Source organism: Xenopus laevis, chromosome 2S (assembly GCF_017654675.1).
Source record: "Xenopus laevis strain J_2021 chromosome 2S, Xenopus_laevis_v10.1, whole genome shotgun sequence".
Taxonomy (NCBI): Eukaryota; Metazoa; Chordata; class Amphibia; order Anura; family Pipidae; genus Xenopus; species Xenopus laevis.
The window spans coordinates 74582522-74726700 of record NC_054374.1 but is presented as its reverse complement, the minus strand read 5'-3'; the positions used below and the strand labels follow the sequence as shown (position 1 = coordinate 74726700).

General features: G+C 38.4%; 3 protein-coding genes and 1 pseudogene across 8 annotated transcripts in view; 2 read left to right on the top strand and 2 right to left on the bottom strand.

The window, feature by feature from the left end:
* Positions 1–1267, bottom strand: part of LOC108709565 (serine/arginine-rich splicing factor 4) — a 10021-nt gene extending 8754 nt beyond the window's left edge. The window contains exon 1 of the mRNA XM_018249527.2: positions 962–1267. Within this exon, the coding sequence (XP_018105016.1) occupies positions 962–1083 (122 nt within the window). The 5' untranslated portion in view covers positions 1084–1267. The remainder of the gene's footprint in view (positions 1–961) is intronic.
* Positions 1268–12382: 11115 nt separating this feature from the next.
* On the bottom strand, positions 12383–24477 carry mecr.S (mitochondrial trans-2-enoyl-CoA reductase S homeolog). The gene is made up of 10 exons (XM_018249524.2): positions 24114–24477; positions 18168–18265; positions 17962–18093; positions 17619–17762; positions 17365–17467; positions 16549–16651; positions 15184–15257; positions 14088–14148; positions 12937–13009; positions 12383–12780 (listed from the first exon to the last, which is right to left on the bottom strand). The coding sequence occupies exons 1-10, from the start codon at positions 24209–24211 to the stop codon at positions 12614–12616; spliced, it is 1053 nt and encodes a 350-aa protein (XP_018105013.1). The 5' UTR covers positions 24212–24477; the 3' UTR covers positions 12383–12613.
* A 10091-nt stretch (positions 24478–34568) lies between these two features.
* Positions 34569–37494, top strand: LOC108708927 (annotated as a pseudogene).
* Positions 37495–40535: 3041 nt separating this feature from the next.
* Positions 40536–123939, top strand: LOC108709564 (receptor-type tyrosine-protein phosphatase U). Of its 6 annotated transcripts, none has more exons than XM_041583993.1 (32): positions 40536–40593; positions 82049–82168; positions 82401–82672; positions 83123–83204; positions 83284–83399; positions 84060–84234; positions 84434–84727; positions 84860–85153; positions 85335–85444; positions 88711–88912; positions 89775–89877; positions 89968–90241; positions 90333–90369; positions 92792–92930; positions 93023–93052; positions 93296–93447; positions 94750–94943; positions 96825–96894; positions 97014–97090; positions 99847–99864; positions 107717–107753; positions 108444–108541; positions 113579–113695; positions 116193–116347; positions 116447–116582; positions 116689–116838; positions 117582–117758; positions 117984–118124; positions 119329–119454; positions 119660–119811; positions 121384–121519; positions 121916–123939. In XM_041583993.1, exons 1-32 carry the CDS (start codon positions 40551–40553, stop codon positions 121976–121978), a joined length of 4290 nt encoding a protein of 1429 aa, XP_041439927.1. In that variant the 5' UTR covers positions 40536–40550; the 3' UTR covers positions 121979–123939. The 6 variants fall into 6 exon arrangements, with proteins under 6 accessions (XP_041439927.1, XP_041439925.1, XP_041439926.1 ...); XM_041583991.1 differs by lacking the exon at positions 40536–40593 and adding an exon at positions 41862–42070; XM_041583992.1 differs by lacking the exons at positions 40536–40593; positions 93023–93052 and adding an exon at positions 41864–42070.
* The last annotated feature ends 20240 nt before the right edge of the window (positions 123940–144179 follow it).

Here is a 144179-nt window from a genome sequence, read left to right as displayed (position 1 = left end):
ATATTCTGCATCGTTTCGGCAATAGTCACTTATTTAGCAGTTGACTTGTTTTATCAATATTTATTAAAACTGTATATGAATTGGGGTGTAATGGGGCCCCTATACCTCCTGCCCCCCCCCCCCTCAGGGTCTGCTTCCTCTAGTTACGCCCCTGCAATTGCATATTGTCTGAGAATATCACTCTGTACTCAGAGATGAACAACCTAACTACTGCACTTTTGTACATTCCACATCCCTTGCCTCACAGACTAACACTGGCCCTATTGCAGGGCTGCCAGGTCTAATTTTCAAAACCAGCTAAGAGTCACTTCAAAAGTAGCTCAAAAATATCACACGTGCAGTGAAAAAAATATATATGTGAAAACACGCCTTTTTTTTTAAATTTTCACTGATTTGCACATTTTCCCATGGAGAAAAATAGTACAGATTCGCCCGTCACTAGGGACGTAACTACACAGGGAGGGCCCATGCGAGAATGCGTAAGAGTAATGGAAGATTGGGGTACAGAGCCCAAAATCTGGTAACTCCAGACTTCTACACAAGTCAGTCCCGTTGCACGCTGGGAATTGTAGTCTTACAGTAAACTTGGCAGTTAAACAAAAACTACATTACCCAACATGCATTGGGAGACACAGGCTTGGCACATTAGGGCAAGAAAAAAATTTGTCTGGTTTCCAAAGTAGCCAAAAGCCCAAAAAGTAGCCCAAATCAGTACCTTGGCTAGTTTATACTTTCAAACTCCGCCTGGAATTAAATGAATAGTCCAAGCCACCAACCCAGTGGCAACCGTGGCATATTGACAGCCAGCACAGTGAGTAATGGTAACACAACTCTTACTTAAATGGTTTTACTTGCAACAGGCTGTTGCCATTGGTTACTGCCCAAAAGCAAATGTGGCCAGTGTAGGAAAGCGAGCAGCAATATGTCCCTGGCTTTTCAAAGTTCCACCAGCCAATCTCACCCGTTTTTTAAATCCACTTCAACAATCTTGCCGAAGCCTTTAAAGAACCTCTCCACGTCTCGCTCCCGGGCTCTGTGGCTGAGGCGCCCGATGTAAACCCTGGGCATCACAGATCGCGACATTGTCGTGAATCGCTCCGATTGCTTCCAAGACCTCCTGCTGTTCTACAGGGCGGCCCACCAAGGTTCTGTCGGGCAGCGCTCACACTGCCAGTGCGCGGGCTTCACAGCGGAAGAGGAAGGAAAATGATACGCACGCTTTGCGTAACCTCCACGTGCGGCGTAAATCGTGATTGGTTGGGCAATGTTCCCGGATGGCGCATTCACGTCTCTTAGAATTGACAAGTGGCGATACACTTATTGGAGGAATAAAATCAGGTCAGGAGACCACAATGACTGTACACGTGTAAGCGATGCTCAAAAAGGCGTCTGCGCTAGTTTCTTACACGGACTATATACACGACAATAAGTGAGAGAAGTGGAGCGCTCCCTGCAGTCTGGGAATATAAATCAGTTCCATTGTAGTTTGAAATGAAAATAAAAAATGCTTCTGCCACCCTCAGTTATAAAACCATTGCACGAGTTTAACGGCATCTTTATGAATATGACATTGCCAAGGCCCAAACACTTGTGCTTGCTTAAATTATACACCAGAATTGTACGAGAGATCTGGTCCTCTATATTTAATTAGGCCGCCGCTTTGTGGAACAACAGTTTAACTCCAACTTGTACAAAACCGCCATATTCACCAAATAGATTAAAGGAATTGTTCGGGGTAAAAATAAAAACTGAGTAAATAGAATTTTTTTTTCTAATATAGTTAGTTAGGCAAAAATGTAATGTATAAAGGCTGGAGTGACTGGATGTCTAACATAATATCCAGAATCCAACTTCCTGCTTTTCAGCTCTCTTGTTTTAGACTGACTGGTTACCCTGGTTACCAGGCAGTAACCAATCGGAGACTTGAGGGAGTCACATCGGTCATAAATGTTGAGCTGAATGCTAAAGTTCAAAAGCAAACCCACTGAAAAGTTATGTCCCATGTGGCCCCCCTAGTCCAGACTAGGGTAGAACTACACAGTCGTTTTGACATCCGATACCTTCCGTTCTGACGCGAGGAACCACAAACATCACTTCAGATTCACCAAATCTAAGGTAAGTAATATGAATGTTGGATGTTGTTGCAGCTTGAATCCGACACAACTGTCGGTGACAACGTCCGACATTCTTATTACTTACCTCAGATTCAATGCATCTAGGGTTGCCACCTTTTCTGGAATAAAATACCGGCCTTCCTACATATTCATCTTTTTTCCCTATTAATAACATTGGGATCAACCATAATTTTTACCGGCCAGGCCGGTAAAAAACCGGCCAGGTGGCAACCCTAGACGCATCCGATGTGACTCCTGCACTTCCTCGAGTTGGAACTAGGGTTGCCACCTTTTCTGCAAAAAAATACCGGCCCTTTTTCCCTATTAATAACATTGGGATCAACCATAATTTTTACCGGCCAGGTGGCAACCCTAGTCGGAACGGAAAGTATTGGATGTCAGAATGGCTGTGTAGTTCTACCCTTACTCGTTGTTAGAGACAGAGACGTAAATAGATGTTACTGGGTACCACAGCAAATTCAATTTAGGGCCCCAAAACCTTGGTAAGTTGACCTATTTTACCAAGATATATTGAAATTGCTCATTATTTAGGGCCTTACTGGGTCCTCTACAATCCTGGGCCCGGTGCAACCTCAGGGTCTGCTTCCTCTGTAGTTACGCCCTGGTTAGAGCACTGCAAAGCAGGTAGTTGTATTCTGTCCTGTTACGTTAGGCACCCTGTCACTCCAGCCTTTATAGGCTTTATTACATTTTTGGCTAACTAACTATATTATCCTCAGTCTGTGAGGTTTTTTAAAGGGATCTTGTAGTAATTTGTATCTCTGCTAAAAATCATTAAAGTATTAAATCATACCTCCCAACATTTTGGAAGTAAAAAGAGGGACAAAAAAATTTTTTACGCACGTAGCGCAGCAAATTTTTTGACCACACGCCTTTCTGTGGCCACACCCCCTAATTACCATGTTTGTTTTACAAAATTTGGCAGGTTATGAAAGTTTGAAAATATTTATCCTTATCTAAACTGTGTTTTTGTGTTTCAAAATTGTTACAAAGTATCTTATTTGCACCTGTTAGCTGTTCTGGGCTCTCTGCTAAAAGCCAATTAAGTGAGAAACTTTGTTTCTTTTTCTGGCTGTTCAGTGCAGAGAAAAGAGGGACTTTCCAGTACAAATGAGGGACTGCGGGTTGAGCTGTCAAAAGAGGGATTGTCCCTCCGAAAAAGGGACAGTTGGGAGGTATGTTAAATAAACACATTATGATGGTTTTGCCACCAATATGGATTAGTGCAGCTTAGTTAGGATAAAGTAGCATGTGCTGTTACAGAGTAAGGGCTAGTCCACACGGGGAGATCGGCAGGCGTTTGCGGTCGCGGCGACAAAGCGCCGCGCCAGTCGCCGCGACCGGCGCAGGCGACAGTTTTGTATGGGCGCCTATGTAAAAACGCCTGTGCTAACCACACCAGGCGATGCGCTTTTCAAAAGTCGCCTGAAAAAGCCTGGCGAGGCATTTTCAGGCGACTGTTGAAAAGCGCATCGCCTCGTGTGGTTAGCACAGGCGTTTTTACATAGGCGCCCATACAAAACTGTCGCCTGCGCCGGTCGCGGCGACTGGCGCTGCGCTTTGTCGCCGCGACCGCAAACGCCTGCCGATCTCCCCGTGTGGAATAGCCCTAAAAGAACATAAAAAAAAACCCAATAATTATTTGTTTTAAGTCTATGAAAGATGGTCTTTCTGTAATTCGGAACTTTCAGGATTACAGGTTTCCAGATAACGGATCCCATATCTGTTCTAAGTCATGCACCTGGGATGTAAAAATATCCAAACCACTTATACTCTTAATGGGACTGCACTAGGCAGAAAAAGATGCTGAGAGAGGAATAATGAAGATAAACTTGATTATTTCAGAAACGGTGCAGAATTTTTAATTGATTGTATTTAGAAAGTTTCTTATTTCATTATGCTGAAGCTAAATTTAAATTTTCGCGATAGTTTCCCTTTAATGACCCTGGTGCTAAAGCCCCGAGTCCTGCACAAGTGGAGGAGACAAGTTCAAGTGTCAGAGGATTTCAATGAAGCTGTTACTCACCAAAGTCATAGCAGAGGGGAGAAATACATTCTTCCTATATATAGAAGCTAAAGTCTTGCAGCAATCAGTGTTCAAAAAGTTACAAACCCATAACAAAGGGAAAAATGCAATATCAATGTAGACAGGAGCATGCAAAGCAGATAAAACTGCAAGTCTTTATTCCATAAACAATAGGGATGCACCGAATCCAGGATTTGGTTCGGGATTCGGCCACGATTCTGCCTTTTTCAGCAGGATTCGGAATCGACTGAATCCTTTTTGGATTAGTTAGTTTAGAAACTAACAGACAGGCTGAGAAGAGACATTTTACCAGCTGCAACAACATCCAACCAGCTGCAACAACATCCAACCTTGATGTGGGAAAATATTTATGCACATGCAGCACATGAAAGATATACTTTACATTCTGCATTTGGGAGGACGATATTCTTTGAATGTCCCGTTAATACAAATGTCTGTTATGCCAGGGCTACAAATATTTTTGTAAACATAAAAGCTGACAGTTGGCCTTTCAGCAGCTTGTCTCTTCTTGTGAGATATTAACTGAATAGATTGTCAGTATATCCTTTAATCCTCTTGGTTAACATCATAAATTCCAAACTAAACCCAGAGAAATGCTGCTTGGTAATATAGGACTTGTAGGTGACAATTATACATGCAGTAGCAATAAAGTAGGACTTATAGGGAATGGTTATGGAAAGCATTAAGAGGAAGAATAGCGGAAGGTTATATGATATAGAAGTTCCAGTGAGAGGTTATAGAGAGGCAATATAGAAAGATAGGATGCATTATAGGAATATGTCTTATAGAGAGATAGGAGGAAGTATAAGAAGGGGTTATAATAAGAAGCTATATGGAGAGACAGGGTGAGTTATAGGAATAGGTTATATAGAGAGACAGGAGAAAGTACAAGGAGCATTTATATGGACATAGGAGAGGTTTTAGTGAGAGGTTATATAAAGAGATAAAATGAGTTATAGGGACAGGTAAAATGGAGAAATAGGATAAAGTGCAGGGACAGGTTTTATGGATAAAGGATGCATTAGAAAAAAAAGTGGTTTGGACCAAGAAACACACCACATCATGCCTCTCAACCATGTCTCCTTGTTTGGCAGTTTATTTGAGAACATATTCTCCTCTGCCTTCTCATCTTCTATGCTCTCTTCTAGATGGGTTGCAGTGTATGTACAGGAGCGGTGAGGTATGTGATATCCAAGCTGCTAAATGGATTGACATTATGAGTTATAGGGACAGGTTATATGAAGAGAGTACAGGGTGTGATTATATAGTGAATAAAGTGTCCTCTTTTATAAAATACAAGGGTATTATAAGACGAGGAGTTGCATGACCACATAAATGCATGGGTTAGAAGGCCCAGTGCTTTCATACAAGGCATGGAACTTTGAGATGACTTTTAAAGAGGGTACTTTATTTATTGTAATATACAAGAGATACCACAGATTGAAAGGAAACCATTACAGTCTCTCTGCAATAGTAGGGACCAGTTATTCACCCACCTTAGGCTCACGGTGTAATGCAACCACTTTGCAACAATTTATTCCATTGTTAAGAGATGGATCCAGAATTCAACACTTCACAATAGAACACGGTGAAGTTGGGGCGTACCACACACCATGAGCCCTAAGTGTGTGAGAAACTTGTGCCAGAGAGCCCACGGACTATCACAGATTATTTTGCTTTGTGCAATTAGCTATGTCTGTGTAAAATAACTACATTTATTTTTTGGTAAGTTAGTGTTTCTGCACCTTTTCTACATAACCCCAACTCAATAAGATTATGCAAAAAAAGGGGGTATATTTACTTGTTAACTATTCTTATAGTGGAAAAGGCATTGGCACCACACAAACATGGTTGTTTTGTAATTGTACCTTTTGTAAACAGGATAGAATCATTTGACTGGAAAACCCCCTTTGACCATGAAAAGGAGCCATCACTCAGCAACGTTGATTATGTGGGTGAGTAATGATCAAACCTGAAAGCATGTACATAAAAAAAAAAACGTCAAAAATATTTGTCACTCGGTGCTTGTGGTAAATGTTTAATCATAGGTATACATGTCAGTCCTAAAATGTTGAGAGTTACGTATCACCACTATGCAAGGATGGTGAACATGTAGCAAATCAGCGGCTCAAAGATTGGGGCCGGCTAATAAGATAGTAACTGATTTGCTTGGGCTCAATCAACTACGTTACTGATGCTCTCGCTGGGATAACTTGCTTTCATTGTCTTATTACTATTATTTCTAGCACTAACATAAATTATTTGCAGCATAATCACACGTGCACATACACATGTACAATATGATGGATCTGATCAGTATGGCACCAGGATATATGGATTAGGAACAACTAGGGATGCACCGAATCCACTTTTCAGGATTTGGTCCAACCCCAAATCCTTTGTGAAAGATTCAGCAGAATACCAAACTGAATCCGAAACCTTAATTTCATATTTGCAAATTAGGATAAACTTGTGGAAACTGAACCAAAGTAGTTTTACCCGCGGGTCAGGCAGGTTCTGGCCACTTCTGCCTGCTTTCCCCACCCACAACCTTACACTGCCGGCTTCCGACTTTTACAGGCGCGCGCGCCTGTCCGCCCTACCCCTTTTGTGACATCATTGGCGGGGGGGAAGGTCAGTGTGAGTCTATAAAAGGAAGGCATATTGGGTGCAGGTTTTGGGGCACATGGGATAGGGTGGGTGCGGGTTGAGTTTTTCTCAACCTGCACATCACTAATGCGCAGCTAAAAAATATTTTACTTCCTTCTTTGTATGACAAAGTCATGTGATTTTTTTTTGGATTCAAAGTCGATTTGGCCAGGCACTTGGTTTCAGCCAAATCCTCCTGAAAAAGGCAAAATCCAAGATTCAGTGCATCCCTAGGAATAACTGACAACGCTATTCATAACATGTTGGCATGAATACAATCTACACACTAATATGCTGATGAAAATGGGATTGTGACTTAATATAAAATGACTTTTTTATCTTTTCTCAGTAAGCCTGCTGTCACTAGAGATTACATTTATTCTGAGTGGTCTCCTGTTTGTCCCTTTAGTGGGCTCATAGTGTGGGATTATACAATCACGGACACTACATTCCATGTATGCAAATGTAGCATAGGTAAGTAAATGTTGTTACAGATCTAAAAGCCACATGCTAATAAAGGCTTTTTAAAATCAATATCTTGAACGGAGCTGTGTCATATATTGGAGTATTTTTGTTGCATAGGTAAGTAAAGCCATACTGTATTTAGAACACATCAGTATCATACAGTGATGCTTGAAAGATTGTGAAACCTTTTAAATTTTCTATATTTTTATATGAAAATCTGATTGGCCTAAATGAAAATCTTCATCGGCCTAAAAGCAGATGAAGAAAACGTAGTTTGACAAATGAAACAAAAATTATTATATTTGGTCATGTATTTATTGAAAAAAAAAAAAAAAAAGATCCAATAACATCTGCATGTGGCAAAAGTAAGTGAATCAGTATAATCAGTATCACTATTCATTCACTTTATTCTTCTTCAACCATTCTTTGGTAGAACGATTTATCTTTGTGAAAGATTCAGCATAACCCACTGTCTCTTGAGATTGAGTTCACAGACAGATGTCTTGACATTTTCCTTTAGAATTCTCTGGTATAGTTCAGAATTCATTGTTCCATCAATGATGGAAAGCCGTCCAGGACCAGATGCAGCAAAACAGGCACAAACCAGAACACTCCCAACAAGTGTCACAGATGGGATAAGGTTCTTATGTTGGAATGCAGTGTTCCAGTGTCCTACTAGTTTGTCCACAAGATCTTCAACTGTAGACGGTCAGCAATATTTTTTGGGGGAAAGCAGTGGCTTTCTCCTTGCTACCCTGCCATTCACACCATTGCTGTTCAGTATTCTGAAGAGGGGTGAGGTTTGTGAATACCAAAGCATTGATTCCTTCCTCCCTGCCTATGGCTTGTCAAATGAGTGATTTCTCAGACCAGCATAAAAGTACTGATCTAACTGGGCTTGATGATCTCCTGTGCCACAGCATTTATAGGGGAGATGTTGCCCTAATCTAAGCAATGGTTTAATAGGCTTGTCCTTCCTTCCTGCCAGCGGCTTTTAAAAGACCGCTTTTTTAAAAGGCGTAAGACCACCATTAAAGGGACGGATGTGGGGGTGCTAAAACCACATGGAAGTCTGGCCATTCTTCCTGCAGAAGAACTCTGCTAAAGTATAATAAAAAGGAGCAGGTGTGGGAGCATTCCATGGCCAAATAAAAATACAACGGAAGTGCAGCTGCTCTGGCCAGGATAGTTACAAACATACAAAAAATGGATCAATGCACATTGCCTGGGCGTATGGTGACGTGGTATGGTGGCTTATCAATTTTATGATCGTAATACTAAATTCATTTGTGAAACAGTGGACCAGGGAATGTGCGTTGATCAATGTTTTCTTTTTTGTATGTTTGTAACTATCCTGGCCAGATCAGTTGCACTTCCTTTGTATTTTTATTTGGCCTTGGAATGCTCCCAAAACTGCTCCTTTTTTGTATACTTTTTATTGTTACCCACATACAGGCTTACATAAGTCCATAACTATTAATATATTTTGACCACACAAGTGTATTGTCAGATTGAATGATTAGCATCAATAAAAAAAAGTGATATTAAAGGAGAACTAAACCCTAAAAATCAATATGGCTAAAAATGCCATCTTGAACTTATTGCACCAGCCTAAAAAGTTTCAGTTTCTCAATAGCAGCAATAATCCAGGACTTCAAACTTGTCACAGGAGGTCACCATCTTGGAAAGTGTCTGTGACAGTCACATACTCAGTGGGCTCTGAACAGCCGTTGAGAAGCTAAGCTTAGGGGTCGTTGCAAATCATCAAGCAGAAAATTGGGTTTGTCTGTAATATAAACTGATGCTACAAGGCTGATTGTTAAATTCTAATGCTAGATGCACTGGTTTCTTTGCTGCCATGTAATAATTATATGTATTAATTCCTAATCAGCCTTATGTTGTGACATTTATATTCTATATGTACTGTATATGTTGTGTCGGTACCTAAGTTCAGTAAGTAACAGCAGCACAGAGCATGTGCAGTAGTGATGTGTGGGTCGGGATTTTCTCGACCCACGCCCGCCTGAGCAGACTAATGGGTTCCTTTTATAGACCCGCCCTGCCGATGATGCCACAAAAGGGGAGGGGCCCACAGGCATGTCTCTATAAAAGTTCAACCCAGAAGTTGGAAGCCGGCATTTGTAAGGCCTGAAAGGGGAGGTGCGAGGTCGGCCCGAATCCGTCCAAAATGCGGGTATTGGGCCAGCACGCACATCACTAATGTGCAATGAATCAGCAGAAAAGAAGATGGGGAGCTACTGGGGCATTATTGGAGACACAGATGTGGTTTCCTTGGGCTGGTACAGAAGCCCAAAATATAATGTTTAGCATTTCTAGACTACTTCTTTAGTTAAGCTTTACTTCTCCTTTAAGTCAGAAAATCCATTTTTGTCTGTCCAAAAGCCAGAAAGGGCTTAGAAAGGGCCTTTATTTTTAAAATGGAAGCATCAAAATGGCTCTCCAGCAATAAATTGTTTTTGGTGGGGGTTATTGTGGCACTTCTATGCACACCTAATTTAACAATCAGGGGCAGATTTATCAAGGGTCGAATTGAAAATTTTAGTGTAAATCGACTAGGGAAAAGTCCAAATTCGATTAGAGTATAAAAAAAATTAGAAATGTATCATGTAAAGTAAGAATTCAGATTCGACTATTCACCATCTAAAACCTACCGTTTTGGCTGGTGTTTTGGCTTATGGGGGACCTCCTACACTCAATTTGGAGTCATTTGGTGGACTTTTGAAAAAAAAAAAAAAAAAATTAAAGTTTTTCAAAATCAAATTTGATTCGAGTTTGCGGGTCGATCTTATTCTAATTTTTTAATAAATTTAAAAATGGTGTTTTTTTTCCTAATTTCGAGTTTATGGAAATTTTTATAAACTCCCATAAACGCTTAATTTGACCCTTGATAAATATGCCCCTCAATGTAAATCAAACTGGGAAATATGCTGTTAAACTTGATGCTCCTTTACGCAGGACAGGAACTATTGCAGCAGGGAAAATAAGTATTGAGATGTCAACGTTTTTCATAGTAAACATATTTCTAATGGGGCTATTGACATGACATTTACACCAGATGTCGGTAACAACCCAAGTAATCCACACAAACAAAGATCTAAAAATAAATATGTCCATAAATTAAGTTATGTGCAATAAAATGGAATGACACAGGGAAAAAGTATTGACACGTGAAGAAAAGGAGGTGCAAAAAGGCACGAAAAGCCAAAAAACCTGCTGAAATCTGTCCGTATTTAGAAAGCAATGCTGCCCCTATCAGTGCAAATTAATATCTCATTACCAAGGTATCACACAAGAAGCATCTCATGATGGGCAAAAGCAACAAGCTCTCTCAAGACCTTTGCAACCATTTTGTTGCAAAACATGCTGGTGCCATTGGTTACAAACATATTTCTAAGCTACTCAATGTTCCAGTGAGCACCTTTTTGGGCCATAATTCGGAAGTGGAAAGAACATCATTTCACCATAAACTGGCCACAACCAGGTGCTCCTAGAAAAAAATTCTGACAGAAGAGTCACATGAATAATTAGAAGAGTTGTCCAAGAGCCTTAAAAAACTAATTAGCAGGTACAGTTGTTTCAAAGAAAACAATAAGTAATGCACTCAACCAACATGGCCTCTATGCACACTCACCTCGCAAGGTTCACTGTTGAAACTCGTCTGGACAAGCCAATGAAATTCTGGGAGAATATAGTCTGGTCAGATGAGACCAAAATGTAACTCTTTGGATGTCATTGCATTTGAGTGGAAGAATGGGCCAAAATCATGAGCTATACGTGCAACTATTTTTTCCATGCAGGAGACATCTTATTCAGAATGAAAAAGGAAGTCGTTTGTATCAGTTTCAGGATAGGGCTCATGTGCCACAGCTTCTGTCCCAATTAGAAGCAAATGCCAAGTCTTTAGAATTGTGGACAAACAGGAACGAAAACCGCAGGTGCTGTGCTGCAAGGTTTTATTTATCACACCATATTAACACTTGAAAAAGAGCCACTTTAGCTTGAAACATGTTGTGATAAATAAAACCTTGCAGCACAGCACCTGCGGTTTTTGTTCCTGTTTGTCCACAATTCTAAAAATTGGCAGTTATCCAGAATGCTCAGGACCTGGGGTTTTCCAGATTCCGTAGAACTTAACCCTCTGATAATCAAAATTCCCCATCCCCTTGTATCCATTGGCCCCCCTGAATGCTTTCTCCCTCCTTAGTAACTCAGTGTAAAAAGTATCCCGGTCATGTACCTTGTCATATTCATGCAGAGTAGCGCAGCAGAGCTCTTCGGCGCCATCTTCTGTATCTTCGGATATTCTGCTTTTCCTTTGGCAATCTTTGGATCTTTCCACGCATGCGCAGTAGCCACGAATTCCAGAATGGTCCCAACCGCGATGTCGGCGCTCACTTCGGCAAGGAAACAGAAGATGTCACTGGAGAACTCTGTATAAATATGCCAAGGTACATGACAAGGACACTTTTTCCACTGAGTTACTAAGGAGGGAGAAAGCAGATCGGGGTCAATGGACAGAAGGGGATGGGGATTTTTATACGGGAAGGGGGTTTAGTTCTCCTTTAAGTCTACTATAAAATCATGTAAACAAACAAACCAGATAGGCGGGTTTTACTTCCAATAAGGATTAATTATATCTTAGTTGGGATCAAGTACAAGCTACTGTTTTATTATTACAGAGAAAAAGGAAATCATTTTTAAAAATGTGGATTATTTGGATAAAATGGAGTCTATGGGAGACAGTAAGCGTGTTAAATACTTTTTCCCTGTGTCATTTCCTTTTACTACACATAACGTAATTTATGGACTTATTTGTTTTGAGTTCTTAGTATGTGTAAATTACTTGGGTTGTTACTGACATCTGGTGTAAATTTCATGTCAATAGCCCCATTAAAAAATATATTTACTGAGAATTTCAATACTCACTGCTGCAACAAAACCTCCAAAGTATGGAGCTGGTTTCTGTCAATTACGGAAATCACTGGGTGATATCCTTAAATATTGGCACAACATATCACTAGAAATCTTCCAGTAGTGTCTCAAACCATAATAATCAGTACTTTTATAGGTTTTTTTGTTTGCTTTATTTGGAATGTTCTATTTATAAATACAACATGTTTCATAACAGTTAAACTGCACATATTTATTAATAAATATTTTTCATTCTTCAATGCCTACACACATACACACATAGTCCTTAATAAAAACAAACCCATTGTGGGACTGTACTGATCTGAGTTTAAGACAAGAAAGGTACAGTCTATGGATATGCAGCAATACACAATTAATTGCCAAGTCACATTATCAGTATTTGCTTGCGGGACAAGAAAGGAGTCTGAGCATCTTGGAGTGCTCGGGGGAAATCTTCTAGAGGCCGTTGAGTAGAAGGAGGAGGAACAAGCTTTCCACGGCGGATCAGATCACAAAGATCCCGTATCATTTTTACAATTTCCTCGCGATCAGCTTTTAGATCAAAAATAAAAAATGGGAAAAGATTATAGACAAAGACAGAGCGAGAGACAAAGAGAGTGCCTATAAGAACAGGGAAGGAACATGCATACAGTATAGGAGAAAGTGGACCGGAAAGAAAAATGTATAATATCACATGGATGTTCTTACTTTGAGCTCGTTCTTTCTTCCACTGAGTTACCCAGAAACCGCACAGTTTTACATTTTTAAATATAAGTGCGCTCTGAAAGAGAGAAAAATAATGTACAGGTTTTTCAAACCAATTCATTAAAAATATTCAAATACCACAACTGTAAGACACATTTAAAGCCTGTGTGTCATGCTGAAATGCCTCCATTCATAGAAGCCTGACTCGCAAAAATGATGAATACAAGTCGTCGTCATCATCATGTTGCTTCTTATGAATGCCGTTTTTTTCCAAACGGATACCCAGGACCAATTCCAGAGCAGACCACAGACAACAATAGGGACCTCTCCCATTAACTTATATACAACCTCCACAGGTCTGAGGTGCCGGAATTGTGGATTCAGACTTTTTCCATCCTCGGGGTTTAATAAATCTTGAAAAAAAAATTTTCCATGAAAAATTTGGATTTTTATTGTTAAAAAAAAAAAACAATTTTTTTTTGAGTTTTTGGCACTCACTTTCATAAACAACCCCCTGAGTTCTATGCTATGGAGTTTGTCTGGTAAAAATTAAAATCCCACACTTGCCATTTTCATAGTGAAATTTAGTCAAGTGATTGCAAGTTTGACCACATTCCATTAGGGCAATGACACACAGTACTATATGTGGCTGCGACTAAACGCAGAAAATATCCTGCTATACACAATACTGTGAATAGTCTCTGCATTTTTGAGTGATTTTGCTGTAACAAAATGCTGAGCGACAAATAGCAACCATGAGTTGAGTTCACACCCATCCTCCTAATCCAATAAGAATAAACTCTGTCACAGCTCCAGATCTGAATGGCAATTCAAGTTAACATGCAACCGCATGTGTTGGGTCTGAAATTGCATAATGCTTAAAGGGGCTGTTCACCTTTTAGTATGATGTAGACTGTAGAGGGCGATATTCTGACAAAATGTACAATTATTTTTCATTTTTTGTATTTGTAGTTATGGAGTTATTTAGCTTTTATTTAGCAGCTCTCTAGTTTGCGATTTCAACAATCTGGTTGCAAGGGAACCACCCCTTTAGAATCTATCTGAAAGCTGCAGTTGGATCAAGTGATGCACATTCTACAGAAATAGTGAAAGATTATTACACACACACAGTCCCTCAGTTATAGAATACTCACAACGGGGATAGTAACAGGCTGCTTTGACATCCCTCCATATGTCACCATGGTGCCACCATAACTAGAAAAATATATGTTTTTATTATTATACTATTGACAAGAATATTTAGATACAATTTATAACTGGTCTTATGTTTTTTAAATTATTTTTTTTCAGCAGCTAGTTGGTTTCTAGGGTCCAAGTTACCATAGGAACAGAGAAGTCATTCATCCAAAACAATCAAAAATCATGTTTCGAAATATGAAAACCTGAAAATCTGTAACATTCATTATAGTTGGGCAGAATACTGTGTGACATAAAAAATATGCTGACTGCTGTGTTGCTATACTGGTGTAGTCTAACCTGCAAATGCACCTGTATTGAATCAATAGTAGGTTTTTTGGGCATTGCCCCTTTCTGTGGCACTTTTAGAACGCCATGATAGGGATACTCCATGCAACTACTTCTGCAAAAATCTTAGATTTTTTAATTATAGCGAGCTCTCAGTAGCAAACGTTCCAGGGACAAGCCCGTTTATCAAGTGCTTGTATAAATCGAATAAAGGGAAAGGTATTTTAGGGGAAGGGTCACATACACTCCACCCATTATGCATAAAGTGATGACATCACTACACATATTAGCATATATAACCACAGCTACAGAAACATACACACACACATACATATACACATATATCATATGGTTAAAAGGATACCTTCACCATTTCAATTGTCCTTGTAGAAAATAATAAAATAGTCCATTTTGGATGCTAACTGTAAAAATTGTTACATGAACCCTGCAGCGGTGGATATATATGCTAATATCTATTGCATACATGTATTGTGCACCTCCCTATCAATTTTTGGATATTTTTTTTAATAAAAAAGGAAAAAGATTTAAAAAAAATGACTGGATTTAAAAAAAAAAAAAAAGATTTTGAATGACTGGGTGGCAAAAAAGCCTAGTGCCATTATTACTAGTCAACAGGAAAAGTTGTAAAACAGATCTTTAAATAGATATTATTACAAACATGAGCTGCACAAAATATCCAATAATGCAGTTATTTTATTTATAACTCTGGAGCAAAACTCATCACCCAACGGCAGTGCAACTTACTCCAAATGACGCAACATTTCTGTTGTGCTTTTACCACCAACGCAATTTAAAGCCAGTCTCGGACGAGGACAATTCTGCAAGATAGAGCGAGAAGTCTGAATAACCATGTACTGCAAGTCAAGTCTATGTGTATACACACAGTTTAAATGTAGAGAAGAAAATGTGTATCTAAAGCAATTGCCCTAATGGTGGCTCAAAATATTCGCAAAGGTATCCTGGTAAACTCATTTCCTACAGTCGAGCATTATTGTTCCTGGAATAAATAGTGAAAATTCAACCTAGCTACCATGTTCTTTTAGAGTGGGAATTATTTTTAAAACTTTGTGGTCTGTACACTGAAATTCAAAATGATGGTTAGGGAGAACACAGTACTCAGTACTAATAGACATGGCCAGAAATAAAGCCCTCCCGTATAAGCCTCAAAAGAATCATTGACAAAACTTCACATTTTGGACAATAATTGTGCCATTTGCCCAACATAAAGCTTAATAGCCAGTCAGCTTATAAATTGGGCCATACAGATACCAGTAGGGACTACAAGTGAATTCTTTTATGTGGCTGGAAAGCTTAATAGGTTTTATAGAATGGAAACATATGTTTAATAGGTATGTGTCATTTTAATAAATGTTAACCAACACCCCAAAAATAATAAAAGAATTGGACTGTGAATTTAAAAATAATCCTAGGATGAGCAGAAACCCCACCACTCACTATTTGAAAGTCAGCTAGAGGTAAAGGTGTCACAGCTGTGGAGAAGAAGCAAACATAAGAATTAACTCAAAGTAGTCCAGGCACTACAGCTGTTTCCTTTCCATTTTATACTGGGCATTAATTCGCTTTAATGGGGTTGTTCACTTTTAAATTAAATTTTAGTATAATGTAGAGAGTGATATTCTGAGATAACTTGCAGTTGGTTTTAATTCTTTTATTATTTGCGGATTTTGTGCTGTTTAGCTTTTTAGTCAGCAGGTCTCCAGTTTGCAGTTTCAGCAATCTGGTTGCTCGAGTCTAAATTTACCCTAGCAAATGTGAATTGATTTGAATAAGAGACTGGAAAATGAATAGGAGAAGACCTGAATAGAAAGACGAGTAATAAAAAGTAGCAATAACAATAAATGTGTAGCCTTACAGAGCATTTGTTTTAAAGTAGGGCCAGCGACTCCCCATTTGAAAGCTGGAAAGAGCTTAGAATTGTCCATTGTATAACATAGTAAAAGTAAACTTAAAGGTGAACCATCCCTTAAACAAACAGAGAGGAAGCACTGTTAGCAGAAAGCAGCAATAAGTTCCTTTAAGTATTTGGTCTAAAGGTATAGTTTCCTTTAAATGTATGATGGAATAAGAATGATGGATGTGCATAGATACCTTGAACAAATCCTTCATCTCTGGTTTGCGGAGCTGTTCTTCTGTGATCACATGATCTGCTCCCAGGTCACGGAGTCTTTGTATTAAGCCAGGCAGGTCTTCTCTGCACACAAACAGTTCTTTGTTACTATAACCTACAGCTTTTACTTTTCCAAGGTGCCTATTACACATAAAACAACGTTGGTTCTGCTTTATATTAAAAGTTAAGTGATGAGTTTTTGTCACATATTTTAAATGCTCCCATTCTTCAATTTTCTTTTTAATCCGACAACACCTGGAATCCCACACTGTACAGTTAGTCTTGGTTTACAAACACATGACATCTTTTTGAATTTCTAGACAAATAGGACTAATGTCCTTGTCTTAACTGTCCTTGTCTTAACTGTGCACCTCGACTTCCTCCTCTACAGTCTCTGCACTCATAGAAGGACCGCATAAGGACCCTTTCAGAAGATCATTTACATCCTTTTAGGGATGCACCGAATCCAGAATTCATTTGGGATTCTGCCTTTTTCAGCAGGATTCGGCCGAATCCTTCTGCCTGGCCGAATTGAATCTGAACCCTAATTTGCAGGGCAGGGAGGGAAATCATGTGACTTTGTCACAAAACAAGGAAATAAAAAATGTATTCCCCTTCCCACCCCATATTTGCATATGCAAATTAGAATTCGGATTAGTATTCGGCGGAATCTTTCGCAAAGGATTCGGGGTTCAGTCGAATCCAAAATTGTGGATTCAATGCATCTCTACATCCTTTGTGACGCTACACAGGCAGAAAGAACCAATATAATTTCAGCACATTCACTTAACACATACCTATCCCGCACAACGTTAATGGTGGTGATACCCAGTGATTTTGCAATCTGTATAACAGCCTGGCCCACGCCACTGTTGCTTGCATTTTGTATTATAGTGTCATCTGGGATAGAAATGGACATAAAAGAAAAGGTTTTGATTCAACTTTAAAGCAGCTTGTACATCAAACTCTGGTTGAGCTATGTTAAAAAGATCCATTTTCCCATGGTCTATCTGAAGACATGTTATTTCACTTTGAATTTGCACCCGCTTACCTGGGCGAAGAGTCTCAAAATCAGAGAGAAGTCTGTAAGCAGTGCAGGGGTTGACGCTCACGGTTGCTGCTCCTACTACAGGAATGTCACTGGGAACACGCATAAGAGAAGCTTCGCTGAACACGGCCTCTGTACACCACGTACCTGAGATACAAGAGCTAGAACTAATGTTAGAAGCAGGACAGAGAAAAATATGGGGTGGTGGTTGTAATGGACAAATACAGAACTTAAAACTGGAGCAACAATAAAATTCAGCAAGAGACAATTACATGAAAATTATGTATGTGCGATGAAACCCAGAATGTAGGAGAGGAAAAGCAAAAGCAATTCAATTGCTACTTACCTAACCCTGCATCTACTGGAACCACCCAATCACCAGGCCGCATAGAGGTCACATGTCTTCCAACCTCTACTACAACACCTACTCCCTCATTCCCCCCAACAGCTGGCAGCTGAGGCAGAAGAGCATAGGTTCCTGTAAGAAGTGGAAGGACTTAGAGGGTAAAAAAAAAAGGGTTGTTGTCATTATTAGTAAATCTACTTTATTACCTTGGACCATATTAATATCCGATGGATTAATAGGAGCAGCCAGCATTTTAACTCGAACCTCATTTTCAGCAGGATGTGTTATATTCACATTGTGCAAGCTATAGTTTAGAAAGAGAGGAAGAAATAATTATAAACATAATGCAAACACTGCACATTTGCCCTTGTCTAAAAACCATGGCAACCATTCAAATATTTCATTTCATTGTTCTATCAGCAGCTGGTTGAACAAATCACTGCTTTGTTTTTATGGGTTACTGTCCAGCTGCAAAGTTGCCTAGTTCTGGTAGATAAGCCTGACACAAACTGCCTACAGTATATAATTATTATGTTTTATGGATGGAAGACAACAGTCTGTGCCATATGCCAGGACAGGGTTAATTGATCATTGGATATTTTGTTTGTAAAGAAGCATTCGTAGGCTGATTTTGATTTGACTGAAACAAAACAAAATTCCCAGTTGTATTCAGTACAATTTATTTGTTTCGGCAAACATTTGAAGGAGTGTATAGCAACGATTTAAAAACAAAAATAATTTACATTTTGCACCTAAAAGCAAATGTGTAAATATGCTACATAATAATCAACCCTGGAGTACGGAGCACTATCACAATCAGCGAAGCACTGATACCTAAGAAAACGGATAACCCAGCAGGCTGTGCTTCCTACTGACCTATTTCACGTTAATATCCTGATGAAAGTGGAAAGTAGATTATACACAAACCTTGATCTAGCTCAAACAGGTGGCAACCTGTGGCAGTGGTCTCTTTAGACATCAAGAAAGCATTTGATTCAGTTGAATAGTGGTACCTGTGTTCATAAACTGGGTTATGTTGCTATATGTTAGCCTTGTGGCTAGATTTGGCACAGATAAACTGAGCCCTTCATGCTGGGTAGGGGTACAAAAAAGGGACACCTGCTTTAAGTCTACCTATTCACATTAACTATTGCACAAATCCTGCATGTAGAGAGACATGGGGGGAAATTACTAAGCGGGGAAAATCCGCCAGCGACGGCTTTGCCAGGGGAAATTTGCTCAGATAACGCAAATTTACTTAATTGCGAAGTTGCATCCAGGGCGGCGAATTTTCGGTAACGTTACTTCGGCAATCAAAGCAAAGATGCGCTAGCGTTGGCTAATTTGCATACAGTGGGAAATGATAAAGTTGAATGGACGTATATGTTGCAGCAAATACATTACACAAGCCCAGGGAACCTTAATAAAGACAATAGAGTTGTTATAATGCCCTACACATGAGCCCACTGTATAGTTACGTTAGAAAATGTACAAGGGAACCCGGTTACCCAAAAAAATACGGACCTTTGCAGGCTATCACTCTGAAAAAAGGAAAAGATGTCAGTGTTTATTGGGACTTAGAAAAATTTTGCACTAAAAATTGAAGAAGTCCTATGTACTCCATTGCACTTCGCCTGGTCTGAGCTGGCGTTCATTAAAATTCCTACTTAATTCCTACTTAGTTACGTCCATTCGCCAGAGCGAAAATTCCTCTGGTGTTAAGAGTGCGAAGCAATGCTAGCGTCTATCTCCTTCGCTAGTGAAGTGATGCCTGTGCCTGTTAGTAAATCAGCGAAGTAACGAAATTACGTCACGCTGGCAATTCATCAACAGTGTTAGTCACTTCAACCTTTAGTAAATGTGCTCCATGTCTGGTGATTTTAATAGAGTGAGCTCTAATTTATCTTCTAGGCAAAAGGAGCCCCCCTATAAGATATATTGGATCTAACTGTCAATGAATATCTAACACCCAACTCCTGCAAATGAAGCAGATGCTGAGAGAGGGATAGTGAAAATAAACATGATTATTTCAGAAACGGTACAGAATTTTTAATTGCTTTTATTTATAAAACTTATTATTTCAGTGTGCTGAAGCGTTTATTAATTTTTCATTTACGGAATAGTTCCCCTTTAATATAAACAAGCACACAGATCACAGGACTGAGCTTTGGAGAGGTGGAAGAGCAGGTATCCCTATATGCAGATAATGACCTGGTGTACGTAGCAGATGTGGAGCAATCCCTTGGCTCCATTCTTAGGGCAGATGCAATTAAACTGCACAAGTTGTTTATCAACTTGTACGTGACCAATTAAGAAACGGTTCAGTCCAATTTATGAAAGAGATTAATTGATCTGTGTGTAAACCAATAGTGAAAAACACTTGTTCACACTAAAAAAAAAGTTTTATTCAAGTGGTTGAGGTTGATAGTATCCCTTAACTGCTATGTAAAAGTCCCCTGGAAATGTTTATGTAAGCATAAACAGAATAAAATATCTGCCAATACACCAGGTGAAAATTTGTTTTGTACAGCATAATACAAGGAAATCAAAATGGCCATGATAACTTGCATGTTGTCTGTACTAAGTGTGTGTGTGTGTGTGTGTACAATTTTCCACACGCTGTTAATCATTAATTGCTCTTACTTCCTCTTAAGATTTTAACCCAGGCCATAAACCTTTAGATTCACTGCAGGTTATGATGTTATGTACCATTACTCCTGTACTAACTGTATGTTTGATTGTTTGTTGTCGCCTGCGTGTCTTACACTGCCCTTCTACCAGTGGTACATTTAGTAGATGATTGCCATCTGTCCCAGGTTTTGACTCTCTGAGATATAGATATTTGTACTTTGAAATGTCACGGTTTAAAATTTAAACCTGATCTCATACACACGAAAATTTAATGATCCTATAGCCAGAAACCAGATATCATAGTTTGCCATCCCTATAAATATAATAATTGAAAGGGAGTGTCTATAACCTATTATCTGTATTGCTGTGACCATTAAAGGACACCTGTACAATTTAAGTCCTTAAAATTAAGTCCTTAAAGTTAAACATGTAACCCAAATTATTTTTTTTAGTTAAAATATCCATACCTGCTATAAACTCATTTAAAACTCTCAGCTGTCAATTATTTATTACCTGCCGCACCTCTATGCCTAAAGGTGGCCAAAGACGCAGAGATCCGCTCGTTTGGCGATGTCGCCAAACAAGCAGATCTCTCCCTGATATGCCCACAGTGAAGTGGGCGATATCGGGCTGAACTGATCGTGGGCCCTAGGGCCCCAACGATCGGATCAGAATGCATTAGAAACGGACAGATCCAACAGGATTTTTTACCCTGCCCGATTGATATCTGGCCAAAACGGGGAAGCCCATTGGATAGCCTAACACACGGGCTGATAAGATGGGGGCCTTTAGGCAAAGTGGCGGGCAGGAAATTACTTGCACTTACTAAATATCTCTGCCCCCTCCCTCCTGAATATCTAATTTTGTAGCCAGTGCATGGACATTGGCATCAGGTGCCCAATTTTAACGAATAAAAAAGATTTTAGCATAATCAAAAGCTTGTCTTGATAACAGAACCTGCCTGCTTGATATTACGGTGAATTCCAAGACTAAAAAACAAAATTGAAATAATTTATATAGTGTAAATTAAGTTTATTTTGCTCATCATGAAATATGATTTGGAGTTAATCCTTAGGGTGACAGGTCCCCTTTAAGTGTGTCATATGGATGTGGCACATTTTCCCATATACTATTGGTGCTGTATTATGGTCTGGTGCTGCCTTGGACAAATGGGGAGTTCTAATTTTCACCCATTGATAAATATCCTTCTAAAAATCCCATAGGAATGAATAGAACTTGGGTGAGTTTTTTATTCATTTAAATCTCACATTTTGATAAATCTGCCCCTTAATATCCAATAACCCAATATTTGTAAGCAAACTTCCAATGATAATATCATACAAGTAGCAAGTATAGTTAGGTAATGTGTACACCAAGCACCATAATATAAACTGTATAGGAAGTATGCAGGCCATGGTACTCTAATGCTTAGAACAGTGGTTCCCAAACTGTGGCCTGCACCCACTGGGGGGGGGGGCCTGGAGAAGTGGCGTGGAGCTCAGCCTCAACGTTACTTCATGGAGACATGTCAACTCACCTGTATTTCCCCCCCACCTATGGTCAATAATTTGCACCAGAAAATTACCCACTGCATCTGCCTGAAGCAGGGCAGGGGTGGGGCAGAACAAGATGGGGTTACAATTGGGTAGAGTGAGGCTCATGGTGGGCAGAGCCAAGATGCACCCAGATCTCTTTGGATCTAGATTGGCATCTCTGCTAGTGAAATTTGGGGAAAATACCCTTTTGCTCTCCTAAATACATCTGAAAATCCTGCTTGATGTGGTACAAGTAATAGAGGCCAGTGGGTGCAACTACATCAAGGCTCAATGCCAGACAGTGAGGTGCTTGGAGGACCGTGTAAGGTAGGGCTCTTGCTTGAAGGTCATTTAGGGCATGATCTGGAGAGCACAGATTTTGCTGCCCTAGATAGTCTGAGAACTATGGCTGACTGTCTGATGCACCAATTATTCCCTATATTTGAAAGACTGTTGTCAACTAAAGGGTACTCTGACCAAATGTTAGGCTTTTCAATGGGTTAGGCTTTCAATGGGCAAATCGATGTGCAAAATAAAAATTGTTTTCAATAGTTAGTTAGCCAAAAATGGAATCTAAAAAAGGCTGGGGTGACTGGATGTCTAACATAATAGCCAGAACACTACTTCCTGCTTTTCAGCTCCCTTATTGGTTACCAGTCAGTAACTAAACAGTGACTTGAGAGGGACCACATGGGCCATAACTGTTTGCTTTTGAATTGGAGCTGCATGCCAAGGATCAACTGCAAACTCACTGACCAGTTATGACCCACATGGCCCAGTCTGACCCTGACTATTAGTGATGTGCAGTAGAGTCCTGCAGCGGGTCGGGTACCCGTGGGTTACCCGCAAAAATCTGTGGTACTCTGCGGGTAGAAGTTCCGGGTGCGGGTATAGACGCGGGTCGGCGGTTCTGCGGGTCGGGCCATGGGTCTTCTCAATAGCGATTTTTACTCCTTTTTTTTTTGATTACGTCTACTTCTGATGATGTCACTTCCGGTTTACAATGACAGCACTTCCTGATTCTTGTTGGTCAGCGGTTTGCAGGTCCGGGTTGCGGATAAGACACTTGTGGGTCGGGTAGCGGATTGCGGGTACGGATCGGGTTCCAAAAAATGGACCAGCGCAGGACTCTAATGGGCAGTCTCTCTTTATATACCTGCCCCACTGTGAGGTCAGTAAAGGGGCAGGGAGAGGCCTGCGTGAGTATATAATAAGCCGCTCAGAACCTAAGCTGCTTGAACCTGGCCACGGCCCGAGGGTGTTGTGTGGAAGTCGGCCCGACACGCGGGTAGGGTTGCCACCTGGCTGGTATTTTACCTGCCTGGCCGGTAAAAATGTTGCTTGATGTGAATCTTATTTATAAGGAAAAACCATAAAAATATAGGAAGTCTGGTATTTGGTTTCAGAAAAGGTGGCAACCCCTACCCCTGGGTCGGCCCGCACATCACTGCTGACTATATTGCAAACATTTTTAATTTTGCACAGCCTATACATTTACCCAGTTTTTATTTTTACACGGAACGGTCCCTTTAACGCATTACAAGAAATTGTGACAATTTTTGTCCAATCAGGTACAGGTAGGGGGACCTGTAATCCAGAATACTCAGGACCTGGGGGTTTGCCGGATAATAGATCTCTCTGTAGTTTGGATCTTCGTACTTTAATCTTATAGAAAATCATGTAAACATGAAGCTTTCCTGACAAAGGATCCCATACTTGTATTCTTAAAAATGATTTTAGTAGCACTGTCAAGTGATGAGCTCATTTCAACCTGAAGGAAGAACAGCAGGAAGTTTTTCAAAAACCTACATGGTGACTCCTCCTTGTCACCCCACATTATTATGAATGGAATTGATTGATTTTGCTTTAAACGGAGTTCATGCCAATCCTTCCACTATCTCTATTCCCTCCTACACCCTAATGCTTCCTGGTTGGACGACACTTCTTGTTAACCCATAATGCCCCGCAAAAACTACCCCCACTCACCGTAAGACTTGTAATGGCTCTCCGTGTCTTTCATACACTAGTCCGCGGGCTGCCAGGGAGCTGAATGGACGATGAAATAGCCGCGTGCCAAGCCACATTTTGTCTATACCGCTCTCCTAAGTACAGATCAATGACGTGCACTCTCTCCGCCTCAACCTAATCTGTACGGTGTCCACTTTAGGACATCTGCCTGAAAAACTAAATGTTTCCTGCTCTATCCCCACGGTAAAATATTCATATGCCTAAGAAAACTTTATAATGCCATACTGAACGCATTTTAGGACATCCTGCAGCCAAATACACTGCTGGTAACACTTGTGACAGCTTCTCTTACTTTGTGCTGACAGGTCACGTCTGCCCCATTCCTCCTACTCTCCCTCCCCCTTGCTGTTTCAGTTCAGGATCCTGACAGCAGCCCCAGCACTGACAGTACGGTGTCCACTTTAGGACATCTGTCTAAAAATCTTTAGCATTTCCTCTCATCTTCACTTCAAAATCACTGATTAAAACGTCTTCACGTCAGACCCGCTGCTGGTAATAACACGTGTCAGATCTCATCTTACTTTGTGCTGACAGGTCCTGTGTGCTCAATTCATCCTCCTGCCTGTCTGACTTTTCAGTTCAGGATCCTCACCCACTAAAGCATATACTTTTTTTTTGCACTGTTTATTATTTGGATGTGTGGCATACAACTCCTACCACATATGACACAGTCCCATTATAGTAATAATACAATTTTGTTTTTAAAGGGGACGCCTATTCATTAATCAAATAAAATGCACAGAGCTCATTTATGGATGAATGTCTTTGAAATACTTCAGTGCAGTTGGCCATTTCTAAAACAAAGTGAGCATTTTAGTTTAGTTAGAAGGGCCCTCCTTAGGGATGAAAGCGGTCAGCAGTGGCATAACTAGATATTATTGGGCCCCTTGGCAAATTACTTTTCAGGCCCCAAAAAAATATCTAGAGGTTGACCTGTTTTCCAATGTTTATTGAAATTGTATATGAATTAGGGCCTTATGGGGCCCCTATACATCTTGGGCCTCCTGCAGCCACTAGGTCTGCTTCCTCTATAGTTACACCTCCGGAGGTCAGGCATTGTGGTCTGAACTGCCATGTGTCTATGGTGCTACAGCTGGGGGTTTAGAGACACGCATACTTCTGCCTATATGTAGTTTGGGCTCTGGAGGAGAAAGTGATCAGCAGGCACTGGTGGCAGCTTAGAGTTAACTAGTTTTAAGGAAAAAAGTGCCACAAGTGAAAAAAAGATGCTCACTTCTAAAGCACCCTGTGCATACCCTTATCCACCTGGGCTACACCCTGTTAAAACAAAAGTATGATCCACCCAGGCTCAACCAATTCCCCCCATTTTTGGTCTACAAATAGAACCAGCATGTCAGCCAGATTTAATACACCCACCCACTAAAGATCTTCACCCTTCCCTGGAGGCATTGTTTCCTCTAATTCCTTCTCGGCTATGTGTACAAAAAAATTATTTGGTGAGCACACACGTGAAAGTCTACACAGCTTAGAGGGAACATTACCTGGAGGGTATCCCATGAGGGACTAAATTCTCATCAGTGGAGCATAGAAGTGCTCATACTAGCTGACCGTGATTATCTCCACTGTACATTCATGGAGCGTGCTATTACAGGAGCTCATCTCACACAGAGAAGGAAAGTAGGGGGGCAATAGAGGCGAGTGGAGGGGGAGTTTGTGGTTGGGGGGCTTAGTTCCCCTACACAAGTACACAGTGTTCTTGTCCAGTACAATAATTGCTAGTGGATACTGCATGTAGTTTTAGGAATTCTGTCTTAATGCAGGTTTAGATACTTTAGACTTACCGCTACTAGATGCTATATTACATGAACTTGATAAATGAAAACTTTTATAGACTATCCCCCATATGTAATATAAGGCACTAAGTTTGCCCAGGTGCAGTAACCCATGACAACCAATAAGATTCTTTTATTTAAACAGGTGACAAGTAAATGCTACCTGCTGATTGGTTGCTATGGGTTACTGCCCCTGGGCAAACTTAGTGCCTTTTATTACATAACCCCAATATTGCCTAAAGCAATGAGCTACCCTGTCTGAGGTCATGCGATATTTCTAGGCTTTGATCTTTAGGATGTTGTGGGGTTAAAGGCCTCCCAAAATGCACACTGGTGCAGTCATTAAACATTAAATTTCAGGCTTGGAAAGTAATTTACTTACTGTATTTTCTGTCAGCTTACCCAAGCTCTTACTTTCAAGGAATCTTGACTTATGAAGGTATTTTGTATAACAGATCTATCTCATCTTCCCAAAGTAGTCTAGTTTTTTTTTAAATCAGTCATGAGCAGGGCCGGAACTAGGAGTAGGCATGTGCTTAGGACCAAAGCTGGGGGTGCCAGGCACATATCTTCTCTGCCTCCTACCCCTTGTCCGGTCCCCTCTTACCCCCCTTGTCTTTTCGCTCGTGTACACCTGTCCACGCCTATGTGCTGCATGTCAGCACCTGAAAGGCAATGCTAATCATGAGCTAATTATTCCAGTTCAGTGTCACAAATCATCGTAGATCCTTAGAAGATCTCAACATTCACCTGAATAGGGTTAATAGTAGAATTACCTTTCTCTTCAGGGGGAATAGGACAGGCCTGGATGCTTCTAAACACACCATTGGCAAACTGATTAATTGCACAGAAATGTGCAAGGAGATCAATGAAGGTCTATTTCAACCCCATATTACAAAGAAATAAACTAGTAACGTGTGCTTGATGGTAACTACACACACAGTATAAATACATATTAGTGGCAAAACAATTTAATATTAATTTCAAATTAATGTTTAAATGTTTTTTTTAGCAGACTTGGTGGTGCATGGTGGTATGGTACAAACCATTCTAGATAATTCCAGTATTTGGAATTCTAAACATATGTTTTCCCAAGTTTTACAAATGACATGTTTAGTTTCTTATGGAGTTCTGTTTTACATGTCTGCTGTAGGATTCAAGCTTCATCCCTGTCTGCCACTAGTTTCTTGCAATCATATTTAGATGCATTTCGCATTATGGAGTGTCAGTGTAATTCACTGCTTTTGTCACCACAGTAGCATAGGGACATCCCCAGTTGAACTGCACTAACAGTTTGGGCCATATCAATTTTTTTATAAAGTAGTCTTACTGGTAAATCATTTATACCTTCTTGGATTTGCTGCAGTAATTTATGCCATGATCATCCGCAGTCTTGGCTTGAGTTCAGAGATGCTAATTTCCTCAAAAGTGTTTTACATATTGGTGCTTAATCCATAATATTCTACATCAGAGAAATCAGGCAAATGCACTTCAAGTGCCCACGTATGTCCCAATAGTTATGAACAAATTGTACAATGCTTTCTTAACTTTACTAAATAGTGTTTAGTGCAACAACTCATGGGAGTTATTCGTGTTTTACTTAAAAATAAAAGCTATAGGTAATTGTTTGTTCTGTAAAGACTTTCCCCCAAACATTAAATGTAGTAATAAAGAAAGACCACTAGATGTCTCCCTTTAGCAATTAAAGACCACTGCTAAAAAATAAACATTTTGGCACTCTGGGAGAAAACTATTGACGCAATAAAAAAGCATATTATTTTGTGTAAATATTTAATATATAAAATTATTATTTAAAAATGATGGGGCTAGTATTTTGAACTGTAAAATAACCAAATACCAAGCAATCTGAATTATGTGTTGATTTGTCTAAGCAAGTTAGAAACAAACTAAAGATTGTTATGTATTGTTGCACTGATGCCGTTTTGTTCCCCATGTAAGTTAGCCCCATCTCTTTCTTGAAGATGGGAAGTGATTTGAAGGGGACAAATCACTATTTAAAATTCACCCTCACAATGTACAATGCTGACTTATAAATAACTTAGTTTTAATGTTGACTAAAAGCCGCTGTTACCTTTAGAGATAAGTCCTTATTCAGAGCTCACCATAGATCCCCTTTTTCCATACCTCTTACAAATAAGTTATTGCCAGGACCATTTCTGCAGCAGCCCGATGCTGCTCCCCATACCTGCTCTACACTTACCCCTTTGGCAGTTGAGTGGGTCAAGTGGGAGCTGCTTCATTAGTAGAGAGTGCTATTAAAATGGAAATCTGACTAGTAAAATTATCAGACACAGCTTTTTGCCACCCCTGGTAAGTTACCACTTTGTGTCGCCTGAGGCAAGGTTCTCATCTTACCTCGTGGCAGGAGCAGCCCTGGTTCATGCCCAGTAGCACAAAGGGAGGTAGTTTGCCAATCATTCAAGGAAAGATAGGCTGCAGTTCCTTGTCAGGCCATTTTAGCTGCTGGAATCCTACACTGCAAAATATTGACAGATGTTCTTCTCCAAAACCTGGGAAAATAACCATTAGGAAGTGGAACAGATTGCTGTGCTAGTAGGTTTTTGGGGGATATTTTCAGTAAATCGGCACAAAAGGCAACTTTTATAAGCACATTCCTTTTATTTTTAAAAGTGTATAATGCATTGACATATACTTATTTTTTTACATGATGATGCATTTAACTACCCTTCATTATTAACTATATGATGAAACAATAATGATGGGATTCAAGGTATCAGAATTGCAGAAATGGCTTGATTTTATTTCAGGCCCGTTTGCTTCCTTGTTGCCCTGTCCTGTGCTGTGACGCAGCCCCTGAAACACTCTAAGCCAACACCCTTCTAAATAAGCCAGGGCCAGGGCATACGTTCCTTGGTGCAGAAAACATAATGCACACTAGGCATTAGTGATAGCACTAAACCATGGCATGATGGAGATGAAACTTTAACATTTTAACTTGTTTTTTTCATGACTTTGCTACATTTAAAAATGGTGATCCATGGAAAGTCATATGCCAGCTTTATAGATAAATGGTACAATGGGTCCCTTGCAAGACTCCGGGAAGCTGATTGCAGTATAATAACCTTTGAAATAATTCTCAAAGGAAAATAACTGCGGACAACAAAGAGGTGATGGTTTAAGGCCAAGTGCACACAGAGCATAGACCCGCTGCTCTCAGCCTGCATTTTTTAAAACAGGCATAGGGATAAGCTAGAGGGAACCCTGTTTAGGCGGTTATTTATCAAAATCTGAAAAGTTCTCACTATTTTCAGAGAAATACCCTGACCAAATCCTCACTGACTCCCCCCTCCCCATCGATCAATAAATTTTTCCGAAAATTTCTTGTGCGAGAATAAACGTAATAAAATGACAACAAAAACCCGTATTGTATTCATTTTTGAGATTTTTCACTGAAAACTGCGACTTCTTTCGGAGTTGACGCCCGAAACCTCCACTTTTTTTGTATTTGTCATCCCCGAAAACCACAAAATCTTTGGATTATTGAACAAAACCCAACGCAGATCAGGATATCAACGGGACATCTGCCAATGACTTCTACATGAACTCGGCAGCTCTGAGTAGGAGAACTTTTTTATTCTGACTTTTAACACCATCAGAGTTGAATAAATCTCAGAAATTAGGGTTTTTTTTCAACTAGAAAATTGTGTTTTTCCCCTTTAAAAGTCCGACCAGATAAAAATAGACTTTGAAAAATAACCCCCAAAAACTTCACATGTGCTGGTACATTTTAAAATATGTGGAGCGCTCAGGAACGTGACTAGCTAGTGTGAATGTTAACCCCCCTTGCAGTTGCATACAAATAACATATGCTGAGAATGCTTATGTGACCTGTATGTGCAGTGTCTGACTGGCCCACAGGGATACCAGGAAAACTCCCGGGGGGGCCCGGGTGTCAGTGTACACTATACACTGCTAGGAGTTGCCCACAGCCTAAGGGTCAGAAAGACACACTTCTCAGGCCCACTCACGGGTGCGCTACATACAAATATATATATATATAAGGCTAGTAACACAATTGCTGTATTCTCCCCTCTTTCTTAAATTGTAGCCCCCCCTTTGTTTTTAGAATAGTGTAGAGTTCATCTTGCTTAACATTGTGCTGGTCTTGCATGTACACTATAGCTGTACTTGCTGGAATTGTTATTGAGATAAACAACCCACAGAGATCTTGCTGTTATTGAGATAAACAACCTATACAGAAGTGCATATCAGCATTTACTTAATCCTCCAGCAATGAACCATATGTGAGTGTCAAGATTAATCTTGTAGAATAAGCAGATACAACTTATTGCAGCTTGGGTGCCTCGATACCCCAGGCTTAGTTTGGAAAAATGCTCGATGTTCCAAAATCTAAAATATTTTATAAAGCTTGATCTGATTATAAAGTAATATCCCATAGGAAGTGCAGTTCTTGCTGTCAGATCAATAGGATAAGATCTATGGAGCGTTTTTCTTGTTAAGGCTCTTATTACTGAGAGACATTTGCCTGTTTTATCTTGTTTTTCTTCTCAAACATTATTTCCAACACATTATTAATATGTTTTCCTGTTAAAGACAGTTTATCTGCAACAGAATATTCTTTCAAAGCTATTTGTCTCATCAGGGATACCTGGCATGTGTGATTTTGTTACATTTGCAAACCTGTTAAGCAACATTTCTTGAAAGTTCATTTTTTTTAAATAAATTCTGATTATTTTCTATGTAATATTGGTGTAGAACTGAAATATTTGTTAGGTAGTGCCTGCCACAGTCTCATTGGTTTTGATATGTTGTTGCCTAAAGACTGCAAAGAAAGTTCTTACCAGTTACTTTAACTTATTCTCTTTTGTCACACACAATGGGTCAACTTTAACAAAGAGCTCAGTACATTCCACCAGAGGGAAATTCTAGAACTCTATTCACTTGTACACAATTTATAGGGACTTATTTATTGAAGGGACAAAGTTAATGTATCAGACATATGATGATACTGTAGATTTTTCAACACTATTCAAACATAAACATCCCAGTTAGTAACCTGTTAGACCGATGTCACACATTATTTGTAACATCCCCATTGTTTTTTTCCTGCTCAAAATACCACAATGCTCTTTTCCCTGTTCAAAATACCACGATGCAGCTTATCCATTGTTTGAGAAGAATATTGGCACCTGAGTTTTGGACAGTCTCTGCTACCAACCCTAAATTATGCTCCAAAATTAGCAATATGACTGTTAAGTTTTTATTTTGAAAAATGTGCTTGGTTTTTGAAATGTCAGCCAAATTTGAATAAACATGTAAGTTACTATAGATATAAATCAACTTATAATGGTATGCAACCTGCAAACCAGTATGCTCGAGACCTGGGGTTTTCTGGATAATGGTTCTTTCTGTAATTAGGATCTTCATACCTTATGTTTACTAGAAATTCATGTAAACATTAAATAACCCAACAGGCTGGTCTTGCTTCCAGTAAGGATTCATTATATCTTAGTTTGGATCAAGAACTGTTGATAGTTTGACTACCAGAACCTTGTTAGTAAACAAGACTCCAAATCAAGGTTCTTCAGAATAACTGAATTATTTATTAGACAGTGTAAAAAGACCAGAGTCTCAGGAATCTGTCACAATTCCACACTAGCAAGTATGACATGGAGAACTTCAAATACCACAACTATTGCTCTGAGCTTATATATATCCTTCTCCAGACACTTGTATCACCATTAAATTCTCTCTTTCCCACCTACCCTTAAGAGTCTTTCTAGGGGACCAATTGGGGGCCCCTAGCTATCATGTAATATGTCCCTTTATGCAGACAGAACCCCTCCACGGTGGGTGTCTCCATCCATACAAGGTACTATTTTATTATTACAGGGAAAAAGGAAATCGTTTAAAAGAAAACTGGATTATTTGGATGAAATGGAGTCTATGGCAAAGGGCCTTTCCATAATTCTGAGCTTTCTGGGTAAAGGATTTCCGGATAACGGATCCTGTTTGGTAATTAATTTCTCTTACACAGTAAATGGGCTTGCATATCTGATTTATATCTATACATAAATATATACATAAATAAATGAATCTAAACAGCATGCTTCAGCCAGGGTGCATTTTGTTACATAGGAGGACACTGTTGACTGGTTGGTAGATAGTGCTTAATAGTGGTATGGTCAGTTGTTAGTGCTTAATATTTTTTTAAAGTTTATTTTTGTTTTTTTCCTGCAAAATAAACAGTTAGGGGCAGATTTATCAAAGGTCGAATTTCGAAGTGAAATATACTTCGAAATTCGACCATCGAATGGCTATACTTCGAATATTGAAGTCGAAGGTTTTTTTCGAATTTGACCGTTTTGCGGTCGAAGTAAAATCGGTCGATCGAACGAACGATTAAATAGTTCGAATCGAACGATTTCAGCGATCGATCGAACGATTTTACTTCGACTACAAAAAAGTTAGAAAAATGCATTCAAATTACTCGGAATTTCGAATTTGTTTACTTAGAAAATTCCCTCTAATTCACTTCGACCCTTGATAAATCTGCCCCTTAGTGACCTGACCTGTCACACAAATATGTACGCATACACTTGTGCACAAACCATTTGGAAGAGCTGTGTAAGTGCAAAGATCAGAACTTTAACCTCAATTAGCAGGGGTGTATAGTCACAAGACTAGCTTTAGATTTCTTTCTAACAGAAAATTAAACCAACATATCAAGATGGTAGAAAAAGGTATATGTGATTGCATACAGAGGAAACTCTGTGGAATGGGGGAAAAGAATAGCCTGCTAAAGTCTGAGTCATATGCTGGGTGCTAGTTCCTGGTATTCATTGTGCCAGTGGTGTCTAATATTATGGCTAATATACACAACGTAGGGATGACTGAGTATTGGGGTTAATTTCAAGCTCTCTATCTCAGAAAGACACCCCCGCTCCAGGTGTAACAAGGTAATCCAATAATTCAGAGGAACTGTTAAAATTAAATCACTTAGCAGGAAATCTGCTCTGCGTGCTTTCTCTCAGTTCCTCTGAATTATTGGATTATGGCTAATATCCCCTTTATCCCATGTTATATATCTTTAAAAAATAGTTTTGTCAGATAAATAGACATGTATTGTTGTTTAATATATGCTGATATGTATATTTGTTGGTTTTTAATGGGAAGATGATTTTTTTTATATATAATGTGTTCCATCTATCTACAGACAGTTATGGCATTTCCTTAGGAGGCGCATTTTTTTTTGGATGTTGCCGTGATTATAGTTAACTTTGATAACATGAATACAAACCTATCAATTAGGTTTTGTCTAAACAATGTTTAAGGGACAGTTCTAGCAAATCATTATTAGTAAATTAAACTTGCTCATATTTCACTTCGAGTGACTGTTGATCTTTTTAATTTAATCTTTTAGGGTTTAAAATGTATTATCAGTTTTTTACAGCTAAATGGGGCTTAAGTCTCAGCATCTCAGTGCTACTATGCTGGCAGCTTAATTGAATATGCAAAGATCTTATCCAAAAAGATGTTGCACTGCATACCACTCCATCCCTCCAATGTTGGGTATACTGACAGCTGGAGGAAAGGATCTGCTTCCCTCCAGCTGTGCCCTCACACTTGTTGATTATCAGATTCTGTCAGTGATCTGACATGGCAGTGATGCTTTCATGTGAAAAGGCAATGCCCTGAGTTCTAGCCCTAGAGCTTTAACCTTTTAAGTGACTGTTTTAGAAATGAGATGGAGAGCCATCTTAACCCTAATCTCTCTTAAAGGACATTTAGATTTAATACCCTGCAGAAAATGTCATGTTCACAATCACAAGCTTCGAAGGCCCCTTCTTTAAGAGGGGTCAGAAACACACAAAACACAAACAGGTGCATCTAGTTTATGGCTGGTGTTGTTATTTCTGGTCATTTTGTGAACAGTGTTTAGCAGTATCTGTAGTACCTCTTATGAAAACGTGTCCTGCCAAATAAGAAGAAAGCAGAGCAATACAATTCCATGCAGTATGTGTGTTGCAAGAGTTAGGCCAAGAAAACAGAAATAAATAAACAAATATTGCTTTGCAGTGATATTTACAAATAACTTTGAAGCCTTTGGAACCGTTTAATGGATGTATATTGAAAAGCTGCTTAGTACGGCATTATCTTTCATTATACAAGAAAGGATTTAATATTTTTCCATATCAAGGATTCATTATCATGTAAAAAACTGACAAGCAAAATAAAAGTCATGTTGTTTTTGTGAAGCTTCAAGAATGCTCTAATCCAAACATCTCCAGATTTTGTTCAGCTAAGCCATTCATGTTCAGTATTTTTTTTAACAATACCCTCAAAGCACTTAGCACTGCTGGAATCCATTTCAATACTGATCCTTTTGTAGGTTGCTAATAGTTCTAAATGTACATTAACAGCTGCTCAAGGATTTATTGCTTCATTCCCTGAAAATTCGCAATGTTTTTCATCTGATCGAAGGACCAATCTACCCAATACATTTCACATATGGTATTGATTCTTGATTACTTGGGATTGCCTTTTACTCTTTTTTATGTTCACGGTTTTGCCCCTCCCATGTGAGTGGAAAAATGCATAAAACTGTTTTAAAGAGATGACCATTCCTCCCCAAATCGTAGAAACTCCTATCCCATTAAAAAAGTATGTTTAAAGAAAATAAACATTGGGAGAAAGGATTGCATGGCAGCACACATTCTATCATTTTGTTATTGTATTATTGATGTGCATCCTAAGGGCAAAGATTTTGAAGATGTAGTTTGTTACTGCATTTTGAAAGCAGGATTATGAGATGTTATTAAATTGCTGCCTTAGAGACTTAATATTATTCATCCTAATCTAATTGTAATAGACCAAAAAGGATTTATATTAGTTGGGACCCATGTGAACAACACAGGAAATATTTTAATAACACTTCAAAGATAATTATCCCAAACCAGTGGATTCAGTGCATCCTCCATCCCAGAAGTACTTTTCTGGGATGGAGTCACCAACCATGTTGGGCTGTGTATGTTCAGCTTTAGCATGGGCATTATCAATGTATATGATATTCTTTTCTCTTGTTTTAACAGTCAGCAATCATTGGCCAGAATTGTATTAAGGTTATTCAAAATTTCTGAGCTGGGGCTAGAGACCCTAATTCAACAAAATAAAAGAAATGATACAACATGAGCATTTCAACATAGATCAATAAAGTATGATATAGCAATTTAGATAAGCCTGTGGCATATAGCGACTACATGCACCCAGCCTGTTTACCTTAGGAATCCTTTGATTCTACATCACTGATTTGGGCTTAGTGGATGACTACTGTAAGTCTTTACTATTTTTCTTTATAATGAATAGTTACCTACTTCCAATGACACATTTATCAATAGAATTAGTGTTTCTAATAACTTACAGCCATTATGCTTTATCTCTTACCCAGATATATATAATTTTATAATGCAAATAGTTAAATATCTGCTAATATAGATTTCAGCTATATGTCATGTCAAATATTTATTATGTGACCTTGTTTCTAACTCTTTAGTTAGAAAAGAAACAGATGTCCTGCAGGCTGGCACAGAATTGATTCCTAAAAGCTGTTGCAAACTAAGTGACTGGTATCAAGGTCTGATAACAGAATACAACCTGTGTGGAGGCTATGAGCTACGTGGTCCTGATGCCTGTGAGTAAGAGTTAGTCTTTTTAATGTGAGGGAGGGTCTCCCAGTTGGCCTTGAGTTATCCCATAGATATAGGGCCAGATTTGAAGTCCCGCACTAGACTCCTCGCGAGCATGCGTGGCCGCACCCCCGTGTCCTCATGGTCCTAGAGCCAGCCTTTACGTGGCAAAACTGGTGAAACCTTCCCCCCAGTGCGCATACGAGGGCAATCTCGAGCAGCGGAGCACTGGCGAGCTTTGAGTCCCCAGTGCTCCCTAGGGACGCGGCTGGGCGGCATACCGCCTCTAAAATTATCACGGCCTTTGTGGCCTCGCCACAAATCCAGTCCTGCATAGATATCTGTATTTTTCTTATACAGCACTGCTAATTTTAACAGCACGACACACAAAACCCTTAAGGGCTCTATTAAAAGTAGAGAAATGAGTTTGCACCAATATAAGCAAGGTTCCTTTATAAGAATAATTTATTGCCAATATTGTTACAAATCATTAGTTCATGATTCAGGAAACCATTTAAGTTTACATATCAGCATTCCCAGTTGGGCCTTTGTTTGTCATATTGACAGCTTAATCCCTTTTTCCTACAAAGAAGGTGACCCCAAGAAATTACAGTCCCTATACAATAGATGCTGTTTCTTGGGGTCTTCCAAACAGGTTTTGTTACATATTAAAATTGTACCATGTTTTGTACTTAAAATAACTCTATAACAAAAATGTAAATATGATAAAAGAAGGCTAGACTGTGGGATGATAGTATGCATTTTAGAGACATTATTTTTTATAGTAAATGATAACATTGTAAAAATATCTCTGACATCTTTAAGATCAAATACCGTATGTTATTTTTGCTTTCAGGGTGACAGCATTGGATCTTTAGGGGGTTAAAGGTTGAATGTTAAAGTACTATGAATTTTTTAAAAACTCTAATAAATTTGATTTTATTCACATTTCAAATGGTATGTTATAAAAAAATTTTGACACACATTTTTTTTCTCCCATTGGTGTTTATCGGCCATCATTTTCTAAATGAAACTTGGCAAAAATTTGGCTAATCACTACTATTAACATCTTCAAATAGTTCAAGGGACTTCTGCCATTGATTTCTATATGAAATTAGAACTGTTTACATGATTGAGATGTAACTAAACTCACATTCAAATTTGAGTTTGTGGTTTTAAATTAGTATTTGTGAGTTTTGACCAACAAAAATTTGAAAATTCGAATTTGAATTTACCATTCAAACCTTAGTAAATCTGCTCCTTAATGTATAAAAGGAAGAAAGCTAAAACTTATGTTGTAGTTGGAATAGCAAGCTGGGGTGGATTATGTGGTCACAGGAATGGGGTATTTACCTCTACTCAGTATTTCAAAGAGTGGATCCTTGACAAGATCACAAGCAAGAAAAGCAAGAGAACCCCCACTTATATCAAAAGGACCTCCAGGAGGATCCATGAGAAGAGTACCAAATTTCCAGACTTTAGCTTCACCACTAAAGTTATAACTAAGGAAATGACCTCTGGAATTATTAGTGAGGATCGTACACAGTTCCCACCTTGGGAAATAGCCTCTACTGACAAAAAATTTCCAAACTATGGCAATCCATGAATTAAAATGATGTCTCCTATATTAGATCAAGAGAGCAGGAGATCAACATTTAGAGAAATGTAATGGTAGATATTAGGAGCATGGAATTCTCACCTGAAGAAATGATCTCATCAGATTTTGAAGAAATTGATGCAGTTGTTGCAGGCAGCAGCTCTGTTCATGTATTTATGACAGATGGACAACTCAATGCTTATATGCTGTGTACAACTTACAAATACTTGCTTCTACTTCTATTATGTTTACTGTTTTAGACTCTGGTTTTGCCTTTATTCAGAAATCTATATAGGCTTAATGATTTTTTTTATTTGCTTAATTTATGCCTTAATCCTGTGGCCACTTTTGTAAGCCACTTGCAACTGTTGTTTGTCTGTCCATGAATGCAACTGCTCCATTGCTATTGCAAACCAATCAATGGATTTATCAAAGATTGATTGTCACAGTCCTATGACCTATGACTTTAATGAAGAGGTTGAGTGAGAAAAGGAGGAATAATAGTTTGGAAAGTGGGCCCATGGTCTAAGGTTTCTGGTGGGACCCTGGCATCTTAGTCCGACACTGCTAGGGGTTTAATAAATGTCGAAAAATTCCAGTTTCTTTCCTCGAAAAAATGGTCAATAAACATCGAACTTTAGTAAATAACTCCCTATGTGTCTAACACTTTGTGAATACATTTTTAAAAAAAGTATTTACTTTGAGAGTTGCTGCTGGTATTGTGATGTTATTGCAATATCGCTGATATAGGAGTTGCTGCAGTGAAGTGAGACAGCTTGGGAGAAGCTTGGGCCACTGTAAGCTGGGCACCAGAGAGAAATAGGGGGACAGTTTATTGAGAGAGTAGGCACCCTCAATGACTAATTGCACTCTACTAGTGCACTTCCACATGACAGGGGTCCTTAAGGGCTGGCTACAAAGTGTAAGTATGTACCTGAAAGATAAAAAATATATATTTATGTATTTTTTTGGTGAAAAAACTCAAATCAAATTCAAATTTTTTAAATAAATTTCGATTGGTCTTTTTTTTTCTTCGAACTTTGAGTTTATGTGAGTTGACCCTTGATAAATATGCCCCTTAGCAACCTCGGGGTTTAATAAATCACAAAAAAAAATTTGTTTTTTTTGCTACAAAGAAAAAATTGTGTTTAAAAACTCTGACCAGAAAAATCAGACTTTAATAAATAACTGCCTAAGTCTTTCAGACATTTGGGGGCAGATTTATCAAGGGTCGAATTGCAAATTTGAATTTTCGAGTGTCAAAATTCACTCATTCGAATTTTAATCCCCCAGAGCTGCCTGTTTTCAGCATTGCTGTATTCATAAGGGATGCACTAGGCAGGGGATCCACATATTAGCCCCCAATCTAACCTCCTAACATGGTGTAAATTGGGAGTTCTGACAGGTGCCAAGATTCTACAGCATACTGTAAATGTTTGTGCATGAAACATTTGCAGTCTCTGGATTAATAAACCCCATAATCTGAAAAGAATCTAAAAAGTCTGTCAACAGCTTTGAACCCTAGATAAACAGACCCACAAACTGTTTCTCCAATTTCTAGCACCCCCTCTCAGATCTCTTGCCTCTGCAGATCATATTGAACTGTGCATGTAAAAATGCCCATTGACTCCACTGCATTTGGCATGAGGAAAAATGCAGTGGTATATTCGCTATATTTTCCACAATTTTTCAGCAAAGTGAAATGGGCAAGTTTACTCATCTTTGAGACCAGCAGTGGCGCCCTGCAGCCCTTTGCTTCCTACAGGAGTCAAATATGCAAATATCTCCTTTTGTGTTGTAATGAATGAATTGTCATGAAAACATGTACACGTAAAAGTAAAACTGCAACCCTTTCAGTGACCAGCTGCTTTCTTTTTTTATTTAAACAGGGCAGTTTGGGTAAAATACTACATTATCTTCAATAGAACTGTCTAAATAGAGAACCTGGGAGTTGTAGTTCTTGCATAAAGTTGGCCATAGATGTTTAGATTTTTAAAAGATCCGATCCTCATCGTGAGACCACGATTTTCTCAGAACGATCGTACGAATTGACCATCAACTAAAAAGACCAATTTGCCAGGAAAACAAAGGGGAGCTGCCTGCTTGGCCCTTTAAACATAGATAGATTGCACTGGGACCGACAAAGATTTTTTGACCTGGCCAATCAATTTCCTGACAGATGTCGGCCGAAAAATCGTAAGATGTACGATCGTACTAGCCACACGATAATTTCGAAGGATTGGTCGGACTTCTCTAAAATTGGTCGTTCGGCAAGAAGAAACGTCGCGTCTATGGGGAGCTTAAGTGTGGATGGGCCCTACAGTACAACAGGACAAAGGGGTCCGTTTACTTAAGTTCGTAAAAACTGTTCATAAGCAATCGCTCATTATCGCTGAGAATATTCTTGCCACGGTTGATTTTGGAGCGATCCGATGTGCTGCGCAAAAACGCAGGCGTCAAATCGGATGCGATGAAAATAAGGTAAGTGAATGCATTGTCGGATGAAGTCGCAGCGTTGATCCGACGTGACAGATGTAGAAGCAACGGATTGCTCCAAAATTGTCTGTGTAGTCCTACCATAGGTTTCAGCATTATTTCTGACGAATTGCATGTTTTTTGCCGCTCATTTGGGTTAACTGCATAACCTGCTTTAAATCTTACAGATTTTTTTTTGGCACCACTGCCAATGGCCGAACTAATGAATATATATATGAACGAGTTTATATAAAATAGTATTTATTACCAGTTTATAATGTGCAAACCTTTGCGAGACAAAATACGTAGCATGAATGCAATAATAGGCTTAATATATAGGTCCGCCAAAATATTCGCAATGACAGAAGTGCTCGCACTTTAGTGAACATGTTCATGCAGGTTTTCTTCCGTTTTTTCTGGTGCAGGCTATTATTGCTTCTTATCGCACCATAAACTGATTAGTTTATGAGTAAGTGCCCATTTAGGCACGAAACGCATTAGGCTTCTTGTATGTCCGAACAAAGTCTTTTTATTTTATTAAAGCCTGGGCTACTGACTTACTAGCAAATGGACCTCATCCCATTTTGAATTCTACAGATTAGTAAACTGATGCCACAGTAGCAAGAGTCGGAGAATAAGTAAGCAGAGAAACAAAGCAGAAGCACAATAAGAATGCGAGTGGCAGAGAAAATACAGAAGGGTACCAAGAAGGGAGACTGGGTGCCAGTAGAGTTGCCACCTTTTTTAAAAAATTACCGGCCAGTGGTGGGGGCGGTAACTAAATAGGCGGGCCGTGATGTAAAAAGGGGTGGAGCTGCATACGTGGGGGGAGGGACACAAAATGGCGGGGCCACATAGTGAACGAGGCAGAAGACGAAGGAAAGGTAAGTTTCCGCCGGAGGGGCAAAGGTATTACAAATTACCGGCAGGGCCGTTCCTGCCATGAGGCAAGGTGAGCACCTTGTTTCAGGTGGCAGTGAACGGCCAGTTACAAGGGGCAGCAAAAAGCCACCTCCTGTAACTTTAAGAGCCGAATTTCCTGTTTTTAAACCGGAAATCTGGCTCTGCTAGTGCAGAAAGCGCAGTGCACGCTTTTGCACTAGCGATGCAGCCCCTTTTTGGGGTTGCTGCCTCAGACGGCAGCAGCCCGCGGATCGCCTGATTACCAGCGGCTATATTGCTGGTAAATTTGTAATACCAGTCCCGGCCCTGGCAGGTGTTTTACCGGTTGGCTATAAGGACACAGACAAGGTGAAAGCAGGGAGTGGGAGAGAGGAGGGCACAACCCTTGGATGTTACTCTCAGTGGCCTCAAAGCAGATACTTATTTTTGTATTCCTGGCTTGGAGGCAAGTTGTGGTGCATTAAAACCAGTTGTACTGCCAAACAGAGCCTCCTATATTCTGCCGCTCCACAAAAGGGCTACCAAATAGCCAATCACAGCCCATAATTGGCACCACCAGGAACATGTTTCATGCTTGTGTTGCTCCCCAGCAATATTTTGATTGAAACAGGTTCTATGGGAGATGGCCTTCCTGTAATTCGGAGCTCTCCGGAAATTGGGTTTCCAGATAATGGATCCCACCCCTGTATATTGGTAAGGTGTAAAAAGTGAAGGGTATGAACACTCATCTGTACAACCATAAACAAGAAAGTATTCACTTAAAATGTATTTCATTGATCCATTAGTCATACCCCCTTTTTTGTTAAATCACTGAATATTCTATTAATAACGCAATATATCATTCTTGTATGTAAATCTCAGCGCTATTCACGTCATAACTTTTGTAAATGTGTCTCGTGTATGTGATTTTCTCTTTACATAGTGAGTGGGGAGTTTGTAGCCAACACAGGGCAGTGAGGGCGGCGGTGCATTGAGTAAAGAGCAGCAGAGAAGGTATAAGCTCCAGCGCGTGGCGGGGGGAAGGAAGCCGGAGAGAGACAAAAGACGAGAAACAAACCCCGCTGCGAAGCTTCTCATTCCCAGCAGATGTCGTTGTTGCACCATGCCCCCATTATTTCCAATAGGCGTCACTACAGTCCTAGGCTCCGTGTGTTAGTCCGGCAGGGGGCGCTTCGTTGAGCTTTCTCAATGTAACATGACGTCAGTCCTGATCCACTGAGCCTGCCTGATACTCCGCTCCACTCTGCAACTTTCCCGTGCTGAAGCAGGCTGGAATAAGGAGGGAGGGGCGGGGGGACAGTAGCAGGCTGGAATAGTTAGGAGGGTGACGAACAGGTAGAAGCCAAGGGGGGAGAGCTGAGACAGTGTTGGGGGAGAGGGGCAGGATGTACCCCCAGCTGGCGCTGTTGCTCCTGGCTGCCCCCCTGTGTTTCCCCCTGGAGACTGAGACTCCCACAGGTCAGTAACAGTTTGTTATTGTTCCAAGTCCTCCCTCCCATAACTTCCCTCCTTCCCCTATCACTTACTGCTCTTCTCCTCTGTATGTAGCATTTCTTTTGCCCTTCCCTTCCCTGGCATCCCCGGCTGTGCCCTCCTCTCCCCCACTCTCTGCTTTTATTACTTAGTCTGTTCCCTTATAGCCAGCCTGGCACCCAGTCTCCCCTCTTGGTACCCTTCTGTATGTTCCCTGCCACTCGCATTCTTATTGTGCTTCTGCATTGTTTCTCCGCTTACTTATTCTCCCACTCTTGCTACTTTGTCCTGTTGTACTGTAGGGCCCACTTATGTGAGAACTACATCTCCCAGCATCCTCTGCTCAATAAAGGACTCTAGCTTGTGTACTTCACCAGTGCAGAAATAGGCGTCAGGTAGCAAATCTAATCACGTTCAACCAAGATGGAGCTGCCATCCCTGATTGTTTTTTGTGTATCTTCACCTCATAAACAAAATCATTTTGCTTTTGTGCCCCCCTTAAAACTTACAGTCTGCCCATGTTACCCCTCAAAATCTACCTCTTAACCCCCCTTCCTTCTTCCTTCATGTCTTCCTTATTTGCCTTTAACACTGGCAGTTAATTATCCCTCTGATCCACTTATCAGTCTCCTTCTATTTATTTACACTCTATACCTATTATTTTTATTCTTATTATTGACATTATTAGTCACCCTTTGTATAAAGTGACCTCTCTCCACCCCATCTATGCATTTAGCTTTTCCTCTGCCCATTTGACTGTAGGAAAATACTGTACTCCCTTTTTTCATTATTTGCACCATGTGCATTTCAGTTCAGTGCCCAATGCTTTATACAGAGTTATGCACTCAGAAGCCCTAGGAAAGAGAGCACTGGATGTGCCGGTTCCCTGGTTCTGGGAGTATCCATACTGAATACAGGTTTTGGTGGAAGTTATGCTCTAATGCTTCCAATTTTTATTAATCAACATTATGTAACTGTTTCCTCTGTTTACGTCTAGTAGACTTCATTGCTGCTCACATATTTGCTCACTGTTTTTCTAACCCCACTTCTTCCAGCTCTATAAATTCTTCTGCCATTTCCTTCTCTCCCCCACCAACAGTAGCCTTTTCTGCTCATCTACACCTTTATTTCCCTAAGCCCTTTCTTCCTTGTTATTTACAGATTAACATTCCCCACTTTGATCTTACACAGGAGGAGGGTTACCACTCATTGTATATTAGTAACCATTTCACACAAAAGGACCCCCTAAACTGACATTTCTGCCTCATTTGCAACTGTATGTATGAATAGCTGTGGCATTAGAAATTATTTAAATAAAACATTCATTTATTAGCTGCAGCTCTCTTAATTATTTATAGGGCTCCTTTAAAAACACTTTTTTTTTGCTGACATAGTGATATTTTTTATAAGGCATAGCAGACCTAATGGGAACAGTTTTATGGTGAACATGACTAATTTTATATGGAGTAAAATGAGTTATATGTTGGCAAGGGTGTGTGTCTACAACTATATTTAACCTCAAGGTGGGCATATTGGGGCGAGATCCACTAGTTTGGCGACATCGCCAAACAAGCGGATCTCTCTGTGTATGGCCAACTTTTTGTCTGTAGTCATTGCACCAGGTCCCTCTACCAAATATAATAGACAGTGGAAGTCAAAGTACTCATTGGGGAATTTTCAGTTCAGCTGTTTATTATCGTACAGATCAATGTGTTTTTGTCTCAGGATAACACAGAAGCACACACAAGATGATCTGACTGGGCTTGGGCTTACCAATGTCTCTTGGAATTTTCATGTTCATATTCTACTCCATAGCCGAAACATGTTACCTCCATGCATGTGGCTATTTACTTTTTTTTCTAGGGATGCACCAAATCCACTATTTTGGATTCGGCCGAACCCCTGAATCCTTCACGAAAGATTCGACCAAATCTTTTGCATATGCAAATTAGGATTCGGTTCAGCCAGGCAGAAGGATTCCGGATTCGGTGCATCCCTATTTTTTTCTAAAGCTTAAGATGCCAACATATGCTGTGACATACAGTGTGCATAACTAAATAAATAAATATATATCATAAAACATGCAGAACTTTGCATTCAACATACTTATGTATACATTGGGTCATATAGTACATTATTCCTTTGGGTATACAAGGATTTGTATTGCCAGTCCAAAAACCCAGTCATTATTTCTGTTGACCAGCCTCCCCTTCTTCTCTTTAAAGAGATCAAAGTTCATTACCTCCTCACTTGGAGGTTCTTTATGGCTCTCTGATGAGTTGGCTCATTATTCTTGGGCAGGAAGATGAGCGACCTAATGACAGTGACATTTGTAATGGGTTAAAAGGTTGGTCCTGCTGTGTAGTCAGTGTACTGACCTAATGAGAGATTTCAGCCATCTGAACTACTGTTTGGGAGGGGGTAGCTAGGTTACTAAGAAACTAAGATTCTTAATAGTTTTAATAGATTTGTTTTCCCTGGGAGTTCTGCCGTGATGCCAATTAGTTCTAATTTTTTGCCGATATTAGTGCCATTTGTTGGATGAAGGTTCCTGCAGAAAATAGAGTATGCCTCTGATGAATTACTGCATGCTGGAAAATGTCTTAGAACCAACTGTGTTGATGAGGCTTCAGATTCTCTCATTGTCACAGGATACGTGTGGGAGATTGCAAGGGATTTCGTTCTTCCTCCACTTGAATTGTTATGATCCCTGTTAGAGAACACGACTCTGCAACTTGTTTCTACATGCAGAGAGGAAACACTGTAGGACCAGGAGTAGCAAAGTGTCTGGGGCTTTCCTCAGAGCATAAGAGAGAACAAAACAGAGGGAAATTGTACACTAGATCCAGGCATTAAAGGAATACTGTCATTTCATTTTTTTTTTTTTATCATTCTGTTCTATACATCTATACTATACATCTTTATACTTGTTAGTTTGTGTTATTTGCTAATAGAGGTTTCAATTTCATTAGCATTTAGCTGCTACACAAAACACCCACACATTTCTTCCCTTTGATTTGGATGTGGAGCATCTCCCATCACCATGCCAGGGTGATGATTGTCTGAAAAGATGGTGGTGCTCATTTAGGATAATGATGCACAGGTCCCCCATAATCTCTTTGACTGGGAATCTTCTGCAAGTAAACAGTTCAGTCAAGTGGCAGGTTCATACTGCTCTAAATGCAATACTTAGCATATTCTGGTGATAAGCATTTCTCACTTTTCCCCCAGAGCTTGTAAAGCTGGCCATAGATGCAAAGATCCGATCGTACGAATCATCAACCAAAGCTAGTGACAGTCTCCCACTGAAAATCGTACGATCGGCAATACAAGCAAAGATATTATCGGCAGCCGAAAGAAATCTTCTAACCTGTCCGATCAACCAAACGACCGATCTCCATTGCTTTATATATGGACTGTCTCTGTTAGAGCTGATCTCTTCCACTGCCATAGCTAAATTAGGCATAGATCTCCCTGTATACAAAAGTGTGGTTAAGTAATTATGTCTTTTAGTTAAAGGGTAATTTACAGTTGTCTTTGTCCTGAGAGAATTGTGCTTTAATCCTAAGGGGCAGATTTATTAAGATTTGAATTGTAAATTCAAATTTTCTAGTTGAATTTTTGGTCAAAACTCACAAATTCGAGTTGGGAATAATCCAAATTCAAATTCGAGATTTATCATACCTTCAACCTGAACCTAAAACCTGCTGAGTTCATGTAGAAGTCAATGGAAGAGGTCCAGTGACCCATTTAAAGATGTTGATAGCCTTCCTGACATTCAAGTTTTTTTCGGAGAAAAAAACTCAATTTGAGTTTAGTCGAATTCAAGTTTAGTTTAATTTGAGTTTATTCGAAGTCAAGTTTAGTTGAATTTGATTCGAATTCGCTTCGAGTTTTCGGTAATATTGTTCGAGTTTTAAAATAGTTTCAGCTGACTGATGTTTTCCATCATTGCTTTATGCAGAGATTTGTTAAAATCTGTATAAAGAAAATGTACATGGAGTTTTAATGTTCTCGCCATATGGTTTTCTCTGTGTACTGTATATTTCCACCAACACATCAAAAACATATAGCTTGGTTCATTGTCTCCTGATAAAATTGACCATAGTGTGTGTGAATGTAATAGGAACTTAGATCGTAAACTTCACTTGGGAAGGGACGGAGGCGAATGAATACAAACCTAAATTGCTACATAAATGTGTCAGTGGCATATAATAAAAAATAATATTAATTCAAAACCATAGTTTAATAACACATGATAGTGTTTTCTGGGTTTTGTCAGTTGTGTATTTTTGTATGCTAAAACACAATGTCCAGCATCACCAGTGATCATCTTCCATTGTTTTATATGTTTGTCTTGTGAAAATGGAAAGAATGGTGAATGGCTGCCACAATCACACTTTTTAGATGAGAATCTGAGGGAATCAGGTGTAGACCACATTGGGCAGAATTAGAAGAATACAGAATTGCTCATGAAGTGTTGCTGAAGCCCCAGATGCAAAGGTAGAATAATACTATAGAATTCAGATAGAAGTCTGTGTGCAGTCAGGCTTTGGATTCTGGGATATATAGCACAGTAAAAGCATGAGAAGGCACAGGTTGCTGCTGGCTATCCTTCTTTTGGTGCCTTAAGATGTGATAATTGTGGAGTAAGCCATCAATCACTGCATGCCAGTGATTCCATTTTCCCTGGGGCTATGAAAATTGCTTTGTGGATGAAGTCTGTTTTTGGTTCCACTTCCATTCATAAATAAACCTTCAGCAGCAGATTTGCTTTCATTGTTCTAGCAAAGACTCCCCTGCTGCTGTGTGTTATTACTCAAACGTGCTCAGGATTACAGAGGAAGCTTCTCCTTGAATTTATTGACCACCCCATAAAATCCTCCCATCCCAATGTCCTTAGCAGGACCATACTTCAGTATTCTAGAAAAAGGTCCTAAATAGATTTTATAAAGTTTGAGGAAATTAGCAACAACAAACTATATTGTGTTTAAGGCAAACACACAAAGGATTTATTTCTTTAAAAGGAACACCGGTCCTTCTTTTTCTTGGTATGGTATTGTTTCTTGTCAAGACTTGAAGGGGAACTGTAGTGAAAATGAAAAATTAATATTACTATAAGCTATATCACATGGAAACAAGGAACTTTCTGAATTTAATCAATAAAACATTCTGTACAGTTTCTGAAATAACCAAGTTAATCTTGAGTATCATCCTCTCAGCAAACTTAGATTTTGATGGACATTTAGCTCTAATCTTGTGCTCCCTTTGCCTAGACGGTGCCTTAGAGGTATTTTTTTAGAATAACCAACTCCGAGAGTAAGCCTGAATGTAGAGATACAGATTGCCTAGGGTTAGTCAGTGAAGAGTAACTTGATTATTTCAGAAACAGTAAAGATTGTGAGATGTGAAGGCCAATTTATGAAAGGTCGAATTTTAGGGTTTTAGAGGTATTTGAAAACACAATCACACTATTTCTCAAAAGTAACGAATGAGGGATATTAAAATATCCGAATGTTAAGGGGCCGATTCACAAAGGGTCAAATATCGAGGTTTAATTAACCCTCGATATTCGACTGGGAATTAAAATCCTTCGACTTCGAATATCGAAGATCGCAAATAGTGCGACCGAACGATCTAAGGATTATTCCTTCGATCGAACGATAAAATCGATTCGAAGGATTTTAATCCAACGATCGAAGGAATATCCTTCGATCAAAAAAACTTAGGAAAGCCTATGGGGACCTTCCCCATACGCTAACATTGAGTTCGGTAGCTTTTAGATGGTGAACTAGGGGGTCGAAGTTTTTTCTTAAAGAGACAGTACTTCAACTATCTAATGGTCGAACGATTTTTAGTTCGAATAGTTCGATTCTAAGTCGAAGTCGAAGGTCGTAGTAGCCCATTCGATGGTCGAAGTAGCCCAAAAAACACTTCGAAATTCGAAGTTTTTTTACTTCGAATCCTTCACTCGAAGTTAGTGAATCAGCCCCTAAAAGCACCTTGCTATTCACAATTTAGCAAAAGGAGTTTACGGAAATCAAATTTATATCCTTATAACTGAAAATAATCTGTTTGTGCTGTAAAGCCTGACACATTGTTTTCAAATTCTGTGCTGCTGTCTATGTGCCAGGCAGTGGTAGCTTTCTGAGACCAGCAGGCAAGATACAGAAAACACTGTTTTATTGTAGCCACCTACAGTTAGGTCCATAAATCTCTGGACAGAGACAACTTTTTTCTAATTTTTGTTCTGAACATTACCACAATGAATTTTAAATAAAACAACTCAGATGCAGTTGAACTGCAGACTTTCAGCTTTAATTCAGTGGGTTGAACAAAAAGATTGCATAAAAATGTGAGGAATAAAGCCTTTTTTAACACAATAACTTCATTTCAGGGGCTCAACAAATTGAAAATAAAATGTTCATTTCTAATGCTTGGTTGAAAACCCTTTGCTGGCAATGACAGTCTGAAGTCTTGAACTCATGGACATCACCAGATTCTGGGTTTCCTCCTTTTTAATGCTCTGCCAGGCCTTTACTGCAGCGGCTTTCAGTTGCTGTGTGTTTGTGGGCCTTTCTGTCCGAAGTTTAGTCTTCAACAAGTGAAATGCATGCTCAATTGGGTTCAGATCAGGTGACTGACTTGGCCATTCAAGAATATTCCACTTCTTTGCTTTAATAAACTCCTGGGTTACTTTGGCTGTATTTTTTGGGTCATTGAACATCTGTATTATGAAACGCCTCCCAATCAATTTAACTGCATTTAGCTGGATTTGAGCAGACAGTGTCTCTGAACACCTCAGAATTCATTCAGCTGCTTCTGTCCTGTGTCACATCATGGATAAACACTAGTGTCCCAGTGCCACTGGCAGCCACGCACGCCCAAGCCATCACACTACCTCCGCCATGTTTTATACATGATGTGGTATGCTTTGGATCATGAGCTGTTCCACGCCTTCTCCATACTTTTTTCTTGCCATCATTCTGGTAGAGGTTGATCTTGGGTTCATCTGTCCAAAGAATGTTTTTCCAGAACTGTGCTGGCTTTTTTTAGATGTTTTTTTAGTAAAGTCCAATCTAGCCTTTCTATTCTTGAGGCTCATGAGTGGCTTGCACCTTGCAGTGCTCCCTCTGTATTTACTTTCATGCAGTCTTCTCTTTATGGAAGAAACTCTTGGAGAGTGTTGTTCACTTGTTTGGCTGTTGTGAAGGGGTTTCTCTTCACCATGGAAATGATACTGCGATCATTCACCAATGCTGTCTTCTGTGGACGTCCAGGTCTTTTTGCATTGCTGAGTTCACCAGTGCTTTCTTTCTCAGGATGTACCAAACTGTAGATTTTTTTTTTTTTTGTAGCTTAAGGATGGCTTGTTTCACCTGCATGGAGAGCTCCTTTGAAGGCATGTTGTCTGTTCACAGCAAAATCTTCCACATACAAGCACCCCCCCCCCTCAAATCAACTCCAGGGCTTTTATTTGCTTCATTGATAATGATATATTAAAGGAATTGCCCACACCTGCCCATAAAATAACCTGTGAGTCAATTGTCCAATTGCTTTTGAGCGCCTGAAATGAATGATTGTGTTACCTCACGTTTTTATGCAATCTTTTTGTTCAACCCACTGAATTACAGAATGTTTGCAGATCAACTGCATCTGAGTTGTTTTATTTAAAATTCATTGTGGTTATGTACAGAACCAAAATTAGAAAAAAGTTGCCTCCGTCTAAAGATTTATGGGCCTAACTATAAATTGACTCCCTGAACTGCTGCACTGTACATTTTTGTTTGGTACCATTCTTGCTTCTTTTCTGTGACTCACATCTAATTGCTTAAAGAAACCATGAGGACAACTCTGAGCTTCTGCATCATCTTATTAACGTCTTGACAAATAAGGACATTGAGACCAGGAAAGCTTTTGTATTTGTGCACAGGGACACAGCTTTGAGGAAATATTGTTCTTGTGGACATAATGCCAATTTTTTTTTATTTTTCTGCTTCTGTGCAGGGGCATAACTACAGAGGAAGCAGGTATAGGGGGGCTAATGAGGTCCTTATTAATTGGCAATTCCAGTATATATTGGTAAAACAGGACAAGTTCTGGACATTTTGGGGGCCCTAAAATAAATTTGCTATGGGGCACAGTAATATCTAGTTACACCATTGGTTTTCAGTTTTTATTTTCAAAACTGGTACTTTCCCCATGGTACCCTATTTTTGATGCCTTTAAACAAAGATATGAGGCACTAGAATTAATCCAGGCCCTGATTTAATACTGCTGTGTTCAACAATCAGATCCATAACACAGACCCAAAAAGTGTTCCAGTAGCTGGGGTTATTGCAATAATGACACGCTTACTGTAGATTGGTTTTATATTCAAAATGGTGTTTTTGTCTGCCCTGTTTGAAAATAAGATAGAGAACTATTTTATATAACATAACTCATTGTATCTAGCAGCATTGCATTGGCATGTCTGGAGCTCACTTCCACCTCTCCCCTAGTGACCTCAAGTACCCCCACCGGCCTCTGCCTCCCCAGCCCACATGGCATCACATGTGGGTGCGAACAGGTGGGGGAGTATCTGCAGCTTTCATGTGTATCAGCTCTGGGTCGGAGGGGTCCACCATGTTTTTTCCCCCAGTGTCTCACCAGCCCAGGCTGACCCTGTACTGTAGGGATGTGACTCGGCAGCAAAGTGTTGGTTCTTTGTTTTGAATATGGTTGTTTTCTCTTAATTTTTTCCCCTTCCCCTCACTTTTTATTCCTTTGTATGAAATAGTTAATGAGATATTTGGGGAAAAAAATGCAATAACCAGCTTACTCCAATTTTCTTATTTTTGCTTCTTCAGTGCATGCTTGGGTTGTTGTGTCTGTAGCAAAAATGTACCCAAATGGAAATCTAAAGTATACCCCTATGACCAATGTGACTCAAAACATCTTGATGTTTTTTTATAGTCTGTTAATTTTTTACATATGCATAAAATGTTGACTTCAAGAGTTAGGGTGATGGCACATAGTAAAACTAATCCCGGGAAAATGCGAAGGGTTATAATTTCCCTCAATTATCACTGTGAGTAATAGGTTTTACATGCAGCAGTTTTAGGTGGCACATTTATTAAAGGTCGAATTTTTCTTATCTGGCTTTTTGTTTCAAAAAATCCAAAAAGGTCACCTAAAAAAAGAGAGACTTTTTTGTGACAAATCCGAACCAGAAAATACTCCAGCTAAAACCTGTCGAAGTCAAGTAGAAGACAATGGCAAATGTCCCTTTTACAATTGGAAGATGTTTCTTGCCTTCATGACCTTCGAGGGTTTCAAACATTTTGACCTTGGTTTTTGTGCAACAATCCAAAAAAGTTGTGGTTGTGGTTTTCGAGCAACAAATTAAAGAGAAGTCGCACAATTTGAACTGACGCAATTTTGTCACAACTTTTCCGGCACAAGCTTTTTGGATTTTTCTAGTAAATTAAGGGCATTCATGGTTTGGAGTTTAGTTTAATTTTTTTTTAATAAAAATCAGAAAAAAATAGAGTTTTAATAAATGCCTACCTAGATGTTACAATATGGAAAGTCTTTTTCAGGAGATTTGTTGGCCGTGGTAGTGCAGATTAAGCCACAGGGAACAAATCTCCCCATGTGCTAAGAAAGAAAGTGTTCATTACTGGGGGTATGTTTATTAGGATTATATATGCTTACCTCAATCTCTGGGCTTCTCTTTGTTGAAAACCCCATTGTACTACTCAAGTAAACCCAGGGCCGGATTTACGTAGTGGGTGCCCCTAGGCCCACTGTCGTTCGTTGCTCCTGTCCCCTCCCCTTTATTCATGCATGTATCTCCAGCACATGCCCAGTGTTTTTGAACCAATGTGGGTGTGGTTGGGCAGCATGCCGCCCCCCTAAAATCCTGCCGCCCTAGGCCCGGGCCTAGGTGGCCTTTCCACAAATCCGGGCTTGAGTAAGCCCCTCTCTGCTATTTTCTCCCCTGCCAGAGCATAAGCCAAGATCTTGGGGACGGTAGTTTGTAGTGAAGTGGTCACTGCATCATACTTCCCAATATTTTGAAAACAGAAAGAGAGACAAAAAGATTTGGCGCACTCTGTGCGGCAACATTTTTTCACCTTGCCCATTTTGTGGCCACACAAATTTTACAAAATTTGTCAGGTTCTGAAAGTTTGAACACATTTCTGTTTCTGCAGTATGTGTTATTACAGTTTTGCTAGTGAAGGTGAAATTGGCCTTTAAGATGCAATTTACAGTTTCCTCAAGAGACCTGCTTATCGTAAATTATTACAATTGTTTCTTTGCTTATCTTAAATTGTTGCAAAGGTATCAAAGTGCACCTGCCACGTATTCTGGACTCTCTGGCAAAAGCCAATTAAGTTTTAGAAACATTCTATCTTTTTCTGGCTGTTCAGGAGATCAAAGAGAAAGACAAACTGCGGGTTGAACTGTTAAAATCAGGACTGTCCCGTGAAAATTGGGACAGTTGGGAGGTATCATTAGTAGCAGACACCAGTTAATTTTTTGGGGTTATAATCTCTGGGAGGTGCCTAAAAAATTGTCCCCCCCCCCAGTGATAAAACTTTCTTCTTTAGGTTAAATAGTACAGAAAGCAAAAGATTGGCATACAGTATATAAGCCAGCGGAGAAAAGTCAATTTTCTTCCTTCTGTACTTCATATGTGAGTGCACTGACAGACACAAGATAAGACTGTGAGCACAACAGCCCCAATGCCACTCTAAACCAAACGTAAGCATCAGAACGGGTCGGGGGGGGGGCATGTTACTAGTGAAGAGCGTATTTTAAAATATGGAAATTCGGCTCTTAAAGTTACAAAGAAATCTGTAAAACTTTTCAGTCCACAGGCAAATTCATTAGGAGGAACTCCTGGCGACAGTTGGAAAGCCTTTATCTAAGCTGACAACATGTGTCTAATTAATTAATACTATAAATATATGATCAGCTAACAACCCTTGAAATATCATTATATGCTTTCTCAATTCCCCTGGCACCACATCAGTGAGAATACAGCCCGAGTTCATATATGAGCTAAGAGTTGTTAGAAAGGGATATTATTCAGATTAGTTATGGATTTAGTAAAGGATAAATATGTATACATTTTCTTGCAATCACTGTATTTTCCATGGCTTTCAGTTTATTGCCTGGTAGTCCCATAGAGGTATTCTATAATTCTGTAATTTTTTGTGATAATTTAAAAAACCAGGGCCACATATTTTTCCAGTCTATACTTTATTTCCTTCAAAAACAAGTGTGGCAGCTCTTTCTCAAAGTAGTAAACAGAAATGTACTCCAATAAAGCTCATTCTGTAGAATAACATCTGCTTTACAGGAATTTAAAATGCATTTAAGCCGGTGTTATTTTCCTGTAATTACATTGGATTTTGCTGTTATCTACTTATCTGCTATTCTCTTCAGTTCATTATTAGTAGTCGGTTTTCTCTCAGTGATCTTTTTTCTATATACTTTTCCAGTGCATGCTGGCATATAGTAGCCCTTGACACGTCACCAAGTACATCTGGAAAAGTGCTATAAGTGACATGGAGTCTTCACATAACTAAGGCTCGACATTGCATGTTGTTTTAGTTGGCAAAGAATAGCTTCCAGATCCATGTCACAAATCTTACCCATGCATGCTGTTACAATTGGATTTCAAAGCAACACCTTCATACAGGGCCACCATTATAAATCACGGGCCCCGTACATCAAAACTTATGGGGTCCCCTTGGCCCTGCCCACCCCGGCCCCCAAGCCCCACCCCAGATCCCGCCCACTCCATATCACAGTTAAAAGACCACACAGACATCAGCGCTAAAAAAGGTAACCCCCCTACATACACAAGTTATAAAAAGCTATTGGGGACCAGGGCCCCCCTAGAAGTTAAAAATATATATATTGGCGCCAGCGCCCCCCATAAAAGTTTTTTTTTAAAAGCATTGTTGCCAGGGCCTCCCTTACATGTTAAAAAAAAATTGGGCCCCAAAGATCATTTTTTAAAAAAACATTGTCGCCAGGGCCCCCCTTATAAGTTAAAAAAAATTGGGAGTCCAAAGAATATTTTTAAAAAAATAGTGGCACCAGGGCCCCCCTTACAAGTTAAAAAAAATTGGGACCCCAAAGAACATTTTTAAAAAAAACATTGGCGTCAGGTCCCCCCTTACAAGTTAAAAAAAAATTGGGGCCCTAAAGAATATTTTCTAACAAAACATTGGCGTCAGGTCCCCCCTTACAAGTTAAACAAAACTGGGGTCCCAAAGAATATTTTTTTTAAAAAACATTGGTAGCAGGGGCCTATAGAGTATTAAAATAATACATTGGTGGCCAGGGGACATCAGGACTTTTCGGCTGTTTCCGTGACTTCTGGTCTTTTCGGCGCTTCAGGACTTCAATTTCGGCTGTTTTCGTGACTTCAGGTCTTTTCGCCACTTCGGGACTTCGGCTGTTCTGCTTTTTCGGCACTTCTGCGTTTTGGCTGTTTGGGACTTCGGAAGGGCGGCATGGCTTCAGCGCTATCAAGGGGGGCCCGGCTATTTCGAAAAGTTCAGCACTGCTGGGCCCCCCTTCAGGCCCGGTACACTTGTACCCCCTGTACCCCCGAAGGCGGCCCTGCCATCATATATCATAGCATTTAGGGTGGCTTACAGGAGAACTGAAGCTTAACTAAAGAAGTAGGGCAGAAATGTTGTACATTATGTTTTGGGCTTCTGTACCAGCCCAAGGCAACTACAGCCTTATAACAGCAAAACTATGTTCTCCCAAAGATGTATTTAAGAAGAGTATTTTAGAAGTGATACCTATATTGGCTAACAATAAAGATGCATTGCAAGTTTTCTGAGCACCAAGGCCCCTTCGTCAGGGGCCTTGGTGCTCCAAAACGAAGGGGCCTTGGTGCTCCAAACGTTTGCAATGTATTTTTATTGTTAGCCAGTATAGGTATCACTTCTACAATACCTTTTGTATTTGTTTGTTTTTTCTTTACCTTTAATAAATAGGGAGAGCAGTTTATAAAGCTATTTCTGTAAGTCATGTATTTTGTTACGTTTCACCATTTCACCTCACCTCCAACCTGATTTTATTTTTGTTGCTATTTTGGCCCATTTTCACTGAAATGGACAGGTCAGTAGTAAAGTTTGTTGCCCAGGCAACAATAAGGCATTAGCGCATGTACATAACAAATGTAGTGTTCTGCAACTTTCACTTCTTCCTAACTAGCAAGCCTTAGCCTTTAATCCAAAGGGGAATGCTAGTTTGTTAGCTGCTCCTGTTGGTGGATGGAACCAAACACTCACCCACACATTACTTTTCCATCTACTCGCCCCCTGTTCTCTGTTGTGGCATTCAACAGGCACTCTTGCTGAAGGGTGGCAGAGGTGAAAAGGTTAATATAGCTTGGTATCAATAATCCCGCTGACTTTTCAACTAGATAGACCAGACGCTTTGGAAAACAATAGAGAATATGGTAATCTCTCAAGCACTTGCTCTTTTAAATCCCCACTATTGTGAGAACTGGGGCAATGTCTGTGCTGTAGAGTAAGGGGGTGGAATTACCTTTTACTTTCTCAAACTGTATTAATAATTTCAATAATCTTTCCAGGCTGAATAGTCAGCAGTGCACTATTCTGTCACTCAGAATACATAGGGTTAAGATAAAACGATGAGCAGGCTGTAAGCAAATTAGCAATTACATTCTGTGTAAGGGTCTCTTACAGACGAGCGTTTTTAGCTGCGCTTCCCTGCGTTCCGGTTTCATGCGTTCAGCCGCAGGGGAGCGCAGGATTAAACGCACTGAATTATTGTCAATGGGGCTGTACTCACACAGACGCATGTAAGCGCCGAACGCAGGAAAAATGCAAAATGCTGCATCCCAACCTGCGTTTGGCTCTTACATGCATCTGTGTGAGTACAGCACCATTGAAAAGAATTCAGTGCGTCTACTCCTGCGCTCCCCTGCGGCTGAACGCATGAAACCGGAACGCAGGGGAGCACAGCTAAAACCGCTTGTCTGTAAAAGCCCTTAGATATCACGTTTAAGCATTAAAGAGACACTTAGGGGCAGATTTATCAAAGGTTGAGGTGAATTTTCGAATGAAAAAATAAAATCGAATTTCAAGCTATTTTTTTTTTACTTTAACTAGGGAATAGTCCAAATTCGATTAGAATTTGAAAAGAATTAAAAAATTTGAATATCGAAATTTATCATGTACTGCCTCTTTAAAAATTCGACCACCATCTAAAACCTGCTTAATTGCTGCTTTAGCCTATGGGGGACCTCATTGAACCCATCTGGAGTCAATTGGTGGACTTTGAAAAATCTAAGTTTTTTTTGGGAAAAACGTCAAATCGAATTCGATCAAATGCGCTATTCCTTTGATTCGTATGTTTCGAATTCGGCCGAATACGGACCTATTCGACCAAAAAGAAACTTTGACTTAATTTCGGTTGGTCTTTTTGAATTCAAATGGCCTAATAGTTTTAAAATTTAGTGGTGAGCACAACTTTCCCTTGTTTGTTATAGTTATACAGGAGCAGTGACCAGCTCCATGTTGTAGCTCCCACCCTTCCCAGCTATAGTCAGGTGATCCCACTGGTGTCTAATAAAAGGGCAGCCAAGTTTGGAAGTTTTACTTTGAAAGCAGCAAATAAGTTGCAGGTAAAACTTAGTCCCTTTGTAAAATGTATAATGAAGCAATTGAATTCTTAATGAATCAGATGAAAATTTAGCATAGGACTGGCCAGATATGGGATGACTTTGACGTAGTTGGCCAGCTTAAATATATTGCAATATATGGACAAACAATCCCTGTTATGTTTAAAGGGTAAGGCATTTCTGCGTAGCAGTATGCACAAAATGTCTCTGTCTTAAATATATTGATAATGGGTTGAGTGCAGAGGACCTCTTGTATTTGTCTATATATATATAGATATAGATATCTATACGGTATATATATATTCCGCCTAAAGGTTCAGCAACTCTGTAGTAGTAATAATTCTTGTATTTTGTTAGGAGTGTCTTAGGGGATATTACAAAACATCAAACAGAAAATTAGGTTTGTGTGTTAAATAATCTGATGCTACAGGGCGGATTCTGGTTATTCTGAACTGTGATGGGTTTCTGAGCTGCCATGTGCCAAATATCTAAATGATTTACTAATCAGTCTATTGTTATTTTTTATTCAGTATATTGTGTGTCAGTCCCTAAGCTCTGACAGCAGCACAGAGCATAAGCAGAGAATCAGCAGAAAAGAAGATGAGGGGCATGTTTAGAGGCATTGAGCTTTACTGCTAAAGGGCTGTGGTTGCCTTGAGCTAATCATACTTTTTTAGTTAAGCTTTAGTTCTTCTTCAAAGGGCTCTAAATCGGTGGGAATATTAACCAGATACTTAGAAATCTAATAAATCTTTTCAATTTTAGCTTCAGTTTAAAAAAACGAAGCACGGGCAGGAAGAGGAAATGAATGCAGGTGAATTGCAACATGATCTGTTTCACCTGCATTCAGCACTACAGTGAGTACAAACTAATAGAAAAAATACAGGGCTGTCTTAAAGGGCATGTAAAGGCAAATAAATTTAATGAAAAAGAAACCTATCTCCTGCTTAGCTCATTCTCTACACTTATGGAATATAGTTTCTCGTAAACACTCACTCATTACTCTTCACACTCCTGTTGCACCTCTCTTTGGTAACCCAGCTTTCCCAGCCGGATTGCAAAATACCTATTTCACTGGTGGCTACTAAATGGACCGGTATCCGTGAAATCCCTATTAACCACTAGAGGTCCCTACACTATCCAGTATCTTTTAGATCATTACCAACTTCCAACTTCGGAGCTTATCAGGTTATACATTTTGTACAGGGGTGTTGGAATTCCACCAAGTCTCATGACATATCTAGCTCGTTTTATGAACGATGGTGCGCTAAGGGTGTAGCCCCTAAAGGAACTATTTAAATTCTATACTTACAATTTAACACTACAGCCAGATTACTAGATTTACCGTATATTATCAAATGGGAAATGGATATAGGGAATTCATTACCTGAACAGGATTGGTTACGGCTTTGAGAAAATACGCGTAAAAGCTCTATTAACACAGTCATGCTGGAAGCAGGTTACATGGTACTGTTTCGCTGGTATTTAACTCCAGCAAGATTAGCTAAATTTTATCCTGATGTTATCCATGCATGTTTTAGGGGTTGTTCTGCGACAGGATCAATGTTTCATATTTGGTGGATGTGTCCCATAGCTGTGAGATTCTGGATACGGATTTACACTCTTATCTTCTCTGTATTACATCTCAACTTGAAAAGAGACCCGTATGTTGCTTTGTTAGGAGCTGTCCCTAGCGACGTCCCCAGGAAACAGGTCCGCTTACTTAATCATATGTTCTTGGCTGCCAGACAGGTTATTGCTAAGGCATGGAAGTCACCTTCTTTGCAGTACAACATGGTAAAAACGAAACTAGATTGGATTCTCGTTAATGAAAAACTAACCAGTATGCATCGATAAGTACCAGACCTTTGTAGATATTTGGCAACCCTGGATAGTTTACAGATTTCACGGCACTCTACCGGTTTCTATACTTTCATTGTAGGATTCCTAACAGACAACCCCTTTACTGCCGGGTCAATAGTAATAAGATCTGATTCTACTTGACATGGTTCATTTCTGTGGAAGTCTACCAAAGTTGTCGTACTAGTATCTGATACTGCTCAATGTTTTATATGATGTAACCCACATTAGATATGCCTAACCTCTTGACTCTTGTGATAGTTATCTGGTCTAACTTATTTTCTTTTCTTTACCCTTTTCTTTTCATTTCATTTTTATTTATTTTTTCGTTATCATCTGTCTTTAATTTATTTATTTCCTCTCTGCCTTGTTAAATATTATGTACAATATGGTTTTGATCTGTTTTCAATGCACAATGATAGACAGACGAACAATCTGTAAAAAAAAAATTTCTCATCATAATGTCCCTACTGTATCCCTTTATATACACATTGTGACAGTGTCATTTATATTGATATGTATGGTCTATAACTTTTCATGTCAATAAAAAATATTGAAACAGAAAAAGAAAAAAAAGAAACCTATCTCCAATATACTTTAATTAAAAAATGTGTACCGTTTTTATAAGAAACCTGACTGTATACAGTGAAATTCTCCCTTCATTTACTGCTATGGAAAGGAATTGTCAGACTGTCCCTAACTGCTGAGTAGGGAAACAATCATACTTATGAACAGCAGAGGGAGCACCCACCTTACTTCCCAGCCATGCAGAACTCAAGCAGCTTTGTTTATGACGATCCCTAAGCAGCCCAGACCACACTGAGCATGTGCCTAGTCTTAGTCTTGCAAAGATGTTTAACAAAGTAACAAGATGGTGGCCCCCTGTAGCCAACTTTGAAAGCATAAATTATTTGTTTGATTAGGCTTGTGTTGCAGTAAGTACATGTTTATATTTCTTATACAAAATACAGCATTTCTAGCCTTATTCTATTTTAGACTTTAAATGCCCTTTAACTCCTACGATTCCATTCCTTGGAATGCATAAAATCTCCACCACAAAGAAAACCAACAAGCAAACATGTGTAACAGCCCTTTATAAGCACACGTTTTTTATCAAGCGTAATGAAATGTATCAAGCGTAATAGCAATATTTTGCATCTTGGTGCAGTCAACTGAATTGCTGCATTTTTGCGATATGTAGCCCATATTGTATATAGTATTTGGACCACAGGATGTAATGATTATTTTCAGATTGAATCTGGCATCAATTTTAGCCTGTAAAACCAATGAAGAAAGTAGAGAAAAGTTTGGTAAATTTTATATTGCAAAAAAAAAAATTTGCATTTTAAGCAATCTGGTAACTAGGGCCCAAATTACCCTAGCAACTATGCATTGATTTGAAAAAGAGACTGGAATATGAATAGGAGAGAGTCTAAATAGAAGGATCAGTCATAAAAAGTAGCAATAACATTACATTTGTAGCTTTACAGAGCATTTGTTTTTTTAGAAGGGGACGGCGACGCCCGTTTGAAAGCTGCAAAGAATCAGAAGAAAAAGACAAAAAACCATAAAACTATAAAAAATAAATAATGAAAACCAATTTGCTTAGAATTGGTCGTTCTATAACATACTAAAAGTTAATTTAAAAGTGAATCACCCCTTTAAGAATTCTATTGCTTCATTATATATTTTACACAGGGACTCGCTTGCTTTCAAGGTTACAACTCCCAAACATGGTTGCCCTTTTATTGGCCACCACTGGAATCACCTGACTATAGCTGAAAAGAGTGGGAGCTACAACATGGAGCTGGCCACTGCTCCTGTATAAACTATAACAAATAGGGATACACCAAATCCACTATTTTGGATTCGGCCGAAACCCCGAATCCTTTGCGAAAGATTCGGCCAAATACCGAACCGAATCCTAATTAGCATATGCAAATTAGGGTTGGAAAGGGGAAAACATTTTTTACTTCCTTGTTTTGTGACAAAAAGACACACAATTTCCCTCCCTGCCCCTAATTTGCATATGCAAATTCGGATTCGGTTCGGCCTGGGAGAAAGATTCGGCCGAATCCGAATCCTTCTGAAAAAGGCCGAATCCTGGATTCGGTGCATCCCTAATAACAAACAAGGGAACGTTGTGTTCACCAATAATTTCTTAATAAATTTTGTAATAAATGTTTAAAATATATTGAAAACAATCCCTGTTTTCTTTAAAGGGGAGGGCATTTTTTTGTAGCTTAAACGAAAACTATACCCCCCAAACAATGTAGGTCTCTATAAAAAGGTATTGCATAAAACCCTGCTTAATGTAAATAAACCATTTTCATAATAATATACTTTTTAGTAGTATGTACCATTGGGTAATCCTAAATAGAAAATTGCCATTTTAAAATTTGGGCCGCCCCCTGGAATCATAGGATTCACGGTGCACACAAACAAACCGAACAAACTATACATGTTAGGTCACATTAGCCAATTAACAGAGAGCGAGTTCTGTCTTTTGCTTCCACACTTCTTCCTGTTACAGTTAGAGTTTCTGGTCAGGTGATCTCTGAGGCAGCACAGAGACCATCACAAAATGGTGGTTCAAGGCAAGAGATGTAAAAGGGCAATATTTACTTAAATATATACTTAAATATACCAGTTTGGTGAGATTCTTTAATATGCTACTTAATTTGACATAAACTATCTGTTGCTTTAGTATTAATTTTGGGGGTATAGTTTTCCTTTAAGGTACAAAATGTCTCTGTTTCTTAAATATATTATTAATGGGTTAACGCCATTACACTGCCAGATCATTTATATGGACACGGGGTGGAGGGTGATTACCCCCTTATTCCTTAAAAATATCTTGTTTATATTTTTCAATAATTTACAGTATTTCTCTGCTATTATTTTAACTTTTAAGGTTGAAAGGAACAGACTGTAACATTTGCTAAGCAACAGCATTTTTGAAAGAGCCTAAACATGGATTCATATGAAATAAAGGCAAATATGAACCAGCTTTGCTCGTGGTTCATAGATAATATTCACTATACAATACATGCTATTATTTCCATCAAGGTCAGATGCTTTAAAGGACAGTCATTCTTATGAAAAAAGGGTAAAATTTGTCAAGGCAACTGGAAAAATTCTCGAGTGTGTAACAATTGCTCAATACTTCTCCATTCTTCTAATTCAGGTTGTTTCAATTTCTGTACACTTAAGTTTTGCCTTATGCTTTTAAGTTCATGCATATAAAGAAAAAAATTCAATGGTACGGTGCTTATGCTTGCGATAGTTTTTTTTTATATTTCCACTGCTCTCTTTACCATGAAGACATTTAGAACAAATTGTTTCTCCTTTCACCTGAATTATGTCATCAAGTTAAGGAATAATCTATTGTTTCTGAAAAAAAGACTGCTTCTGTAATTGGAAACAAACTGGCAGTGTTTGACACACACAGGATTCCATCATTTTTATATTGTATGTTTTTTAAGCCCCTCACCAGCTTATGTCTTGTTAGCCTGGTTACTATACTCACTTCTGTTTTTTTCTATTCTATTCATGTTTTACCTCTGTTGCCCGTTTTTGTCTTTCTCTCTGCCTTTACCAGTCTTATCTAATTACCATTTTAGGCCTTTGGCACACTCTAATGCTATACAATATAACAATTTATAAATACTGGGACTACCTTGCATTCTTTTACCAGTAGTAGTCTGAAAAATAGCTAATGACTGATTGGTTGTTATGGGTTACTGCCCAGATGCAAATTAGCATAAAGTGTGTTTTTTGCCTAGGGTTGCCACTTTTCTGAAAATCTGAGCAGGGGGTGGGCAGTTGAGAACAGGAGGTGGGGCTATGAGGTGACAAACACTGCGTTGTTCAGTGCAGAGTTCTGTCCGGATTTCCCCCCTTTGGAAATCTGGACAGGAAGTATGGGACCTCTTATCCAGAATGCTCAGGGCCTGGGGTTGCCCAGATAGCAGATCTTTCTCTAATTTGGATCTTCATTACTTAGTGTACTAGAAAATCATTTAAACATTAAATAAATCCGATAGGATTGTTTAACTTCCAATAAGGATTAATTAGGTGTATCTTAAGGCCAAACAAGGGAGTTTTTGGGAATTTTACTTTGAAAGCAGCTAGTAAGTTGCAGGTAAAACTTAGTCCCTTTGTAAAATGTATAATGAAGCAATAGAATTCTTAATGAATCAGATAAAATTAAGCATAGGACTGGCCAGATATGGGATGACTTTGACGTAGTTGGCCAGCTTAAATATATTGCAATATATGGACAAGCAATCCCTGTTTTGTTTAAAGGGTAAGGCATTTTTCAGTAGCAGTATGCACAAAATGTCTCTGTCTTAAATATATTGATAATGGGTTGAGTGCAGAGGACTCTTGTATTTGTCTATGTGTATCTTAAGGCCCCCATACACGGGCCGATAAAAGCTGCAGACAGACCGAGCTTATTGGCCCATGTGTGGGGCCATCCGACGGCCTTCTCTGATTGATATCTGGCCGAAGGTCGGATCAGCCGAATATTGCCCACTTCAATGTGGGCATACCGGGGAGAGTCGTCAAGCGAGCGGATCTCTGTGTCTATGGCCACCTTTAGGTTGGATCAAGTACAAGCTACTGTTTTATTACAACAGAGTAAAAAGAAATCATTTTAAAAATTTGGATAAAATGAAGTCTATGGGAGACGGCCTTTCCATAATTCTGAGCTCTCTGCATAATGGGTTTCCGGATAACAGATCCCATACCTGTACGAAAAAGTCCATTGTATTCTACAGAACTTATTTGTTATCTGCAATTTAACTTGAATGTCTGCCCCTATGGCTACATAGCAGCTCATTTATATAAGCTTTGGTAGTGTTTTTCTCACCAGTATTTCCAGTGCAGGGCAACAGTATATTATATTTTAATTACTTTAAAACACTTTAATTTTTTGATGTTACTTTATTAAATGATTTTCTGGAAAGCAGATGGACTTTAGGGGACAGATTTATTAAGGTGGCATGGAAAAATTTTATTTTGTTTATTGTCTAAACTTCACAGTGTCTGAAACATGAATCTATACTTATATTAAAATATGCAGCCTTCTGTTAGAAAAAGTTTAAAGCAGCTCCTGTTTTGAGACCTGCTGAATGAATGCTTAATTGCTAAATTAATAGTATGTTGTTGTTTTGTGCTCCCTGTACATGTTATAGATCAGTGGCCCCCAACCAGTGACGGGGGGATGGGGATTTGTTGCTCACCAACCCCTTGCATGTTGCTCCCAGTGGCCTCAGAGCTGGTGCTTATTTTTGAATTCCTGGCTTGTAGGAAAGTTTTGGTTTCATAAAAAATAGGTGTACAAGACTGTCCTGTAGGCTGCCAGGTCACATTTGAGCTAATAAATAGCAAAAAACAGCCCTATTTGGTACCCCCTAGGAAGATGTTTCTTGCTTCTGTTGCTCACCAATTCGGTGTACATTTGAATGTGGCTCATGGGTAAAAAAGGATGGGGAACGCCTTCTTTCATCAACTCACTGAAAGTTTAGACCGATAGGGATGGGATGAAAGTTGAGTCATGGGCAATGTGTCATTGAAACCATGTTGCTCATCATTTATAATTCAGTCTTATGGGGTCTGAAATTGTAAAAGTGGGAGCGGTGTCAAAACTATATAATTTATGCTATATAACATATGGTTAGTGAACGTCATTTCATTCCATATAGAAAGATGCTGAAATATCCCTGGTCACCCCTTCAGATGTGATGTGCTGCTTACCAGTGGGAGGTGAGAACATGCTCGCCTATCTAAGATGAATCAGTTATCACAAAGACATAAATTCATTTAAGACTGGATCACTCCATGATGGAAATGACAGAGAAACTAAATCAGTAAATTCACTGGAGTAGCTGCATGAATGTATTTTTATCCAGATCTGCAAGAATTGAAAAGATTGGCTTGATTTGGTAGAGTATAAGCATGCTTAAAATACAGTTACATAGTTAGATCGGGTTGAAAAAAGACCAAAGTCCATCAAGTTTAACCCCTCCAAATGCAACCCAGCATCTATACATACACACACATAAACTATGTATACTCATACACTAACTATAGTTTTTAGTATCACTATAGCCTTGGATATTATGCTTGTAAATCATCCAAGCCACTCTTAAAGGCATTAGCAGAATCGGCCATCACCACATTATCCAGCAGTGCATCCCACAACCTCACTGTCCTCACTGCTGCAAGTTCTTTTCCTCTAGTCTGATGGGGTGGCCTCTGGTGCCGTGATCCTCTTTATGGGTAAAAAGGTCCCCTGCTATTTGTATGTAATGTCCTCTAATATACACTTGTAAAGTGCAATCATGTCCCCTCTCAAGCGTCTTTTTTCCAGAGAAAACAACCCCAGCCGTGACAGTCAACCCTCATAATTTAAGTCTTCCATCCCTCTATCCAGTTTAGTTGCACGTCTCTGCACTCTCTCCAGCTCATTTATATCCCTCTTAAGGACTGCAGCCCAAAACTGCACTGCATACTCCAGATGAGGCCTCACCAGGGACCTATAAAGAGGCATAATTATGTTTTCATCCCTTGAGTTAATGTACTTGCTTGTAATGGAGTCCGAAATCGCTTTACAAGATGGTGGCCAAGATGGCGTCCAAGATGGCGGCTCCCTGGTTCCTCACGGACGCAGCCGGATGATGTCGACCTCTTCCCGCACTCTGATTGGTCGCCGGCGACGGAATGGACGTCGGCGTCAATAATTGGCGCCGGCGTCAGTCGCACACGTCAGCGCGTCGGTCGCTGACGCCAGCGCGTCCGCGCTCACGTTATGACGCCGATGCGTCCAAATTGGCGCCAAATCTGGGACTATATTAAGGAGCTCTGGGAATTCACCTGTGCCCAATTATAGGTTTTAGCTTGCTACTCCTGGGTGTGATCTTGTGAAAATCCTTGTTATCCGTGTACCGACCTTTGCCTGAATTCCTCGACCTTGAACCTCTTCTGCCTGGACTGATCTTGTTGCCTGTTTGACCATTCTTTCGTCTCATCCTTATCTGTACTGCGAACTTGGACATTGTTATTTCCTCCCTTGGTCCTCACTACCTCTGAGGCCTTTGGGCCTTACATTGCTTTAGTGGCCACAGAATGATACTGGCCAGAATTAGACAAATTGATATCCACAACCTTCTCAGTTAAGGAAACTCCCAACACACTGGCATTTAGTGTATAATTTGCATTTATATTATTTTTGCCAAAGTGCATAATCTTACATTTATCAACATGTATCCTCATTTTCCAGTTTGCTGCCCAGTTTTAAAATTTAGTCAAATCACTCTGCAAAGTGGCAGCATCCTGCATGAAACTTATAGTTCTGCACAGTTTGGTATCATCAATTTGGTTTCTATCAAAATAGAAACAGTACTTTCAATGCCCACCTCCAGGTCATTAATAAACAAGTTGAAAAGCAAAGGACCAAGTACAGAGCCCTGTGGTACTCCACTAACAACACTGGTCCAATTAGAAAATGTTCCCTTTACCACCGCTCTTTGATCTAGAACTCCAGTTCTCCATCTAGGTGCAAATACTATGTTTCCAGGCCAACATTTCTTAATTGAACCAGTTAACTGTCTGTGTGGTACTGTATCAAATGCTTTAGCAAAGTCTGCTCACCTTCTCATAAAAGGAAATTAAATTAGTCTGGCAAGATCTATTACGCATAAAACCATGCTGGCACAAACTCATTGTATTATGATTTGCAATGAAGTCCAGTATTTTATTCCTTAATACCCCTTCAAAAAGCTTTCCTACCACCCATGTCAAACTAACCGGCCTATAGTTTTGAGGCTGAGAACAGGATCCCTTTTTGAATTGCGGCACCACATTAGCAATACGCCAGTAAATGAATTCTGAAAAATTATGTAAAGAGATTTGGCAATCATAGAGCTAAGCTCTCTAAGTACCCTGGGAAGAATACCATCCGGTCCCGGACCTTTGTTTATCTTAACTTGTTCTAGTCTCTTTTGAATGCATGAACCATGCAACATTAGTTGCTGTATTACTAGGATTGTGACTATTAAGAAGGAAACCTTCATTAACAGGTTCCTCATTTGTGTTTTTCATCAACCAGCTGACCCCTCTCTTATATTAAGGGTCCCACCATTTCCTGCTTTTTTACTGTTTACATATTTAAAAAATAATTTTGGGTTATTTTTACTGCTTTCTTCAATACCCCTTTCCATATCGATTTAAGCTTGACCTCCATGTAAACGTTTTAGCTAACTTGAAAGCCTTAAAAGCATGTTTTCTTACCCACCTCAACAACGATATAGCAATGTAAGACTAGCCACACCGACTGCCCCATCCACTTTCGTCTTTATGGAGATGCAGGTAAATATCATATACACTGTTGTTGGATTTTACATTTTCCTAATGGCATTCACATTACAAGACAAAACTGTTCAGTTTAGTCAGACTTGGCTTATATGCTAGTCCTGTACATTCAAATTTGAGGCTTAAAGGTTTATATACACAGAATAGCATGGCACTTAAAAAAAATCCAAAGGCTAATTAGTTAGAAAATGAATAATTAGGTCATTCATACAGACAGGTCTAAAATCTGAAATTTTGGGGCCCCCGTACAAGTTATTTTTCTGGGGCTTCTTATTAATACAAGTACGTAGTATTGACATTTTTGGTTGCATCCCTTGTACCCACTGCACAATAGATCAACTAGAATTTTAAATAGATTTTCATAGGATAAAAGGCTGATGTTGATGGATATGTTTACTTTTTCCTCCATAACTACTATAATACTAAATTACAAATTATGTTACTACAAAGCAGGTAGAGGAAACAGGCCCTGCAACAGCTGGAGGGGGGGGGGGCAACAACCATGGGGGTCCAGTGGGACTGATAAGCAGCTGTAATGTATTATACAATGTCTTATTCCCAAAGCTGTGGGGCTATGTTGCTGTGGGGCCCACTGTCACTTTGTAATAAATAGTTAATATAAATAGTTAAAATAATTAATTAATGTGCTAAGAAGTCAGCCAATTCATTGATGGTCAGTGATGATAAGTTGATCCTTACACACCTGCCTGTCCCTTTCACACTGCTCTGTGTTGTCATTGCTTCATATACAGGTTCCATAAGTTTTTATGTAAGTTACGTAAGCCTCAAAATAAGTAGGAGTGGGTACAGTTGCATACCTCCCACGTGCTTAGAGGGACAGTCCCTCTTTTGACAGCTCAACCCGCAGTCCCTCATTTGTACTGGAAAGTCCCGTTTTTCTCTGCACTGAACAGCCAGAAAAAGGAACAAAGTTTCTAACTTAATTGGCTTTTGGCAGAGAGCCCAGAACAGCCACAGCTGCATATGATCCTTTTGTAACAATTTTGAGATAAACAGATAAGTAATTGTAACAATATAAGATAAGGTCCCTTGGGAAATGTTAGACTGACAGCTTAAAGGGCAATTCACCATCATTAGCAAAACTGTAATAACTGAAAAAAAACCCACAGAAATAGTGTTCAAACTTTCATAACCTGCCAAATTTTGTAAAAGGAACATGGTAATTAGGGGTGTGACCAAACAATGGGTGTGGTCAAAAAAAATTTTTGTCACGCTACGTGCGCCAAATTTTTTGTCCCTCTTTTGATTTCCAAAATGTTGGGAGGTATGCAGTTGTTGGTACCACTGTCTCTTTGTTAATGGCATGACTTTATCAAAGAAAATCACCGAAAGGTATCATTGGCTGGTGCTCCAGCCCAATGCACTTTTCAGCGAACAAGAGAACCGATGTGGGGTCTTAGGTCAGAAATTAAAAATGCTGTGGTGTGCTAAGCATCTTGGCAAGGATCCAAAGTTTCAAAGGAAAACCAGCGCTCACAGCACGAGGTCAGATCCACGGAAAAAAGAGAGAGAATAAAAGAGAGAGATTTCCGCCAATATGGTGTAGTATTTTCCAAATGTGTACACATACCTTTATGTGATTAGCATATACAATAAATAAATAAAAGTGTCCCTTGTATCCACTCCAGCGTATTATCCACTATCCTAGACTTTATCTCATACGGATTTGTATAGAGGGGTACTCACAAGCGTTTAAGGGATACTGCGCAGTAAAGAGGCGTAGATATCACCAGCGGATTTTACATGCAGCTCCAAAGCTTCATCCCACTATGGAAATTCACTGACATAGTGTAAAATTGTAAACATCTTTAATGAACAAATGTTAAAAAAATGCACTCACAATATTCCAGTAATAAAATCGCATAAAATATTTTGTCTCCCACAGTCACCGCTTCAGCATCCCTAAGAGTCTGCAAACTGTTGGTATTAGGAGCGAAAAGTCACCGGCGTCTTTTCCCACCGCGTGTAGACCTCAGGCGCTTAGCGATGGCGTACCACTCTTTATTAAAGAAAAGGGTAACAAAATCACTGAAAGGTATCATTGGCTGGTGCTCCAGCCCAATGCACTTTTCAGCGAACAAGAGAACCGACCTGGGGTCTTAGGTCAGAAATTAAAAATGCTGTGGTGTGCTAAGCATCTTGGCAACCCCTGTGATTTTCCCTTTTCTTCTCCTTTAAATGACATCCAGCAATTCCTAGGTTAACTGTGCTCTGTATGTAATTGAATAGATTAGGGATGCACGGAATCCAGGATTCGGTTCGGGATTCGGGCTTTTTCAGCAGGATTCGGATTCGGCCGAATCCTTCTGCCCGGCCAAACCGAATCCAAATCCTGATTTGCATAGGCAAATTAGCGGTGGGGAGGGAAATTGCGTGACTTGTTGTCACAAAACAAGGAAAAACAAGGAAATTGCATATGCAAATTAGGATTCGGTTCGGTATTCGGCCGAATCTTTCGCAAAGGAGTCGGGGGTTTGGCCGAATCCAAAATAGGGGATTCGGTGCATCCCTAGAATAGATAGATCCATGCTCATACTGGCCTTAAAGGGGTTGTTCACCTTTGAGATAACTTTTAGTATGATGTAGAGAGTGATATTCTGAGACAGTTTGCAATTGGTTTTTATTTTTTTATTTATTTTTTGGTTTTTGAGTGATTTTCCCTTTTCTTCTCCTTTAAATGACATCCAGCAATTCCTAGGTTAACTGTGCTCTGTATGTAATTGAATAGATTAGGGATGCACCAAATCCAGGATTCGGTTCGGGATTCGGCCAGGATTCGGGCTTTTTCAGCAGGATTCGGATTCGGCCGAATCCTTCTGCCCGGCCAAACCGAATCCAAATCGCGGGGAGGGAAATTGCGTGACTTTTTGTCACAAAACAAGGAAAAACAAGGAATTTGCATATGCAAATTATGATTCGGTTCGGTATTCGGCCGAATCTTTCGCGAAGGATTCGGGGGTTCGGCCGAATCCAAAATAGTGGATTCGGTGCATCCCTAGAATAGATAGATCCAAGCTCATACTGGCCTTAAAGGGGTTGTTCACCTTTGAGATAACTTTTAGTATGATGTAAAGAGTGATATTCTGAGACAGTTTGCAATTGGTTTTTATTTTTTTATTTATTTTTGGTTTTTGAGTTATTTCGTTTTTTATTCAGCAGCTCATTTTGCATTTTAACCAATCTGGTAACTAGGGTCCAAATTACCCTAGCAACCATGCATTGATTTGAATAAATGAGTGGAATATGAATAGGAGAGGGCCTGAATAGAAGTATCAACAAAAAAAAGTAACCATAACAATACATTTGTAGCCTTAAAGAGCATTTGTTTTTTTTAAAAATGGACAGCGACGCCCATTTTAAAGCTGCAAAGAATCAGAAGAAAAAGACAAATAACTATAAAACTATAAAAAATAAATAATGAAAACCAATTGAAAAGTTAGAATAGGCCGTTCTATAACATAATAAAAGTTACCTTAAAGGTGAACCGCCCCTTTAAAATGAATTAGGCCAAAGTTTGAATGCGATATAGGGACCTTCGAATGTGAGCTCCATTGGGGCAGGCATGTGAATGATGTAAAATCTCTGTAAAGTGCTGTGGAATATGTTTATGCCATAAAAATAAAAATAGTAATTTTCAACGTTGCCCTCTCTCCCTTCCCCCCTCTCTGGAACATAGATACATTTTATTTTTGTATCTTGTATCACCATCATTTTAACGCTGTATATAACAATGGCTATATTACATTGTAGTGATTAATGTGAACTGAACATTTACCCACAAATTTACCAGCCCTACTTTGGCTTGTCTGCATTCTTTCTAGCCATTTGTTTTCAACCTGAACCTAACTAAATTCTGCCCGTGTCAGTAATGTCAAAAGGTGGGGGACTGGGGTGATGCAAAAATGTTAATAGTGAAGGAAGAGGGGAAACATTCACTGCCTACCTCAAGGTGCTCCATAAGTTGTTTTAGGGCAGCTTGCATCTACTTGTCAATCTAACCTGCACTCGACTTTTGATTTTTGAGTCAACATTTTGCAAAAGACACCAAGTTTTCCCAGGAGCAGTAACCCATAGCAAGCATTCAGCTGGTAGCATTTGTTGGTCACCGGTTTAAAAGCATATAGCGTATTGGTTGCTATGGGTTACTGCTCCTGGGCTTACATAATGCTTTTTATTACATATGGGGAAATATTCTAAACTGCATTGTTCTGTTTGAATTAAAAACAAGTATTTTTGCCTGTTAAAAGTTTATTCGCAGACCATTTATTTATCAGGTTGAGTGATGGCATTTATGTTTCAGAGAATAAAAATGCGATAGAGTAAGGTTGTGAATAAACAAGCCATTGCCTGACCTTTCATGCTGCATTGCAATGAAACCAATTGGTCACCCATAACAGTACTGCTCTGCCCTATAATATAATTACCACCAGCCCCCACTACTTAAACATATGTTTGTAAAGCTCTAATTTAATATTACTAAGAACTGCTGCAACTGGAATTTCGCCAAATCTTTCTCTAACTATATTAAATCTAGATATTACTAAATGCCATTAAGAAGCTGCTAGATGTTTAATCTGCTCATAATGAGTATAGGAAAGATTGTTTATTCATTACACGTATTTTACAGCAGGGTTTTAAAGTAATAGTAACAATTATCAGGCAGCTGAGGTCTGTAAATTATTCCAGTAACAATTTTTGGATTCATAGCAATATTTTCTAAGTGAGTGATGTTCAAATGTGGACCTTGCTTGTGAATGGGCAGCAGAGCAGGCAATTCCAATATCAAGAATATAATATCACACAAAATATTATCAAACACTTGGGGAAACAATTACCGCAGGAATGCAAACAGTAATTTTTTTTTTTTTTGCGCAAGCATTTATAAAAGGAATGTATGTTAAGACGGGTGCCAATGATGACTCTTACTAGTTGTTTGTGTGACTGAAGGAACCGTATATACTTATTTTGTGATGAGACAATCCAGATGTACACAGCCTTAGGGGCTTATTTTAGCTACAAGGTTGAGTAACAGTTCCTGTGATGAGGTTGTCAACAAAGCTTTTAACTGTGAAAAATTTGTCTATGGGTCCATGGCACTTGATGCTGTGGCCCTGGGAAAGTGGGGTGGCGTTGTTGATTTAGCCTGGGGACTGCGTTAACATAGTATGCTTGATTTAGGTGTTACTTATAGCATCCTTCTTTTTAATGTCCACTTTTTATCTGATTTACTAATGCGTCTTTTAGTCTGGTTAAGGGTAGTGGCAACTGTGTCTACTTGGGGAGATTAGTCACCCAGCCGTGCGACTAATCTTCCCTTAATGCCTTCCCGCCAGCTAGAATGTAAATCACTGGCAGGATGGCACTCGGAATGCTTTGTTTTCCAAAGTAGTCCGAAGTTGCCTCCCCGAGTAGCCTTGTCTGCCACCACCCTAAAAGTTAGAATAACTGGAAGATTCTGGGTTTGATTCCAGTCAGGGCACTATCTGTTTGTTTTCCCCAAAATCTGATTAACAAAAATGGCAATTACCTGCTGACACTGCTAGCATTGAGTGGGTTAGTTATCAAAATCCGAAAAGTTCTCACTATTTTCTGAAAACTACTCCAACCAAATCCACACAGACTTTTGCCCCCTATTTATCAATAAATGTTCACAAATTTTTCTTGTGCAGAAAAAGTCACTATAAAATCGTAAAAAAATCAGAATCCTATGATTTTTTTGGATTTTTTGCTCAAAACATTTTTTACTTAAATTGCCCGAAAGTTACAATTCTTTCTGAATCCCATTGTAACCTGAAAAATCTTCCAATTGTTAACAGGACATCTGCCATTGACTTTTACATGTTCTCGGCAGGTCTGAGTTGAAGTACTTTTTGCTTTGGACTTTTAACACCATTGGACTTTAATAAAAAACTTTTATCAAAAATAAAATAGTATTTTCCCCTTTAAAAGTCCAACCATGAAAATTCAGAGCTTAATAAATAACCCCCTGAATATGTGTTTCTTTAACTAAGTATATCTTTGAATATATTCCCTTTTACATGCATGCAATGTATTTATTAGCTTTTGCAGAACTAATTTGGTGCTGCTGCGACACATATCTTTGTTTTTAGTCTATTTTTATTGTTTTATTATTTTTATTCTATTTCTATTCAATTGTATATAGCCATCTAAATTAGCATGGCAGTCATACGGTTTTAGTTGTCTGTGTCCTACTTAGGACATTGATAGATCGTACTCAGTGTGGAAGGGCTGGTAATTCCTCAGAAATGCGGAAGGAAGATTTCTTTATCGAGATTACCTGAGATTGCTTCATTTAATGTGTTTAAAATGACTGTGGAGCAGGCATTTTTGAGAGCTTTATCACTCGTGAGAGAGGAAATTTCCCATGGGAAATAATGGGGCACCATGATGGCCTAAAATGCTCTGTTTCATCAATGAGATTGTTGCCATCTTTGTGTTTATTCCAAAGTATCCAGAACCAAAGTTTTTGTGACTCTTCTGTCTGTGAAATTAAACAGGTAGGCATCCATTTAGAGCTTAAATGCATAAAACTAAACTGACAACTTCTAAAAACTGACTACTTGCTTTGCTACAGCAACAGCGTCAGCACATCCCAGTAGAGAACTGTCTCTCCGGTCCCACTATTTAGTTTTGCAGTGTTCGGACAGAGAGTGGAAAATTACACCAAACAGCTAACTAGTGGTTCCCATTTTCCAAGAAGCCCTAACCCAAGCAGACTACTGGTAAGGCAAGGGTTACCACTCTTCTGGAAAAAAATACTGTTCTACCTATACTTTTATTTGTCTTCCCTATTAATAACAATGGAACCAAACAATATTTTTACTGGCAAGGTGGCAACCCTAGGCAAGGGCAGCCAACAGATACACTCTATATTATCTTCCTCATCACCCACACACAAGATTTATTGATCCTCCTGACAGCTCTACGTCTTTTGTTTACATTCAGTGGGGTGAGTAAATATTTTTTTTTTATAGGTAAAATGTTATTGTTTTATAACACATCAAACATAAAACAAAACATATGCCATTAATGTGGTTGAGTTACTATTACAGAGGGTTTGAGCAAAATATTTACTTACAGATTTGTTTAGTAGTTTGGTTGATACACTCACCATCTAAAATATAATTCAAAAAGTCATGCATTAGGATGTGGATGTTACCTCCGGAGAACCTATAATCAACCTTGAACCGTAACAGCATGTTCTAGATTAAATTAAGAACTTTTTTCTTTTATATTATAAATGTTTCTTTTCATGTTAGGGAGCCCTGACCCCCCCCCCCCAACACAGCTTCCCACCATGGACTAGTAGGGTGAGTTTAATGAGAGGCAGATTCTGATTTACGTGTAAGTAAATATTACTGGACCCCACAGCAAATTATTTTTCAGGCCCCCAAAACGTATAACGGTTAACTAGTTTTAACAATATTTATTTAAAGCCCCTATATCTCCTGGGCCCCCTGCAACTGCAGGGTCTGCTTCCTCTATAGTTTCCCCCCTGTTTACATTTAAACACATTCACTTAAAATGGTACATGCCTTGGTATTGCACATATATAGCAAGAATTACAAGTACCCAGAAACTATATCTGCCATTTATCTGCCCAATATGTGCCATTGATCAAGCCTTCTGTAATGAACAAAGACCAGTTCTGAATGAATAATAATATCATTTATTTGTTAACGGCAAACAATATTCTATAATTAAAATAATATAGACAGTAATTTGGCACATTTTCAACTCAGTCCCACAATTACTTAATTAGATGCAGTTAAAACCTCATAAAATTGAATTAAAAGTTGATTACATGGACTTTTCATACATGCATCAAACAATCCTCTATGCAACATTTGTAATAATCATTAAAATAAATCATCAATTGTTTACCTTAAATAGAAGGAAACTCTTGAGGTCTTTATTTATATTGACAGAGGGAAGTAGGGAAACCAGGCTGTTATCCCCAATCACTCTTTAGTCATTCTATACTAAAACTCATAAAGGAAAAGAGATGTGCCTTAGAATCTGCTTCTTGTGGGGGTTTTATCCAGGATTTTACCAGAAAAAAGCATTTAAAGGGAAAATATACCCCCTTTTGCACATGAGCTTTCTCAGTTTTGCTTATGTAAAAAAGTGCATAAATAATATATAAAAATATGATTTATATTATCCATTTTATGAACTGGATAGCATCAAAAGTTCTGTGAAGCAGTTTAGAAGGGAACACACCGGGCAGGGCGTTGAATTGTTGAAGTTGGGGTGTGGTTGAGTGGTCAGGGGCAGGCACCATCTGGGTTGGGACCTCTTAAATTCCTGCAATTTTGTGCTGTTGAGGAATTTTATTGGGGATAGGTTATTTGAGGAAAAACTGGATTTTTCTCCTTTTACTCTTTAACCAATTGTTCACAAATACTTAAATATATTGAAAACATTTTGTTCTGCTGGGCAGAGTGCTTCTAAAATTCTAAATTGCTGTATGAAAATTAGGGATTTGTTTTAATTTTCTCCTCAGGTTAGCATGTATAAATCTAGAGTGTCTTTAAGATTACATTCTTAGTCTATGGACTGTATATCTTAAATGTTCTAACTACATCTATTTACAAGATTTTAGTACCGGTAGTTAAATTAAAGTTCTTTCTGAAAGGCTAAAGCAATAAGAAGATTTTTATATGATTGCTCACTGATGTTTTGCTAAATACTGCTGCAGTTCATAACCTTGCTAAATGCTAATGCAAAGCCTAATCATATTTTTCACTTACAGTTTTGTTCCAAAATGAAAATATTGCATAATTATATGAGTAAAGGAATGAAAGATGGGATCTTCAAGCACCCGCTTCACAGTCTGTTCAATTTATAATTATATGTTTATATATTTAGCCTAACTAGAAAAAATCTAGAAAAAAAAGGTGTTATGAAACAATAATGCTCAGGAGTGCTCATTTATGTAGAGGTTGTTGCAAGTTCTGGCTCTCTAATAAAAAATGCACCCACATTTATTGCTGGCTCCTGATGGGAGAGTACACTTTCCCTTGGTGGTTGTGGCTTTATTAAATGCTTCATTTATTTAAAGCTTCATTTATGATTGCAAGTGGCATGTGCAAAGCACACACATTAATGCAACAATGAGCATGCATTGATTAGAGGTAATTGCGCACATTCATGTTACTTTAATCTTGCGGTGAGCACCAGTGCGATACAGACTGCTCTGATGAGTTACTCACAAGTGTGCACATTTGATCTAAGGAAACCCTGGCATTCCACCTGTTCGCACATTGCAAACATTTCCAGCCAATATTAAAGGAACAACAACACCAAAAAATGAAAGTGTTTTAATGAAATGACAATATAATGTACTGTTGACCTGCACTGGTAAAACCAGCATGTATGCTTTAAAAACACAGCTATAGTTACAAATATAAACAAGCTTCTATGTAACCATGGTGGCAGCCTTTCAAGCACTGGCTACAAAGTAGATAAGTTCTGAAGAATCCCATTATATACCACAGAACTTATCGTTTATCTACTGTGTATCCTGTGCCTTTTCCCCCTTTTCAGCTTTAGATGGCTGCCCCCATGGCTTCACAGCAGCATATATATATATATATATATATATATATATATATATATATATATATATATATATATATATATCATTTGTACTGGAAAGTCCTGTTTTTCTCTGCACTGAACAACCAGAAAAAGAAACAAAGTTTCTAACTTAATTGGCTTTTGGCAGAGAGCTCAGAACAGCCACAGCAGCAGATAAGATACTTTGTAACAATTTCGAGATAAGCAAATAAGTAATTGTAACAATATAAGATAACAGGTCCCTATGGAAATGCTAGGCTCACACCTTAAAGGGCAATTCACCTTCATTAGCAAAACTGTAATAACTGAAAAAAAACAGAAATATAATTAAACTTTCATAACCTGGCAACTTCTGTAAAATGAACATGGTAATTAGAGGTGTGGCCACAAAAATGGGCATGGTCAAAAAAAAATTTGCCAGGCTACATGCGGAAACTTTTTTTCCCTCTTCTTATTTCCAAAATTTTGGGAGGTATGCATGACTTTTACCAGTGCAGGCTAACACTACATTAAATTTTAATTACACTTTCAGTTTTTGGTTGTTACAAATGTGTTGTAAGTTGTGTTCACATTTTTCTTGTGCTGATGCTTGCTGTGCTGTAAACAGTGGGATCCATTATCTGAATTACTCCACAGACCTCCCACTGATTTACTTTTTCGCTGTAATAATAAAGCAGTACCTTGTACATGATCCTAACTAAGGTGTTTGATTCTATATTGGAGTCAAAACCATCATATTGGGTTTAAAATAGAAGGTATAGTGTTACAAATTACAGAAAGATCATTCATCTTGAAAACACTAGGTCCTAATACAGATCCTATACCTGTTTTATAGTAGTTCCCAATAAGGATTTCTTATACATTAAAAACATAAAACACTGCGCTGCTTTTAATAGAGCAGTATTGGATATTTTTGAGACATGGATTTATTCCTTAGGGTGCAGCTTTTCTCCCTTTTATGCATTTCTGTAAACATCAGTATTCTTAATTTTAAGGAAAACATTGAAGCTTTTTTGATCTTTGATTTTTAAACCAGTCAAAGCCCAGAAATTTAACAAAGGATATTAAAATTCTCTATGACTATGGTGGTACTTGATCACAAAGTCATAACCCTGCCCTGATGTCACTGTTCCCGCCCATGCCATCACCATCTCAACCCTAGACGTCACCCACCCTGCCCCCATGATGTCATCGCCTGCCCCCCTCCGCCCAATCTCAACAGGGCCGGAGTGGCAACCCTACCCTAGACTAAGGCCACACAAGGCTGATTCTCAGGCTGCAGATAAATGTAGGCCAAAAACCAGCCCCTATGCTCAAATCAGAGCTCTTCTGTGTCTGTAACCAGAAACCACTGCATAGACCCGGGTGCAGGCACATGGTGCTTAAATGTGTTAGTATGCATTATGGCACCAAAATCTGCTCCAAGTACCTATGCCAACACAGTGGTTCCAGGTGCAGGCACAGAAGAGTACTGATTTGAGTGTAGGGAATCCATCCAATGTGGCCTTAGCCTTATTTGTGTACGCAAGTCGAGGAGTAATATTACGGGAAAAACACTGTATTGTGGGCAGTAAAAATGGCAATTAGCATCCATGATTTGCACATTGCTCTATATTTGTGAATGAGGCTTTTGGTAAAGGTGAAGAGCTCAGTGCTATGGATACCAAGGGAACTCTTTACATAACACCTTCCTTCAGCAGACAGCATATACAGGGCTCGTAATGCATTCATGCCATTAGAGCTCCTTCTGGCATCTCTGGAATATTGCACATTTTTAACTACCGTGGCACAAGGTACTAAGTGCTATTGGATGCAAGTCACTATATTTTTTAAGTTTAAGAACTTTATACCAGAATTCCAGTATTCAATTTGTGTCAAATGCATGTGTTTTTTTTGTACTAAATGATTCTTCTAGCCTTCCAGACAGGGGCACTGCACTAGTGAGGCAAGTTGAGAAACTTATCTTGGGTGGCAGCTCCCCACTGGATTACCAGGGGCTGTAAATATTACTCTCCTGGTAACTGTGAGAGCAATTGCACTTCTCTGTACTAGCATCAGGAACCCCCCTGGGCCCCCTCCGGTATCAAAAATGTGAGCACAGGGGATGAGGGGGGCAGCAGCAGGCCTCAGGGTGACAGAGGGGCCAGAATCACCACAGCTTCCACAATCCTGTAGGAAAACTTGATGGTAGAATCTTTTTGAAACTGCTAATGGAGCCCAGAAAACCAGCCTTTGACTGAGGACCAATATATTTACCTTGTCAGCAGTATATCAACGGGTCACCCAACAGATGCTGAAATAGGAAATAAGAAAACAGGCTGCTGTGCAAGATTACCAGACAAATTGTACAATGATGCTACTATAGGGGACACGGAAGAGGGATCAATTGTAATTCCATGCCATTATATATTACTTTACAGAAAATAACAAACAATATATGGTGCTATCTTTAGCCTTCTATGTTGTGTAATTATACCCAACACTGTCGTTTGTTATTCAAGCACAATGGGCCTCTCCCTTGTAGAGATAACAATATATGTCCTTTGCCTGAGGACCAGAGATAAGTGATTTGCCTGAAGCCATAAGGAAATTGACACTAAACTCATTGGCAGAGATTAAACCCAGGCAATGTTCCCTCTATGGTATGTACTTGTGCGTGTGCACACACATTTTGTGGTGCGTACAAAGAATTTTGTGTAAAAAAACAACATTATGCGGGTTATTTGCTAAAATCCGAATATTTCTCATTATTTTAATTAAACCATTTTGACCAAACTCCCATCCACATTTTTTCCTTATTTAGCAATAAATTAACTCAATAAAATCGTGAAAAACCTGAATAGTACAATTATTTCGGATTTGACACTCAGAGCAGATCATGATATCTTCCAAATGTGAAAGCTGCCATTGACTTGATTGGTCTTGGAAGGTTTGAGATGGAGTATTTTTTGTATTCTGACTTTTAGCAGCCTCTGGGTTTAATAAATCTTGAAAATTCTAGTTTTTTTTCTATGAAAAAATTGTGTTTTCCCTTTCTCTGACCAGAAAAATTTGGACTTTAGTAAATAACCCCTTTAGTATTAATTCTGACCTGTGCATTCAAGTTTAAAATGTGCACACAAAGGAGTTTTTTTTGCACTTGAGAAGGAGAAGGAATTAGAGGGAACCTTGAGCCTAGGCCCAGAGAAAAAGAGGGAGAGTGAAATTACTCTATACGTACTAAAATAGGGGCCCAAATCACTGTATAGCACTGATAGCCCTTGTTTTTACACTGTTGCTACATTGAAAATGTCTCTAATTTTGTTGTGTGCCTGTCCATTTTGCAATGGGTACTGCTTGAGCCGAAGAAAGGGGCACCCTTTACTGTGTTTCAGGAAAAAGCTGTCACATGATTACACAAGATGAGTTTAAATCACTGTCAATATTTTTACTGCATTACTTTCTGTCTGATAATGGAAAAACTGAGAAAAAGTAATGCTTACTTGAGTCATTCTGAACATTAAAGGGGCGGATATTGTATTGGTAACTAATAATAAAGAATATAAAAAAGAGTTCCTTTCATGGGGGAATTTAAATGGTGTCATTGCTGGAATGTAACTGAAATGAAAATTTACAAATATTTTTGTGCATAATTGTTGCCTCTTTAGGGACCCATAGGGTTTAGCGCAATTCGTTTGATCAACGATCGAAGGAATAATCGTTCGATCGAACGATTAAATCCTTCATATTGAAGGATTTTAATCCATCGATCGAACGATTTTCCTTCGATCCCAAATTGCCTAGAAAGCCTATGGGGACCTTCCCCATAGGCTAACATTGGTGCTCGGTAGGTCTTAGGTGGCGAAGTAGGTGGTCGAAGTTTTTTTTAAAGAGACAGTACTTCGACTATCGAATGGTCGGATAGTCGAGCGATTTTTAGTTCGAATCGTTCGTTTCAAAGTCGTAGTCGAAGTAGCCAATTCGATGGTCGAAGTAGCCAATTCTATGGTCGAAGTAGCCAAAAAAATACTTCGAAATTCGAAGTGTTTTTTATTCTAATCCTTCACTCGAGCTACATATGTATTCACACTGCCCTGTTTTCACCAAATTTTGTTCCTTTTGTTTTCATATTTCCTTTGTTTATTTTGGAATAGCCATTAATTTAATTACTGTAAAAGACTTATGGTGATCGATAGTTAGTAAGTGAATGGTGAAAGTGTGCAGCCTGTATCAGGTTCAAGTTACACTTAGCTCCAAGCTGCCCTGATAGATGCTGGGAGCTATAGCACAACTAACAGCTGGGAAATTCATCTGTATGATCTGTGACCTAAAAAACTGAATACTGTATCTGTCATAACTTATTACAATCATATCTCACCTTCCTGGCCTGAAACAGACTTGAACAGCGGAAGTATTGTGTATTATATTCCTGTATCGTTCAAAATATTAACTGTATTTTGTTAATATTTGATGCAAACTACTTCTTTGCCAAGTAGAGATTGGGGCAGGTTTACTAAAGGGTGAAGTGGGTTGTCGCTAGTGAAAATTAGACAGACATTCTATCTGCAGGGACATTGCCAATTTACTAACAGGCATAGAGGAAAATTAGCTAGCGCAGTTTCACACCCTATCGCCGGGCACATTTTTGCTCAGGCAAACGTTCACTCAGGCAAACAATCGTTACTCTGCAAATTCACTAAAGTGAGAATTTTACAGAACGTTACCTCTTTTGCCAAAGTTTCCTCATCACCTTATACCTGGCGAATTGATAAGCTTCATCCTCCTCAATCTTATGTCAGTGACATCATGTCCTGTATGTCGAAAAGTCATAAAAGTTCTAAAAAACGCTGGCGTTTTTTCATATTTTAAAGCGGGATTACCTTCAAAAGTTCTAACTATTAAAGATTTTTGTGTTAACATTTTGAGGGGCATGCCACCTTTGTTTTAGGGTGGGCTCGTGTGTAGGGTATTAGAGCATCTATTTTGTCTTTGTTATGCTTTCTTGGACATTTGAAATAATAAGTGGCCACTTCCAAAATTTGCAGCAACATCTCTAATAAAGACGTCTACACGATCTATATGTACCCGCTTTATTCAAATTGATCGAAGCTTTTGCTAAGCAGAAATGTATGCTAGCAAAAGTTTGCTATGAAATGCTTGCACTGACGAATTAACTCTAGCGAAACTTCGCTAGCATTCGGCAACAGAGACACAACGAATTTTTGTGAATTTGCGTAGTGGTAACGAATTTACGCCTGGTGAGGTGGAGGAGCCTTTGCTGGCGAAAATACTTCCTGTAGGCAATTTGCCCCATTGTATCTGTTAGAGCTATTGCTTAGTGCAGGGATATCTGTTTTGATGCACATCCATAAGCCTGAGACTGATACTTTGAGGCACTGAGAGAGTTACATTTTATGTACTGAATAGTTCACTTCCTCTGTGGTTTTCCTCTTCAGCTGGCTGCACCTTTGAAGCTCATGGTGACATTGGTCCCTGTGAAGTGACACAAGGCACGCTTGATGATTTTGACTGGGAGCTGGTTCACTTTCCTAACAGAGACAATGGTTTGGCCCCAGGTATGTGACCAACAAAAAAAGACACTGCTAATAAACCAGTGTGCAGAGAAATGAAAACTTACAGACGAATAGAAGTGAGCAAAAGGTTTGAGATTGAGTTGCCATCATTTTTTCCCTTCACATTAGTACTTGTATCATGTATGCCTCCCATTTCACCCTATCTTTCCTTGCTTTTTGATTGTCTATCACTTTCTTACCACAATCTCTGTTCCTTACTATCATATAAATGTAGGTTCTTATCTTATGGTGAACTCTTCCCAGCATGCTCCGGGCAAGCGAGCACAACTGCTTTTTCAGCCACTTAGTGAGAATGACACCCACTGCCTACAGTTCAGTTACTTATTACACAGCACAGATGCCCGGGGTCCTGGCACTTTGCGTGCTTATGTGCGGGTGAATGGGGGACCCCTGGGGACTGCAGTTTGGGAGGTTTCTGGACCCCGTGGGAGACAATGGCACCAGGCAGAGCTGGCAGTCAGTACTTTCTGGCCTAGTGAGTACCAGGTAGGAGACTATTGTTATGATGTTACATATTTCTGCTCAGCTTTTTAAGCATACCATTGTGCTTTTTCTACAAAATGAACTCCACTGATATAGGGCAAATTATTATTATAATACTATTATTCATAGCTTCTCTGTGGTATGCTAGTATGTATTCATATATCATACTTTGGTGTTGCTCCATAGCTACACTGGTGATTTATAAACAATACAATGATGATAATTATATATGTTAAACTTGGTGCACACAGGAGAAAAAGCTGTGTTTGGGTGCTAGGTTAAAGGCTAAGTAGTAGTTAATGAAAACAACAAAAAAAAAAAGGTCAATATATATTACTGTATAACCATGTTTCATTCCACTAAGGTGTAGCTTTACCCTTCCTGTTCCCAGTGGTACTTTTCCTTTTCTTAATTCTTACATACTGCCAATTACTGTGCTGTGCTCTATTCTAGGTTCTGTTTGAAGCTGAGGTGTCTGGTACTCCCCAAGGATACATTGGATTGGATGACATTCTCTTATTCAGTTACCCCTGCAGTAAGTAGCAGAGTAGATGAAGTTTATAACTGGGTTACATTTGTATTGCACTCTTATATTTTTCTTCCCCTTTTTACAGCTCGTGCCCCTCACTTCTCTCGATTGGGGGAGGTGGAAGTAAATGCTGGGCAGAATGCCACATTCCAGTGTCCTGCATCAGGCAGGGCTATAGATGGAGAAAGTTTCCTGCTTCAGGTAAGAGATTTCTTTCCAAAATGCTATTTAAGTAATCAAGGGATATGATCATTGTAGCTGCATCTAAACTACAGTTTCCAGAAACCTCACATAGACAATAACTAGAGTAGGATTTGAAGGTTATAGTTAAAGTACTTTGAGGTTAGGTATTTTATAATGTTCCTGTTCTAGATTAATGCACTGAATAAGTTGATCAAGCAAATTGTATGTTCACATTTAAGGTCGTGTAAAACATAAAAATATATGAAATGACTTTTTGTTTAATGGGTGAATATTATTTCCAGCATAGTGAAATCCAATCAAAAGTATTTTTTCTAGAAATGAAAAGTCCTAAAGCAAGGACAGGGTAGGTTATATGTAACATCAGTCTCAGCCAGATTGTTCAATTTTGAGTAATCCTTTGGTAGCAGAACTCAGCTGTGAAATGTGAATAAAAGGAACATTCTGGGGATTATTGGATATATTAGGTGTCTTGATTATGTGCCAGAAGTGCAGGCTGTGTTCCAGTACGGGTGAATATAATTTACACAAGAGGGAGTATATTCTGAATGTGCCATTATAGTATTGTGTTTTTTTGTTTAAGAGGACATTGTTGAAATGAGCAGGAGGTACTATCTGGATTTATATTTTAATGGTGTTGCTTGTTTCTTTGGTTCACAGAGGCAGAATGGTGGAATTACTTCAGCCGGGGTTGTACAGCGTGTCAGCCACCACAGATTCTTTGTAACCTTCCAACTTCAGGATGCAGGACCAAACGAACAAGATTTGTATCGTTGTGTGAGCTGCTCTATTCATGGAGCAGGGGTTTCAAATTTTGCTGAACTTGTGGTCAAAGGTAAAATTGTGCATGCATAATCACAATATTTATCAACACAGTAATGTTACCAGTTCTGCACTGCATGACTTTCCTATTGGCAGAGCTTTATTTTGCTACACTGCAGTACACAATGTTATTCATATTGATGCAGAGTGGCATGCAAAATACAGTATGTATTACTGATTAACATATATATTTTTTAATATTTTTTCCACAGAACCCCCAACACCAATTGCTCCACCACAACTCCTTCGTGCTGGTCCCACCTATCTTATTGTTCAGTTGAATACTCGGTCCATCATAGGAGATGGACCCATAGTACGCAGGGAGATTGAATATCGTGTGACTGGAAGTTATTGGAAGGAAAGGCATGCTGTCACTGCCCACACCTATAAACTCTGGCACTTGGATCCTGATTCACAATATCAAATATCTGTGTTGCTTACCCGCCCTGGAGATGGTGGCACTGGAAGGCCTGGCCCAGCATTAATCAGCAGAACTAAATGCACAGGTATTTAAAGTTAGTGGTGGTACATGACAAGAAATGACACAAGCTTTAATCAGCGAAAATGTGGGTGTGTAACATACATGAATGTCAAGTGTGTGTAACTTATCCAGAAGCTAACCTTTTACTCTCTTTCAGAACCTATGCGTGCCCCAAAAGGCCTATCCTGCTCAGCAGAACAGCCCCGCCAATTAACCCTCCAATGGGAGACAGTAGGTTTTAACATTACTCGCTGCCACACATTCTCAGTGATGCTGTGTTACCGCACTGAATTAAGTAGCATGCAAGACTGTGTAACAGCAGAAGGAGGATCAAGCCAGTACACCCTGCATGGACTGCTACCATATAGTGCAGTTACTTGCCACCTTGTTATCAGTAATCCAGAAGGCAGAAAGGAAAGCAAAGAAGTGATCTGCCATACCCAGGAGGATGGTGTGTATACTTATGTGGTTCAGAGAATGTTGACAGCTTTAATAGTGTACCAGATCAGAACCTTCCATTCCATTTTATGAAAACTCAAATAGTTTTGAAACTAAAAACAACTTTATTTTGTATTAGAGTATAAGTAACAAAAATACTAGCTATCACTTTGCTTTTGTTTCCCCTTACTCAGTCCCAGGGAGCATTGCCTCAGAATCTCTTATCCTTGTCCCACAAGAAGATGCAGTATTAATGATGTGGGATAAACCTCTAGAGCCTAATGGAGTCCTCACACAGTATGAAGTGAGTGTTTCCTGTATTTTCTATAAATATCCCTAGAATGATCAATATAAAATAATATCAAATATATTTACAGTAAACTTGAGTGTTGATAAATTAGCCCCTTGATATATGGCATTTTGTCACGGATGCTTTTATGTCTCAGGTTTTTTTGTGTGGACAGGGAATGCATACAATGTTTTTTTTTCCCGTGTTCAACATTATGGGGGTTATCATTGAAAGTCAGAATGGAAAAAAACTCGAAACAATTATGCTTTTTTATTAAAAAATCCCAAAAAATCTGAAAAAAACGAGCGATTGGGGGAAAAAATCGGAAAAATAGTAAAATTCTGGGTTTCCCTCGATTTTATTGAGTTTTTCCTCGATTCTGTTAAATCATACTTTTTAAATAATAAAAAAGGTCAAATCATGGATTCTAGTTTGGTCGGACCTTTTTATTTAAAAAAAACTGATAAATTTGTATTTTGATAAATAACCCTCTAAATGTTCACTCGGTGGTACAGAGGCACAGGACTCACCTAGCTCAAATAATTGTATTGCAGTGCAGTGGAACACATACATATCTACTGCAGTTAACTATGTAACATATAAACAGCTTTCTATTTCTAGATTATCTTTTATTAAACTCCGTAACAAAGGTGTGAGGATTAAGGGTAAGGTCACACTGGGCATTTTGGGGAGATTTAGTCGCCTGGCAACATTTTCCATAGTCGCCCAAAGTTGCCTCACTCGGAAAATTAATTGCCGCGTGTGATTAGCGCTACCGATTTATCATCTTAGCTAGCGCAGAGTGAGGGAAGGCGTTTGGGGAGATTGGTCGCCGCAAAGACAAGGAGATTAGTCGCCAGGCGACCAAATCTCCCCAAAACGCCCAGTGTGTCCTTACCCTAAAACAATCTGCATGTTAAGATAATAAGCTTTGCCAACAAAGAGAGAGAATTCACACTCTATCTAATTGGTTAAACAAATAAACCCGATTCTGTGAAAATTAAAAATTGCATGCCAAAGGTATAGGATCTAATATCCAGAATTCTTGGGACCTTAAGTCTGCTAAACACATTTAAACATTAAAAACACCCAACAGTTGTTTTGCCAAATGCAGAACTATTAAAATGAATCAACTGAGATACACTTTGCACTGCTTTAGTCTTCTGGTAAAGGTGCATTAGCCAAGGTAAACCCTGAAAGCAGTTAGATATAATTAATTTCTGGGACAGATTTTAGGTTGCTGTTAAAAAAAAAAACATTTGGAAAAGAGAACAGAAAATGAAAAGTATTTGAATGAACTTTTGATTGTTACACCAATACCAGTGATCTAAAAAGATATACAATAATGCACAAGTAAATCATTTGGCAGTAGAATAAATATTTTCAAATACAGAAATCATGTTCATTTGTCAAAAAAGATAAAGCTCTTTACAAAATGACAACTGTAAAGCAAGAATTTATTAGAAAATGCATGAATTATGACAGTCATAGCAGTTTTCTTAGCTATAAAGCAATGTCCCTATTGGCCTGTGCAGGCTATATCAAATGGCAATTAGAGATTCTTAATATATATTTCAGAAAATAATCTTTCTCCTGGGGGAAGGTTTATTACACAGATGAACATTCTTTACATTAGGCAGACACATAATAATCAACAAGGGTGCGTGGTTATATTTTGTCATCAATCTGTATTTTTTGTTCTGTTTTTTAATACTTAAATCAAAAAGGTTGAGCACTCTTTGTTTTTAATCCTCCAAAACTGTTTTTATTTTGTATATTTTTAGACCCTCCTGACACAGGGGTCTAAATGATCTTATTTGACCTACAGTTCCATTATCTACATTTAGGGGCCAATTCATTAACTTCGAGTGAAGGATTCGAAGTAAAAAAACTTCGAATTTCGAAGTGTTTTTTTGGTCTACTTCGACCATCGAATACGACTTCGAATCGAAGGATTCGAACTAAAAATCGTTCGACTATTCGACCTTTCGATAGTCGAAGTACTGTCTCTTTAAGAAAAAACTTGACCCCCTAGTTCGCCACCTAAAAGCTACTGAACCCAATGTTAGCCTATGGGGAAGGTCCCCATAGGCTTGGCTAAGTTTTTTTGGTCGAAGGATAATCCTTCCATCGTTGGATGAAAACCCTTCGAATCATTAATCATTCGATCGAAGGATTATTCCTTCGATCGCTCGATCGAACTTTTTTGCGCAAAATCCTTCGACTTCGATATTCGAAGTCGAAGGATTTTCATTCCCAGTCGAATATCGAGGGTTAATTAACCCTCGATATTCGACCCTTGATGCATCGGCCCCATACAGTCAACATTAAGGGGCCTATTTAATATGCTGTGTAAACCAATATTAGCCAAAAACAAAAATGGTGTAACAAGCTTTTGCAAATGCCAGATACATTGCCATTATTTAACACTGCTTCAGACCTTTGTAAGTTAATTCCTGCAGAAGTTGCTTTAAGGGAAAAAAAAACCATGAAAAATGTATGCCATTTTTTACACATTGAAGTCAGTAAATGTATTGATATATACACATTATATATGTGAATGCATAAATAGGTCTATTTTTGCATATGATGCACATAAACTGTGTTTCATTGAACAAACTTCTGACTTTTTTCAACCCAAATGTCAACTTACTTCAACACTCTATGTTGCATCTGTGTTTTACTCTCAGCACATTGCCCCAGTTTTGTATCTAAGTCCTAGATCATTTCTCATTCACATAAGTGGGAACTGGCTTTGCACATTAATTTCCATTGCTGAGCTTCTCCCCAAGAGGCCTGCAGAAATGTAAGGCTAATGTCACAAAAGGCCATTTTTATGTAGGTGGCGAAATTCTCGAAATCCTAAAACATTTCTTGTAAAGGACAAGAAAAGATGGATTAAGTGGGGTGTCAGAATGTTAGGTATCCCCCAGTGATTCTAAACACTAAGTTTTTCCCCAGGCCTTTGGGGAAAAAATGCAAAACTGCACAGCCATTTATTTACCTTTCACAGGCATTCCTTGTGAAGAATTGTACTCGCTCATGTGAGGTAAAGTAGGATTGAAAAATGTTATTCTACTGTACAAGCCAAAGCCAAGGGAATAGAGTAAGATGTTGTAGGGCAGAAGACATTTGAACCTTTGCTATATTACAGTACACGACATTGCAGTTAAAACTACTTTAAGGATTATGCAGATAACAGAACTCATCAGTATATGTTTACCATTATCATATTTTTCATGGTTTGATGTTAAACAACTCAAACCCTTTTTTCTTTACAGATTGGATATCAGATCATTGAGTCATCTGATCCAAGTGTGAGTGTGCCAGGAATACGTGGCACAGTTTGCAAACTGCCTAATGAGACGTCACACCTTCTAACAAATCTTCTTCCTGGATCCACCTACTTGCTAAGTGTTCGTGCACGAAACAACAAGGGTTACGGGCCAAGTGTTCTTACTGAACTTACTACAAACATCTCAGGTATTCACCACTATAGATCAATAGCATATTGTTAGCAATTTTTACAAAGGCCTATTTGTCTGAGACAGGTATGAGACCAGTTATCCAGAATGCTTGGGAGCTATCAATCCAGATAATGGATCTTTCTGTAATTTGGATCTCCATACCATAAATCAGAGCTAAGTGCATTTATGGCCCTTTCCTTCTATTTACTTACACAAAAGTAAATTTGAAATTGCCATTTTGCTTGCCTTTCCTGACATATTCTCAAGTGACAGCAAAGGAACAAAATTCTTTGATAAAATAAACAAATAAATAAATAAAAGCAGTTTTGTAGTGTAGGGTATGCTGCATGTGTACAATAACGTATAAAATAAGTAAGAAAATATACCTATAAATATGTCTAAAAGTAAAAAAGCAAAGTTAGAATTTGTAGAAGAATTTCTCATATCACATATTCCTCCCTTGACATACACATTGAATTATAACAGTGTCTGCTCAGTGTTTGCATTATATATTTTTGAGGGCCCATGGTGCTTACTTAAGCATAGGCATTCTATATTAACTGTAGAAGCATTATCTTTATGATCTAACTATGAATAAGCAACAGGACTTATGTGAATGTGTGCCAACCATTAAATATGGACTATTCTGTGCGGAAAGTCGGCTTTGTTGTAATAATTATGAAATGTTAACTATATAGAATGACAAATCCCAACCAGTAAAAGGGTATATTTCTAATGCCACTTCAGGAAGCCTCATAATTTTATTGAATGATTGGATTATTTTATAATAATATAATAATATATAATAATAATAAGCTGAGGCAAATATGGTCACCTCCACAACAGGTGGGTACTCACTTTATTCCCTTCTTGTCTAGCTCCATCTTTTGATTACAGTGACCTACCTCCTCCCCTTGATGAGACGGATAATACTATCACTGTGTTACTGAGGCCGGCACAAGGGAGAGGATCACCTGTCAGGTTAGCTCTTACTGAAAACTCTTGTTTAAACATATATAACTTTTTATTTCACTCTATAAAGTATCATGTTTGTGGTTCATCCTGTGCTAGCTTTTACCAGGTGTTGGTAGAGGGAGAGACATCCCCTCGCTCCCGCCGTGAGTTGGGTGTCCCTGGCTGTTTTCCTGGAGCAGCAAGCTATGAAGAGGCAGAGATGGAAGGATCCTCAAGATATGTGGGTGCAGAAATTCCACCAAGTGATTTGCCTCGGGACACTCCCTTCATTGTGGGTGACAACCGTAGCTATGGGGGCTACTGGAATCCACCCCTGGATCCTCATAGAGGCTACCTCATATACCTCCAGGCTGCCAGTCACCATCGAGGGGTGAGAAAATTACAATACTGCTCTTTTGGGAAAACTATATATAGAACAAATAATAGAGGCCACTTCTCATTGCTTTTCATCTGCCTTACAGGAAACACGGCTAAACTGTGTTAGAATAGCCAGAAAAGGTAAAGGTTCCTCTCTCTCTCTCTCTCTCTCACTCTCTCTCTCTCTCTCTCTCTCTCTCTCTCTCTCTCTCTCTCTCTCTCTCTCTCTCTTTCTCTCTCTCTCTCTCTCTCTCTCTATATACAGTCATATGAAAAAGTTTGGGTACCCCTCTTATTTCTTTGGAGTTTTGTTTATCATTGGCTGAGCTTTCAAAGTAGCAACTTGCTTTTAATATATAACATGCCTTATGGAAACAGTAGTATTTCAGCAGTGACTTAAAGTTTAATGAACAGAACATATGATATATGTATCATAACAACATTAGACAGGTGCTTAAATTTGGGCACCCCAACAGAGATATTACATCAATACTTAGTTGAGCCTCCTTTTGCAATTGCGGTCTACCAGTAATTCCCTACAATGTTCCTGGTAGACCGCGATCTGGCCCAGCGTGAGTGAGGCATGGAAGGCAGGCTGGGCTGAAGAGAAGGGAGGGCACCAGGGCGGGGAGAAGAGCAGCACGAATAGAGAGAGGGCCAGGAAGGAGACGAGCAGCATGGAGGGAGGAAGGGTGGGGAGGGAGGAGACAAGCAGCACAAAAAGATCTGGGGCGGGGAGATGAGCAATGGGGAGGAGATGAGCAGGAGGGAGGGCAGGGAGGAAACGAGCAGCACGAAGGGAGGGCGGGGAGATGAGCATCACGAAGGGAGGGCGTAGAAGAGACGAGCAGCAGGGAGGGAGTAGAGACGAGCAGCAGGGAGGGAGAAGACACAAGCATCAGGGAGAGAGGGAGGGAGAAGAGACGAGCAGGAGGGAGGAAGAAGAGACGAGCAGGAGGGAGGGAGGAGAAGAGACTAGCAGCAAGAAGGGAGGGCAGGGAGAGGAGAAGAGCAGCACAAAGGGAGGGCAGGGAGAGGAGAAGAGCAGCACAAAGGGAGGGCAGGGAGAGGAGAAGAGCAGCATGAAGGGAGGGAGAGGAGAAGAGCATCATGGAAGGAGGGACGGAGAGGAGAAGAGCAGCACATAGGGTGGTAGGGAGAGGAGAAGAGCAGCAGGGAGGGAGGGCAGGGAGAGGAGAAGAGCAGCATGAAGGGAGGGAAGGAGAGGAAAAGAGCAGCACGAAAGGAAGGAGGGAGAGGAGAAGAGCAGCACAAAGGGAGGGAGGGAGAGGAGAAGAGCAACACGAAGGGAGGGAGAGGAGAACAGCAGCATGAATGGAGGGAGAGCGGGGCCTTCGAGCTGAGCCTTCGGGATGAGCTTTTGCATAAAACAAGCGACTCTGTTTGTGGCGTGAGTACAGAAAGGGCTTCTTTCTCATCACCCTGCCATACAGATGTTCTTGCAGGTCTTTGGAGGTGATCTTTGGGTTGTCTGTAGCCATTGGGTTGTCTGTAACCATTCTCACAATCCTCCTGTATTTTTCTTGGCCTGCCAGACCTGGGTTTTACAGCAACTGTGCCTGTGGCCTTCCATTTCCTGATTACATTCCTTACAGTTGAAAGTGACAGTTTAAACCTCTGAGATGGCTTTTTGTAGCCTTCCCCTAAACCATGATACTGAACAATCTTTGTTTTCAGATCTTTTGAGAGTTGCTTTGAGGATCCCATGCTGTCACTCTACAGAGGAGAGTCAAACAGAAGCACAACTTGCAATTGGCCACCTTAAATACATTTTCCCATGATTAGACACACCTGCCTATGAAGCTCAAGGCTTTTAAGGTGGCCATACACGGGCAGATTTCGGTCCTTTAGACCAATTCGGCAGCTTGCCGTGTATGGGGGCTTCCAACGTGTCCCAATCGATATCTGGCCACAATATTGATTGCGAAAGTTAAATTTTTCAGGCGTTCGACTCGTCGGAACCCATTGCTCTTCTTTATAAACCGATCATTTGGCCCTAGGGCCGAAGTTTGGAATATGTGCTTGTTTGCTGATGTCGTCAAATGAGCAGATCTTATGGCCAGCTTTTACATGCTAATCCAACCAATTTGTTGTTGCCAGTAATTAGTATTGAGAAATTACATGCATTCAAATTAGCAAATTACAAGGGTACCCACATTTTTGCACAGCCAGTTTTTCACATTTGATTTACTTTCATTCAACTGAATACTGCTTCACTAAAATCTTTGTTCAGAAAACACCCCAGTGTGAAATGAAAGACATACCACTGTTATCTTTTTTGTTGAACGTGGAGTAAATTATTATGCAGACTGAGAGGTGTTCTCAAACTTTTTCATATGACTGTATATATATATATATATATATATATATATATATATATATATATATATATATATATATTTATTTATTTATTTATTTATTTATATATTCTCTTTCTATGCTTTTTTATTATTACCTTTTCCCTCACTTAACTTTTCCCCTCCATCTGTGTTTTACTTTGTAAACTCTAAACTTTGCTCATTGCATTTTGTTTTATTTGTAGCCCCGTGTAAAGACAGTCAGCGGTCTTCCATGGCACCTCAACATTCTGATGAAATGGGACTAGTTCTAGGAATTTGTGCTGGTGGCCTTGTTGTATTCATCGTTCTCTTGGGGGCTGTTATCTTGATTGTGCGAAAAGGGTAGGTAGGAACCCTGTAGGAACCCTGTTTCAGTTTGTTGGGGTCTAGCATATGTCTTATTCTTTGTACCTTTTCTTTTTTTTTGCTGTCAGAAGAACACAGTTTTCTTATGCATACTACCCGTAAGTATCAAATTGACAGATGGGAGATATTGGTTTATATCATCTTTAGTGACCTGTAACCTATATAGATATGATATACATATTGTATATGTATTTAATTGCTCCCATACTGTATAGTATGATGTAAAAATGAAAGTGTGTGCAAAATTTTGGCTTAGCGTTTAGAGACATTTACAGGAACCATGGTACTGTATACAGTATATATGCCTTGAGTTTAATATAATTAAATAATATCAATTACAGGAAACCAATTGGTCTGACTAAATCTGCACTGCCGTCAAGGCGTGAGAATTCTAACTCTGCAGCACCCAGAGAACACACAAAGATGACAGATCAGCCAACACTGCTGCAGGAGGAGGCAGCGCTTGCATTCTTGCACAATTGCAACACCAGAGGTGAGTCCTGTTGTGACCAAATTATTAATCAACAAACAAACACTCTTGTTGTCCTCATATGACTTTTAACATAAACACAAACCATTGGAGCCTTTCATTCTTATGCTAACCCTTGTAAGCCCATACTGTATTTATATTGGGAGATAAATGCCCAATGTGCTCAATGCTTTGCATTGCTAACATGGAGAAAATCTTAAGGCCCTTTACACATGGGTGTTTAAATATGCATCTATTGAAATACATGCTGTGAGGCCCATTTACTAACAATCGAATTGATAGATTAATTCAAAATTAACCTATATTTCTGAAAATTCCAAATTTATCAAGTGTAAGAACCACGAAAACCTCGAAGGCAAAACTTTGCAAAGTAAAAGTTTTCAAGGTGCTGTAGAAGTCAGTGGGAGCAGCGCTGATCCTATTGGACCACTTTTAATCCTTTCAGAATGTTAGAGGTTTTTTGATTTTCTTTTGTTATGAATGGTCCGAAAAATTCTTTTTAGAGGTTTTCGTATTTTAAATTCTGTTTGTTCATTTGGAACTTTTATTAGATTCAATGACAATCGTGTTTTAGAGTTTCTGAGTTTAGTCATGGTTTCAAAAGCCTCTAAAATCACTAAAAACCGACCTTTAATAAATAAGCCTCCACTAATTAAAAAAGCCTCCATGTTTATATTGCATTCATTAATTTGTTTTAAAGTCAGTAAATGCATATTTGTGGGTTCAACATGCCTTTCTGTATTTTAATACATTCTGTATGTGCATCAAATGTATAAAAATGTAGCATGTTGCAATATAGATCATTTAAAAATATGCCTAGCCCCCTGCTCTCCTGCTGACTACTTTGCTGTGCTGGCTGACTACTGTTACTTGGTATCAACAGCCAGCTGTCCTTAGCCTGCATCCTCCAAACCCCACAATTCCCTGCACACATGATTTCAATAAGAAAAAGAACATCACAGTGCAATGCATTGTCGGTTATGTAGTTCCTGCATGCTGTCTGTAAGCTGTGGAGTAGTTACAATTTGTAACATCAGTGTTTTAGTCCTTCCCTGCCAGGATTCCAAGTGATGCAGAAAGAGAACTGTTAAACAGCTAGATTTCAGCATAAAAAAATGGCATTTATTCATACTATTTAAAGAGACAGGTAACTGTGTTGGATATATTAGAGGTTTCTGTGTTATGTGTGTCTCTTTATCAAACATTTGGTTTGGAAGCTGGAGTTCCCCTTTAATATTATACGTGGCTGACATTAAGAGATGGTATTATTGTCAGTTCTAAAATGAATAATTTTCTTTGATTTAGCGGGTGAAACCCGAGTTGGGTCTGTAACAGAGTCTAGCAGCCTTCTTGGAGGATCCCCTAGACGTGGTGGAGGTAGAAAGGGCTCTCCTTACCACACAGGTCAGTTGCACCCAGCAGTGCGTGTGGCTGACCTGCTCCAGCATATAAACCAAATGAAGGTGGCAGAGGAATATGGATTCAAGCAGGAATATGAGGTAAACTTTTTTTTTTTTTTTTAAATTTTAAGACAAAAATATATTTTAATTATTTTTAGGCAACAGCCCACCTAATGTTTCGGCACAAAACCACTAATAATATGTCACCTGCTAGTGTTTGATTTGCAAATTGATTCTGTAGGCTTGGTCAGAAGCAGAGCTACTTAACTCCTGGGCAACAGAACATCTGCAATTACTGCATGCCCACTGGTCTAATGGACAGTTCACACCTTAAAATTAACTCTCTCTGTTATGGAAACAGCTGTATTTAAATGCTCTTTGGTTGCCAAATTAAAACAAAAGCTTTACTCTTTTATTGGTATCTTTTTAATGTCCTCTTATTTCTACTTTTGCAAACTAACTGCATGCTATGTTTGAACTTTTTATGACAATGGCACAAGTTGTAATTTCAGGTATTTGGTCGAAGGGGTATTTGGCCAGGTGATTAAAGGAGAACTAACCACTAGCCCCCCTCCACTACCCCCATTTCCAAGCTCCCTTCCCACAACATTTATTCTTCTGAAAGGTAGACCTGTATTCCGACCTGCTATAAAACTGCAGAGTTGCGCAGTGGAGTTCAAAGGCACTATCTTCTGTCTGTTTCTGATCCTCTTTTGTTACAGCGGCAACACGGATCTTGGAGGAGAATGTGCAGTCAAATCTGTGCCCTGAATCAGCTGATACTGCGCATGCTCCTGCGAGATACAGTACGAATTGGCAATTGACAGGAGGATTAGAGACAGACAGAAGATGTAGCCTTTGCACTCCCCTGAGCAGCTTTACTGATTTATAGCAGGTCAGGCTATAGGTCTAATTCTCAGAAGAATAGATGCTGTGGGGAGGGAGCTGGGGGGGGGCCAGTGGAGTGGGCAGTAGAGGGGGGAAGGAGGAGAGCTAGGGTTACTTCTTCTTTAAGCTCTTGGCCTATGATAAATATTTGCTCCCCTTCTTTTTTTCAAACATCAATCGCAAGTGCCAGTATGTCAAGCTTTTGCAGCTCAATAAATGTGGAGAAATTCCAGGGTTTTGTTGGCCACCAAAATAGCTATTAATTGATAAGAAAATATGTGTTTAATTTGTAAACTGCTACCTTTAAACAATCACTACAGCCTACTATAGAACCTTCAGCTAGGCACAATATTAAATGCAAAATAAATTTAAATAAAAGGTACAAATTTTGCCCAGGTACCATAACCCATGGCAGCCAGTTAGATGTTTGCTTTTGAACAGGTGGCCTGTAAATGCTACCTGCTTACTGGTTGCTATAGATCTGTAGGAAACTTTCACCTTTTTTTTTACTCAAGAATTTTTTATTTTCAAAAGAAAAATAAAAGAAATTATACATTAGCATTAGACTGTTATACACAATTACGTTATTTAGTACAATAGTGCTAACATGCAATACTGTGACAATCACGTAAATAAACAATGTAACTGTGTAGAGTAATAGGATGAAAGCTAGATAGAAAATATAGTAAAGAATAGTAAGAATTTAGAGTATAGCATCACTTAAAGGCTATAGCCCATCATTTCTCACCCACTCCTAACATTACTGTAAAATAAGTTTTTTAGTATCTATAAAGCTTATCCATGGTGACCATATTTCAACAAATTTGTCCATATTGCCTTGCATTCGTGCTGATAAATGTTCCATTGTATAATTGACTTGTTTCTTATTCAAAGTCCTTTAACTTTGCACCTTTTATTACATAACCCCCTGCTTGTGAAAAGTGCTGTATGTTTGTAGCAAAGCTCTTTTGTGTAACTAAATACTTATATTGGTGCTGGGCATTTCTTGATTATTATTTCCTTATAACATACAATATTTCTTGATTTTTATTTCCTTTTAACATACAAAATTAAAATTTTTTTGCAATTCAGAGTTTCTTTGACTGGGATGTTTCTAAGAAAAAAGACAAAGGAAAAGGGCGGCAGGATATTCCACCAAATTGTAAGTGATCAATGCATAGTTCAGTGAGAAATAAGAAAAAAAGTTATCTGACCTCATATACTGAAATACGTCAAAGTATTGCAGTAGCCAGAGAGGTAAATCTTAATTTTACATTTCAGATGAGAGACACCGTGTTCAGCTCCATCCTCTACAGGCTGAATGCAGCTCAGAAGAGATTAATGCCAACTATATTGATGTGAGTATCTGGGAAAGATCAAATCCTATACATTTTCCTGTCTGCCTATTCCCATAAAACACTGTGAAAGAAACCTTGAAAGCATGGCATATTCTAATGGGACAAGAACTTTGTGTATGTATCCAAAATAAACTTGTTAGCTAGGTATTCATTCATTATTAGTCCCACTAGACAGTAAGTCTAGCTGAATTTTGAACTTCCACTTCAGCCTATGCAACCCCCATGCGGCTTTACTAGGATTTAAACTTCAGTGACCAAAGAGCAGGTACAAAGAACCCTAACAAACAAAAATGCTGAGTGTACCACCAGTGCTATATAGAATCATTTAAAGCCATTTATGGTCTGGAATGACACAGTTAGACAAAAGTAAATATCAAAATACTGTAATTAACTTCCTATGTTGTTTAACAGTATATTTTTTGTAAACCAGGTTTGGACAGTACTGTGGATAGCTTTTCTACCTACCACTTCCAACTCCCATAGAGATCTAGTGGCAGCATAGTCAAATGTATTAAGTATTATAAATCCTTAAAAAGTCAAATGTAAAATATGTCATTTATTTTTAAGGGTGAGTGTTGCATATTGAATTAATTTAATAATAGGGTTACATAAGATTTAAATAGTTTGAATAGTTTGCTTTTCTGTATGTTGTAAATAGTTTTTTTAGTGGAGAACATGGGACCATAAGGACCAAAGTCACCCCACTGGGCCCTGATAATTTTGTTATATGGGGCCCAGTGATTTCTGATGGCAGCGACCACTGCTGCTGTCTACACCAAGCGACAAATTAAAAATCTGGCACCCGGTGCAGAGAGATGTAGCTCAGCCTTGTCTTTACTTGACACTGATGCAGGCTGTGCCTCTGTCATTTCACACCTTGCGCCTCTGAATGAAATACAAGGTCGGATGGGGGGGGGCACAGTGGGCAAATTGCAAAAAAAGGGGCAAATTGCAGCTTTTTTTGCATTTTGCACACTGCATGCTGCATTGTAAATTACCCCTATTATTTTGCTGTTTAGTAGCACAACTTCCCATACTTAACAATTTTTGCCTTTATATTAGATATACTGTGATTTTTTTTGGGGGGGGGTTGTAAAATGGATACTTACCTTCAAATTACTTTTTAATATTATAGAAAAAATTGCTTTTGCTTTCAGTTTAATGGTTTTGTAGTTCTTCAGTTTGACAGTTAAATGGATTCTCACTGCTAGAGATTTTAACCTTTGTTATCAAGCATTGAATGGAATGACTTACTGAGCGGAGGATACAACGAATAAAGACATAGGGGGCTGATTTATTAATGCTCAAGCCTCCGGACTCATTCTGATCCTAAAAGACTTGTGAGTTCCTCAAGTCATGCATGGTTGCTGCATCCAAGTATCTCAGCTTGCTGCAGATTGGTTTTTCCCCTCCTACAAAAAAATAAACAGCTTGGCAGGTTTTCGGTGCCAAGCTTTTTATTGATTTATATATTTTTAAAAGCCACTCAGGGAAAAAAAATAAACCAATTGGCAGCAAGCCAGGTTATTCGGATGCAGAAACCACACGTGACTTATGCAACTTACGTGTGGTTTTAGGAACTCTCGAGCATTAATGAATCAGTCCCTTAGTATTTACATCTTCAATTTGCTTTCCGGTTGCCAGGTTAATCATATTGACAACCACAAAGAGTTTAAATTCTGCTATGGAGAGAGTAAAAAAATAAAGACTATTTGTTAGCAAGCATCACTTGATACTACTTTAACTACTAGCTAAGAAGTGCTTGTCATAGGCTGTAGTACTCCAAGCTTTATCTGTATTCATTAATAAATACAGAAATGGGGATGAATGGAGGGCACACCATAAAATTAAGATATTTGGCAAAAATATGCGCTAGAGGTTGCAAAAAACCAAGGTCACCCCTACACAGAGCGACCATATAATCAATATACCATACAATAGGTTATGCACTCTCAAAAAAAAAATTCAAATATAGACTCAGGTGGTATCAAAAAAATATTTTAATGTTTAAAACAATTTGGCAATATACAATTGTGTTAACAAAAGTTAAGTGTATACAGCAATGATATACAAAGTAATAGTATACATACCACCCAAAGGTTTGTACAAAGCAGAAAAAAAGAAGCAACAAGGAGCGGATATACTTGCCACAAGCGAGAATAGCCCCAACGTTTTGGCACAAATGAAAAATTTTTTGAGAGTGCATAACCTATTGTATGGTTCATTAATAAATACATTGTACTTTAGTATTAACATGGTCAGTTAGGAATGAATATCGACTTCCTTGTTGTCCTGTTGATGTCTATGGAATCCCATTATTTATACATTTGTTTAGAAAGAAAAATTGAAGAGGTTTTTTTTTTTTTTCAAACATTCTTTACGTTTTTCTGATCCAAGCTATAATGTTCTTAAACTTGTGTCTCATAGATCTGAATACTTTTTCTTTATACTGTCTTTTCTCTGCTAATGCATCTTTGTCCTCTCTTTTTTTTCTACTTCCTTTTCTTTTGGTTTCAACCTCAATTTTATAACCCAACTCCTCCTTCATCACATCTCTATATGCATATACCGATAAATTTTTTCCATTTTATCCTTTTTTCGTTACCTTTCACTTTTTCTTCTTTTCTTCCCAATTCTTCTGTCTTGCATTATTTTTTCATTCATTCAACCTTCTGCATACTTTGGAATTATTTTACTTTCCCTTTCTGCTTTCCTACCCCTCTTTTTTGTGTTTCTCTCTGTGGGATCACCTGTAGATTCGGATAAACCGAGAAGTGAGTATTAAGCTTGGGATCCTCTACTGCACCCCTCTGCCTTACCAGGTGCTTTTTTGCACTGGCACTTATAATACAATAATTAATCTGGCATCCAGTGGTCAGTATGCTCTAGTCCTAGGCACTACAGCTATTGATGCCCTTTGCACTAAGTGGAGTGTTTTGGTTATGCATACTCACTCTGATTCCCTCTGTATTCCATCTTCTCTTAATGTTTTGTTATACTTTATTAGCCTACCTTGTTTTTTTATTTTCTCTATTCTATATACTTATGACCCCCATTTTCCTCATCCATGCTTCATAAACATGTCCTCCATTCATCTGTAACCTGTCCTTTGGTTTTTTTAATTGGTTTAACATGCTTATTTTTCCTGCATTTTCCCTTATTTATATTCTTTTCTCTCTGTCACTCATATGATATGTTATCACATTCTTTCTTGTCCTTCTGCATACTTTTTTTGGTTCTCAGTTTTTTCGTTTAAGAACCTACTGTACCTTTTTGCCTCTGTGCTTGATTTTCATATTCCTCTTATATTTTCCCTTTTGTTTCCTTCATTTTTCTGGTGTCTCCCTAATCTTTGTTCTTTTTCCCCTATCTCTTTCATCCTTGTTAAAGCAAAATAAGATTTAGCATACAAATAACCCATTTTATTTGTTTCAAAAACACAAGGGAAAGGTTGTATTTACAAATAATAATTTCCAGTTACAAATATGTTATGATTTGTTTGAAACATGTTCTACATCTAGATCTGCAGAGCAAAACATTGCATTGTATAACCTTCCTAATTGATTACTGAAATGTCATGCACAGGTACATCAGGAATGGGCCTTGTTGATTTATATACAGTAAGGGGGTTATTTACTTAAGTCTGATTTTTTTCTGACTGGACTTTTAAAGGGAAAAACACAATTTTTTTGGAGAAAATAAAAAACTTGAATGTTTCGTGATTTATTAAACCCAGATGGTGTTAAAAGTCAGAATAAAAAAATACTCCATCTCAAACCTACCGAGGTCATGTACAAGTCAATGACAGATGTCCTGTTTACAACTGGAAGATATCCTGATCTGCTCTGGGTTTCATATAATAATCCAAAGATTTCTGGTTTTCAGGCGATAATATAAAAAAGTTGGAGTTTTCAGGCGTCAAATTTGAAAAAATTGTAGGATTCAGATTTTTTTTACTATTTTATTGAAAATGTAGGGAAAATCTATTGATAATTGTATTGAAATGTATTGAATAGTAAAAAAAAGTCTGCTGGAATTAATTTTAACAATATAGTGAGAAATGTTTGGAGTTTGATAAATAACCTCCTAATTTTTGCATGGCAATGTAAACTAGCCCTCATAACCTGTTGCAGTGGTAGATCTTAAAGTTATAGCAGCACTCAGGCCTGAACTGGGAGTTAAAAAGGCCCTAGCAATTCAAGCACACAGAGGCTCAAAATGCTCCTAACCAACCCACTAAATCGTGACTGTCTATGGATTTTACAGCAACCCCTCTGGCGTTTGTCAGAATCCTTAGATTGCATTCCTGGCCCAGTGTCACTCAAAGGAACAGTAACATCAAAAAATGAAATTGTTTTAAAGGAATGACAATACTGTAAAATGTAGTGTTGCCATGCACTGATGAAACTGATTCATTTATTTCAGAAACTCGACTATAGTTTATATAAATAAGCAGCTGTGTAGCCATGGGGGCAGCCATTCTAGCATAGGTTACAGGCAGATTAAGTTACTTTATGCATCCGGCTGACACTATGACTTGCGGAAAGGGCATTGATAATGAAGTGCTTTCTGTCCATATAAATCCGCCTCTTATAGCCCGTCATATGGTGAAATATATAATAAAGGGTTAAGAGATTAACTCTTGTAATGCTGCTTTTCGTATTAGTTGCCATTATCACTTACATTACGTTTGAAAGTATATTAACAACAATTTAACTTAGAAAACATCTATGTATTATAATGCGAGTGGTTAACTATATTTAAACAGGATTGATTAGTTTAAATTCATATACATCGTAGGAGCTATAAAAATACTCCAAATTTACTATCATCATTTAGCCCAGTGGGCCAAAGGGTATTCAGTTCATACATCCACCTTAATTCTTTCTTTAGTAATACTTTGTCAATCTCTCCTCCTCTAATACCTAATGAAACTTGTTCAATTCCAAACATATTTAGGTTTTTTATATTACGATTATGCACATTTTTAAAGTGTCTTGCTACTGAGCTTTTTTGTACCTCTCGGTTAATATCACTAATATGTTCGAGGACTAGTATCCCTATTGATCTTATTGTTTTCCCTACAATAAGTAAAGGGCAATTGCATTCTATGATGTAAATTACTGCAGTGGTTTGGCAGCTGATAAAACTATTAATCTTATAAACTTTCTTATTTTGCAAATGTGTGAAGTTGTTAAATTTTTTCACATATCTGCAACATTTGCAGTGTCCACATTTATGCATGCCCTTTTCTGGTGCAGGTAGCCACGTCACTGCTTTTTCATGGCTTTTATTAATGTAGTGGCTACTTGTTAACTTATCTTTTAGAGATGGTGCTCTTCTTGCAGTTATTCTAGGGAAAGGGCTTAGAAAACCTTTTAAATCGGGATCAGCCAGAAGAATATCCCAATTTCGTTTCAAAATTTGCTGAATGTCATACCATTGACTATTGTAATTTGTTATAAATCTCAATTCAGTATCTGTTTGGTTTTGAAAATTAACTCCAATCTATTAGACTGTTTTGCTCTTTCATATCCTTTACTTATTGTCTGTTTGCTGTACCATTGGTCAGTCTCTGCGTTAGATCTTCTGCTTGTGCTTCATTATCTCGATCTTGAGAACAATTTCTCCGTATTTGCAGGAACTGACCAATAGGGATTCCTTTTATTAGTGTGGATGATGGTGTATTTGTGGCTGTTGATTTTCTTTATGTCTTAGTACATAAAAGACCATTATTTTTGAAGATCATCAAATCTAAAAGGCTATCTCTTGTTTGTGATAATTAAGTGTTAGTTTAATATTTTTCTCATTTATATTGAGTGTCTCAACCAGTTTTAGTAATAATTTTTGCTCACCTTCCCAAAGGATCAATATATCGTCCACATATCTCAGCCAGAGGAGAAAGTACGCTCCCGCCCACTCGTCAAGGACTCGCTGCTCCTCGGTGTCCTCCCAAAGTCCCAGATGTAAACACGCGTAGGGCGGGACGCACTTTGCCCTCATGGCTGTTCCCTGTATTTGCCTGTTGTAATTACCATTGAATAAAAAGCAATTGTTGTTGAGTACGTATGCTAGGCAGTCTATTACAAAATTTGTGTGGGCTTCATACTTTTTACCTCTCTGTTCAGATATTTTTTACAAGCATAAATGCCCTCCTTGTGTGGAATGGAAGAATATAGTCCTTCCACATCTAAAGTGACTAGTAAAATATCATCAGAAATCGGCAATTGATCATCCTTTCTGATGACAACAGCTGTGTCTAATATATACAATGCTAATGTTGGAAAAACGATCTTAAATTCTCATCAACATATCTACTGAGTGGCTTAATCACACTTCCTATGCCAGACACTATAGGATGTCCTGGAGGGTCCTCTAGATTTTTATGTATTTTGGGTAAGTAAGCATCCAGGACAGCCATTCAAGCACTGCATACACAGTAGATAACAGAATCCCATTGTATACTACAGAGCTTATCTGTTATCTGCTGTGTATACTGTGCCTTTTCTCACTTTTCAGCTTTGAACGACTGTCCCCATGGCCATACAAGAGCTTGTATATATTATAAACTATTGTACAGTTTCTAAGCAAACACACTGGTTGTACCATTGCAGGGCAACACTATATTCTATTGTCATTCCTTTGAAACACTTTATTTTTTGGTGTTACTGTTCTTTTAAGTAGACCCCACAATGACAAGCTCTAGGCACCTCTCATATAGATGTTAATAAACATATTCAAATAGAATGAAAAATCTGTTATGACATCACTGAAACATTAATTAGTTTTTAGTATAATTTTGCACCATCAGGATCATTTCATCAAGCTCAACCTATCCAAGCATGAAACATCCTGCTAGACGTTAACTTAACCCTCCAGACCTTCATACTGGTGACCATTTTTCTAACCTTTATGTCGATGACTTTAATTGTCCACACATGCCAGGAATATTGTTTGTATAACATGTATAAATCGATAGATATTTGGCTGTGCAAAGACCAAAGTGCACACAGTTATCATCCTCAAATATCTCCAATGCCAACCCTTCAGCCTACAGTATGGACAGATTTATCAAAGTGTGATATTAGAGCTCACCATCGAAACCCCCCTTCCTTTTCCTTCCTACGGGATTTTCAGAAGCATATTAATTAAATGGTGAACTCTAAGTTTCACCTAGTGATATGCATCTAAAAATCCTATAGGATTGACTAGAAAGTGGGTGGGTTTTTCTATTGTGAGCTCTAATTTCACACACTGACAATTCTGCCTGTTATTTTCCTGTGTTTCCCTAGATCCTACAATATGACTAAATGTCAAGCTACAAATGTATTTTTGTGTGTAATAAGGAATAGAAGGCAATCTTTGTAATTGTCAATGCAGACTTGTCCAGCAGATATATGAGACTGATGTCAACATATTTGTTGTTTTATGATTATATAATATTACCATAACTGGTTATATCTAGCATATAGTAAAACTATACTTAAGCTCCGTACACACATTTTTAAATGTACATCCAGTTATGACAAATTACTGCACTTAATCAAATATTATAGAGATCCTTTCTTGGATTAAATAGACTGGAGCCTCTGAAACGTTATACTGTCACCAAATTAAGGGAAAAAGATTAATTATTTTCAGCATCTTCTGCCTGGTCCCTGTTGTGTAAACTATTCTCAGATCAGTGAGTAGAAACATGATAGCAATCAGTTTCTTTCTACACAGTTTGTGCAATTTCCTTTTTTTCATAGGGTTTTGGCTGTATTAGTTTGATAACATACCTAATGAATTTTAAAAGCATTGCTGCATAATAAATCCAGTTCATTGGTGGTTAATAATGAATAGGTATGCTACACAGAAGGGTATGGATTAGGTTCACATTCAAAGCACCTTGTGTGTGGCTTAAAATTGTCCAAAAAAATAAAAATGACCCCCTGAACCCCATCAGCAATCTTAAGGGTGGCATTTTGATCCAATATATATTAGTTACACATTGGTGTGAGTTGTTTGTAAATGTAATTACTATTAAATACTATGCCTGTCGTGCTGTTTCCATCCTCTGCACTACTGGATCTCACTCCTTAAACAATGCTGCAAGTCACTAAAGTTGACCATAGATGCTACAATTAAGAACTTTGGTCGCAGGAAAGATTGTTCATTTTTAATACTAAGGGGGTTCTTTATCAAAATTTTATCTCATTATTTTTTCTCATTATTTCTCATTATTTTTTGAAATATATTCAAATATAACCGTACTCAAAAACCAAATCCGCACGGGTTATTTCCCCTTATTTATCAATACGTGTTCCTGTAACATTCCAGTGTGGGAAAAACCATGAAAAATTTGTAAAAATCATATGGAAATTCGAATCATACAAATTTTTCGGACAACTCAACTTTTTTTGAATTTTTGCCCGAAAACCACAAAATCTTCAGATTTTTGCTCGAAACCCAGCGCAGATCAGGATATCTTCGGGACTTCTCCCATTGACTTTTATACAACCTCGGCAGGTCTGAGATGCCGGATTTTCAGATTTGTACTTTTTCCATCCTTGAGGTATAATAAATCACAAAAAATTCGAGGTTTTTTTTTCATGAAAAATTCTGATTTTATAGTAAAAAAAAACATGAATTTTTCGAGTTTTTGGCATTCAGACTTTAATAAAAAAAAACTCTGTTAGAGCTGAATTGTCAGATATACAGATAGAAACAATCAAATTCTACCTTTATCTGACAATTCAGCAATAACAATGGCGATGTTCAGGTGCCTTCAAAGGTGCCTGATCTAAATTTTCCTGCTAGCTAGATCGATGAGCCGACAAATGTCCAAGTCTTCTGTCGATATCAGTCAGCTCGTTTCCTGCCATAGGCGCACCAAATATATTATATTATGGCCACCTTAACTATGCAAAGCTTGCTGTGAATTGTAGCTACTTCTAAAGAATGGAGCAATCGGCAAGCTTTTGAAACTTTGCACTCCTCCGTTCTTGTTACTTTAAATAATTGCAGCATATAGAGTGTGTGCGACCCCTGGTCCATGGCAGGGGCAGAAGTGCTCTCTGCATGGCCACTAAGGGGTGCATTGTTAGTAATCTTGCGCTCCTGCCCCAGGTCTTGGTAAATAAATACTTAATAAAAAAAAAGTTCTAGAATTCAGCTGAAACCCAAGGTGAATCCTAGAATCCCTAGTTAGGGAAGAAATGGAGACAGTAGAAACCTGCTTAAGTGTTTGGGGTGGAGGGGTGGATGGGTTTTTTTTTTTTGCTGCTTTGATTAGATTGTGTTATAGGAAGGAGACTGTGGCGTAACTACAGCTAACCGTGCCCCCCTGCAAAAAAATCAGGGGGGCCGGCTTAGCTGCACGTGTGCACACCTGCGTGCACGCGCCCCCTGACTTCTCCTTCAAAGCACACACATCAACCTCTCCTGTCCCATCGGAATGCCTCAGCTCCGCCCCCGTCATTTGATTACTTGCGGCAGTCTTGACGGCAGCACACAGTGTGCAGGGGGATTTCAGTTCAGCAGACCCCTTTGTCCGGGCTCCCTGCCCCCCCCCCCCTCCGGTGGGGTCTGCTGTATTATAGTTACGCCACTGGTAGAAGATCGCCAATTCTGAGAAATGATTCCCCAATGGAAATCTTTTGGAGATTCGATATGGCCATTAATATTGTTGCCTCATAAGTGTAATTTGCTGCATATTGTTACCACTTAGGAGTAGGCATCTATCACATATGTATAAGCAAGTTCATTCACCTTGCATTATATATATTTTTTTAACATTTTCAGATGTGCCAATGCAGACCTATCTGTTTTAACATTACCGATAATATTGCATCCTTCACTGATTGGTACCATTTTGTACATATACTAATTAGTGCGTAAAATTTACGAGGCATTAAGACGTTTCAGTAAAGTAAGGGATAAAGTGTTTTTTTTTCTTTTGATGATGATCGATCTTTATGTATTAAAAATGAAAAATGGAACTGGCAGTGAGTGCGGGCCCCCCAGTGTCATAGACTGATAATCACCAATATTACTTGCTATAAATGTATTTCACGTCTTTCTATTTGCAGCTGGTGCTGGTAGTCCTCCCAGCATAGGAATTCGTGTAGTTCAGATCCCTTTTACTGAAATATGATTCTCACATCTATTTTCTTAATATTATTACTGCCCTTCAAAAAGCTGAACTAAAGTGCCTGAGGTATGACACAGAGTAAAACACCTTCCATTTCAATTGCTTTGCTGGAAGCTCATTTCTCTTCTTCTGCAGATTTGTTCTGCCGTAGTGAAAATCCTTAGTGGTATTAAAAGAGGCATTTTGCTACCTCTATACTTCTTTTCAAATACAGTAGCTCTCTATAGTCATTTTTTGTTTTGCTTGCTATGTCCTTTATCTTATTACTTTTTTACATACCCTCCCCTCTGTGTTTTTATTGCTAATAATGATTTGAACAGGCATTTAACCCTCCTCCCTTACTGTTCTTCTATCCCTTCACTTCCTTCTCCACTGTTTTTGGCAAGGCTCCCACCATGCATACCGCAAAGCATGCTGGAAGCTCTCCAGCACACAAACAAACAAGAAAGGGTTTTCATACACATAATTATACACTTTTTTTTCCTTTGTAGGGTTACCACAGGTCTAACCACTTTATTGCTACACAAGGTAAGCAGACATGAAGTATTTTTGTTAACCTAATGCAATTAAAAAATATAAGCAGAAAAAAAATTAAGTTTCTGTGGTCTGTTACTAAACAGATTCAAACGCATTTATTAACACAGAAGTATACTAAATATTTAATTATCTTTACTATCCTTTTATTCTAAGAAAAATGAAAGTATGTAAAACGTTTTAATACTGTTTTCCAGGGCGATAGATAACAATAGGCTTTAACAACCTGTCCAGAATATTAATAACCCCCACAAAATTTATACAGGTATAGGATCGGTTATCCAGATATCCATTATCCAGAAAGCTTCAAATTATGGAAAGGCCATCTCCCATAGACTCCATTTTATCCAAATAATCCAAATTTTTAAAAGTGATTTATTTTTCTCTGTAATAATAAAACAGTACCTTGTACTTGATCCAAACAAATATATAATTAATCCTTATTGGAAGCAACACCAGGCTATTGGGTGTATTCATTGTTTACATGATTTTCTAGTAGACTTAGTGCATGAAGTATAAAATTACAGAAGATCATTATCTGGAAAACCCCAGGTCCCAAGCATTCTGGATAGCAGGTCGCATACCTGTATACATATGAGTTATGTTTCTGAATGTGTTTTATCTTTATTTAGGAATTTCAGTCTATATTTTTTGCATTGATAAGTAACATCACCTTCTTTTCAGGTCCAAAACAAGATATGATCTATGATTTCTGGAGGATGGTATGGCAGGAACATGTATCTAGCATAGTGATGATTACCAAGCTGGTGGAGGTTGGCAGGGTAAGTAATGCTCAATGCAGATCAAAACACATAATAGTATAAATATTTAAATTGGCAGTTAAGACTAATTGGCTGTTAAGATTATAGGCCGTCAAGAAAATTCCATTTATTAGAATTTATGGGAAGAAATCTCTATTGCCAGCACTTTAAACATATTCCATGGTGCTTATTAGTAAATCTTCAAAACATCTTAACAGTTAAAGTTTTAGAGTATCCTTTGCTTGAGAATATTTGAAACGCTTGTTATACCACTTGTCTCCATCGAGGTTATTAGGTCTATAAACTTCAATAGAACATTTGCCCTGGTTGCCATGAAATGATAGAACATTTGTTCTTACTGCCTATGAAGATTGTATTAGATTTTCCCATTAAGAAAAGAAATCTTTCCATCTTCTATTGGTTTTCTGCCAGCCACCGATGGTTCCTAGTTCTTGGGCTCAGTACGTTCTACATCAAGGCTGAAGTCTGATAGCTATAAAATAATATTATAACAAAACACAGAGCTGTTTTGGCAGTAAGTGAATAAAGAGTTAAGAGCAGGTAAAAGAGCTGTGAAAGAGGTAGGAGTTGTGTAACTAAATCGGTTAATTTAGCTAATCTCTCTGCATTGTTTGTATCATTAGTATTGTCGCTCTGTTGCACTGACGCCTAATTAAGAACAATGTGCCTTACATTGCATCATTTTTTTAAATTGTGTTTTCTTGTAAATCTCCATTAACGATAATGATTTTGTTTGGTCTCAACTGGTCTCATTTTCCCTGCTCATTAAGGGTCTTCTTTCAAATACCCACCCAAACTGCTAATGTGAACTCAATGCAATTAGCTTCATCTCTCTTTATTATTACGTGCCTTTTATTAATTTATTCACAGCACACACAGAGCTACAGGAGATATGTGATTTTACTGTATTATAGCTTGCATTTCCTGTCCTTTTGGCAGTGAAGGCACAGGGCTCATAAATGCTTCGTTTTAAAAATATTAAACTAGGCTCTTACTAGGCTCTATAAAATAAATGAATTGACTTTAATCATTACTTAATATACCATGCATTTAAAACTAAACAAAATAAGCAAAATACTTTCTAGGGATTTGCTCATACATTAATTTAAATCAGACTGGCTTTTTTACAGGTATGCACTGATTCACTGTAAGGGCAGGACACACACAGGCACAGCAGGGCACACACAGGCAGAGTAGGGCACACACAGGCAGAGTTGGGCAAACACAGGCAGAGCACACACAGACAGAGTATGTCACACACAGGCAGAGCAGGGCACACACACACAGGCAGAGCAGGGCACACAGAGACAGAGTATGTCACACACAGGCAGGGCACACACAGGCAGAGCAGGGCACACAGAGACAGAGTATGTCACACACAGGCAGAGTACTGTATGTCACACACAGGCAGAGCAGGGCACACACAGGCAGAGTATGTCACACACAGGCAGAGCAGGGCACACGCAGGCAGAGCAGGGCACACGCAGGCAGAGTATGTCACACGCAGGCAGAGTATGTCACACGCAGGCAGAGCAGGGCACACGCAGGCAGAGTAGGGCACACACAGCCAGAGCAGGTCACATACAGGCAGCATAGGGAGGATAGAACAGAGCAGGAGACAGGGAAACCTATCAGGACAACTCTAAGATGTACTACATACAATGGCACAGTGCTGGTTCCCCATTAGCATTTTGCATAGTGTGAACAGGTGAACAATGTGGGCAGTTTCAGTCTGGGTCTCAGGTGTGAACAGCACAGGGCTTAAGGTGTGAACAATAGAGGTGTCACAAGTGTGAACAATACAGGGGGATCACAGGTGTGAACAATGCAGGGGATTCGTCTGAATTTGAGGTTTAAACAATGCAGAGGGCAGTTAAGCTCTGTAGTGATACCATTTAAAGTTTACACATGGTAAGCAAACACAGCGGGTAGGTGTAGGGCAACACAAGGGGGGTAATAAAATGGTGCCATGCCATTAACAAAGAATACTTTAAGTTATAACTTGTACTTTTATATATACACTTCTGAAGAATATTTTACTGTTTTACTGAACTAGACATGCTGAGTGTCCTGAGCAGTCATAGCTTTGGGGGCCAGGGCCCCTCTGCACGTAAAATCACCCTTTTCCTCCCTCACAGGTCCCCTGTTCCCCTGGGCTTCCTCACAGGTTCTATCCTCTTTATAGTTACACCACTGTTTCTGAACCTTGCCATGTCTGATTTTCTATTTTTGATCCCCCCTCAATCATTCAATCAATCTCTACATGTGGCGTTTCTGCAAAATCCATATATGTTTGTGGCGTGGAACTTTTGAAATATTCTTTTTGGCCATCATGCATTTACATAGCAATTATAGGCAGGACAATCCTTCCCAATTATAATCCCCTCTTAATTTACTGAGCATCACGGCATAATCAAACAAGTACAAGATACAAGAGGGATAAAAAAAAACTGCAGGCAGTCCAAATGCTACTGAAGCTTTAGCAACTTACAGTAACCTGCACTGTGCATATTAATATATTATTTAAAGCAAAAATAGTTAAAACTGATTCCCTAAATTAGACTGAAATATTCTGCTACAGAATTAAAAGTAGGAATATAAGTAGCGTATTAAAGAGTGTACATAAAGCTGTGGATATAAATAAAATATGTGCTGCTCTCACATACTGAAGAACAGAGGTAACAAACACTTAATTAGTAAGACTGTTAGGTTTACGTGAGTTACTGAGAATCTGCTTTCACTCCTTGCCTTATTTTTTCATCTGTGACTTACATCAGTTGCTGGCAGCCTGAGATGCTGGAGCAAAGGAATTGTAGTAACCAGATAAACTAGATCAATAATTTAAATACAATGTGTTAGCACCATATTTAAAGGGATACTTATCATGGAATTTTTTTCTTTCAAAACGCATCAGTTAATAGTGCTGCTCCAGCAGAATTCTGAACTGAAAGCAGTTTCTCAAAAGAGCTAACAGATTTTTTTTATATTTCATTTTAAAATCTGACATGGAAATAGACATAGGGTCAGTTTCCCAGCTGTCCCCAGTCGTGTGACTTGTGCTCTGATAAACTTAAGTCACTCTTTAATGTTGTACTGCAAGTTGATATCACCCACTCCCTCCCCCCCCTCCCCCGCAGCAGCCTAACAACAGAACAATGGGAAGGTAACCAGATATCAGCTACCTGGTAGATCTAAGAACAGCACTCAATAGTAAAATCCAGGTCCCACTGCAACACATTCAGTTACATTAAGGGGCAGATTTACTAAGGGTCGAATATCGAGGGTTAATTAACCCTCGATATTCGACTAGGAACTAAAATCGTTCGACTTCGAATATCGAAGTCGAACGATTTAGCGCTAATCCTACGATCGAACGATTATTCGTTCGATCGAACGATTAAATCCTTCGAATCGAACGATTCGAAGGATTTTAATCCAACGATCGAAGGAATATCCTTCGATCAAAAAAACACAGGCAAGCCTATGGGGACCTTCCCCATAGGCTAACATTGAGTTCGGTAGCTTTTAGCTGCCGAACTAGGGGGTCGAAGTTTTTCTTAAAGAGACAGTACTTCGATTATCGAATGGTCGAATAGTCGAACGATTTTTAGTTCGAATCGTTCGATTCGTAGTCGTAGTCGAAGGTCGAAGTAGCCCAAAAAAACACTTAGAAATTCGAAGTTTTTTTAATTCGAAGGTCGAAGTAGCCAAAAAAACACTTCGAAATTCGAAGTTTTTTTAATTCGAATCCTTCACTCGAGCTTTGTAAATGTGCCCCTAGGTAGGAGAAACAACAGCCTGCCAGAAAGCAGTTCCATACTAAAGTGCTGGCTCTTTCTGAAAGCACATGACCAAGCAAAATGACCTGAGATGGCTGCTACACACCAATATTACAATTTTAAAAAACAAAAATACGCTTGCTGGTTCAGGAATGAAATTTTATATTGTGGAGTGAATTATTTGCAGGGTAAACAGTGTAATTTAGATATAACAACCTAAATCATAAAAATCATGACAGACTCCCTTTCAAGGAAAACAACCTAACTGAGGGAATGCAAAATTGAGAATTAAGAAAGACAGGAGAATGATAGAGAAAAGAGAGAGAGAGGTAAAAGGAAGTTAAACTGGTGACAGACAGGGAAAAATGTGCTTGAATTGAGGTAAAACTGAATACACAGACATAAAATAAACCTAATCCATATGATCAGTTGTTGGTTCAAACGCTTGGGCTGTTTCTTTGCTTTTGACTGGTTTGTGAGCCTGCACCGGGGCTTTTCACGGGATCCAGAACCCAAAGGACATTGCATGTATTTTTTGCTTCAGAAACACTACTATAGTTCATATAAACAAGCTGTTGTGTAGTAATGGCGGAAATCGAAAAAAGGCTATATGGCTTTATATGGTTAATAGTGGATAACAGATAACACCATTATGTTCTACATAGTTTATCTGCTGTGCTGTATAATACAAGCCTTTTCTAATTTGAATGGCTGCCCCATTGCTATACAGCACCTTATTTTATTATATTAACACTAGTAGTGTTTATAAAGCAAACACATCAGTTTTATCGGTGCAGGGCAACACAACATTATATTTGTATTACTTTAAAACACTTTGACAAGTTACTTCAGTGCATGCGCAATTATTTTCTGCTCGCTGCTACGGATAAGGCGCCATCTGAGCATGTGCAAATCCCGATTTGGATTAAGTGTGCAGAATCGCCAGTCCTGGTCTTGATGTTAGACTGCTGCATTACGGGAAGTTTACTTCAAGCAAGTAATAGGAATTTAAACAGGCATGACTGTGCTATTGAGAAATCATGCAGGATTAAGAAGATTCAGCAGTGCTTCAGACTATTGGGGTTGCCTTGTCCTTTAACAAAAGTATGGATTCTTATAGAGAGAAGGTATTCGAAAAACATGTTTAGGATTCACAAAGTAGCTTGCAGCCCTGTGGTATAGAACAAACCTGTACATTAATTCTAAATTTGCTCATTTCTTATGAACACAACCCTTAATCCTCTGTCACTTTATTCAGGTAAAATGCAGTAAGTATTGGCCAGATACTTCTGATACCTACGGAGACATTCGAGTCACGTTGCTGAACACTGAGACACTAGCGGAGTATTCTGTGAGGACACTTACCTTAGAAAGGGTAAGACATTGAGTTGTAAACAGTTGAAGCATAGATGTTCACTGGTTTTTTACTTTGTGGCTGACTAGAATCATTTTCAGAGAAAATTGGATACTAAAGAAAATTGAAAAAGGCAGAAAAGTGAAATTGCTGCTAGGTGTTCTTGTCTGTCTTTAAGTGCTATTTCAAAAAATGTAAAAATCAGGAAAGGAGTTTGGCACCACTAACTCCCATCCCGGCATGCTCATTTTCATAAAATATAAATCTTGATTGTGTTAATTGACTGATGATAATGATGGGTATAAATATCTGAGTGCCTAAGGATCAGATGTAGAATCGGTTATATTCCTATTTCCATTTCAAGTTTCTCTTTGAGGGTGAAAACACACAGAGCTTCTAGTAGCAGCTACTTGTCATGGCTTCAAAATAGACATTAGTGATAAATAGCTTTGCTAGTACACTACCGGGGTGATTTATCAAGGTTTGACTTTTTACCACAATTCGAATACAAATTCAAATTATATTTTAAAAAACTGGAATGTCTGGTATTTATTAAGCAAAAAAAAACCCCTCAAAAACTTGAATGTAAAAAATCGGCATCTAAAAGCTGGCAAGGTCATGTAGAAGTCAGCTGGAATTGTCCTAGGTAAAATTCAAGCCATTTTTTAAATCTGAAAGTTTTTTAAGTTTATAAACTGGAAAAATTCGAGGAATTTGAGATTTTACGCGTATAAACTCAATAAATTAGAGGTATTTTAATTTTTTTCATGATTGTATTCCATTGATTTTTTTACATAATAAAACATTTGATTTTTTTAAAATTGTGAGTTTATTCGAAGTAGGAAAAAAACTCACAAACCGTACAAATTAGATTTTTTGATAAATTAGGCCATACATGTGTTTTAGTAGAGGCAATTCTCAGTATTGTCTATTGCAAGGTATTTTTTGGCAACAGTAGCCTCAACAAGTAGCTGCTACTAGTAGCTCAGTGTGTCTTCACCCTAAAACAGTGATCCCCAACCAGTAGCTCATGAGCAACATGTTGCTCTCCAACCCCTTGGATGTTGCTCCCAATGGCCTCAAAGCAGGAGCTTATTTTTGAATTCCAGGCTTGGAGGCAAGTTTTGGTTGTATAAAAACCATGTGCACTACCAAACAGAGCCTCAATGTAGGTTTACAATCCACATAGGGGCTACCAAATAGCCAATCACAGCCCTTATTTGGCACCCCAAGAACATTTTCATGCTTGTGTTGCTCCCCAACTCCTTTTACTTCTGAATGTTGCTCATGGGTTCAAAAGGTTGGGGATCCCTGCCCTAAAACATGGGTTGGTTGGAGGTTAAAGGGGAAGGCCTATTTACTAACGCTTCACCAATCTCCCAAACTCAAACCCCCCTAATTTATCAATAAGTACTCTCAGAAAAATCGGTGCAAGAAAAAGTTGCAACGAAATTTTGAGACAATTTAGATCTCGCAACTTTTTCAATTTGACATTCAAATCATACGATTTTTTCGAGTTGTCACCTGAAAAACTGAAAAAAAATTAGCGGATTATCGAATGAAAACCAGCACAAACAGCCCGTAACTATTGAGAACCCTGAAGGTAAAAACATGTTTCAGTTGTTTGCCATTGACTGCATGATTTCAACAGGTTTTTAGCTGGTGTATTTTCACATTCAAATTTTAAGCAGCTTCAGAGCATAATACATTTTTCCTCTAAAAATTTTAGATTTTCTCCTTTAAAAACTAATTCAGAAAAATTTGAGGTTTAATAAATAGGCCACCTAGTGTAGGATACAAGGAAAGGGGTCTAGTCGTGGGCTTGGTATTGGTGTGTCTACTTACTACTGACCACTGAACGATCTGTTCAGTATTTCAAGAGGGTCTGATAGAAGTATGCACTCAAACGTTAGTGGATAACTGACATTTATTTTTCAAAAATAAGTTTATTATATAGCTCTATTTATTTCTGTTTTTAGAAGTACATAGTTTATTAGTGTTCTTCCTCAGTCTAATATTTATTTCCTACTTCAATCGACCATGTTGTTTGTCAGAATTACATTGCAAATTGCTGATTCGTGGAACTTCTGCTCGTTAATGCAAGAATATTAATAATCATTCTTTAAGGAGGCAAAATGGCACAAATATTAAGAAAAAAAATACAGAAAAGTAATTTTGCAACTGCCCCCTCAAATAGTAACCTTAATTCTGCCACATCACTTCTGAGGGTTAGTTCTGAGAGCTTTTTTATAGAATTATTGGCATTGCATCAACAAGCATGGTGTGTGAGTCAAGATAGATAGCATATACATGTGGCTGCAAGACAGGTGTAAGTATATATATTTTTCAGTTCAGCACTGGTTTATTAGGGATACTGTCCATTAAGACTCTGTGTGAGTCAAAATATCTTCCTTTAGTGCTCATTTTGAGAGCATTCTGTGCATCCATAACAAAATAGTAAATATTAGCAATGGGGATCTACTTCAACCCTTTCTTTCCGTTTTCACTTCTTTTTCAGCGAGGTTACACAGTCAGACACGAGGTAAAGCAGTTCCACTTCTTGTCATGGCCAGATCATGGAGTCCCATACCATGCGACCGGGCTTCTTGCCTTTATCCGCAGAGTCAAGTCCTCTACTCCCCCTGATGCAGGGCCTGTTGTGGTTCATTGCAGGTAACGGATAATGTACATGAATGGTATCTTCATAGCAGAAATTCCATTATGTTTATCCATTCTGTTTTTTCACAATGACTGTTTGCCATGTTTCTGTAGTGCTGGCGCTGGTAGAACTGGATGTTATATTGTATTAGATGTGATGCTGGACATGGCTGAATGTGAAGGGGTTGTGGATATTTACAACTGCGTAAAAACTCTTTGCTCCAGGCGAATTAACATGGTGCAGACACAGGTATAGTGTGCAAAACTGTGGTTTAGTTGGATTTGTTCAAAAAAGTGGTGGAACACTGAATGGTTGGCATAACTAATATATATATGTGACCTTTAATACCCTTTAGGAACAGTATGTCTTCATTCATGATGCTATCCTAGAGGCCTGTTTGTGTGGAGATACAGCTATCCTTGCGTGTGACTTCAGGCAAACATATAAGGAAATGTTACAGATAGACACGCAAAGTAATTCTACACATCTAAGGGATGAATTCCAGGTATGGCAAGTATCTAGGACTTTTCACATTAGTGGGGCAGATTTACCAAGGGTCGAATAGTAAATTTGAATTCTCTAGTGTCAAAATTCACACATTCCAATTTTAACCCCTCTATTTGAATGTAAATTGGAATGTGAGATTTATCACACCTCGACCATGGAAACAGTCCTATTTTGAATATTTGCCACCTTAAACCTGCCGAGTTCATTTACAAGTCAATGGCAGAGGTCCGTTGAGCCATTTGGAGATGTTAATAGCCTTCCTGACATTCAAGTTTTTTTGTCGGGAGAAAAACTTGTTTCATACGAATCAATTGCGATTCGAATTTTCGGGTCGGAACTATTCGATCGAATATCAGACATTCAACTTTTTTTCTTAAATAACCTCCCAGTCGAATTGTGAGTATATGCGAATTTAAAAAAAATTTCACATGAATTCGAAATTTGAACTTTCATAAATGGGCCTCGTCCATATTCCAGCTTTCCTAAATCGTTTGTTTATTTTTCCTGCAATAACCCTTTAAACCATCTTTCTCAGTTATAAAAGTGTGCTCAGTTATTCCTGCACAGAACAGAAAATGTCCAGCTGCTCTTTTGTTGAAGACTAGCACACAGCGGTCGTCATTACAATCACATGCTTTTCTCCATATACTGCCTGTTTCTAGTGAATTACTGTTCACTGCATTAAGCACAGATACATTTTTTGCTATGCTGTATATGACACTTTTTCTCCCTTCCTTCTAGACCCTTAACTCGGTGACTGCACAGCTTGGTGTAGAAGAGTGCAGCATTGCTCTTTTGCCACACAATCGAGACAAGAACCGCAGTATGGATGTGCTTCCCCCAGACCGTGCCCTTCCTTTACTGCTATCTGCTCATGGAGAAGATACCAGCAATTACATTAATGCTGTCCTGACAGATGTATGTTAACTTTGTAAATACGTTTTTTTTTTCAGTTATGGCAAGATATTCATCCTGCATATCCATATTCTAAATTTATATTATATTTTTCAGCCTGATCTTGTAGATTTTCTTTTTATTGTACTGCTGATGATTCCCAGACTGGCATCCTCAATCCTCTGTGTATTAACTTGTATCTTGCCTTTTTCTGCCACAGCTAACATGGCTTGAAAATTGTTTTTGCAGAGCTATACAAGGAGTTCAAATGTGATCATAACTGTGCACCCCCTGCAGAACACAATCACTGACTTCTGGAGACTGGTGTATGATTACGGCTGCAGCACTGTTGTCATGTTAAATCAGCTTAACCAATCCAATTCTGCTTGGGTAAGGGCTTCCTAGGTTGCACTCTGTGTAGTTGTTAACACAATCCTCTCTCAAGACATGACATAGAACAGTCAAATATATCATGTTATCAAGTACACACAGAGGCTAAAATGGTTGTTTCTTGTGTTGATCTCTTAAAGGGATTCTGTCATGATTTTTATGATGCCATTTTTATTTCTAAATTACACTGTTTACACTGCAAATAATTCACTCCATATAAAATTTCATTCCTAAACCAACAACTGTATTTTTTTAGTTATACTATTGGTGTGTAGGTAGCCATCTCATGTCATTTTGCCTGGTCATGTGCTTTCAAAAAGTGCCAGCACTTTAGGGTGGAACTGCTTTCTGGCAGGCTGTTGTTTCTCCTACTCAATGTAACTGAATGTGTTGCAGTGGGGCCTGGATTTTACTACTGAATGCTGTTCTTAGATCTACCAGGCAGCTGTTATCTTGTGTTAGGGAGCTGTTATATGGTTACCTTCCCATTGGTGATATCACTCCAACTTGCAATACAGCAGTAAAGAGTGACTGAAGTTTATCAGAGCACAAGTCACATGACTGGGTGCAGCTGGGAAACTAACAATATGTCTAGCCTCTGAATTGAGAAACGAATTTCAGAGCAGAATTCTGCTGGAGCATCACTAATAACTGATGCGTTTTGAAAAAAACATTTTTCCCATGACAGTATCCCTTTAAACATTCATTGTAGTGTTTCTCACTTTCATTTGCCTTCATGCGGCAATATATTTATTAACACTGCCATCTATGATCCTGAACCTCATTAACAATTGGGGAAAATAACTAAGTGTAGAAAATGAGTACAGCTATTTTTGCTATATGTATATACAGTGTATATGAAACCTTGGCAGACAGTTTGGACTGAGCATTTTGCAATTCCATTGGATCCCAGTTGGCATTTCCCGCTACCTCCCACTTATGTTAAGGATACTGTCAGTCCAAAGAAATAGAAAAAAAAAGATGTATCAGATATTTTACAAGTGTATAGATATTGTACAAGTGTGTGTATGTGGCTACCTTTAACACTGGTAAGATCAATTTGTATTTCCCTTTCTCTCTGCTCTCGTTTATGGACATTGTGTCCTCTATTGCAATGTACACATTTGTATTTCCTTTCAATAAATACCAGTTTCTATAGATCATTGTGTTCTGATTCTATCTCACACCTTATTTTATTACGCAGCCCTGTCTTCAGTACTGGCCAGACAGTGGGATATCCCGATATGGGCCATTGGAAGTGCAGTTTGTATCAGGGGCAGTGGAAGAGGATGTAGTGACTCGCGTATTCCGTGTACAAAACATCACAAGGGTAAGTGCTTGACCAGATAGCCTCAAATACATATAGATGGCCCAGTCAAGATGCAGCAGGTGTGGCAAAGGACAACTTGCCTGCACTCTGAAGCCAAACATAGAAGAAAGGAAGGGTAGTGCCGACCTCAGTCAGCAGTCATTTGACTGAATACCCCTAATCTATATTTTTTTTCATTTTTGTTGTTTCCTACTGGTTGTTGCAGGATGAGCACCTTATGGTGAAACATTTCCAATACCTCCGCTGGTCTCCATACAGAGATACACCAGACAGCAAGAGATCTTTCCTGCAACTCCTGTCTCTAGTGGAGCAGTGGCAGGAACAAAACAGAGAGCACAGGACACTAGTACATTGCTTGTAAGTATTGGTATTAATATGTGTACAATTCTGAGATCAATAATTTGATCGAAATAAGAGTATGAATGTAAATCAGAAGTGAGTCAGAGGAGTTGAAGGACATTCTGACACAAATTTAAAGAATGGATAAATTAGGATTGATATGTTGCTTCTACAATGCAGAAACTGTGATTGATATATGTAAAATTATTATACTGGATTAGATGTATGGATCTAATGCAAAGGTCAGAACTGATATTGAAGCATGTGACACTGAGCATTACAGTTTCATGTTCTAGGACCAGACATGAGAGCTTTGCCTATGGAGCCCTAAGCACCCCTGCACTTATGTATATCCCTTAAATAAATAAATGTGTTTCCATTTCTCTTTATGGATTTCCTTATATGACTGTAGTTAATTAGCTTATACACACATAGTATTAAGACCCATAGTACTAGCTTATAGTATAATAGATGGTATGTGCTAACCCTAACATAACTCTGAAGGATTCTTTCAAAACAAGCCCATGCTTCTGATGAAGTGACCTAGAGGTCATGAAGCGCGCGAGCTACGCTTCCCCCTGCCCGCTATCTGTGATTTTAATCAATACTTCAATAAAGCTATTTAAGTTTTATAATATTGGTTTCCGATGTGGACTTTCTCCGGTTGAGTCCGTACCTCTTCATTTGGATTGTCTGTCTTGCCGTGGCCAGAGCGGAACATTCGGACACACTGGTTTTGGCAGAGTCATGCTTTAGGCTCCATTTCTTCAACTACAACGTTACCTTTTCCCCGTTTCAAAACAAGCCTGACATCACTTACAGCAAATTGTTTTTTTGAATCATATTTGTTGCCTTTAATTACCTTATACACACCCAGTCATAAACAGAGGAATTGTTAATTGCAGCACATATTGTAGTACAAGTATAGGACCTGTTATTCAGAATGCTCGGGACCTATGGTTTTCTGGATAAACGGATCTTTCCTCAATTTGGATCTTTATACCTTGTGTACTAGAAAACTATGTAAACATTAAATAAACCCAATAGGCTGGTTTTGCTTCCAATAAGGATTAATAATATCTTAGTTTGGATCAAGTACAAGCTACTGTTTTATTATTACAGAGAAAAAGAAAATAATTTTTCAAAATTTGGATTATTTTGCTAAAATGGGAGATGGTTTTTCTGTAATACGGAACTTTCTGGATAATGGGTTTCCAGATAACGATCCCATATTTGTATGTGCAGCAGAGAAAGTAACATACTATTTTTTAAATTTACTTTTAATTATATGAAAAACTTACAAAGTAGGCACAAGCTTATAGAATTTCAGCAGAATGTTGTAAATGCTGCCATGGAGGTAAAGTACTTCAGGAAAAAAATATTCCATTGTACTGAATTATAGTGTTCATAAATTGCAGCAAAGGGTCGGTTAGAACAGAATGAAAAATAATACAGGTTAACTTATTAAGAGCAAACAAACATGTTTTGCTATTGAATATGTTTAACAAAGAAAATACACCCATAATAAAATGGATATCATATTGATTTAACCAAGCATACACTCTTTTGAATCTCCATATTACTCTACAGAAATGGTGGTGGACGGAGTGGAACTTTCTGCGCCTGTGCAATGATACATGACATGATCCGATGTCATAGCGTTATGGATGTGTTCTATGCTGTGAAAACTCTGAGAAATATCAAGCCGAATATGGTGGAGACCCTGGTGAGAGAAACTATAGGCTGTGCACTCTCAACACTCAGATATACAGTTGGGAATTCTTTTTGTGTATGTACAGTATGTGTATTTTTAAACAGTACACTAATAATACAGCCAGTGTAAACAAGGAGTGCAATAAATAAACAATAAATATATACAGTTGTAAAGATAAATTGTCACATGTTAAACGATGGAACAGAAAGCTCCTTATCCAAAAAATCTGTATGGCAAATAATCTATTCTCTCCACAGAGGTGGAAATAACACTATACTTGCTTACATACTGACGCTAACTAGGTGAATGATGTATGGCATAGTGAGAAAGACTGACAAATAGAATACATATATAAAAAATACCAGCTGTACGGGAAGGATATTACTAACTATATTTATCTCTTTATAGGACCAGTACCGGTTTTGCTATGAAATTGCTCTGGAATACCAGGATTTCCATGAAAACAGATAGCACTAATCAATGACGCATTTGAAGGATCACCCTATTATTTTGCTCTATGGCTAAACGGAATGTGCCAAGCAGTGATAATGTCTTATTGTGATGCCAAAAACAAAAGGGACTTGGGTCTTAATTCTTTTTTTGATGCAAATTAAAAGGGCTTTTTGAGTAATCCATTATAGAACCCTTGGGTCCCAACCAAAAAGGGCATGCAACAAAGTTTAAAAGTACAGGAATTAAAGAGGAGGTTCACTTTGCACATAAAAATCAAATAAACATGCATTTCAGAGTTAATAATGTATATAAACATTTCTGTGCAAATAAAATACTTTTTTAAAATACTTCTATCCACCTACTTAGAAACTCTTATGATCACTCACTCCAAATTATATCAATGCTGAAAGTTAGAAAGTTGAAAGTTAAGTGGAGATAACTTTCTTTGCAATTGGCAATCCCATGATTGCTTATAACAAATGGCTGGCTTGCCAACAGAGCACTGGACTAGACTTCAATATAGCGAAAGGTCTGACTTCATACAAATATATACAAGTCCCCACTCTGCAGCTCTGCTTTATATATATATATATATATACATACATATACATATATATATAATATATATATATATATAGTATATATATATATATATAGTATATATATATCAGTAAATGGACTTGCACTCCATAATCAAGTGAATAAATGTGTCTTTATTCTTCAATGCATATATATACATATATATATATCTTTCTTCCACAGATGATTAGTTTATTGTGGATGTATATATATATTATATATATATACTGTATATATACAGTATATATATATATATATATATATATATATATATATATATATATATATATAACTTGAAAAAATCATGAAAGTCATACGAAAATTCATAACATACGAATTTTTCGGATTTTCCACCTGATTATTTCAGATTTTTGCCAGAAAACCACAAAATCTTCAAATTATTGCATATTGCCCGTTGACTTATATACAACTTCGGCATGTCTGAGATGCCGGAAAAATTTGAGGGTTTTGTTTTCACTATAAATTCGAATTTTATGGACAAAAAACTTGAATTTTTCGAGTTTTTGGCTTTAATAAATAACCCCCCTCAGGGATAGCAACAATGCCAGAGAATGGATAGAGATTGATGTGGCCATTTGAAGAGGCCTGAAACAAAAATGTTTGAACATATTTCAGAAAATTCTGTTTATTTCAATATACTTTGCACAAGGAGAACCTCCCCTTTAAAAGGCCTACTAATATATTTGTATAAATTTGTATCTGTAAATAAATAGAAACAGTGAGAAACACCTAGCAAATCATATATTACTTAAAGGTGAGCCACATTCAAATAAGCAGATCCAACAAGCTTCAGATTCATTGAAATAGTTAGGGTTGGATAGATTAAACTGGGGGGGGGGGTGCTAGAGCTATAATTCTACAACAGCTGCCTTACCAAAGGCAATCTAGGCAGACAGAAATCCCAGGTGATTGTTGATAGTGACCTGAAGAAATGGTTGTTGCCAAAGCTTCCACCACTCCTTGTCAAGTTATGTGAATATTCCGAGAGGTGGATTGTTCACCTTTAGTGCCATTAGACACAGTGCATGCATCACTTGTGTCAACTTAACTTTATACATGAAACAGTGCGCTCACCACAAGTTTATTGGGTTTTACTTCAGTGGCAAATATGGGGCCTTTTACATCATAGAACTTCTCTCTTGTCTATGTGTTATATCAAAGAGGGCAACATGCAGTACTCTTTGTAGAGAAGGGAAATAGTCTCCTTGTATGTTCAACTGATGTCCCCCGTTAACTGTAATCCCATACATCCAATATATATATATTGAGATTGCTTTTCTTTTGTCTGTACATAGATTAAATGATGTTCCAACCCCATAAGTGATGAAGGGGTTTTTAATGATTTTATTGTAATTCAATAAACCTGCTTGTTTTTCTTAGTTTTCCTTCTTATGTCATCTTTTTATGAAGACCAATGATGTATGTCAATAATTGCCCAAAACACTAGGGATACACCGAATCCACTATTTTGGATTTGCTGAACCTCTGAATTAGGGATGGGAAGGGAAAACATTTTTTACTTCCTTGTTTTGTGACAAAATGTCACGAATTTCCCTCCCCGCCCCTAATTTACATATGCAAATTGTGATTCGAATTCAGTTCGGCCAGGCAGAAAAAGGCCAAATCCTGGCCGAATCCCAAACTGAATCCTGGATTTAGTGCATCCCTATAAAACACACAAGCAAACTTGCATACTAATTTGAAAGCAGAGGGCAACAAATATAAACAAATTAATAGAGATGTGACATACTAGCGCACATCCCTATAAAACATTTTAATTGCAGGACTAGATTAAAGTTAGACTTTTAGTTATATTACTGTAAAATAAGAAATAATAGGAACAAAGCATTATTTTTTCTTCATGAAACACTGAGTAACTAGAGCATGTTTAAAGGACAGTGAAAGTCAGAAAACACAATTCAGCTTGAAAAATTGTCTATGTATAGATTTTCTTACCAGCAGTGTGCCTCTCATCTGACCTCTGTTGTGTTTGTAATGCCAAAGTGATTGCAAATATTCAGGTGTCTTTTTTTCTGCAAAACAATCCCAATTTCAGGGGAAATACATACGTACATCAGATTCCATAAGCCTTGGGAATGCACAGTAATGTTTATACGTGTTCAACGATGATGTTTGGTCACACGAAACTTCTGAGCGACATCACTGAGATAAATTGTTTAGAATTAGCCATTCTACAACATACTAAAAGTTAATGTAAAGGTGAATCTCTCCTTTAATAATTAAAAGGACTAAACATATTATGGAAAACTTTTGATATAGATATATCAATATACTGTATATATATGAAGATATAGGGGAAAGCAATGTTCTCTCCAGTTCAAATCCATCCAGTGCTCGAGTATACAGTTTATTAGAAAGCTCCAGGGGAAATGAACCATTAGTTAATAAGCTAGATAACCCTCCACAGGAGTAAAGTAATCCACAAGACAAGACTAATACCATGAACATTTCTTAAAAGGGGGCACCAAAATGGTTTCAGGTGTGGACACAGAAAAATGCCTGTGGGGGTAAAAAGTCAGCAAATGAACCATATTGATTCACATAAATGGAATTCATTAAAATGAACACATCAGTCACAATTTACATGATGCTTATATGAATATCACAACAATCCATGAGAAAAATCAATGCAAATGGATTAGCATATTGTTTCTAATTTTGTCAGTTGCAGTGATATGTGTAAAATTCGAACCTGATTGAAATCAATAGCATATCTCTAATGGTAAATAATACTTTTTTCCATATATAAAATAGAGCAACTGTTCCAAGGGATATAGATGCAGGTGCGTTGCTCGTTTGATGGTGGCTTCTAAATCACAATTAAGCATGCTGTAAACCTGACAGGAGGATTCCTGCTGTAACATAATAAGTTAGGTTGAAACAAAGACACACGTCCATCAAGTTCAACCTTTTAAATCTATATATAACCTGCCTAACTACTAGTTGATCCAGAGGAAGGAAAAAAACCCCAACCCTCTCCAACTTATGTCAGAGGTGGGGGGGGGATTTTCTTCCTGACTCCAAGATGGCAATCAAACTAGTTCCTGGATCAACTTGTACTATGAGCTATCATTTATAACCCTGTATTATTCGCTCACTTGCTAAAAATCCATGCAGATTGCCCTAACCACCGTTCTAATAATTGAATCCCCTATAACTAAAACGTGCCTATCCTTTGCAATTCCCCAACCACACATATTAGAGACACTGCCTCCTAGGGTGCTCTGCGCGTCAGCCTGCTCCATGCATGCCAGTTCAGCCAAAATGGTGAATCTGTTGCTTTGGACGAGCTGTGGACCAGCCCCCCAAACACTTCCATCCCCTACTTACCCTCTAAACTGTAACAAACCTTACTCCCTCATTAGCCTACTGCCCCTTCACCACCCTCCACTACACCGGCCCCTGCCAGTGGTTGCTCTTTCAGCCTCATTACCTCCCCCATGTTTGCTGTTGCCCTCAGTGCTGCAAGTACTCCCTGAGTCTGCAGTTCAGATTCCAAGATGAAAGCCCACCAACATCTCTTACATGTAAATACTGCATGGAACTGCTGCTCCAACACCACATACATATGACAAGACACACAAACACTGTCTCAAGAACCATTTTAATTAGCCAATGAGGTAGACATTTGTTGATTAAGCAGATATGGTATATGTTGAGGGAACAGTTACAAGGATTATTAGGGTCAGAGAACCTTGTTATTTCCCCAAGATTGAGTGCTATGGACTGCATGTAAAACAGTGTGTTGTCTTCTATGTTGTGCTAGACCTTAAAATAATGTATTGGCACATTGTTGGAGAATTGCTATATTTTGTTTCCAAGCAAAGCTAGCAAAACCTAGAAGAACTTACCTGCTATGTTATGGCTGTAATATTGTGTTAACTAAGGAAGAGAGGCTGCTGAAATCTGCATCTGCCCGTTTGATCACAGTGATAAAAACAATTACTGTTTAGATAGGAAAAAGCTTGCAGTTCAGATTCCAATGACATTTTTCTTAGAGAGATGACCAAAGGTGCATTAGGGAACCTTCTGTTCCAAGCCACAATTTATGCATGCATGGACTGTCAGTGAATACAACATTCATTTGCCATTTAATTAATTTAATATTAGTAGCTATGCTTATATTGACGTACAATTTTCAAAAGGAAAATGGCCTTAGAACCAGGGGTAACGCCTAAGGTATTAATTATTTCTTTATTAATATAAGTCACTCTTTGTCTTTGCATCGAAAGTACTGATATCAGTCTGGAATCTATAGAATTGGTAAACAGAGATACATGAATACTTTAAAAAGATCAAAAAACAGAAAAAAATACAAAGTTTCACGGGCCTCTTTACAACTAATATTTTAAAGTTTAACTTCCCCATTAACTGTTAAATACAATTCATACAAGAGGTGGAAATAGCTCTGATTTGTTTGTGAGAATATGAACACATTAGGAGGAAAGGGTTATTGTGTGGAACCCCCAATTCTCCCTAATTGACCTAGTTCTTTTTCTGATTGATATACCATTGATATCTTCTGGGAAAAGGCATAGTTTTTTTTCCATTGATCCAACAACACAATGGCAACATTCATAAGCAAGACAAGACTGCACTTGATTAAGCCTACAAACTATTTTGCTTTATTTGGGCAATGGAGCCATGCCCTCTTACTCAGCCAGTGGTGCATGTGTGGGCAGTTTGGAGGCAGGATAGTATATATGATGCAGAACATACTCTTTGGTGAGACACCTCTGTCTTTCATAATGATATATTTATCAAACGTCTATGATTTTATTTAACATCTCTTGTATGTGGTTTTGTTTTGCCACACCTTCCTTATGTATATTGACTTGGCAGCGTGAATCTAATCAGTATTGGTGGATTGTAATTTTTCATAAGAAGCAAATCACTAATTTATTGTATTGCCCTCCTAAGTATGAACACACATTTGTGAATAACAGGTGTACTGCACATAATGGCCCATTTAAGCGGAAGAGTTGCTAATATACAAATAAATCATTGAACCCTAGTTAATATTTACTAAAACTGATTCCCATAAAATGCTTTATTATTTTTTTTCCTACAGTTGTTTATGTATTTCACAATTTATTTGAGTTCTTCAAATCATATTTTTCCCAGCAGCAAATAAAATACTCATGCTGTGACGAGTTGCTGATAGATTCGACCTGTTTTAACTGCCAAATAGCATAGCTGAGTTGTTTGGATTTAGGAAAAAAATATTAGGTTCAGGAAGCAGCTAATAAACAATTTGTATATCAAAAATACAGAGGAAAATCTATTTCTGAAAAACGTCTGCTTTTATCAATGACAGCTGCTTCTTAATGATTTCTATTTTAGATGCATTCTCAAAAAAATGTTGCAAGGAGGACACCGGGAAAGTCATACCCATAAAGATCTCCAAATATAAATAACAGCCCATAATTCAATAACTTTATTAAACAGATAACAATATGGGCTAATGGATTATGCCAAAATGAAAAGTGGCCAATTTAAATAATGTTCTTCCTCTGAATTTAGCATGTTAGGATAGAAATGATCTGTTGGTTGTGGTTTTCTGACATGTAGGGGGGCCTATTTATTAAAGGACAAGGAAAGTCTAAAATAGAATAAGGCTAGAAATGCTGTATTTTGTATACTAAACATAAGCATGAACTTACTGCACCACAAAGCCTAATCAAACAAATGATTTATGCTTTCAAAGTTGGCCACAGGGGGCTGTCATCTTGTAACTTTGTTAAACATCTTTACCTGACCCTGACCCTGCACATGCTCAGTGTGGTCTGGGCTGCTTAGGGATCGTCATAAACAAAGCTGCTTGAATTCTGATTGGCTGGTAAGTAAGGCGGGGGCTCCCCCTGCTGTTCATAAGTATGATTGTTTCCCTGCTCAGCAGTTAGGGACCATCTGACAATTCCTATCCACAGCAGTAAATGAAGGGAGAATTTCACTGCATACAATCAGGTTTCTTATAAAAACTGTACACATTTTTTAATTAAAGTATATTGGAGATAGTTTTCTTTTTCATTAAAGAAAGTAAAAATGGGATTTTATTTTTTTGCCTTTCCTTGTCCTTTAAGCCTTTAAATTTTTCTGGCAGAGTTTTTAAAGGAGAAATAAAGCTTGACTAAAGAAGTAGGCTAGAAATGTTGTACATTTTGTTTTTGGCTTCTGTACCAGCCCAAAGCAACCACAGTCCTTTAGCAGTAAAGATCTGTGTCTCCAAAGATGCCCCAGTAGCTCCCCATCTTCTTTTCTGCTGATTCACTGCATATGCTCTGTGCTGCTGTCACTTATTGAGTTTAGGGACCCACTCACAATATACAGTACACATAGAATATAAATGTCACACTATAAGGCTGATTAGTAATTAATACATATAATTACTACATGGCAGCTCAGAAACCAGTGCATCTAACATTAGGATGTAATAATCAGCCTTGTAGCATCATCTTATATCACAGGCCAATCTAATTTGCTGCTTGATAATTTGCAACTAAGATTAGCTTCTTAACAGCTGCCCAGAGCCCACTGAGCATGTGAGTGTCGCAGACACTTTCCAAGATGGTGACCCCCTGTGACAAGTTTGAAGTCCTGGATCATTGCTGCTATTGTGATTCTGAAACTTTAGTCTGGTGCAATAAGTTCAGCATATAAAATATGGCATTTTTAGCCATATTAATTTTTAGAGTTTAGTTCTCCTTTAAAAGGAAAAATTATGCTCCAAAGTTGCTAAAAAATGTAATCCAAAAATACTCCAAAAACCTGTTAAAAGTCATGTAAAAGTCACTGGCAGAGGTCCCTCTTACAATTGGAACATGCTTTATTGCATGATTGTTGCGAGTTTCGGGCTGTTTCAGGCAGGTTTATGTTTGCTAATCCAAAAAATTTTTTGATTTTCCATTCAACAATCCAAGTTTATATGGTGACAATTCAATTGAATTCTCACATGATTTTTTCGGCACACACACATTTTGAACTGAATTTTTAGTAAATTAAGCCATATTGTGATTGGGAGTTAGGTTGAATTTTAAAATGATGATTTTAAGAAATAGCCCCCATAGTCTCCTTGAGATCCTCTTTAAATTTGTTAACCTGTCTTTTAGATTATCTGAAATAAACCCATTTCTGTACAAAATATGTTCTATTATTGTAAACTTCCTATACAGACATAAAGAGATTTAAAGGTCCTCCCCAAAATATGATAATAATCTGATTTTGTCAGGGCTGCAGTCAACAAACCTTTTATATCTGCAAATATGTTGGGGTCAAGATGGTAACATTATTATGGAACAGTCACATTTATTAAAAGTGCATAAATATATGTGGAATTCAATAAACCCCTAACAGCTATAATAAAAATAGCACCAGTGAAATAAAAGGCATTGAATATCATACGTGGTATTATACAATTATGTGGATCTTTGCTAACAGGCTTTGGCTGTCAATAAAAGCAAAATGAAAAGGAACTTATAGTATTATGCAAACCAAGGTTCACACAGTCTCATTCTACTGTATAACAGGACTGTCCACCTGGAGACTTAGGGCCACATGTGGTCTTTCATTGAATGTAGAGGCTATTGACACACTTAGGGGATTGTTGATACTGATGCAGCTGAATACTTAGAAGAAGAAAAAGGGCTTCTGGCAACTGTCAGATTTGACAAAATGCTGGGAGACATTATACAGGCACACAGGATGCAGAGACACTTTTGACTGCAGAAATTTCCTGTATTTTAAGTAAACCGATGTAGGCATAGGAAGCAGTATGCAGCAATATAAACAATCTAAAGGCAGTATAAAAAGTAATAGACGAGCACTTATAGTTTGTAGGGGCTTTAGACAGCAGAGGTTAAGGGTCAATGATGGTAAATACCATTTTTTTACTCTAAATCAGGTTTATTTGATTAGAGTCCACAGCCTTTTCCTCTTGTTTACATCCATAGCTATAAATAGATAGAACCCACCAAAACGATCAAGACGTCTGAGTGGCCACTGGTTACATTATCTAGTTAATAGCTCTAATAATCTACACTGGAAATATTGTCTGCAGCGGGCCTTCTTGGTAAAAGGAAGGTACTAGCTAGTGATGTAGATGTTTAATTAGAGTTAAATTCAATATGACAATGGAAAAATAATTGCATTTGTTATAGGTGTTTTGAAGCGTTGCTTTTTTTATTGCACAGAAATTTGGCAGTTTTTAAGCAAGAGAGAAAATACAAAGTTATTGATATTAGTACTCACAGTGCACCTTTTTATCCAGGCACAGCTCTGGTCATTGTTTTGGAGCCAGGAAGGAATTATTTTGGAAACAACTTCACAATGTTTTTTGACCTTCTTTTGGATCACCGGGACGTTAGATAGGATTTATTTGAGAAAAGGGCTGTGTTCTTGTTTGACGTTAAACACTAACAGGGCATTTCTGATGTTTTATCATACACTCCATAAAACCTATCAAGTTATTTATAACTTACTGAATTGGAGTTTTTATTATAAAGTTAATGGTAGAAATGGTTGATTCTTTTAAGAATTGCCCCAGGTTCCAATGAAAAATCTGATTTATAGTGTGCTGAATTTAGCAGCTTGTCTTTTGCACAAAACTGTATCTGGCTTGTTAGCTGTACAATAATATGTACAATCTGTCCAGCATGTCTTGTTCTTCTTTAGGTGTTAGACGGGAGTTAAATTCATGTTTAATATATCTCAGTTGTTCATAATTACACAATGTGGGGGTGTGTTGTTAACATTTAAAAATTCTTGATATTTGAGTGTCACTTTGCTTTATTTTTATTATGTCCCTCTTTAAGCCCAATTGTCCCATTATAATGGCTCTTAAAATATGTCAGATTTAGAGCTGTTATATATATATATCTTCATATGAGCAGCACACCACCTTTGGAACTTGCCTCGGGTGCACGGTAAATGTGAAGAAATGACCTGCAAAACCGAGATATCTTGTGAAATGCTCAAAAGGTGTATTGAGCATTTCACAAGATATCCCTGTGTTGCTGATCATTTCTTCTATATATATATATATATATATATATATATATATATATATATATATATATATATATATATATATATATATATATATATATATATATATATATAACATGCAGGCAGAGCACACACCAAAAATTAGCCAAAAATAGCCAAATTAGCCAAAAATAGAACCTGGGTGCCAGTCCGAATATAAATAGATACCAAAGACACCAAGGTGAGTTGACAGCACTCCGAAGAAGTTTTGAGGCAAAGGTTTCAGCAAACCAAATGTAGGTTTATTGGTTCCAACGTTTCAGTTTCACACTGGAACTTTCATCAGAACTTTTCCATTTCTTTCACTTGGTGTAGGCCGAAATGTTAGTCCTAAGCTGTTTCAACATTAAAACTTTTACATAGTTTTAAGACCTGAGAGTGGTGATATATATATATATATATATATATATATATATATATATATATATATATATATATATACGGTATACAGGTATGGGACCTATAATTCAGTATGCTCAGGACCTGGAGCTTTCCAGATAATAGATATTTCTGTAGAAAATCATGTAAACATGAAATAAAGCCAATAAGCTGTTTTTTCTTCCAATACGGACTAATCATATCTTAGTTTGGATCAACTACAAGGTACTGTTTTATTATTACAGACAAAAAAGTAATTATTTGGATAAAATGGGGTCTATGGGAGACAGCCTTTCTGTAATTCGGAGCTTTCTGGATAATGGGGATCCCATATCTGTGTGTGTATGTATGTATATATATATATATATATATATATATATATATATAGTAAACAAACAAGCCGCACTCCAAGGACTTAATTTTGAAAAATAAAGGTGAAGTTTTATTCTCAACGTTTCGGCTCCTTAACTTGGGCCGTCTTCAGGAGAGCGAATTCCACACTGCAGTGAAGCAAATTTAAAAGTGTGTAATTAGTGCCATATATATATATAAATATACATATATATATATATATATATATATATATATATATATCACATACAAATTTGCTCCCTTTATTACATAACAACCCAGGTATATTTTTAGAGCACAGACATACCAAATAAATATAATTGTTTTCCTGAGACTAAAAGCCACTATTATTATTAGCTCCATCTATTTTTTTTTTGAGCAGAGCAAAGAATCATCAATGTACACCCCTTCTGTGATGACTTTGTGCAGATGATGGGAGAACTGTACTTGGTAATGATCTGTTTTAGTGGAGGAGGAGCAGAGGAGAGAACCTTAAAAATCTCATGGTTTAACATTAGAAATGTAAAATGACAATAGACTTTGAGTATTTAATACATTCTGAAGGATTAGAAGACTTGAGTGCTGAGAGAGGAAATGTAATATTTTTGCATTCCGAAAATTTGGCATATCAAGTTCCTTCATCAACTCAGGAACTGTCCGTTCTTAGAGAGCACAAGAAGCTTTAGCTGGGGGTGCTTAATGACCTCTTGGGGGGAGTGAATTAATTCATGTCTGTCTGTAGAATTCAATCAATTAGTTGAACCTGCCTTAGCTGAAACATGAGCAGAATTTAAAAATAGTGTCAAATGACACCAATAAGAAGAACCAGAAATGGAATAGAAACCCTAACAATTGTCTATTTGTAAAAGACTGAATATTCAGTAGCCCATAAATTACAGGATAATCTATAATTTCATAAGCTTCAGTGGATTACCATGCCAAAGGGTTATATACAAGTATTTAATTTTTTTTAGATATATGGTGTGCTTACTTTGAATATTGCAACATTTCCATTTATGTTTATTAATGCATTAAATTCTATACTATAAATTTCTGAAAATATAAATTACTCAAACTAGTTAGGACAAAGCATAGGAAGCCAATTTTGTTGGGAGCAAATATCTAATCAAATAGACAACACATACAATATTTTAGATACAGCTCTCCTTGAACTGAAATACAAAATATTTCAAGGAAAAACGAGTTCTGAAAATATTTTTTCTGCATTCACTGTAATTTGGCTTTTACAATTTTCTTTCTTTTCTGTGGCCCTGGCTGTTGGCTTTAATTATAAACAGTAGCGTCTGGCTGCCTGCAGTCTTTTCTCTTGCTTGCACTCTCAGTGGGTTGCAGGATTGGCACAATTAATCTTTTCCCTCAGTAAATCCTTCACGATAACCCACTGCCTTCTACACTGGGTGCAAGCATGGAACAATTTACACAGCTCCAGGATAACTCAGTACTACTCTATGTATTGTGTAGAAACAAAAACTAATAGTGCATAACAAGCATTAACAAAATATGCCCTATATTAATATTAACTCTGAACGATTGAAGAAGGGATTATGTTCTTCCCCACACTTGTTATTACATCTATTTTAATCCCTGCAAATGAATCACAGTGCAGATTTATGCACATATTTATATATACTTATCTGTACATGGGGAGACACATTTATCAAGGGTCGAATTTCGAATTCGTGTGAGTTTGCTTAAAACTCCCTTAAATTCAAATGAATTCAAAATTCGACATGGGCACATTTATTAAAAATATAATTGTTTAAACTCTAACGAATTTAAACGAAATTCAATCAAACTTGATTCGAGTTTTTTCTCTGAAAAAAACTTGAATTTCAGGATGGCTGCAAGCATCTCCAAATTGATCCCTGGACCTCTCCCATTGACTTACACAGTAATTCAGCAGGTTTTAGGTGACAAATAGTCAAATTCAAATTCTTAAAGGGCCAAGTATGATACAAGTATGATGAATTTCTTGAAAAACTCAAATCGAGTTTGGATAATTCCCTAGTCTAATTTGACAGTTTTGTCCCTTAAAAAAAAAATTGACAATTTGAATTTTCAGTTCGACCCTTTATAAATCTGCCCCATGCATTATTTTACCAAGGGGTGTAATGCCACACTTCCATATAGTGTGTGGAAAGGGGGGAATCTTCCTCTTTGGCTGCTGGTGTCCTAACCATTTGGATGTGCCCGTTGAGCCTGGGTACACCAAGGCTCACTAAAGGGACCTGTACCTTTAGAGATCAAGTCGGGGACCAGGGAACACTGTGAACGAAGTTTAGCTAGAACAGGATAGTTCTGTTATAGTCTCTCTACGAGAGAGCTTATCTAGCAAGAGCAGTTGTGTGCTCCATCGAGGATCTGTAGCAGGGAGTAACTTCCCAAGGCTTCTTGATTGCCTTTAGTGAAGGGACCACAGTGGATAGGGATCAGGCTTAGACTCCTCCCCCTGACCACTCCACTGGGTGGGATCCGGACCACTTGAGGTATATCTGCCTGAGGGAATTGATGTACTCTTTGACTACAATCCCTTATGGGGGTCACATTCTTTATGCTGTGTAATCCACCTATTCTACCGTATGGGATGTACATCTGCTAGCACCTACTCATATGTGAGTAAAACCTGTGGTCGTTGTCTTTGACTAATAAACCATCCTTTTTGTTTTACTATAAGAACCTCCTGGTGTCCAATCATTTCTATTTTGCTAGTCAGTAGCCTGAGTGTTGTAGTTCCACTACATCCTAATGGGGAAACTTCCAGTTAGCGAAGGCCCTGATCCTGATGGGTTAGTCGCAATTTAACCCATGCTCATATCACTAGCTGGACACTTAAATACTTGTAGCCCAAGTTAGCGTTACAGTAGTTAGCCATAAATCCATGGCCTAGATTCAGCCCTGTCTCCACACATTTTAAAGTTTGTATACGTTTGTATTCCCACACTTTTTGTGCATTTTTTGAAAATGCCTTTGACAACTGCGATTTTGAAGTTTTCCAGTCTGTGCCTACTGGTCTGTCCAGTATTTTACTGTTTATAGTGAACCGATGGTGAGTGGTCCTTTTTCTGATGTTTTTTCTGATGCATATTATTGTGTAAACCAGATTTCTGGATGAGCCCATGGATATTGTAGTCCTCTAGTATGCCAGGAATTGGCAATTTATCTGAGGAGAGGATGTGTGGCATGTCTTGTATCTCTTCCTTCTACATGGGTGGGTCACGTTATAAAAAGATGAAAGGCTAAATAACATTTCCGACTCCACCTGTTCTGGCATTTAGACAACTTCCAAACCTGAGGAAACTTATTATAAATGTTCCCTCTCAGGACCTAGCAATGAGGATCTGTGGAGGATCGCTGTTTTTACACAGAATTTTCAAGCAGCTGATATGTTTCAAGCCGGAATCTTATGCAGAAAACTTTTACGATGAAAAGTTATAACATTTCAGAACAAAGTAAGAGAGAGAGAAAAAGGATGACACATTCTCTTCTATATTATTGTATTAATTAGACAATACAAAGCTATAATATGCAATACAGAGGTATAATTGTGCTTTAAAATAGCAGCTACAGTGCTAAGACAATTAGATTAGTAAGTTACTACTAATAAATGCTCAGTAATTCTTGCAACATTGGCATAATGCAATTTTTAATGGACACGACAGCAGCTGGCACTAAGAAAAATGACATTCTGCTGCCACTGAGGTATTTTAAGAGTCAAGTACCAGAACAGTTCATGGAACAAATTAAAATGATGGAACCAGCAAATCTGTCACATCATCAACTAGATTTAGATAAAACTAAAACTTTTCTGTTTGTACGGAGTGAATTTCAATAAACTGATTAAGTAGAGACAAGATATAAGTAAGTATGCTGTTACGGCATCACTACTACTTTCTCTGTTATTGAATTTGTTGAGTGAGGAAATCACATTACTATTTATATTTCTACCAAATTCAGTTAAAAAAACATCCAGCCAGTTATTTTTGACATTTCTGTTTATGTATTTTCCTTCTGCAGGAACCGATGAGCAAAATGTATTAAATGGGTGAAGAAAATAAAAACAATTAACACAAGTTATTATATGATTAGAGGCTGCCTGCCAGACGCACCAGCTCAGTGGGGTGTAAAGCACTTGAAAAGTCCTGCCAAGTGGCTTTTAAATCTGCTACATTTGTGCTTGAGCTTCACATGTGCTATAAATAAAATAAAGGTTTATTTTCTTGTCCTCTCCTTCTCTGTCTGCACTGAAGGGATACAATTTTCTTTATAATATTAAAAATGCAAATTCAAAATTTATATAACACTTTGACTGCCAGCGGCAATCTGGCACTATGAATTGCCTATCAATGGATATGCATTTCAATGGATGCATTGCTGGTATTAAAATGTTAAACTCAACTAGGAACAGTTTGAACCTCTGCAGAACCACCAGAAGTCATCCATGAGAAAGGTTCCTGTGTGAGCCAGAACATGTTGGAGTAAGAGTCCTGAACAAGAAATGAGCATACAGACACCACTTATATATTGCAGTTGTTGGAACAGATCTGGCAGAAGGACATCTGGCATGGAATCTTGGCACCACAGAGCAACTTGTTTTGTAATTACTGGAAGGTGAGCTGCTTCCTAGAAGTCCCAGCCAAATGGATAACTGTATCCGGCACTACCTGCTTCTTTGTGCCTTGTATATAGTATATGCTTTATCCAAATTCAAAACATTGAGAGTACACTACCACCGTTACTAAATAAAAGGTATTGTACGTTTGCCATGTTTTTGTTTGTTACGTCTTTTTTATTATGAGCTTATCTGCTTGTCTTGATTTTGCATACCCACATAAGAGATTTGATCATGAAACCACTTTTCTCTCACATAAGAAATCCAAATTCTTTATTGATTTTTTATTTTCCATTAGGCTCTACGTCATGATGGAGAAGCCAAATTTTAATATGGTGTTTTTATGTTTCTTATGCGCATACACGTTTATAAATTATCATATTCCATATAAATGACCACTTCTGCCTTTACATGTTTTCTGCGTTGTATCTACAGTGGGTATGCACATTAAAGGAGAAGGAAAGCTACCAAAGCAGTTTATTGCGAAAATATTAGCCACAATAGTGCAAGCTATAACACAATATTTATTCTGCAGAATGCTTTACCGTTTGTTTAGGATAGCGGCTGCCATATTAGCTTATTAGCTTGCCATATTAGCTTGGTGTGACATGACTTGCCTGAGTCTCTCCCTGCTCACTCATAGCTCTAGGCAGCAGGGAGGGGAGGAGGAAGAGGGAAAAGGGAGGGGGAGAGGGAGAGAGGAGCAAACTGAGCATGCTCAAGCCCTAGCCCTGGAGGTTTATGCTGACAACAGGAAGTCTGATACAAAAGGCCATGTACACACAACTTAACCATTACCAAAGCCATAACTGGTTTAAGATTCAGCCCACAAATGGGCAAAGTGAAAAGAAAAGAAAGTGCAGGGTGCCAGAAAATGTTGCAGCCAAATTATTTTTGCTTAAACCACTAATGTTTTGTGATGGGTTTAGGTTCAGTCTAAGGTTTACTATCCACAAATAAGTGATTCTATGTCCTCCTTAATTGCTCCTGACTCCTGGTTGATTCCGAAAATAAAAATAAGTTTGTGCTTGAAGCCTTTACTGTTTAAACCATGGAGATAGTCAGAATGTACAGGATTCCTTTTGTTTTTTAATTCTATAACATTTTTAATGCCACCCCAAACCTGGTAGAAATCTTTCCTTACCATTTTTTCTATATACACATGGGGAAAGGAGGTCATAAAGAAAATTGCATTGTCTGTTTATTGACTTAAAGAGCAATAGATATTTTGCTTACGTTTTTTTTGCAAAGGAAGGGGTACTCTTGTGGAATGTGGATATATTATTAATGCAGAAGTAACTGTTGAAGACTTTGACGAATTCTACCACTCACAATGATTATAATTAGTCAAACCAATGTAGTGTGGATTCGCACACCCTCCTTAGCGATAGATAAAGATGCATGATGCTTGATAAAGGGGGTTACCCTGAAACGTTGCATTGCACTCCGCTTCAATAAATCATTGAAATTTTCACGTAGACCTGAGTGCCGTGAGGTTTTTCTACACTAATGATTATAATTAGGCCATGGAAAGCCATTCTTTTATTATTTTTGCATGAGGCTTTTTCAGAGCAATCATGGCTGCTTCCTCTAATATAAATATTGGCAAATAGTCAGATAATTGGCTCCCGCAATATAGGGCCAGAACAAAAATCATAATTTCACCACAAAGGCAGTGGCATACTTAGATATTACTGGGCCCTACAGCAAATAATTTTTCAGGTTCCCAAAATGTCTTCATATCAATATTAATTGAAATTGGATATGAATTAGGGTCTCACAGGGCCCCCTGCAGCCACAGGGTCTGCTTCCTATATATAGAGTTCATTTACATGAAAATATCCTAGTTTGTGCAATGGAATTTTGTGAGGGACTGCCTTGTGTGGTTTTTAAAATCAGCAAAGGGGGTTATTTATCAAATTCTGAATTTATCGCAATAATTTCTGAAAAAAATTTGCATGGGTATTTTCACCTTATTTATTAATACACTTTCCTGAAATTTTGTTTTGCGGAAAAAAAACTCAAAAAATTGTGAAACATACAAATCGTACAAATTTTTCGGATTTTCCACCCAAAAACTCAGATTTTTTCTGATTTTTGTGCAAAAACCCCAAAATCTGCAGGTTATTGCACGAAACCCAGCAGATCAAAAAATGTTGGGACTTCTCCCATTGATTTACATGCAACCTCGACAGGTCAGAGATGCCGGATTTTCAGATTAGGATTTTTTAAATCATCCTGGTATAATACATTTTCGAGTTTAGCATTTGGAGTTTAGTATCTAATCTCCTAAGTGTAAACACTTTTAATTCCTATCTAACTGAAACATAATTGATAAAAATAAGTGACCATAACAATTGCATATTGTATATTTTTAATAGCTGTTAACTACTAAGGAAGCTGCTTTGTAATGCTTGGGCCTTGTTTTTTTAGCTGTGCTCTTGGGGAGCCTAAGGCTGCATAGTTTATCCCCAGGAAATGTTCTGATTCCATGCTGCGGACCAATGCATTCAAATGATGGATCTGCATTAACAATGGAGAACTTACAATTTACAATAATATTCATTTTAGTCTTAGATATGCATGCATTTAATTCCGCCCAAGGCCAATCTTCCACATCTGCCAACTGAAAACAGCGAAACAGCATTTTTCGTGCTTCAATTTGTTAAAATGAGAGATGCACCTCCTCCGCACCCATTAAGTAGCTTCCTATTTCTGCTGTTAAAATAAAAACAAAGAAACAACAAACAAGAAAAAAAGACCCTCCATTCTCTGATGTGCTCATTGATCCAAAGCATGAATAGTGAGGGAGTTGAATTCAGAAGATGAAAGTGATTCTAAAATTATAAGTCCAAAGTACAAACTATTGTTGTACAATATTCTTTAAATACAATGCAATGTTTTTTCTGATTCTAAAGTATTTAGTAAAGATAGTGCCTGTTGGGCCATGGTGTTATAAAACATCTCCTTTGTTATATATACCAAAACACATACTACCTATGTTTGCTACCATTTTTCGCATGAGCATCAACATAGTTCTATTATTTCTACAAGGCTGTTGCTAAGTTACATAAATGACTCAGGGCACAAGCCCACAGCCGTATATATTGTAGATATATATAAAATTTGAAGTGCAAAATATTTGTAAAATTTTCTTTTTGTGCAATGCTCTTTGGGTGTTTTTCTTATTCTCTTATGTCTTTCTTACTTGCTTTGCTTCACTATCTCTTTTTTTTTTGTCGTTTCTCCTGGATTTCTGTTCTTTTGTACATCATTTTTCTTTATTCTTACCTTTCTATATTTCTATACCTCCTTGGGTGGTTCACCAATCTATCCCCCCTTTTATCTGCTTCTCCCATGATCAACAACCCTCTATATTATGCATCTTCTTTTCACTTATTTACCATTTCTCATCCCCCTCTTGCCCTTTCTTGCTTATTTCACTCTTTTCTGTTCTTGTCCAATGTCAGACTGGGGCACCAGGGGCCCACCAGAGAACCTGACCTCAAGTCCCCCCCCATATACTCATCATCTGCTAGTTTGGGCTAATTCTGTCTGTGCCTCTCCCACCACATAAAGGATGCAGTTAGCCAGTGACATCATGGATGACTGCATTGCTGTTATTTGCCTTGTGAGTCTGACACATTTCCCTACCTTTAAATACTCTGGTCCCCAGGCGTATTCTCCTTCCTTTGGTATGAAAGTCCTTCCAGGCATGCCCACATTCTCCCTACATACCAGGTTTTTTTTGGCATCCTCGTCAATCTGCGTGCATGTGTACATGCATGACCGCGTCAGCATTTATTTGAATGCATAGTTCAACTGGGCACAAGTCAGTTTATAAAAGCAACAAGAGAACCCTGGAAATAACATCTTCTTAAAGGGGACCTGTCACCCAAAAAAATTATTCAAAATCCTATTTTATCACATTAGTCAAGCAAAATGAACTTTAATTACACTATATAAATTATTTGTAACTTGTTTCCTTCAGTCTGGGAATTCATAATTATAGCAAGCAGGCAGGAGCCATTTTGTGGACACTGTTATTAAGACAAGCCTTGTATCATCTCAGGATCTTGTTTGTGCACCAGAATGGGGGACCTGATGTCCATCCCCATGCACTGGCTACACAATTAAATGGTGAAGAGAACGGGGGAATATGTGGAGAGCAGTGACATCTAGGAAGTGCTAAATGGAAAGTGAAAGTAATTGTCTGCCCTGCCTCTATGCCTAAGGCATAGAGGAGGGGCAGACAATATTTTATTGACAGCTGAGATTTTTATCAGCTATGAATGCTAGAAAAAATAGAAATTGGATTTCATGTTTAAAGGGGTGGTTCACCTTTAAGGTAACTTTTAGTATTTTATAGAATGGCCAGTTGTAATGAACTTTTCAATTGGTTTACATTATTTATTTTCAATAGTTTTTAAAAATTTGCCTTTTTCTTCTGACTCTTTGCAACTTTCAAATGGGCGTCGCTGGCCGCTTCTAAAAAGTAACGGCTCTGTAAGGCTACAATTGTATTGTTATTGCTAATTTTTATTACTCATCTTTCTATTGAGGCCAGTCCTATTCATATTCCAGTCTCTTTTTCAAATCAATGCATGGTTGCTAGGGTAATTGGACCCTAGTTACCAGATTGCTTGAAATGCAAATTGAAGAGCTGCTGCATAAAAAGCTAAATAACTCAAAAACCTTAAATAATAAAAAATTAAAACCCATTGCAAATTGTCTCAGAATATCACTCTCTACATCATACTAAAAGTTATCTCAAATGTGAACCACCCCTTTAATTTGAAAAGGACTTTTATTTCACAGCTTTTTGTGTCTGGGTGACTGGTCCACTTTAAGGAAGGTATTCATTTAAGAGCTCCCTTGTATCCCTGCCACACACACTGAGAGGTTCCATACCTGTTATAGGATTTTAATAGACTTTATTTAATTAATTATTAACTTTCCTATTCTGAATATTTCCAGCCTGGTGGTTGGAATCAATGACCCCAGCAAGCAAAAAACATCAACTGCCAAGTTTTAAGTTTATTGAAATTGTTATTTTTAATTGCTTCTTCTTTTCAGACCCTTTCTTACTGATCTTCCATTCTGACTTCCTGCCTGACAGCAGTTGAAATTCTGAGTCTCAGAGCTGTATAACAAAACATTTAATTATTTCAAGATCCCCAAAGAATAAAAAGAAGATCAATTGCTAATTGCCTTAGAATTTTAATGTCTAGATTATATTAAAATGTCATATATTAAAATATAGTTGAAAAGTAACTTCACACTTCAAGCAATTTGCCCTTTGTTTGTAAATGAGCCCTTTGTTATACCCCTATCAAGGCTGTGTGATTTGTTACTCTACATGAGTGCTGTCCAACTTCTGTGGTACCGAGGGCCAGTAGTTTTTCTGGGCGACGTGTTAGAGGGCTGATAATGGAAGCCAGTCCCAGTTTTAAAAACACACCCACTTTAAACCACACCCATGTTATCACAAAAACGTTTAAGACCATATTCATATTAATGATAGTAACACAAAAAACATAAGACATTCCCTAAGGGTGGTGGCACACACTGCTACTTGGGGAGATTAGTCGCCCAGCGACAAATTGCCTCTTCTTTGGACGACTAATCTCCCCGAAATGCCTTTGCGCCAGGTAGAATGTAAATCTCCTGCAGCATGGCACTCGGATCGATTTGGGTTTCCAAAGTCTCCTGAAGTTTCCTTGTGAGGCAACTTCAGGCGACTTTGGAAAATGAAGCGTTCCGAATGCCCTAACAAATATTTCCAAATACTAACAAACCACCTGAGCAACCCCCCACCAGGCTTACCTCCCACAGTATGGCACACACAGGCAGAGTATGGCACCCACAAGCTGAGTAGGGCAGTCAGAGTATGGCACACCCAGGCAGAGTTGGGCACACCCAGGCAGAGTAGGGCACACAGGCAGAGTAGGGACGCAGAGTGTGGCACACACAGGCAGAGTAGAGAGGCACAGTATGGCACACACAGGTTTAATAGGGCAGTCAGAGTATGGCACACACAGGCAGGATAGGACACAAATAGTTAGAGTATGGCACACACAAATAGGCAGACAATGGCACACACAAGCAGAATAGGGCACAAACAGACAGAGTATGGCACACACAGGCAGAGTATGGCACATGCACAAGCAACATAGGACAGGAAGAGTGGACAGGTTTGAACAGGTGAACAATGCAGACACTCACATTGTGAGTGTGAGATGTAAACAATACAGGGTCTTAGAGTTGTGAACAATGTAGTGTTGGTTAGAGGTGTGAACACTACAGGGTTTTACAGCCTGAGTCTGGGGTGCAAACAATGCAGGCTCCAGTTAATCTTAGTACTGATACCTTTTAATGCTTATACAGCAACCAGAATTTCATCCCACACAATGGGCTTTGGTCCCTGGGCTGCCAGATGGAGATCACTACTTTACAGTAAGGTTCAGTTAGAGAGCTACAGGACTGATTTCCGAGTTGGGGCTAATTTCATGTAACCCTGGCAATATGTATTGTGCAGTGAAATGCTCAGCAGCACATCAACTACAAACAGCTGGGCATGCAGTTCATTATGCTGCTGGTAGAAGAGTATGCCAAGAATAGATAAAAAGTTTTATCATATAATAAAAATGCTTCATAATATAATACAATGTGTTATTGATTGAAAGAGCGGTTAAACATTCACACTTTGTAATATTCCTTGAGCTGTCCACAATTCCTGGCACAGATGCTGCAAATGGAAACATATATCTCAGGGCATGTCTAGTAAACGGTATAAAGCAAGTATATATGTTTTCTGCACCTGTGTATAATATGCCTTGGATGCTGGGATTTGGAGTCTGGGGTGCAGTAGTTTTGACATCTCATTACCACAACATGGTCTTTACCCCTTAACTTCAAATCCTTATTCTTTCTGCACATCTCTCTTTTCGTGCATTAATATTCCAGCTCATGCTGTTAAAGCAAACTGCTTTTACCCATTCCATTCCTGCTCACTCAAACAGAAGAGGCAGTAACTGGATAGGGAAGACCAACAACTGTCGTTGTGGATGAATTTAGAAGCTGATCAGTATGTATCAGTTAATGGGAAAGTTTCCCCTCCCTGCAGGTCATTGGGTTCCTGCAGGGGAGACAGGGAGGGCAGCAGATGGTGACCCAGATACTGGTGTCTTATTGTGT

What these genes read in the sequence shown, in the direction of transcription:
- LOC108709564 (XM_041583991.1), top strand. Translation starts at nt 41,998, where the DNA reads ATGTACCCCCAGCTGGCGCTGTTGCTCCTGGCTGCCCCCCTGTGTTTC. An exon ending in GCACAATTGCAACACCAGAG is followed by an intron (nt 93,448 to 94,749) that starts GTGAGTCCTGTT and finishes TCTTTGATTTAG; the next exon opens with CGGGTGAAACCCGAGTTGGG. An exon ending in GCAGGATATTCCACCAAATT is followed by an intron (nt 96,895 to 97,013) that starts GTAAGTGATCAA and finishes TTTACATTTCAG; the next exon opens with ATGAGAGACACCGTGTTCAG.
- mecr.S (XM_018249524.2), bottom strand. Translation starts at nt 24,211, where the DNA reads ATGTGGCTTGGCACGCGGCTATTTCATCGTCCATTCAGCTCCCTGGCA. An exon ending in GAAATGTTGCGTCATTTGGA is followed by an intron (nt 14,149 to 15,183) that starts GTAAGTTGCACT and finishes ATATTTTTCTAG; the next exon opens with TTATGGTGGCACCATGGTGA. An exon ending in AGCCTGTTACTATCCCCGTT is followed by an intron (nt 13,010 to 14,087) that starts GTGAGTATTCTA and finishes TCTCTCTTTCAG; the next exon opens with AGCGCACTTATATTTAAAAA.